The sequence below is a fragment of the Furipterus horrens genome, unplaced genomic scaffold, assembly GCF_987537825.1.
Source record: "Furipterus horrens unplaced genomic scaffold, mFurHor1.1.pri manual_scaffold_6, whole genome shotgun sequence".
Classification (NCBI taxonomy): domain Eukaryota; kingdom Metazoa; phylum Chordata; class Mammalia; order Chiroptera; family Furipteridae; genus Furipterus; species Furipterus horrens.
The window spans coordinates 47,973,030-48,117,208 of NW_028327176.1; the positions used below are offsets into that span (position 1 = coordinate 47,973,030).

Genomic DNA, 144,179 nt, shown 5'->3' on the forward strand with positions numbered 1-144,179 from the left:
ATTACACAAAGACATTGAAATGAAAAATCAGACCTAAGGGTTTTAACATTGATTTTAAGCAAGCTAAAAGTCACAAAGAAAACATATATGCTTCAGTTCTGTAACCTAGAAATGTAAGCTGTCTGTTTTCTCTAGATGGATTTTTTTAAAGTATGTAATAATTTTCATGGTGCAACTGTAGTAAACATTCACAATTGGTGACCTTTTTGACAGCTGTAATCAATCATCAGATTATGTATGATGACCATATAATTTTAGTTTTATGGAAGGTTAACTTACACAGATTATGAGCTTTTGATGTTAAAATACAGAAGAAAGAGCCATGTCACACTAGTGTGCCTGGGAATATGGTCAGGGTAATCTACCCAAGTCCCTTCATAAGGTTTAACTTAAAAATGTGTACAACAAGTCAGCTAGGAAAAGAGTTTAAAGATGTGATACCAGTCAAATCTTACTGTATTGATTAGTTTTCAAAGGCTGTACGGCATATGTACCCCACTTACAATAGACTGGGAAAGACCAGAGGAAAGCCTCCAAAAGCCATTGAGACAAATGGTCTGTGAATGTTGCTTCAAAGCTCGTCATAAGTTGCCAGGGTATTTGGCCACAGAGCCTGGCAAGAGGTTTCTCTGGAGGGGGAGGTATGACAAAACACACTGTTTGGCAAGAAGACCGCTGCTCAAATAGCAGGACGCATTCCTTCTTGCTTGATACATCAAATCAATTAGAGGATTAACATCTCATGAAAATTTTCTATCTTTTTATCTTCCTCCTTTAAAAAAAGAATGGGGGGGCTGGGGCTAGAACCCAGGCACTTTCTGTTTTCTAATGAAACTGAAAAATGACTTCTGTTCAAATGGCGCTTGTAAAATGAACAACGAAAAACATCTTACTAAAAATGAGATGTATCAGGTGATCTCTTTAAGGATTAATTAGTTAAGGGGACAGTCTTTCTCACACCAGGGAGAATAGGGCCACCGTGGTTGGATGAGATGTCAAAGGACAGGTTTTGAACATGTGTATGTGCCCATGTTTGTACATATCTATATACACACGCATGGAACAAGAATGCAGGTGTATATGTCAGCATATTTACAGGTTTACACTGTAAAAATTTGCTCTGGCTTCCTTGGAGATATTTATTTCTTCTTAGTTAGAATGATTCAACTGCTGCTGATCAGCGATCCATTAGTTACCTTGAAGGCAGCCAACAGATTTTACTCATCATAATTTATAAGAAGTACTTTCAGTATTTAAATAATGTATGCAGATAAACTCACTCTTATTTTTTTTAATTACCCACCTGTACCAACCTTGTAAGAATCTCTGCCCCCTATTTGAAGTTTGCTGTCTGGGGAAATTTTCAAAGTTAACCGAAAAAAGGAAAGCCCTTATCCTTGGGTAACATTGATTAATTCTGCATTTTAACCCCTCCCCCTCCAGAAAATATCTGGTATGTTTCAGGTTACATTGATAGCCCTTAAAAAACCTGAAATTATCTCCCGATTTGCCATTGCAGATGAAGGGCTTATCTGGCAAAATATGATACCTCTGTCACTTCTTTAGCAAAGATCTCAGACACAGTAGGGATAAACTGGAGTCCCCAGAGCCCACTGCAACACTGCAGGGAAAAATGGACCTAGTTTTCTTCTTCAAGACCTGCTTAAATAGATGATGTTTTAGAAAATGTCATTTTTCTCGGGCTGCCCTAAAGTCAGCTCTCACTGCTGCCATTGTGCCGAGTCAGACTAAAAGGGCATTTAACATGGAGGCATTTGGTAAATACTGCTTTATTGTGCTTCGTCCTCCCTACAGGGCATTCTGAAGAGATGAATAATAAGTGTGAACAGGAAGAACAAGTTTCCAGTCCTGTCAAATTAATTAGACTAGTGTAGACTGAAGCGAATTTTGCCGTTAGGTAAGTTGAAAACACGTAAAGAAAACCATCCAAGCAATCCAAAAGGATTTTAAGAGAGCACAACGTCCCCATGGATTTGTGCGTATTTGTGTGAGAGATATTATATTATATATGTGGATAATCGTGTTGGGTATCCATGTACATCATATCTGAACAGAGAATAGTCTTTGTGTTTTTACAACATATGCAAAGTATACATGGCAGGCCAGTCGAAAAAGGAAAGCCACAATTTAAATAGCACCAATTTAATTTTAAAACATAAACATGAGTAGATCGGACTCCTTTACTTACGGGAGCACATCTGGTTCTGTACTAAGACCCGCATCAGGTGAGCTTATTAAGAGACTCATGAGAGCAGAGGGAGCAATGCAATTTGGTTTTTGTTTTCCAAGGTTCCAGTTGGATGCTTCTAGCCACAGACCTCATATAGGTGTAGACACAGGAGCAAGAGAGTTACATGCGCTGTGAGGGGCTCTCCTGAATGTAGGTCCTATTGGGACATTTGGGCTAATTTTAAATGACCTTTTGAGATACATTTTCTTATATTTCACTCTACTCTGGAAAATTGATTTTGGTAATTGAAATAATCAATTTGTATATCTATAGAGCATCGACTGCTATGTACCACCTCTACAAAGCAGGCTGGCCAGGATGCAAATTGATGTTTTCATGTTCAAGACCAAGGGGACTGGTTGCAGTTTCCCTCTTCATCCTAGTCCAGAGGAGCAGTTTACCTGCACCAGCATGAGACTGATGTTCCTTGCATTATTTTTAAACTTGCTAAACCAAAGTATTTACTAAAGCACATAAAGATTGGTAAGTGATTTTCTTTTTCCAAAGGACACAAGGGCCTGAAACTGTTTCTTATATCCAGCCTTTCCTTTTCCCTCCCCCACCCCTTTTTTTAACCTTTCAGTCTCCATGCATCTCACTCTCTTTAGCTCCACTTTTTCTTACTTTTCACTAGTTCCTTCTCCCCTCTACCTAGCACTAATCAATGCTGATGGACCACATTCTAGGCCCATTTCTGTCAAAAGGAAGAGAAGAGAACCTATAATTATCAAAGATCTTTCTTCTCTGCTGCTTAATATCCTATCCCATTGCATCGTGGGTAAAACTCCACAACCAATTCCAAATAGAAGTCCTCTGTACCACCAATCGATGTTCCTATGTCATTTTTTTTCCATTCACAGGAGCGACAAAGGCAGAACTGCCCTGCATCTGAATCAGAATGCTTGGCTTGATTTCTCATGTAAGAGATGAAAATGTCTCCTGCAAAATGACGGCTGTGAAAACCATCAAACTACTGGCTTTGGCAGGTGACACCTCGACAACTCAAAGGTCTCTCGACCTTTCGGATGTCCCAAGGTCTGTTTTAACTACCCATTTCTCTTTTTCAGGGAGACTCAACTGTCCTTTCACCATACAAGCAGGGCAGGCCATCGCCCAAACGAAAGAAATTCGTGCCCATGATGAGTAACTTTCCAATTAAAATTCTTCACTGACATCAGGCTTTATATCTTTCTTGGACGATGTGAATCATCTTTGGTGCTGGGAATTGTGTGTCATAAACCTCTATTGTCATAGAATGTCTACTTTCACGAGAACTTGTTTTATATTAGTAAATAAAACATCATCTGACATTTTTGTCACTTCTTATGTCTGGGTGCTGACGAAAATAATGGGACTGCTCAGAGGTTATGGGACATTGTTTATCAAGGAACGTAGGTGACGCTGCGAAGTATAAGTAATGCTATACAGCTGGATGATTGATCCCTGCTGCATATTTTAAAGCCCCTTTCATTGCTTATCGAAACCTTTTAGGTAATGCACTCCTCTCAGATATCATTTTATGTTTGAAAAGCTTTATAATTCATAATGAAAAGTTGCTTAGTTACCTCAAGTGAATCCACAGCTTCAATTATTCTCTCTGCAAATGGTCGGATTCCATTTTGACCAATGTTTATGGTGTTTGGCAATTTTTCAGTAGCTACTTTGCTCTGATATGATTAATTTCTTGCATAATACTCTGCTTTGCCAGTGTGGAGCTGAAATAATCTTAGTAGGCAGAAAAGGAAATGAAAGACCTTGTGTGTTTCAGTTTTGGAAACATTTGCAACATAACATCACAGTGTTAAGGGTGCCAAAAACAATATGTTAGGCTTGATAAAGACAACCACAAGAGACATGAATGTACTGACACCCAGTCGTGGGACAGCCAGCCTTGCGTTGTTTCATAGCTAGCTTGCTCCGTTTTAAGACATTGAAGGAAGGGAGAGGACAAACTCCCAACATTTATCAAATTGAGCTCAATTGCCAGGGAAATATTGGCATCTTCCCATTGATATCTCTTCTTAAGGTTATTGTGGGCCTCTTTCTTTGACAAAATTACATAAAACATCCTTTTACTTATTAAGTGACTACACATGAGGTAGCTCTTCCTTATGCAGAAAGATGAGGGACATATGTATCTGGTGAGTAAATGAATGAACTCATTTTTTCAGAAGCAGTATATGTGGGACTAAATGGTCCCCTTAGATGATTTGTGTTGCCCTGACACTGGAATTCTTGTTTTCTCCAAACTTTCTGATACAGTATCTATTTTTTTTCAATGTCTTGCCTGTTTCTATTGATCAATGGTGCACAACTTTGAAATGACGTCTATGACAGAAAGCCTGAGGAGACAGATGGAAAGCCCGTGGGTCTTGAAGTCACACCAGTCCACCTAGGGTACGATTTGGAAAATTATTAGCTGGAAAACTTGACAGAATTATTTAACTTCACACAGCCTCAGTGTCCCCATCTGAAAGTGGGAACAACAACAGAGATAGCCTATGCTTATGTTCTAGGAAAATTCATTTACTTTACTTAACACTCCAGTGGCACTTCTTGTAGTACATGCCAGGGACTGCTCTGAGCATTTGATATACCTATACGGTAGTGGCTATTACCATCACAATTTTACAGAGGAATCAACTGAAGCACAGAAGGGGTGAGTAATTTGACCAGGGTCACACAGATAAAAAATGGCAGAGCCAGGACTAAAACCTAGGCAGGCTAGATAAAGATCTGTGTTCTCTCAACTATGCAAAACTGCCTTTTGTAATAGTAGCTGACATTACTATGATGATTATTATTACCACTGCCATCATGACTATTATTATCATAATTACCACAACCAGAGACACATGGAAGACCTGGTACTAACTGGAGATAAATGGTCCGTATGGTGCTAGTTGAATAGCATTGCTGAGGCAAGGTCAGTCTTTCCCTTTCATCTCAAAGCCTGTAGACAGACATGGTCCCAAACGAGTAGCCCAGAGCTGATGCCATAGAGAACATCCTCATTTCTGTTAAGCGATAAGTGTTCAAGGATCCCAAGGGCTCAAGGCTGCTGTAGGCTATCAAATTTTCTTTTCTTCATTTCAAACACTCAAGTATTCCTGACATAATGTTAAAATATATACTCTAGTTAAGATTTTCATCATTCACTATGTTGGTAGAGCAGCTTTTACTGTATAATTAATTTACAGAGGAAAGCACCTTTTTTACTAAAAGTTAGCTCTTTCAGGTAGCCCTTCATTACACAGAGGGCAGTAACAAATTTCTCTCCTTTTTAAAATGGAAATTGGCTGAACTTTTCTCAGAGAGGATGAACTTTTTCCCATCTCGGAAGTAAGAAAATAATGTAAAATTATCACTGTGAAAAGAGAGAGAGAGAAAGTCACCTGCTAGCTGAGTTTATTTGAAAGAGATCCTGGCTTTGTCAACTTTGCTTTCCCCAGTGGAAGTCCCTGAAATCAGTGGGAATCGGGGATTTCAAAGAATATGGATGTAAGTGTTTAGCTCAGCCAGATAAAAAGGAGAAGGAAAGAAGGAGAGTGGAAGTCTCAGATCCAAGTTTATGGCACAACTCAAAAAACAAAGACTGGTACAATCACAGAAGATTTTGATCTAACTCTTGGTGAAACAATATAAAATCATATATAACATGTCTTCATTTTCTAAATACTTATCAGAAAAATAGATTAGTTAAAATTCCCATGATTGTCACTACAATTTATTTCTTATCAAGAGCTGCACATATTTAGAAAAATTAGGAAATCTGTTAAAAATGGTGAAAAATTCCTGAAAGGTATATGTGGATATATCTCTTTTTCCCCCTGTATGTTTATAGTATTTATAGATGAGCACACCCACAATATCTGTAATTCTGCAAGAGTGGCTAGATGCTTTTATACTCCAACCTGGAAATAAGTGAAAATAAAGGCATCATATTCTTTCATGAACTTACATTTGAGAATAAATAAAAAGTCCCTAGCAAATTTCATAAAATTATTCAAATACAAGGCATAGTTACACTTGCATCCCAATGAAGGGAATGGAATGAAGTTACATGATCAAAATTTTAATATCTACTTTTAATAGTACTGGATTGCATGAGACTAGCAGTAGCATCTGGTTATCAAAGAGTAAGAAAAAAATTAAGAAACAAAGGTAGAAAAAATATTTTTTAAAGTTGAAATCCTGAAGGAGACTGGCGTGGCAATTTAGCATCAGGGAAGACCTTCCATATCTGAAATTTCAGCCACCTTCCCAGTTACAAGAAAGAAGCATATGTGCATATCCTAGTAATTCATTTCACTAGAATTTTCTGTTTCTCCTTCCTCTATTTCTAAAATAAGTAATTTTCAAAAGCCTAATGTTGCAAACATGGGAAAAGGAAAAGACACATGTATCGATAATCTGAGATTGGTGATTTTTCTAAAAAAGAATTGGTCTGTCAAAAGCATATGTTATGCCTCATGGCCAATATGGAAATGTCAGAGGTTTAATTGGCAGCTGTGAACAACAGCACCTGCAAACAGCTCAGGGCTTGTTCCTGTGGTCTGGCAACATTCTTACTTTATGCTTTAAATAAAGACTTACTCACTGGGACAGAAATAACTGACAATGGATGATTGATGATTGCCCATCACGCAATGGCTGACATCTACCATTCACCAGGTCCGTTTACGAGTGCACGTCCAGATTTCATTAGCGGGCATGACATCCCGGAGACAGTCTGCTACATACAGATGGCTATTCAGGACCTATTTCAGAACACCTAGAAGAGACCAAGTTCTGTTAACTTGGAAAAACAGCACTGGGGATTCAGTACGCCCTAGGAAGATGATTTTCAAAAATTCTCTGTTTTTTCTTCTGCTTGTGATGTTGCTTCTGTTTTCTGAGAGTGTGTTTGGTTTTATGCTCAATATCAGTTTGCCTTTACATTGCTTTAGTTCTTATTCCAAACTGTTTTTATATTTGAAAGATGTGATATGAGGATGAATTTCTAATTGTTAATTTATAACACCCTGATGTCTGGGGACTATTTAAGTTTGAGTGCAGTAATGTTTACTGTTTCAATTTGAAGGGGCAAAGAAAGTGCAAAAAAATAAATTCACAGTGCAAACAAATGACTAATGTGCTTTTCCACACCTGGACATCCGTCAGCCCACAGTGAGCCTCTAGGTACAGCCAAAAATACACCAGCAAATGTGATGTATTGGAGGGAGCACTGGTGTAGCAAACCTTTCAAAACAAACACTACTAAATTAAAGCAGCCTTGCACTGTTCAATAAAACCCTGAGTATCCCCAGGCTGGTATGTTTAGCATGAGGCTAACACTTAGCTTTAAATCCCACCCCCCCATCCCTTCTCCCCAAGGCTATTTTTGTCCATCTATAATCTTCTGCAGTACATATCTCTCTTGACTCCTTTTTCCTCTCCAGTTGAAATTTTATCTTCTCCGATGCACTTAGAATTCTTTTGAATTTTAAATGACTAGACCATGGGATTTTTTGTGGTATACCTTTTGGACAGTGCCAGTTCCTACCTGCAGTTTTAGGAAAGTCATGAGTTGTTGTCTTAAGTAATTAGGTCTTCCCCTAGAATGTTACTTAGGGGCTAGTGTTCTGCAACTACTCATGAACTTAAAGTCTACAAATAGTGGTATTATAGGTGTTTCATTAACCAAATGTCAATAAAACAGCCAATTTGTTTGTAGTACTTTCTGAGCTTCACCATATTTCCCTAAAGGAAATAGGGTAGGCATCAGCATTAGCATTTCTGATAGTGCTGAGAAACGGGACCGAAGGAAGCAAAGCACATGGCACACCTTTAGTCAGCACAGGAGCATCTAAGAGCATCCAGCACTCACACCTGGCACTCCAGTGGTCCTTCCACTGGTTGTTTATCTAATAAGGATCATGGACTGTATGGCCCAGATCACCTGCTAATTGTGGGGTTTGACCAATGTGCAACCGTAGCCAGAGAATGGTTGTTCTGTAAATGTCCTAATTCGACCAAAACCATGTGTGAGCACCAGTAAACAAGTTCCAAGTATGTGCAAAAGGCTATGTTAGTTGTCATTCAGTATGTGACTGCAAAATAAGGGAAGTCTGCTTTGCCTCTGAAATTACTACCTTTGAATATGCATCCATCTAGTTGGCTTTCCAAATCATTCTTTTTTTTTTGCTATAAAATCTGCCGTTTTTCTTTCTTTTTAATTGCATTTAGCTTTACAGTCTCTCCCAGGAAGAACAGCTAATTATAATATATTTCATCAGAGAGAGAGAGGCAGGTGTTAGCTGACATGCAAGTCCTTGTTTTAGCCTTGACAATTTATGCAATTTTACTGGATCTTAGCGTAAATTCACTAGACCAGGCAAGCATGATTTCATCATCCTGTGTTTGCACGACTACAGGTTTTAATTTGGGGGTTGTAAAATGACAATAATTATTGGCAATAATAATTGAAATGATTGAGTTGTAGTCTTGTGTACAATAAAACCTGTTCCATCTGTAAATCCAAATAAATCAGACATGGAAAGTAGATAAGATCATTTGGATAAGCAATCAGATTCCTCAGAGTTGAACCTTGTCTATACATTTGCTAGCTGTGTGACTTTGGGAAAGTCATTTAACTTCTCTGTTTCTGTTTCTTTTTTCTTCTTCTTCTTCTTCTTCTTTTTTTTTTAATCTGAAATTTGGGGAAATACCAGTATTAACGTGTAGGTTGTTGAGAGGATTAAATGAGGTAAGGTATGTAAAACACACCACAGTGCCTGGGACATAGCTAAGTATACATATTCTTATTTTCAGATAATAATTATAATGCAAAGGGTTAAAATCTCTGGGAAAAGAGCAGAGATAGGACAGAAATGTGAGAAATATTCATAAGCAAATTCTCATTTAACAAATGCTGGCACTTTAGAATATATTTGAAACAAATGCTTGCTCTTGAGATGAATGGGTTCCTTCAGTATTGAGATCATTTTAGTTTCCATAAGCATGGCACCTACAGTCAAAATATCCTTTAAAAATACTCTTCAAATTGTTCTTCTGTGTTTGTGTATATTTCTGTGTGTTTGTGTGTGTGTATGAGTTTCTTGTGGGTTTGGAGCTAATAGGGGTTAGTGTACTATAGACCAAACAATTCAATGATTTACTGAATTTTCCCCTTTCTAATTGGTTGTTTGGGTCTGGCCAGTCCTGGCCCAACTCTGTTGACTGTAATTTCTGGGTTGCACTCATGAAGTGTCCAGGGAGTTACCACTTTTGTGCGCAGGAATCTGCAGTGTACTAGTGCATAATAAACCATGCCTCTTCCCTATCTCTGGAACAAAATAGAATATACAGGCAGAATCTGATTATTAGTTGAAAAATTGTCATTTCTGGTAATAAGCAATTGAAAACTATTTTAACACTACTTCTAATACATCCATGTATATCAGCCTTCCTTAAATGCTGCACTGTGGTTCTTTGTTAAGGGTCAAAGGCATCCATAACTCACTCTTCCATGCTCTTCTAAATATTATGCCCTGTGTAAGGATTATCTTCCTCTTGGGACCCTAGGATGCTATACTGTTCATATTTTAAGATCCTGCTTAAGTTTACCTCTTCCTTGACTTCTCCAGAAGAGAAAAAATTAGTCACTCCATCCTTTGGGCTATTTTTGTACAAATACAGATGAGATTTTGTATGCATTATACTGTATGAAATTTCTTTGTTTTACATCTGGTTCCTTTTCTAGACAGTAAGTCTTTGAGAGCAGGGCCATTTCATTCATCTTTGAATCTCCAATCACTGTCATGGCCTTTAGATACAAGATGTGCTGTGAACAGAGTTCTTAATGGTTTTATATACTTACTCAAGAATTCATCTAAATAACTATATGCGATCAATAAAATTGTATAGAAATAAAAGTTCCAGCTTAGGTAAAGGAAGCACTTATTGAGAAGCATGCCTTCTCAAGGCATCTGATGGCTTTGTCAAAGCAACCCAAGCAATATTTGCTTATCATCCCCACAAATTCTATAACTCATCAAACCTTAATTAAATAACTCAAATCTTGGCTATTTAATTGATAGTCACACTTGCAAACTTTAAAAATAACATTGATAATGGCAAAAAATGATAAGCTTTGAGCTTTTCAGTTCTAAGTGCCTCAGTCTCTAAGGTTGGAGGATTGCTATGGTCCTATCTTTTTGCAACATAGTGTATTTTGTGCAAAATTGACTTTGTTAATTTTCTGGGGGGAGGAAGAAGATCTTAAACAACAGAATATCTAAAATAATCAAGGAATAAAGTTTGAGGACTGGAGAAGAGCCTATGTCATCGCCTCTCAGATGAGTGTTGTTATTGCTGCATGGGGTTCCAATGTCCTCTCTACCCAACCCCCCCCACAAACCTTTTGGAGCAGAAAATTTCTCACAATTTGCTTTAAGAACCATTATATTCAGAGAACCATCATCCAGCTATTATATATTGTTCTGAGATGTAATATTTTTCAACATGAAGGTAAATATTTCTTCAATCATTTCTTTTGAAGAAAGAAAGCAGTTATTTTGAATGCATGTAAAATGCAAATGAAGTGACTATGGAAGTTTGGGAAGCTCACACATACTAAGTCCAAAGCAGCTTTGATTTAAAAACTGAAAATTGACAAGGGATCAATCAACACTGGTTTCTAATTGCTTTTAGTCTCTTGACAAAATAAAAATGCTATTTTAATGGCAGAGACAGTTTCCTTTGGAAATGGCTGTGGAGCATGCACAATGACTAGGGAGTGTTTTCCTCTGAGTACATAATCTACATGCTCAGTTACATACAGGTCTTCAGTGCTGGACTGCATGTTTGTGATTGACATAAGACCTTTTAATTAACAAAAATGTTTTCCAAAGTATCTAAACATATGTTTATGCATTCTAGTTATTTCATGGTATTAGATAGAAAACACACAAACTTAAAAAAAAAGATGTTGGCTCCGTGCTTGGCCATACAATGGAATATAATGGAAAACATAAATGGAGAGGACTGTGTGCTTTCCCAGGCAAGCCAGGAAAAAAAAAACAAAACCTTTTACAATTCAGTCATGTTAAAGTTAGGAGACGATACTGACATAAGAAAACATGCTCCACATTAAGGCAGCAGAGTCCTTCTTAATCACAGCAGGTCTAGACAGCTCCCACAGCTGTGTCTGCTCTCTCACGGAGTGATGTGTGGCCCTAGCTGGAGGGTGGCCTGAGCTCAGAAGGAATGTCAGCCCAGGGTCTTAATTGATTTCCTTCTGCTGGGGTGTCTGTGTGACAGTGTGGTTTTGTACTTGCTGGGAGACAGCTTAGCGGGAGAGAGCCATTGGTATACAGCACACCTCGACTCACCAAATCATGGGGTAAAGCTGTCACCCTTCTGAGAGCATGTATCCCTTCCTGGTAGAGCAATCTGAGGCTCTGCCTTCCCTTTGGCCAGCTTTCAGCCTTGTGACTTGCTTTTTCTCTCCCAGAAGAGGCTTCCCTGGCATTCTTGATGTCAAGTGTTTGGCTGAGACTGTTTCTCACAGTATGCCTTGATGCAACTCAAGACAGGGCCTGAAGGGGGATAAGTAAGGGAAGGGTTTAATTAAAGAGCCTGTATAAAAGACTCATGGACATGGACAACGGGGAGGGATATGATTGCGGGAGAGGGGGTGGGTTGGGTGGGGGAGAGAAATTAGGGGAAAAGGGGACAACTGTAATTGAAAAACCAAAATTTAAAAAAAAAAAAAAAAGAAAGACAGGGCCTGATGCGAAAAGACTATATAGATCAGTGATTTTCAGCCAGTGTGCCACAAGACTTTTTAAAACATGCAACACCTGACTATTTAGTCACAGGCACTGACCTCTTCTGCCTCAGACTGTCAAATTTAAAAAATGACAACAGCCAACACAACAGTGGCCATCCAATGTGAATGGATCAAAATTATACCTATTTTTTTGTCAGGTCGACAAAAATATAATATACCTTTTGGGGTGCCGCAGAACTTTAATAACAAGTTTCTGTGCACCATGAGATGAGAAAGGTGGAAAGCCACCACTATAGAACGTATCTTTACACCTGTTGGCTCTAGGTGTTCTTTAATCATCAGGGTCAGCCCTCCTCCCCATATCCAGTGGGAATGGAGGTGACAGACATCTGATGGCTTTAAATGCAGTCATCAAGAAGCCTAAAAAGAACACTGCTAATAAGATGCATAGAACATGATCCTTTAAGCGGGGTGGATGCAGCTCTTCACCCATGGAGCCCATGCCCCAATTATTGATGGTAATCAGTGAAGCAAGATCTGATCTAATCCCTCCTATTACTCTGAACTGTTGTGACATTGATGATTTGTCCATACCAGTGGTTCCCAATTGAACAGACAGGACCCTGGCATTGTGATGGCCTTGAGGGAGAGTGACAGGCAGGGCTAGTGTTACAACCCAGTTATGCTGTCAAGTGGGGGATCATTTTGCTGAAAGCTCGAATTATTACTGGCAGTGGCAGCCTCTGAGAAACACTTTGGGGTTTGAGGGTGATAAAGTTAAAAAATGACCCTTGGGTAGTAAACATGTTTAGGGCAGGAATACAGCTTACTATAACCTCATTGAAAGCAGGAATATTTGGTCAGAAACATTTTACTACACCTCCACTTAGCATCCAAGCAAAATTGTTTTCCAATTGGTTGATGACACGGAATATTTTTTAAAAAATCAAGCCACCCACACTTTCACATGTAGCTCTTTGGCCTGGGAGACTGGAAAGCCAGACTCTTGTTCCAACTTTGGGCAGCTAAGGAGTTCTCAAACCTCGGCATCTCCTCCTGAAGTTGCCCGGCATCCTTTGCTCCATTACACTGAAAGTCAATGGAGGTGGGTTTCTTGAAATGATGAAAACCACCTTTACAGGCTCCAGTTTACTCATCTGTAAAATGATGTCACCAATGTGACAAGAGGACTTTAAAGGCTCCTTCTGGTCTAACACAGACCATGCTTTGATTCTGATTATCATTCTCTGTGAGGTTTTCTCTTATTGTTCTGAGATACTTGAAAGAATATATCTTATATATTTAGAAGCTGAACATTAAAATTGTCTTCAGACACATGTTTCTTTCATGTGGTTCACCATTTGCAAAGGCCATTTGGGGATAATTCTTTTTCCTGTTGGGTCTGAGATGGGTTATAGGGGTTTGCTTCCAAATCCCCATCATACACACAATCAAACCAAGGTCTGGGAGATTTATAACTTAACTGAATGCTTCATTATTATTGTCATCATCATCTCCGTTTTTTTCCCCTTCAGATTTAATCTAGTAGGCCACGCTGACCTGGGTTAAGAATTTTTCAAATACAAATGATCTAAATGTTACTTTACTTGGCAAAACCAAGGCAGAGTAAGTAATTTTTTTAAATCTATTTTCAGACATGCCTTTTAAGGAAGGTTTTCTTTCTAGCAGGAATTGGGCTCTCATTAATCTATTTTTCCTTTCAACAGTAAAATGAAAAATGGAATGAGATGACCAGAGTGGATAATACAGTGTGAACCTGATAACATGCTTTTGAAAAGTGGTTTACACTTGACATCAGTTAAGCTCATTGGGCCAGTGCATCTCAGATCTGCCGTATGGGGCCTGAACTTCACTCCCAGCTTGGACACAAATTAGGTTTATTGGTTTCAAATGCCTCTCAAGCCTGTTGGAAGGATGGAAGAGATCTTAGTGCAGTAAGTATCAAGTCATATGTAAAACTGTAACTATCCCCTTGCCCTATCTTATTCAGCATTCATACAAAGAGAATTTTTTGCAATCTTCTTTATCCTTTATCTGGATACATATTTAGTTTAAATTTTTATTCTTTTTATAATATATATATATATTTTACACATGGTACGAAAGTATAAAGTAAGCAATTTGGATATTTAAAATTCGACTTATCTTCCTGTGTGCCCTTTGGCACACATAATTATGCAGTCCAACTGCTTCTTATGTGAGAACTTGAACAATCTTAAGGTAGTGGAAAGTCATGTGTTCTTAGTAATCACAAGAACAATGGCAGTAAAACATTTAACTTACTACTTAAAAATAATCCTTTCAAAACAATAATTCAGAAGGTATAGAGTAGCTTGAAGAAAATCAAGCTGACAACAATTTTACTATTACTTCCCTGGTTGTGATGCTTGTGCTTCTAATTGAATGTGTGATTAGCAGAAGTGAGTGAATCCACACTATGGCAGATGTGGCCAAGATATGAAAGTCATCCCTGTGTCTCACTCAATTGTATAAAATTTCTCAATATCCCTAACACTCTTTACCCTACTCTCTCAAAAATAGTTATACTGTGCAAAACACAAACGTAGTTAATGTTTTTTGTTTTTTGTTGTTTTTCTTTGGCTAACAAAATACACGTAATTTTCTTAACCAAAAAAAGAAAGGAAAAAAGAATTCTCTATGGTAACAGTTTTGTGTTATCATAGTAAATTGTTTTGTTTTTCTTAAAGTCCAAGTTTGAGTTTCTCTATTCAAAGCTGTTTGAAAAGCAAAAACACAACTGTTAATTAAAACCTGGTTTCTTTCTTCCCTCTAAACAACAAGCTGTTGAATTCAACTGTTATTTTGTAATGCTGTTGTTGATTCAAGCCTGCTTAGGGTTGTAAACACAGCTTTTGTCCCTCCTTGATAGGTGCAAAGGGGTTCAATGAACCCCCAATATGACAATAATGACAATTAACAATGATAATTAACAGTTACTTAATGCTTACTTCATGCCAAGCCCTGTGCCTACCACTTTACAACCGCTAATTTATATAATCCTGTCTGGAGAGAATTATAATCTCCTATTTACAAGTGGAAAATTAGATTTAGCAAGGTCAAGAACATGCCCAAGTTCACTCCAGCTGGGCAGTGGAGGAAATCCAGGGCCCATGGTTTTCTCCTCATGCTGCACCATCTCATGACGAGTTACTTACTTTTGATTCACATTGAGGTTGTGAGCCTCCAAATCTTCTCTTCCACCACCACCACTAGTTTAACAAAGGATACTTGGGAAATGCTATTAAAAATATGGGATTCTCTATTAAAATGCTCAAATTAAATTCAAAATCCATTTACTCATGCCCATGAAATTTGTAGAAAGTGCCAGTTACTGAGAAGTTATTACCCAGGTCTTTGAACTTTAACTGGTCCCAGGACTCTGAGCCGATGTGGACAAAGCTAATGACGCAATGGAGAGCAAAGTAGAGGTTCAGCAGAGACATTATAGTTTCCTCCCCTCTTCCTCCCTTTTTACTTTTTGGTAGGCCTTGCCTACCAAAGGTCTGTTTCATAGGCAAGGACAGAAAGCAATGGAGCTAGGGTTGGCATCTTTCTGAAAATGTTGTCTCAAGGCCTAGAGTTGAATATATCTACATGCCTCCAGGCTGAGAGTTCTATTACCAGTACATATATGGAAGACCAACTCTCAAAGAAGAACACTGAATCCCTTCCTCAGCAGTGACATGGTATTCTTGTTGGGATAAACCATTCAGCCTTTAGTTTTTCTTTTAACGCAATCAGAAGCCAGGCTTTGGGCCTCTGAGATAAACCAGCCCCTTCTCTCTGTCAACAACATGCACTTATTGAGCACGTGAAGTTGTGGTGGGAGACAGACAGATCCTGATTCTCCTCTAGGAGCTGCAAATAAGGAAGTTCTTCCTATTTGATTGACTGTATTTACAAGACCCACCTGGGACACTGGTTGTTTTCTTTAAATTATTTCCTTTCACATATGTAGAATTGGAAATTTTTTACCAACAATCCCTATGGCCTGTTTCAAGATTTTTTCACAGACTTTTTCTCTATACAGTTTCAAAAATGGGACTACGTGTACTGTCCACATTTAACAATCTTACAGTTCTGCATAGTGGTAAGAGACGGTATCATTTTCCCCTAATAAACAGGCATAATAACCAGAAGTCTTCAGTTACTTTTACTCTTAGGTCTATGTGAAAGAATAGTTGAAAGGTGTTTTTCAAAATGCAAAGTATGTGTGAGATATTTTTTATCAGAGAAGTATTTGATATGATCATAAAAGAAACCCTCACAATTAAGATTTCTATTTTAGCCCTGGCTTGTATGACTTGAGCATTGGCCTGTGAACTGAAAGATCCACCAGTCACTGGTTTGACTCCCAGCCAGGGCACATGCCTGGGTTGAGGGCCAGGTCCCTAGATGGGGACATGCAAGAGGCAACAGACGGACATTTCTCTTGCACATTGATGTTTCTCTCCCTCTTTATCCCTCCCTTCCCCTCTCTCTAAAAAATAAACAAATAAGATATTTAGAAAAAAGATTTCTATTTTTATTTCATCTTTGGATGTCCAACTGTCTACATACCACCAAGGGAGGAGCAATATTAATGATTTTTTAAAATTTAATAAAGGTGAGTAATACTTTTAGATATTTTCTGATATTCACATAGATTACATATATGTATGTATATATACATACAAATGAGTGCGTATATATAATATGCATTATATATATATATTTATATATATATGGATATGGAGACATCTTCAGCTGAAGTAGAACAGTGACCTCTAGTGTATCTTTTTAATTTTCTCACTCTGTAACTTTAACTCATTGTTTCTTTAACCTCTAGGGCATTATTCAAGCAAAATTTTCCAGTTTGCATTTGGTCTAATTTCTGTATTGACTCTATATACTAAGAACTGATTTTTAAGACACTTTCTTTGATCCTGGTAATGTATGATAAAGTAATTGTGCCTTCATTAATGACTGTAATTATAGTACATAAAGCTGTCATTTACATGAATAATCACCCCCCACCCCCACCAAAGGCCAGCTTTATTTGCAAGATGAATTTCACTTTGAATAACTCTGAGGTCTCAGCCAAGAGCATCCACACTACACAAACTCATGTATTGTTTGCAAGAGTGCTCATTTCTCTTTGATGAGACCCCCTAGTTCTTTTAATTAAAATTAATGTGAAAGAGAATCAAAGAATCAGTGTGATGGGCAAAATCTGACTTGGATATTTCAGTATTCAGGTTTTGCCCTAACTGTGTGCTGATGTCAGGACAGAACCCATAAGAATGCAGTCCTGTGGCTCTGACAGCCTACATCAGCACTTCCAGTCCAAGTTCCTCTTTTCAGGAGTTTATAACATTGCAATAAAATTTATTATGGGCTGGACCTTGGCATACAGGAGCCTGAACTAACACTCTAAAAAGCTGTTTGGAGGTTTCTTCTTCTCTTTCTTTTATTCTTTCTTCCTTCCTTCCTCCCCTCCCCTCCTCTTCTTTCCTTCCTTCCCCTTTCTTCTTTCCCTCCTTCCTTCCTTCCTTCCTCCCTCCCTTCCTTCCTCCCTCCCTCCCTTCTTTCTTTCCTTTTCTCCAGACAAGGTTTGAATCTGTTGTATCCTATCTCAAAATTAAAGTCTGGTCCGATGGACTTGGCTTTCCCATGATCTGGATCTGCATGTCAGAGGCAGTTGAAAAGACCCCCCCCCACACACACACACACTCTATGGCAAACTCTTTTAGGAAGAGAGAAAAGGGGGGGGGGAGCTATAAAGGACTAATGTTTCCTGCAAATGAAGAGGCCCTTAAAATTGCAACTGTTCAAAAAGATTCTGAGGACAGGAGAGGGAGATATGAAAAGGTATTTGAGACTGTTTTCTCTAACTGGGTGATCTTTGGTGCCCCACAACAGCTGGGCTTGTTGGCAAACAAGGAGCCAAATGTGGAAAACATGCTCCAATCTGTGTAAACAGAGCAAGGCATAAAAATAAGCATCATCCCCAGGTTAAAAACAAAACAAAACATGCAGAACTCATGTCCCTGGAGAATCAAACAGGAGGGTGTGAGTACGGGCAGGTACATCTGTTTTGTAATGTAGCATACTTAAAAAATATAAGATATACTAATATTTAGATGTAATATGTACCTTATCATACATGCCTCCCTTGCTCTTGTCATTTTTATTATTGCCCGTAAGAGTGTGTCTCCATGACAATTCTGAGACAGCGCCTCTCCAAAGAAAGAACAATTGAATCCGAGAATTGATGAATCCCATGGGAGGAAATTAATTAGAGCTGTATATGGCTCAATCAAAAATTTCAGAGTTGGAAGGAGCTGTAGAGCTTTGCTTGACCAACCTCCCTCATTTGCAGGTGAATAAGGCCCAAATATGTCAACCTATCCATAGTCAGAGCTAATGTCTAGCTAGAACACAGTGTCTCCTTACAGGTTGTTTATGGCCAGCGTGTATTCTAATCAGTGTGCCATCTGTGCTGGCCAATGGTCTTGGACATTTTTGAATAACACCCCTGCCTGTGGTCACATAGTGAGCTTGTGGCAAGCAGCTTAGTCCTGGGTTTCCTCTGCCAGTTATCCCAAATTGTTCAAACTAAATTTTATAGCTTGGCAGATCTACAGCAGGAGCTTTGTTCACCAGCGCCTATTTAACTGCTTTGCCAGATTAGACCCACCCCATTAGCCACTGTTTTCTATTCACTGCATAAAACAAGACTTTTGGTGGTGAGGACACAATAGAGGATGCAGATATCCAATTATGAAGTTGTACACCTGAAATTCATATAATGTTATTAACCTTTGTTACCACGATAAAAAAAATAAATGGCTGCAGGATGAATGTTGTGGCTCTTCACAGTGGAACTGCATGCTCATCAAGAACCAATGGCCTCTGCAGTTTGTTTCCAAACTTGCCCATGTCATTGTACCTTTTGATATAATTATGCCATTTAACAAGATATTACATGTAATCAGACAAAATATGACTGTAGCCAAGGTATTATCTATGAAAAATTAAGCTAAGTGTTTTGGAAAGACTCGATATAGGTAAATTTTTTAAAAACTAGGCTGCTGAAATAGGAGTGGGTATGTCAACTGTAAAAGATTAGAAAAAGCTTTTAAAAATGTGGACAGTTTCTTGACAGGCGAATTTCTTTGCAAGTATCATTAAATTTTCTCAGACAAACCCCAAACTGGAAATTAAAGAAATGCATTCTGGATCTGGTTTACATAAGAAAAATGCCATGGAACTCCAAAGAGGACCCAGACAGAAGGAAGCAGCCTCACTCAGGCATCCACAAATGTGAAGTGAGTGTGCATTAAAATAAATGTTAAAGTACAACATCATTTAAAATCATTTCCCACTTGAACAAACTTTGGGTTAATTGATTAACAAGTGGTCTTATCATGTCTGATAAGAGGGCTCTTCAAGGGAGAGAAGATGGTAGCAGAATAGGTAGCAGTGTTGTCTGCTTGCTCCCATCATGGAAGAACTTGGAGTACAAACACGGAAAGGAGTGAGTGAGTGTGGATTTCAGATAGTGTGGGAGCACCGTGAAAGAGGTCAGAAAGCTCGCCCACACTCTCAAAACAGAGTCGCTGGGCTTCCCAGCCTGGCACCTCTGCTGTACTACACCCAAAAGCGCAGCTGCAGACTGGCCTATTAGCCAGGACTTGCTTAGAAGCTCCCTCCTGCCATGGACGCTAGGACCAGCAAAGTCCCAGAGGGAGTCATCGAGAAGGTTTTGTTGAAACAGCTGGAGGTGTGGGAAGACAGTGAACAGCCTGGATGGTGAGAAACTGTATGAACTGAATGTAGGTGGGGACTCCCTGGGCTGGCAACCCTGGCTGGCAACCCTGTGCCCCGGGCATGCACATCACAGCTCTACCAAACAAAAAAAAGCAGAACTGAGCCATGGAGAGGGGCCCATACAGGAAAGCTATAGTGGAAATGCAGACCCAGTAGGGACCCCAGACAGGCAAGCGGTACGCACAGGCACACAATAAGGCTCTGCCAGCCAGGAACACAACCTGGTGCTGCAGCTGAGAGGCAACACAGAGACTTTTTTTGGAGGAGGAGCGGAGACAGGACCCAAGACTGGGCAGGGACTAGGGGCTTGAACACTAGCTTGCCAGCAGAACAGCATTGCTAGACAAGCCTGAGGATTGCTGGAGGGTGCCACAGGACAAGTGGGGAGAGACCCAACTCAGTGCGGCTCACAGCAGGGTGCGGCAGCAGGCCCACATGTGAGAATATAGCAGCCCCAGAATCCAGCTCGATCCCCTCACAGCCAGCCAGCCAGAAAATATTTGAAACCCATAAAATTTTGACCAGGGGTGGATCTAGAAAAAGAAGAACAGCACCAAAAGCATTGCCACAAAAGAATTCAAGACAAGATGGACAAAGTGACTCTCAATCAACTAGCCAGAGGAAAGGTTCCACCAAAGAGTAATTTAAATATAATCAGGTAACTTAAACAAACTACATAAAGGGCATCTCAAGAGCATCCAGCTCAGGAGATCAAGGATACTGCACAACTGAATCCCCTAGGTCTCCTATACAGAATCTTATACCATGAAAATGGGAAATCAAAGCAGACAAATCCAAGAAACAAAAACAAACAAGAAGCATCCAACATGGGGAGACACAGAAACAACCTCTCAATGAAATGAAAGGAGGAATCCCCAGAAAGAGAGATAGATGGAACAAACATAAGCCAACTATCAGACATGAAATTCAAAAGAATGGCCATAAGGAAGCTCAATGAAGCTCACAAATTCAAAGAAAACTATAATGAACTCTAGGGGAATTACAAAGAACTCCAAGGAAACTACAAAGAACTCCAGGAAAACTACAAGAAACTTAAGGAAAACGACACCAGCATAAAAAAGACATAGAAACTGTCAATAAGAACCAGGAAGACTGCATCCACTGATAGACCTTGAACAATCTAACGTTGTTCTTTTAGTTTGCACTAGGATGTGAAAGAAAAAAATCCCTGCACTTTCTGTCTGTCTTTGTGGCAGCCCAGATTGAATAGGGGACTACATCTGCAAAAAAAAAGAACCAGGAAGAAATGAAGCATACAATTTATGAACTGAAGAACACAGTAGAATCAATCAAAAGCAGGCTAAACAAAACAGAGGATCAGATGAATTAGAGGACAATGTAGAGAAAAATTCCCAGACAATACAACAAAATGAAAAAAATTTTTTAAAGAATTAAGAGGGTTTAAGAGAGCTGCAGGACAACATGAGATGAAACAATATTAGAATAATAGGGATACAAGAAGAAGAAGAGGAGCAAGGGATAGAAAACATGATTGAAAAAGTAATAACAGAAAATTTTCCTAACTTGATGAGAGAAAAAGTCATGTAAGTCCAGGAAGCACAGAGGGTCCCAATGAAGATGAACCCAAAAAGGCCCACTCCAAGGCACATCATAATTAAAATGGCAACATTCAAAGACAAAAAGAGAATCCTAAAAGCAGCAAGAGAAAAACAGCAAATAACGTACAAGGGAGCTCCGATAAGGCTAACGACCGATTTCTCAACAGAAACACTACAAGCCAAAAGGGAATGGTCAAAAATATTTCAAGCAATTAAAAACAAAGACCTACTCTACCCAGTCAGGCCCTCATTCAAGATGGAAGGTGAAATAAGGAGTTTCTCAGACAAAGGAGGACTAAAAGAATACATCTCCACCAAACCAGCATTGCAAGAGATGCTAAAGGGAATGTTCTAAGAGAAAAGAAGAAAAAATAAAAAAGAGGAGAGGAACAGAGGTACAAAGGGAAATGAATAAATACACGTCAATAATAACCTCAAATGTAAATGGATTAAATGCTCCAATTAAAAGACATAGGGTAGCAGAATGGATACAAAAACAAGACCCACATATATGCTGTCTACAAGAGACACACTTCAAAACAAAAGATTTACACAAACTGAAAGTTAAGGGATGGAAAAAAATATTCCAGGCAAATGGACATGAAATAAAAGCTGGGGTAGCAATACTTATATCAGACAAAAGAGATTTCACAGCAAAGACCATAAAAAGAGAGAAAGAAGGACATTTCATAATACTTAAGGGAACAATCCATCAAGAAGATATAACCCTGGTAAACATATATTCACCCAACATAGGAGCACCCAAATATATAAGGAAAATACTAGAAGACTACAAGAAGAATATCAACAGCAACACACTCATAGTAGGGGACTTTAACACGCCATTATCAATGATAGACAGATCTTCAAAACAAAGAAACACCAAGGATATTGAGGCATTGAACAACAAACTAGATCAAATGGACTTAACTGATATATATAGAACTTTTTACCCCAAAGAAGCAAAATATACATTCTTTTCAAATGCACATGGGACATTTTCAAAGATAGATCACATGGTAGGACACAAAACAAGCCTCAACAAATTCAAGAAAATTGATATTATATCAAGCATCTTCTCAGATCACAATGCCTTGAAACTAGAAATCAACCTCAAGGAAAAAATTCAAAGACATTAAAATTCATGGAGAATGAATAATATGCTATTAAATAATGAATGGGTTAACAACAACATCAAGGAAGAAATCAAGAAGTTTCTGGAAACTAATGATAATGAACACATAACAACCCCAAACCTATGGGACACAGCAAAAGCAGTCCTGAGAGGAAAGTTCATAGCAATACAGGCCTACCTGAAAAGGATAGAAGAATCCCAAGTAAAATATCTAACCCACCCTACAGCTACAAGAACTAGAACAACAACAACAAACAAAACCCAGGGCGAGCAGAGGAAAAGAAATCATCAAGATCAGAGCAGAATTAAATGACATCGAGACTAAACAAACAATTCAAAAGATCAACAAGAGTAGGAGCTGATTCTTTAAAAAGATAAACAAAATCAATAAACCTTTAGCCAGGCTCATCAAGGAGAAAAGAGAGAAGACCAAAATAAACAAAATAAGAAATGAAAGAGGGGAAATCATAACCAATATCAAAGAAATACAAAGGATTGTAAGAAATTGCTACAAACAACTGTATGGCAAGAAACATGACAACCTAAATGAAATGGACAAATTTCTAGAAACATGTAATCTTCCAAAACTGAATTAAGAAGAAGTAAAAAGCCTGAACAGACTGATAACAAAGAGTGAAATTGAAACAGTAATCAAAAAACTCCCAGCACACAAAAGCCCTGGACCAGATGACTTCACAGGTGAATTTTACAAAACAGTTGGGGAAGAACTGATGCCTACTATCCTAAAAGATCCAAGGAGAGGGAAAACTCCCAAACCCTTTCTATGAAGCCAGTATTACCCTAATTCCAAAACTAGGTCAAGACATAATGAAGAAAGAAAACTACAGGCCAATATCACTGATGAACAAAGATGCTAAAATCCTCAACAAAATATTGGCAAACAGGATCCAGCAACACATTAAAAATATCATACACCACGATCAAATGGGATTCATCCCAGGGATGCAAGGATGGTTTAATACTAGCAAATTAATAAATGTGATACTCCATCTAAACAAAATAAAAGACAAAAACCACATGATCATATCCATAGATGCTGAAAAAGCGTTTGATAAAGTACAAAACTCATTTATGATGAAAACTCTCAGCAAAATGGGAATAGAAGGAGGATACCTCAACATAATAAAGGCTATATATGCGAAACCTGAAGCCAACATCATACTCAATGGACAAAAACTGAAAGCATTCCCCTTGATATCAGAAACAAGACAAGGATGTCCACTCTCTCCACTCCTATTCAACATAGTGTTGGAGGTTCTAGCCACTGCAATCAGACAAGAAAAAGAAATAAAAGGCATCCAAATTGGAAAAGAGGAAGTAAAACTGTCATTATTTGCAGATGACATGACAGTGTACATAGAAAACCCTATAGACTCCACTAATAAACTACTCAACACAATAAGTGAATTTGGCAAAATAGCAGGGTACAAAGTCAATATTCAGAAATCGAAGGCATTTCTGTACACCAACAATAAAATGTCAGAGATAGAAACTAAAAAAAAAAAAAAAAAACCTGATTTACTATAGCAACAAGAAAAATAAAGTACCTAGGAATAAACTTAAGCAAAGAAATAAAAGACCTGAAAACTACATATCTCCGAAGAAAGGAATTAAAGAAGATACAAATAAATGGAAGCAAATCCCATGTTCATGTATGCGAAGAATCAACATCATTAAAATGTCCATGCTAACTAAAGCAGTTTACAGATTCAACGCAATCCCTATTAAAATATCAGTAACGTATTTCACAGACCTAGAACAAATACTTCAAAAATTTATATGGAACCAAAAAAGACCCCAAATAGCCACAGCAATCTTGAGACAGAAGAACGCAGTAGGAGGAATCACAATACCTGGCATAAAACTATACTACAAAGCCACTGTGATCAAGACAGACTGATACTGGCATAAGAACAGACATATAAATCAATGGAACAGAATAGAGAGCCCAGAAATAAACCCAGGTCTGTATGGTCAACTAATATTCAACAAAGGAGGAAGGAACATAAAATGGAGTGAGAGGAGCCTCTTCAAGAAATGGTGCTGGGAGAACTGGACAGGGACGTGCAAAAAAGTGAAACTAGACCACCAACTTATGCCACACATGAGAATAAACTCAAGATAGATCAAAGACTTAAATGTAAGCCATGACACCTTAAAAGTCCTAGAGGAAAACATAGGCTGGAAAATTTCAGATAGCCCACGTAGCAATATATTCACCGATACATCTCCTAAGGCAAGGGAAATAAAGAAAAGAATAAACAAATGAGACTACATCAAACTAAAGAGTTCCTGCTCAGCAAAAGAAAACATCAGCAAGATGAAAAGGGAACCAACCATATGGGAAAATATATTTGTCAATGATACCTCAGACAAGGGATTGACCTCTAAAATATATAAAGAACTTACACATCTCAACATCAAGAAGACAAGCAGCTCAATTAAAAAATGGGCAAAAGATCTGAACAAACACTTCTCCAAGGAGAATACACAGAGAGTTCATAGACATATGAAAGAATGCTCAACATCACTAGCCATCAGAGAGATGCAAGTAAAAACCACAATGAGATACCACTTTACACCAGTTAGGATGGCCATTATCAACAAATCAACGAATAACAAGTGCTGGCGAGGATGTGGAGAAATGGGAACCCTAGTACATTGTTGGTGGGAATGCAGACTGGTGCAGCCACTGTGGAAAACAGTACGGAATTACCTCAAAAAACTAAAAATTGAACTGCCTTTTGATCAAGCTATTCCATTGCTAGGGTATCTCGAGAATTCTGAAACACAATTCAAAAGAACCTATGCACCCCTATGTTCATAGCAGCATTGTTTACAATAGCCAAGTGCTGGAAACAGCTTTGGTGCCCATCTGTAGATGGGTGGATTAAAAAACTGTGGTACATTTACACAATGGAGTACTATGTAGCAGAAAGAAAGAAGGAACTCCTGCCATTTGCGACAACATGGATGGAACTAGAGAGAATTATGCTTAGCAAAATAAGCTAGGCAATGAAAGAAAAATACCATATGATATCACCTAATATGGGAGACTAAGGGACAACACAAATGAATGAACAAAATTGAACAGGGAACAGAATAACAGTTATCAGTGGGGAGGGAAAGAGGGAGAGAAGGGTAAGTAGGGGAAGGGTCTAGTAAAGGAACTAGCATAAATAACCCATGGACATGGACAACAGGATGGGGAATGACTGTGGGAGAAGGGGTGGGCTGGGTGGGTGGTAGAAATGGGGAAAAAACGGGACAACTGTAATAGAAAAACAATAAAATTAAATTAAAAAAAAAAAAAAAAGAGGGCTCTTCCATCCTGGGAGAATCCTAGAGAGGACCTTGTGGTCTTCAATTCTGGGTGCAGGAGGCAGGGGTGGGAGTAAAGCGCTGAAGCAATGAAAAGTGGTGAAGCTTCGAAGAGGAAACTATGAGGCATTTGGGTAGGTTCCTTGCAAATGATGTAGATTTAGAAGGCAGCTGGTAAACACTGGTCAATGGATGATAAGAGCAAATTCACATATGAGTGATTTAGAATAACTCACTTGGAAAACAAATGTGTTGCTCTTAGCAGTAGTGAGTACAAGTGCACACGGATTCCCTACATGCCGTGTATTCCCTCCTCCATCTGCCCACTTCCAGAGTATTTACAGACAGGAAAATGCAGACAAGTCTGGGCAGGTTATTTGCAAGGTTGTTTTATGTCTCCCTTTTATCTGCCTCTGCAGCTGCAGGATGGTATCCTGGCTCAGATTTGCCAGAATCTTATTCTCCCCAGCCATTAATTGGCGAGGTCTCTCCCATTATCCTCCTTTAGTGTGTTCATAAAAATGTTTTGAGTCCCTGCAATTGGAGGCATGTAATGCTAGATACGGTTTTGACTATCCTAACAGAGTCACCACTGTATCTTTTAAAGATATAATTTGATTGATTGGAGCACAGTTCTTCTGTTAAAACCATTTGGGCTTTAAAAAGCTTGAATTTGGAATAGAAGGATAGTGTTCAGTTTGCATCCTCTGGCTTTTGTCAATTTGTGTCAGACCTTAATGTAATCTTTCCTTTTCAGTATAAATAACATGGAAGTTCTCCCTTCTAAAACAACTAAAGAAATGGACTTTTATTTTTAAATCCAAGAAATGAACTTATCAGGAAGGAGAGATTTTTCTTAATATCTCTTTTCAATTCATGGTTTCAGTTCTTTTTTTACTTAAAGATAATATTAAAGATTTTTTGAGATATTTTTGAATATTTTCTGATATTTTGACATATCCTTCTTTAAATGTCTTTTATTATTTTGAGGAAGAAGGAAATTTTTCATGGAAAAAAACAGGCTGAATCCTAACATAATTTATGAGCACTTCAAACATCTTGTATCAAAGGTAGATTTTTTTTTAATTTAAATAATAGTGACAGTCTATCCAAAGGATAGACACACTAGTACTATAGTGCCAAAACAGAGAGAGATGTTTGCTGCACTATTATTTAAACTAGTGAGAAAATTCAAAACAACATGAATTTCTGTTAACAGGGAATTGGTTAAATAAAAATAATGATATAGCAATGCAACAATTGGAAGGATGATGTTAACCATATCCATTAGCATTATAGCTCCAGCATTTTTTGAGTGGAAAAAAAAAAGCTTAGAAAAAAAGAAGCGGGGTATGATCTTGTATCCATAAAATTACATATATGTCTCTGCATATATACTTATATACACATCTATTTATCTATTTCCCTATCTACCTATCTATAAAAGGAAAAAGAGAAATTTGAAAAAAAAGGTAGACACCAAAATGATAATAGTACTTTGGGTAATGGGATTTATATTCTATTATTATTATTATTATCATTATTATTATTATTATTATTATTATTATTATTATTTTAGCTACAAAAGAAATGACAGTTTCTTAGGAAAATGCAGGGACACCAGAAGGGATATACTGGAAGCACACTGGGTAGATACTGTTGGTTGGCTGACCCAGCACATTCCCAACCCTCATCTCAATCAGTACCTTTCATTATTGAGTCTGGAAAAGAAAAATACTTTCCCAGCTTCTTTTGTAAGTAGGAGTGACCATGTGACATAATTCTGGCAAAAGTAAAAATGTGCTGGGACCCAGCGGAATCTATGAAACTTTTGACTATATTGTCTGGTAATTCTGCCGCCATCACAACAGTCATAAGAGAAAGCCAAGATCATCCGAGAGACGCCAGTCTTGATAGCATCACACCTTGAAATCAAGGCAAGCAGCTGTCCATCTTCAGTCGTTTGGCTGTGAGAGAAAAACTAACCTTTGTTTTCAGTTTATCGGATATTCAAGTACTTGCAACTGAGATCATTCTTAATTGGTTAGGAATAAAAAAGTAAAATTACCTTCAATCCCTCCACCCATCCAATTGTTTAGAGTATGCTGTCCAGGGCAGCATTTTTACCTCGATGTCTCTCTTAATCTCTCTGTGCATGCATGTGTGTGCATTAATATATTTGCATATGTATGTATAGTCATATACTTTGCTTTCTAAAAATAGAAATATATATTTAAATTGTTCTATTCCTTGTTTTTATTTAAGATAAAAAGTAATAGCATGAGTCTCTTTTAGGGGGGTTCATATAGCTTAATCGTATTCTCTTTTAACAGCATTAGGAGATATAATACACTTATCATTCAACTCAATCACTTAAAGTGTACAATTCAATGCTTTTTTGTATATGCACAATCATGTGATCATCATCACAGTTAATTTTAGAACATTTTTATCACCCACTCCACCCTCAAGAAAACCCCATAACCATTAGCAGCCATTTCCATTCCCTCCAATCCTCCAGCCGGGGGCAACCACTGTCTTATTCTTTAACATCTGCTTAATTTTCTGTATTTGGACTTAATATAATCCAACCATTTCTTTACTAATAGCAACTTAATTCCTTCACAATCTTTCACCATTGAAAATAATGCTGTAATGAACATCCCTATATATTTCCTCCTTCACATTTTATCACACTACTTCACTTTGCTACTTGCATGTATTCAGGGGAGGGAATTTATTTACACTAGGAAACGCAGGTCAGAGCCCTGACCAGTGTGGCTCATTCGGTTGGGCATCACCCTGAAAAATGAAGGGTTGCTGGTTCAATTTCCTGTCAGGGCACATACCTGGGTTGTGGATTCAGTCCCCTGTTCAGTCCCCTGTTGGGGTATGTATGAAAGGCAACCGATTGATGTTTCTCTCTCACATTGATGTTTTTATTCCTCTCTTTTTCCCTCTCTTCCCCTATCTCTAAAAATAAATAAATAAAATCTTTAGAAAGAAATGCATGTCATGGACAGGGCCCAACTGTGGACAGGCTCCAGCTTGGGCTCTACCTGACAAGGAAGGCATGTGCTCTAGCTCAGGCTGCATGAGCCCAGAGGAAGGGTACCTTTGGGTAATGGGTCTACTCAGAGGATTATTGTGTTCTAGATAGTCTATCATGACAGGGAATTTTCCAGTTCCACAAAGGCAGGTCCCTAAGGAGAAAGTAGCATTGGCTGGTTGACAGCTGGGGGAGGGTCTGCAGCTGTTGCCACATCTTGCAGGCCATGCTAAGAAGTTTGTTATTTTATTTGGAGAATGACAAAGCCATTGAAATCTTTTAGGCAGAGAAATAGTATGACCTGACTTTTATTTTATAGAGATCACTCCGGTGTCACCACGGAGCACTGGTGGCAGGTCAAGAAGAGTGAAGGAGGCTATTGTGGTGGGCCTGATGAGAGATGGATTCAACCTCAGGAAACTCAGAATTTAGAAGAGTTAAATTATATGTAAGTTACTTGATGCAAGCTAAAAAGTGATATATGTCATAAAACAATCACATAAAAGAGTCATATAAAATGGTGTTCAAATTTACAGGTGGAAGGGATTACGTTCAGCAATGGAGATCAGGAACGGCTTTGTGATTAAGGACTATACTTGGACCTCGAAGAATGGGTAGAAAAGGACTCTGGAAGTGGGAAAAGGGGCAAGGTTGGTAGGTAGATACAGGCATTTGGGAGGGAGGCACATCTTATAATCTGTAATATTTACTGCTCACTCCTTTGGTGACAGCCACTAAGCAAGGCCATCTGAAGTGAGAGGGCCCAGACTGGGGTGCTCAGTTCTGAGAAAGTGGACTGCTAGTCTGGCTACTACCCCAGGCTTTGGGTTCTGCTGTCCCTGTCTTCTACAAATAAGGCATTCCATTAAGTCATGAGAGTGGGCTGAATGGTGGCTCAAGGATATGCAGACATACCTTCTTTGGTTGTACTTCACTTTATTGCACTTCACAGATGTTGCATCTTTTACAAATTGAAGGCAAGGCCCTCTACCATCAAAAAGATTATGACTCTCTTTACTGTGATACTCAATTTATCATTCTGGTGTGCAACTGAACACACAGTGTCTTCAAGGTATGCCTGGATTCATTTCCTAATTCTCAGAACCTGTGATTATTACCTGACATGGCAAAAGCTTGAATATCACCTCATACGACAAAAGATATGATGAAGGATCTTGCGACAAAGAGTTTTTCCTGGATTGTCTTGGTGGGCCTTAAACACAATCACCTGTATCCTAAGGGAGATGTAGAGATTTGAGATAGACTCACAGAGACATAGAGGAGCAGAAGGCAAGGTGAAGATGGAGGCAGAGATTGGAACAGAAACCCAGGAACTCTGGAAGCCACCAGAAGCTGGAAGAGGTGAGGACCAGGTCTTCCCCTAGAGCCTCGGAGGAAATATTGCTCTGCTGACACCGATTTCAGTTCAGCTATACTGAATTCTATTTTCTGGCCTTCAGAACTTTGAGATAATAAAATTGTTTTAAGCTACCATGTTTGTAGTTATTTGTAACAGCAGCGAGGACCTAAGGCAGTTACATATATGTGATGTGTGAATGAGTTCTATGAATATTTGCATATCTTACAAAGATGCATTAGAAGCACAATGCCTTAACTCTGGGAAGCACTGCAGGGCCATGGCAGGTGAGAGAAAAGATATCTGAGTGAGGAGCAGGAGGCTAATTTAGTGCCATTAAAATGATAACGTTAAGGATGCCTTCCTTTTCCATCCAAAGCCACTGGTGAGTGTTGATGGATTTGAGGCCTTCCTAATCGAGTTACCTTGAACAAGTCATTCAATGACTCTCCATCTCAAATATTCATCTGTAAAATGGAGAAACTAATTTTCACTTCAAAAGTTGGATATGAAATTAAAGAAGATAATGTATGTGAATGCATTATGTAAGTTGTAACATGCTATGAATTCAGTAGCATCATTATTATTTCCTGTGCATGACACTTTGAAGATTTCAGGTTGAAGAGACAAATGACATCCAAGGTTGGATGCCTGTTACCTCATTGGCTTTTTGTGGAGATGAAACAAGGGCAAAGTAGTTGCTGCCATTCATGAGGGCAGCTCCAGTGACAAACAATGTGTGAAATAATTCACTTCATCCTTAGAACAACTCTTGGGGGGTAGGTATTATAACCCCATTTTACAGAAAAGTTATTATATTTTGGAGGGCTTATGTTGTCCTGGAACACAGTAGGTACTCAATAAATGGCAGCTGATACTAAATTTGGTCACCACTGGGCTCTGCAATTTCTGCCCCAATTCTACACTAAGCCTATTCTGTTACTCAAAGCAAATTAAAACAAACTTTGAATCAAATGATGATCTTTCTGTTGCTTTTCTGTAAGAGTTCATTTAAATCTATGAGTACCTGAGTGTCTCAAATGAATAACCAGGCATAAGCTTCTGCGGCTTGCTACTTAGGTCTTGAGGTAAATAAATTAACAGAACCAAAGATCTCCTTACTGTAGCCTCTTGATATTCCAGGAAGGTTCTAGAGAAGGAGAATTATGCCTGTCTTAGCTTCTGGAAGCATTCTTTAAGCTTCCCTTTCTTTAATCACATTAGAGGAAGACCATAGGCAGGTCTGCCCATCGCCCATACTTTGTAAGTTAATTATCATCTTAAGTAGGTGAGGATCCTCTGGCTTTCTTTCAGGGCCTTTCCAAACAGTGTTTTGGAACTGCATCAGTTCTCTCAGTAATCCCTTTTATTATTCATGTTCAAAATACCCACTTAATGGAAGATAAACTCTGACCTCATGTCATGTCAAACGACTTGTATACAGGAGAAAGGTTTGGATTTCCTGGTTTCAGGGTAAACAATGGGCTGTAGTTTGGTGATCCATGACTCAAAGGGATCAGGAAAGTACATTTTGACACAATGGATCATTTTCTTTATAGGCAGAACACAGTATGGATCTTTAGTGAAATGCACTATCAGTTTATAAAAAGAAAAACACACCAAGTCAATGAATTCCAAGAAAAATCCATTGACTATGTCCTTAACAATGATCCTAAGAAGTTCAGATTCTAACCCTAGGGTGATACTAGATGCCTATTTATTTGTAAGAGGTAGGAGGAGGTAAGAGAAAGAGAGACAATTAATAAGAAGAACAGCAAATAAAAATTGATAAACGGGGGCATGTGATATTAGGGGAGGAGCAGCAATGTCCAAAAATTATGATACGCCAAAGGATGAGAGGTTGGGTACAAGAGATCCAATGAGTAGGGAGACCTTGGGCATGAGCAGGTAAATCTCAGCAGGTTTTATGAAGGTTGTGGCATTTAAATGTTGTCTTTAAATGATGAGGAAGGTATTTAGTGGAAGCTGAAAAGATCACATACTCAATAAAGAGAATATTATATGTGAGAGTAAGAGAACATGTAGGAAAATACAAAGCCACTCAAGGGTTATTTTCCACTCTCATGATTCAGAGATTAATATACAAATCATTATATATGGGTAATTATTAATTTAATTCAGGGCCAGGCAGGCAGACCAGAACTTGCCCTTGGAAAGGCTTTAAAAATTCCAATGTAGAGACACATGCGCATCAGGGATTCATTGAATGAAAAGGAAATTGTCTGTGAGATTAAACCCAAATTTAAAGATGAAGCCAATTGGCATAATCCCCACATGGGTGTATACAAAGTGAGTTATAACTCAGGCACCATCCCTGTCTCCAGACTTCTCTAGCTTGCAGCAACATTGCAGTAATAAAACTATGGCACTGACCCTAAAACTACAGAGGAGCTCAAGGCAACATTGCGCAGCTCCTCTTTGCTTCAAAGACAGTTTTCTGCTGCAGAGACTGAGGTTCGGAAAGGAACTTGTCCAAATACATACATACTGCTTATAAGTGGCAAAACAGGGAGTATAACCTGAGTTCTTGGCTTTGGGCAGTCAGTGTTCTATCTTTCCAGTCAACAGTCATCTTCTCCTGCCTGTTCTAAACAAGGATTTGAGCTCATCTCACAATATCTGAGAAGAGATGGCCCTAGAAGAGGAGTATTTCTACTTGCCCAATTGACCAATCAGTAGGTGCCTCAGAAGTATCAGGAAGTGAGGTCTTGGTGTCATTTCAAAAAATATTCTCCTCCTAATCTGACCCCACCATTTTAGTGATTTCTGTTGTTATTCTTGAAAACCTTCAAGAAATATTGTTAAAAATTCATATACCTCTGGAGAATAATACAGTAATTATTGGTTATTAGTTCCTTAGAATAGCTAAGGCCATCAGATATTTTTGCATTGCTGGCTGGGTGGAATGTAATAAACAGAGAAGTGGATTTGAAATATTTTTAACAACAGAATCTCTTTTCAGAACTATTGTGAAACTTTTATCTGATAACCTTTATCTATTATAAAGTCTGTCAATTAGATCAATGGGGTTGTGCCAAGTAATTCTTAATTGGGGGTCTGGAAGACAGCTGCAGTCTCAGGATGGCATAATATTTAAGTTAGGCATCTGTCCAATCTCTGAAGTGTCACTGTATAATCAATTCTAGGAAACTCAGATCAAAAATTAATAGTCAGACCAGGGTCTCCTAACTGATTGCGTGCATCAAAGAGGTTCATGTGGTTGCCCACTGGGAAGGGAGACTATGAGTGTTAACTTCATTTTTTTTAAATTTCTGTTTTTGCATATATTTAATATAGGTATATAACTTATAAATAAATAAATATATAGGTGTTGAGAGATTGCTCAAAAAATTTCATCAAGAGGTTGTATGTAACATAGATAGGAACAATTTGAAGCCTTGTCATGGACAGAAAGGGAACTGGGTAGAGTCGTGAAGGTCCCAGCAGGGTCAGATCTAAGCTTGTAGGGTCTGAGCTTACACAATTTGGAGAGTATCTCTTTAAGAAAAAGAGTGTAAGATTTTGACTTACAAAATTCAATATGAATAGAATATATTTAGGATGAGATAAGAAATCACAACACATTACTAAAAATTTAGAGATTTAGATTTTTTTTCTTCTGAGATTCCTTATGGAACTTATCAGAAACATGACATAAAAATGATTCTTAATTGCAGCCTGGCTTCTCCTTCCCACCTATAACTCCCAGCAATATCCAGCACTCACAGGGGCCCACATGAGTAAGAGGCCCACGTCCACATGTGACCACTAGCTACTTGGAGATCAGAGAAAAGAATGGTCATAACATGGACGCCTTTGCCTTGCATTGAGACAGATCAGCCAAGAACCCTTTTAGAACTGGTAGATGCCCATTCTTATTTTTGCATACAATTTTAGCAGCCATTTTGAGTCAAAAGGAAAATCTTATGTGCCAGTGCCACAACAAGGTTGGAGTCAGGCAAAACCAGTTTTAATTCTCGGGTGGCCAATGGTCTTAGGGTGCCTGGGACTGTCTCAGTTTTAGCAGCATATCTCACCACTGGTCACCTGTTCCCATTCAGCTCTACTACTTGGTGACCATAAGATTGTGTGTGGGTGCCCTGACCAGCGTGGCTCAGTTGGTTGGGCATCCTCCTGAGAAGCTAAAGGTTGCCAGTTCAGTTCCTGGTCAGGGCACATGCCTAAGTTGTAGGTTGGGACCCAGGTCAGGGTGTGTACGAGAGGCAACCAATCATTGTTTCCCTTTCACATCAATATTTCTCTCCCTCTTGCTAATGTCAGTTTCCCCATCTGTGAAATGGAGATAACATGGGTACCGATCCCACTCTCACAGTTAATGCTATAACTGAATGAGATCACCCTCCCTGAAGGATTCAGAGTGGCAGGGAGGGACAGACCGAGTGCTGAGGGACAGGAGATGCTATATGCTTAGTGCCATGAGCATTTTTGCCAGTTTCTGCTCAATCCTCTCCAGGGCGTCAGAACCTCAAGCCTTCCCTTGATTCTCAGTGTTGATTAGCTGAGATTGATTGCATTTGTGCCCCTGAATTTTCACCTCACCTTGTCTTATGGGCAGGGAACCTTCTCCAAAGTGCTCTTCACTTTCAGGAAAGCCTGCTTACTGCATCCCCCTACAATGTTTTAGGTGAGAACACAGAGAAAACTATGTGAGCTCCTCCTGACCTTTCCAATATTCACCCATCCCTGAAGTTAAATACTTTTCATGCATGTTGGAGGCCAAAGGAATAGAGTGTTTTGGGTTTTTTGTTTGTTTGTTTGTTTGTTTGTTTCAAAGAAAAAGGAGAAAGTATCCAGTTCAGAAATTAAGACGTATGAGTAAAAACAAATTATCCATTAGGGAGATTACATGGAGTAGTAGAAAGAGAATGACTTTCTTTCTTTTTTTTTTTTATTTACTTATTTTTGTTTCAGGACTGCAGAACTGTGATTCTGCTTTCCCAATGTGAGCTGTGTAACTTTGAACAACTTAAACTTTCTGAGTTTTTGTTTCCTCATTCATAATATGGGGGGGGGGGGAAATCACATCCATATTGGGGAGATTACTTACATTAGGTGATATAAAGCTCTTAGCACAGTACTTACATTAGAAAATTCCTTTTTCTTATTTTTAAGAAAAGTAAAATATAATTATAGGAAATCCTCAAGCCTTCTCAAGTGAACACTGAATCAAAACAATAAGACAATCCTGTCTTTCCTATGTAAACCAACATGTAATAAAGCATGAATACCACTTTCTAAAATATGAGTTAAAATTGAACTCAGGAAGAAGTGAACACTCATGTACACTTAATTTTGTTAATTAAAGGGCTCCCTAAAAAAGATACTGTGATGAATGTGGGTAGGAAACAGCCAGAATTATCCCCAAGTGCACATGCCTATGTCTTGGGGCTCCTGGAGGCTGGGACAAAAGCCAAGGTCTCGAAATGGAGAACATTGGAATATATTCACTCAAAAATCCCTCTGTAGTGCAGTGTATGTTGTCTGTAACAGGGTCACAAGAAATGTTGCAGGGTTAACAGGCAGAGAGTACTCAGTGTGAAAATTTCATGTTTAGAGAACCATCTGTGGATCATAGTCCACGATTACTAGTACTTTAAATCATTGGGTTAAAGAAAAACAAAGCTAACAGAAATTTTACAGGTAGCTGTCAAAGGCTTTCTCATTCTCCCTGAGTTTTGTGCCAATTTGGAAACCAGAAAACACTGAAATACGCATGCTGACGTGGAGGCGATAAAATACTTTCTCCCAAAGACTGGCAGAAACTGCAACAACATTGGAGAAAGGGCTCAGTGAAACTTGAAGAGTTTATAGTCGTATTAGCTACATCCAAATGTAGCTTAGTCATTTAAGGGGCTAAGGATTTTATGGAAGAGAGTAAAAGTCAAAAACCCATTTTTTAGGTCCAAGAAGTATGTAGACTTATGATCTCCTTAGATTAAGGTGGGATCAGGAGTTACAGAAACATTAGGTGACCACCTTAACAATGTGAAAACTGTCCGATGTGAAGGTTCCTACAGGGAGAGAGCAAAATGCAATCTTTCTTTTCAGTGTTTCTATAGCAATATGCTCACTGACCTCTCAAAATCGAAAAACAAAGTTAATTCTCTCTCTCTTCTGATTAGTTGATATTTATTGCATGGCGGGTAGAGTGTGCAAGGGAGTGGGGTTGGGCTGAGTGGAAAAAACAATGGAATGAAGAGGTGAGGTGGACGGAAGTGGGGGAGAAGAATGAGCTTAGCAAGAAAAGTGGAATAGGAAGAATGAGGATTTTAAGTTTATGGTTTTGGATTCTCAAGTGTACACATTAGTTACTATTTTTAACTTCCATAGGTATCCAAGAGAAATACATGAATAGCCTTAATTCTGAACTAACTGTTGCATGGGGAGCAAGTACCTGACACTTTAGATCTACGTGTGTTAAAGATTGCTGACATGGGTAGCAAATACCACACGAAAGCTAAACAGGATGGATTTGTTTAAGATCTGCCAGATTTATAGGTCTAAGTACTTTCTTCAGGTGTTATCCATGCAATTTTGAATGCCTTAATTCTCTATGTGTGGGGCAATAATAAAAATCTTCCTATTAATTTTGAGGATGAAATAACTTAAGCCCTTTGATTACCTAAGATTCTATGCTCTTGGATGACCATCAGCTACTTTCTAGAACATGATAGTACAACACTTTGGCTTGATTTAGATATTAACAATAAAATAAAACAGGCCTTCCTTTAAAGTAAATATCTTCTTGGGGACAACTGAAGTGTAGAGGAACATAAGGATTTGGTTAATTGCATGAATGAGTCTGATACACACAGGACACTATACATTACAGTCCTTTCAGCTCTGCCAGAACAAAAGAAATCGCTCTTCCACAGATTCTTTAACAATAAGAGTTTTCCTTTACATGACCCACTCATTAATGGATATTTATGTGTAATAGAAAATTAAAATAGAAAACAAAGTCAATTATTATCCAACTCCTTTCCTCTTGAGATTTCTACCCATCTCCAAATAAATTTTCTTGTCACAAAAGCATTCAAACACTTTTCCATCTCTGCAAACAGACTTGACCAGACTTTATAGATAGCAGGGTGATGTAAAAATCAAATAAAATTAAAATATACTTGGTATAAACAGCGACAAATAAGTGTAAAGATTTAAATATTCCATCTGCTTTGTGGAGTAACACAGGCACATAAAACATAGACTGTATTTTTGTATTATTATTTATTAATTATTCTGTTATTTTCTATACAAACAACTATAAACTTACTTTTTCTCCACCCTGTATTTGAAACAAGGGCCAACGTACAAACTTTGCTATAAAAAAACTTTAAACTTTCCATGTTATTAACCAATGCAATCTTGAAATATCTTCGTAAGAGCTAATATCTTGGATGTTGGATAAAATGCTATCTCCTTAGGCTGACATATAAGGTGATCATGACCTTGCCCTCACCTATGCCTCCGTCTGTCATAAACAATCCTGCAACATGCAAATATCATCTGCTCCAGGCAATCTGGTTTATGTGATGTTCCCACTGCTGAGCCCATCTCGAGCTCACCTGTCTCTGCTCGCTTGCTCAAGCTTATATTCCCTGAGCATGCCCTTCTTTTAACTTCCTTGCCTTCAAAAGTGAGCTCCTTCAGAGCCAGTGCCAATTTCATATTCTACAATTTCGCTGATAGGCTCAAATGGAGTTAGCTCTCCTTCCCTAGAAGTCATTATATTTCTCATCAGCATAATTCATTTGGAAAAAGAAAAAAAAGAAACAATTTACTTCCTTGCCATATCTCTCTGAACATCATTCTCTTTGTAGTCATGTCTTATCTCACCAACCTTCTTTAAGCATTTCAAGGTAAAGAAGTATGTTTCTCAAGTTTCAGCTCAGTTGACTAGCTGTGTCTACACAAAACAAAGAGTCCAAATTATGTTTATGTATCACCTGGAGAGTATTCTGTCATAGACTTATATTGTTACTATATCAGGAAATACTCATAATGGGCAGTCCATAAGACTGTAACACACTGCCTAGACAAAATGGAGGCCTAGACAGACACGCTGTGTCTCCTCCCACAACAAAGAAGGAATACAACTACCTCAAAACTAGAGACAACCAGAAGTTCCAGATAATCAAGCTGCATGGAAGTCCAACAAACAAAGATATAAAGAATAAATACTCATCCAGGCAGGTAGGAGGGGCAGAGCCAGTGCAGAGAGGATGCTGTGTGGTGGTGGCAGCAGCAGCGACAACAGCAAGTCAGCAGAAAGCGCAGTCACACGTTTTAAAAAGTTGGGAGGGACACCTGGGGAGCGCTCCCAGCACCAGACTAGACTGCTCAGCTAAGGTTTCAGCACCAGGGCAAATAAAGCCTCATTGCTTCTGACTGCGCAGACTAGTGGGGGTTGGGACAGAGGAAGAAACTGCCAATGTCTCAGCAGAGTGCATTTGTTTACAGGGCTCTGACAGTCCTAAAATGTCTGAAGACTTACCCATTCTGGGAAAGATGGCCAGGGCAACAACTAGAGATGTGCCGGTTCCATACAGGAAGTGAGAGAAGTGCCTGGAAAAGGGGCGACTGCTTTGCGAGCAGCATTGTTCCCTCTTATACTTCTCCTCCACACACGACACCACAAAGTGGTGAAATGGATCGCCCTAGACTGACGAATACCTAAGGCTCCGCCCCTTACAATGTAACTGGTGTGACAGCTCTACCTAAGACACAGAGGCAAACAAACACAGGACCTGTCAAGATGAGGAGACAGAGAAGTATAGCCCAAAAGAGGGAACAGATCAAGGTTCCAGCGGGAGACTTAAGTGACAAAAAAGATAGCCAACCTAACAGACATAGAGTTCAAAACACTGGTAATAAAGATGCTTACAGGCTTGACAGATATGCTTAAGTATGGCAAATGCATAAGGGAAGAAGTGAAGGCTATGCTAAATGAAACAAAGGAGAATACACACAAAACAAATGGTGAGCGGAAGGAAACGAGGGTTCAAATCAATGATTTGGAATAAAAGAAAGAAAAAAACAGTCAACCAGTACAGAATAAGGAAACAAGAATTGAAAAAAATGAGGAGAGGCTTAGGAACCACTGGAACAACTTTAAATGCACCAACATCCAAATCATCCGAAAGGAGAAGAGGAAGAGCAAGAAATTGAAAGCTTGTGTGAAAAAATAAATAAATAAAGGAAAATTTCCCAAATTTGGTGAAGGAAATAGACATACAAATCCAGGAAGCACAGAGAGTCCCAAACAAGCTAGACCCAAAGAGGACCACACCAAGACACATCATCATTAAAATGCCAAAGGTTCAAAATAAAGAATCTTAAAAGCAACAAAAGAAAAGAAGGGAGTTGCCTACAAAGGGGTCCCTATAAGACTATCAACTGCTTTCTCAAAAGGAACTTTGCAGGCAAGAAGTACTCAATATGATGAAAAGCAAGGACCTACAACCAAGATTATTATTCTATCCAGCAAAGCTATCATTTAGAATGGAAGGGCAGATAAAGTTCTTCTCAGACAAGGTAAAGCTAAAGGAGTCATCATCACCAAGCCATTATTATATAAAATGTTAAAAGGACTTATTTAAGAAAAAGAAGATCAAAACTATGAACATTAAAATGACAACAAATTCACAACTATCAACAACTGAATCTAAAAAAATAAAAACAAAATCCAACTAAGCAAACCAGAATAAGAATAGAATCATAAGTATGGGGATCATTTGGAGGGTTATAAGCTGGGATGGGGAAGGAGGGAAAATGGGAAAATGGTGTGGGGATTAAGAAGCATAATTGGAGCCCTGGCCAGATAGCTCAGTTGGTTAGAGCATCATCCTCATATACTAAGGTTTTGGGTTTGATCCCTGGTCAGGGCACATACAAGAATCATCCAATGAATGCATAATAAATGGAACAACAAATTGATCTCTCTCTCTCTCTCTCTCTCTCTCTCTCTCTCAAAATCAATCAATAAACTTTTTTAAAAAACTCTTTAAAAAAAAAAAAACAGAACCATTTTTGGTAGGAACAAAATAGATAAGAATAAGATAGGAAAGGGTGAATCCAAAGAAGTTATATGCACAACCCATGGACATAAATTAAGGAGATGGGATTGCTGGAGGGAAGGGGGGTACTCGGTGGAGGGAAGCAAAGGGAAAATAATTGGGGCAACTGTAACAACATAATCAATAAAATATACTTTAAAAAGCGATTCCTACAGGCCAGCATGGGTGACCAGGAGTCTTCACTCCCCCTTCCTTCCTGCTTCCCTCTACCCCCTTCCATTCCACCTTTCACCTTCCATTCCCCATTCCCCTTTCCTCCTTCCTCCTACTGGCTCTTGAGTCAGTCTGAGAGTTCCCTCTTCCATCCAACTCTCTGCCCCCTTTTCCTTCAAATATAAATAAATAAATAAATAAATAAATAAATAAATAAATAAATAAATAAATAAAAAGACTAACTCAGCAGACAGGAAGCACAATCAATTAGATAGGAATTACCTACTAAACAAGCAGATACAGACTTTCACAACTCTTTAACAATTTTTTAGATCAAATAAAAAGCTCTTGGAAAGATATGAAATCCATTGTAATTTCTAAACTTACAGCTTATTATAAGTCACTTATTAGAACTATATAGATGTGTTGCTGTCTTATGTTGTACTAAATAATGTTTTTTTAATTTTTAAAATATTTATTGTATTTTTTCCATTACCATTTAGTTTCCTTATACTCACCTCCCCCCAGCAATCACCACATTATTGTCCGTGTCCATGAGTCTTTTTTCCTTTTTGCTCAATCCCTCCACCCCCTAACCCCCCTCAACTAGCTGTCATCCTGATCTCCATCTATGAGTCTGTCTCCATTTTCCTTGTTCAGTTTGTTCATTAGATTCCACATATGAGTGAAATCATATTGTATTTGTCTTTCTCTGACTGGCTTATTTTACTTTGCATAGTGTTCTCTAGGTCCATCTATACTGTTGCAAAGGGTAAAATGTTCTTATTTTTCTACAGCTAAATAGTACCTCATTGTGTAAATGCCCCATAATTGTTTTATTCACTCACCAACTGATGGGCACTTGAGCTGCTAACATATCCGGATGACAGTAATAATCTTTAAATGAACACAGGGGTGCTTATATTCTTTCAAATTAGTGTTTTGGGATATGTTCCCAGAAGTGGGATCACTGGGTCAAAAGGCAAAGCCATTTCTAATTTTTTGAGATATCCCTATACTGCTTTCCACAGCGGCTGCACCAGTTTGCATTCCCACCAACACTGCAAAAATCTTCCCTTTCTCCTCATCCTTTCCAGCACTTCTTTGTTGAGTTATTAATGATAGTCATCTGACAAGTGTGAGGTGATATCTCATTGTGGTTTTAATTTGAATTTCCCTGATGATTAGTGATGTTGAGCATCTTTTCATGTGTCTCTTAGCATCTGTATGTCTTCTTTGGAGAAGTGTCTATTCAGGTCCTTTGCCCATTTTTTAATTGGGTTGTTTGTTTTTTTGCTGTTGACTTTTGTAAGTTCTTTATAAATTTTGGATATTAATTTCTTATCAGATGTAGTGACAAATATGTTCTCCCATTCTGTGAGTTATCTTTTTATATTGTTGATGTTTTCATTTGCTGTTCAAAAACTTTTAGTTTGATGTAGTCCCATTTGTTTACTTTTTCTTTTGTTTCCCTTGCCTAGAGAGATATATTCTATAAAGTATTGCTATGAGCAATGCCCAAAGTTTTGCTGCCTATGTTTTCTTCTACCATTTTTATGGTTTCAAGACTAATATTTAAGTCTTTGATCCATTTTGAATTTATTCTTGTGTGTAGTGTAAGAAGGCGGTCAATTTTGACTTCCGGCTAAGATGAAGGCTTAGACTGACATACTCTGTCTCCCTCCACAATTAAGAAGGACTATAACTGCTGAAAAATCAGAAATAATCAGAAGTTCCAGAAAATAAAGCTACATGGAAGTCAAACGTATGAAGTTATAAACAAGTGGTACTTATCTGGACGGGTAGGAGGGGCGAAGCCAGGGCAGAGAGATCAAGCTGTGCTAGTGGTGGCAACTGCAGCAGCAGCGGTGGGACAGCAGTAAGCACAGACATCCATATTTAAGGGGAGGAGAAAAGCACCCAGGGACCACCCCTGGCTGAAGACTGAACCCGTCAGCTCGTGATTCCAATGTTGGGGAAGGCAGACCCCCATTGCCTCGGACCGTGAGTCCCAAGGGGCATGGGGATGGAAGAAGAGGCTCCAGTCTCTCAGCAGAGAGTAATGGCAGGAATCCAGCTTGGACTCCCGCCCCCACACAAAGTGCCACAGTGTGGTGAGAAGGGTTGCCCGGTAGTGACAAGTGCATAGGGCTCTGCCCCTGTTAGCATAGGAAGTGTGACAGCCTCGCCCACGAAGGAAAGATAAACAAAAACGGTTAGGATGGCAGAAATCATGATTGAAATATCAGTCATGCAGCTGACCAAAAAGCAAATACATGAATTAACCAATGAACAAATAGATAATCTTTCTGAGGTTCAGTTCAGAGCTATAGTCATAAGGCAGCTTGCAGAATTAACAAAAGATATTGAATAAGACGGAGAAGGAATGAAGGCCAGTCCTGCTGAAATGAATGAAAACATATATGAAACAAGTGGTGAGAGAAGGAAAACTAGGGATCAAATCAACAAATCAGAACATAGGGAAGGAACAAACAGTCAACCAGTGCAGAAAGAGGAAACAAAAAGTGAGAAATATAAGGAGAGGCTCAGAAACCTCTGGGACAGCTATAAGCGAGCCAACATCTGAATTATAGAGTTGCCAGGTGAAAAAGAAGAACTAGAAATTGAAAAATTATGTGAAAAAATAATGAAGCAGATCTTCCGTAACTTGGGGAAGGAAATGGAATTACAGGTCCAGGAAGCACAGAGAGTTGTAGAAAAACTGGACCCAGGGAGAACCACACAAAGAAATATTGTAATCAAAATGTCAAAAATTAAAGATAAAGAGAGAATCTTAAAAGCAGCAAGAGAGAAGAAGAGAATTGCGCACAAAGGGGTCCCAATTAGACTATCAGCTTATTTCTCAAAGGAGCCTCTGCAGGCAAGAAGGGACTGGCAAGAAATATTCAAAGGAATGAAAAGCAAAAACCTACAACCACGATTACTCTATCCAGCGAAGCTGTCATTCAGAATAGAAGGACAGAGAAAGTGCTTCCAGGACAAAGTAAAACTGAAGGAGTTCATTAGATCCAAACCACTGTTATATGAGATGTTAAAGGGACTTGTTTAGAAGAAGGAGGATCAAAACTATGAACATTAAAATGAAAACTGTATCACAACAACCAACAAGAGAGGCTAGGGAATTGAAACAAAGGCAAACTAAGTAGGCAACGAGAGCGGAAAAAGAATTATAGGTACGGGGAACATATTGGAGGGAGGTCAGCAGAGAGGGGGAAGGGGAAAAAGGGTGGGAAATGATGCAGGAATTAGGAAGCATACTAGAGGGCATGGAGTAGAAAGGAAGATGTTGAGAAGAACTATATGCTGGGTCAAGGGGAGCAGAGGAAAAAGAAATTGGGACAACTGTAACAGCATAATCAATAAAACATATTTTAAAAAAAGAAGGTGGTCTATTTTCACTTTTCTGCACATATCTCTCCAATTTTCCCAACACTATTTATAGAATAAATTGTCTTTAGCTGATTGTATGTGCTTGCTTCCTCTGTCAAATATTAATTGACTATAAAGTTATGGGTTTACTTTTGGGCTCTCTATTTTGTTCCATTGATTTATGTGTCTGTTTTTATGCCAGTACTATGCTGTTTTGAATACTATGGCCTTATTGTATAGTTTCATATTGGGTAGTGTGATTCCTCCAACTTTGTTCTTCTTTCTCAAGACTGATGTTGTTATGTGGGGTTCTTTGTGGTTCTATATAGATTCTTGAAATATTTATTCTAGTTTTGTAAAATATGTCATTGGAATCTTGATAAGAATTGAATTGAGTCTATAGATTGCTTTGGATAGTGTGGACATTTTAATGATGTTAATTCTTCTTTTCATGAACACAGTATGTGTTTCCACTTCTTTGTACCTTCTTCAATTTCTTTCTTCAGTGTTTTATAATTTTCCAAATACAGATCTTTTATATTCCTGGTTAAGTTTATTCTTAAGTATTTTATTCTTTTTCTAGCAGTTATGAATGAAATTGTTTTCTTAATTTCCCTTTCTGTTAGTTCATTATTGGCATATAAAAATGCACCTGCCTTGGCTGATGTGGCTCAGTGGATTGAGCAGCAGCCTGTGTACCAAAGGGTTGCTGGTTTAATTCCCACTCAGGGCACATGCCTGGGTTGCAGACCAGGTCCCCAGTTGGGGACGCCAGAGAAGCAACCACACATCGATGTTTCTCTCCCTCTCTTTCTCCATTCTTCCCCTTTCTCTGAAAATAAATAAATAAATAATCTTTAAAAAACGAGTCCTATCTTTATAAAAAGTATTTTTTAAATGCAATTGATTTCTGGATATTAATTTTGTATCCTGCTACTTTGTTGAATTCACTTATCAGTGCTAGTAGTTTCTTGGTGGAATCTATGCGGTTTTCTATGTATAGTATCATGTCATCTGAAAATACTGACAGTTTTACTTTTTCCTTTCCAGTTTGGATGCCTTTTATTTCTTCTTCTTGTCTGATTGCTGATTCCAGTACAATGTTGAATAAGGGAGGTGAAAGTGGACATTCCTGTCTTCTTCCCAATTTTAAAGGAAATGGTTGTAACTTTTGTCTGTTGAGTATGATGCTGGCAGTGGGCTTGTCATATATGGCCCTTGTTATGTTTAGATATTCCCTCTAATCCCACTTTGCTAAGAGTTTTTATCATAAATGGGTGCTGGATTTTATCAAAAGCTTTTTATGCATCTATTGATATGATCATGTGGTTTTTATCCTTCATTTTATGTGGTGAATCACATTTACTGATTTGCAGATATTGTGCCAACCTTGCATTCCTAGAATAAATTCCACTTGATCATCATGGTGTATGATCTTTTTGATGCATTGCTGTATTCAGTTTTCTAATATTTTGTTAAGGATTTTAACGTCTATGTTCATCAGGGATTTTGGCCTATAATTTTCTTTCTTTGTAGTGTCTACATTGGGTCTGGAATTAGGATAATGCTGACCTTGTGAAATGAGTTTGGAGCCTTCTCTCTTCTTGAACCTTACGAAACAGTTTGAGAAGGAGGTGTTAGTTCTTCTCAGAATGTTTAGTGAAATTCACCTGTGAAGCCATCTGGTCCAGGGTTTTTGTTTATTGGAAGGTTTTTTTTTTATTTTTATTTTTATTTTTATTACTGCTTCAGTTTCATTAGGTGTAATTTGTCTATTCAGATTCTCTGATTCTTCCTGATTTAGTTTTGGAAGATTGTATGTTTCTAGAAATTTATCCATTTCATCCAGATTGTTTGGCATATAGTTGTTCATAATATTTTCTTACAATTCTTTGTATTTCTTTGGTGTCAGTTATTTCTCCTCTTTCATTTTAGATTTATTTATTTGAATCTTTTCTCTTTTTTTCTTGATGACTCCGGTTAAAGGCTTGTCAGTCTTGTTTATCTTTTCAAAGGACCAGCTCTTGGATTCATTGCTCTTTCATATCATTTTGTTAGACTCTTATTTTGTTTATTTCTGCTCTGATTTTTATTATTTCCTTCCTTATACTCACTTCAGGCTTTGTTTGTTGTTCTTTTGCAAGTTCCTTCAAGTGTGAAGTTAGTTTGTTTACTTGAACTTTTTCTTGTTTTTTGAGATAGGCCTGTAAAGGTATGAATTTCTCTCTTAAGGTTGATTGTCCCACTAATTTGGATTGTTGTGTCCTCATTTTCATTTGCTTCAAGGTATCTTGATTTCTTCCTTGGTCTTGTTGTTGACCCATTCATTGTTTAATAACATGTTATTTAGCTTTCATGTCTTGGAGTGTTTTTCAGTGTTCTTCTTGTGATTGACTTCTAGTTTTATAGTATTGTGGTCAGAGAAGATATTTGATATGATTTCAATCTTCTTAAGTCTATTGAAACTTGTTTTGTGCCCTAACACATGGTCTATCCTAGAAAATGTTCCATGTGCACTTGGAAAGCATGTATATTCTGTGACTTTGGGGCCACTGTCTTCTCATTGACTTTCTGTCTGGAAGATCATCCATTGAAGTCAATGGGATGTTGAAATCCCCAACTATGATTATATTTCTGTTGATCTCTCTCTTTATGTCCATCAAGATCTGCTTCACATATTTAGGTGCTCCTATGCGGGGTACATAAATGTTTACTAGGTTTATATTATTGTTGGATTGTTCCCTTTATTATTATATAGTGTCTTTCTTTTTCTCTTACTATAGGCTTGGTTTTAAACTCTACTTTGTCAGATATAAGTACTGCTACCCAGCTTTTCTTTTCCTTTGTATTTGCATGAAATATCTTTTTCCAGCCTTTTACTTTTAATCTGTGTATCTTTTTATCCGAGATGGGTCTCTTGGAGGCAGCATATATATGGGTCTTATTTTCTTATCCATTCAGCTAACCTACATCTTTTAGTTAGAGCACTTAAGCCATTTAATTTAAGGTAATTATTGATAGATATGTATTTAGTGCCATTTTATTGTTAAACTATTTTCCTCTGTTTTTTTTTTTTTCTTTTTCCTTCTTTTCTTCTTCTTAAAGCAAGTCATTTAACATATGTTGCAGTACTGGTTTGTGTTAACAAAGTCCTTTAGCTTTTTCTTTCTGGGAAGCTCCTTATTTCTCCTTCAATTTTAAATGATAGCCTTGATGGGTAAAGTAGCCTTGGTTATAGGTCCTTGCTTTTCATCACCTTGGATATTTCATGCCATGCCCTTCTGGCCTGAAATATTTCTGTTGAGAAATCAGACGACAGTCTAATTGGCGCTCCCTTGTATGTAACTACTTGCTTTTCTTTTATAGCGTTTAGGATTCTCTCCTTGTCTTTAAGCCTTGTCATTTTAATTACGATGTGTCTCAGTGTAGGCCTCTTTGGGTCCAACTAGTTTGGGACTCTCTGAGCTTCCTGGACTTGTGTGTCTTTTTCCTTCACCAGATTAGGACAGTTTTCAGTTATTATTTCTTCAAATAGGTTCTCAATCCTTTGGTTGCTCTCTTCTCCTACTGGTATTCTCATGATATGGATGTTGTTACACTTCATGTTGTCCAAAATGTTTCTTAAGCTCTCTTCATCTTTTAGAATTCTTTTTTCTTTTTGCTGCTTTGCTGGGGTGTTTTTTTCTACTTTGTCTTCCAAATCATTGATTTGATCTTCTGCTTCATCTCGTCGGCAGCCGTCCGTCTCGAGAGACGATGGTGTAGCTTCTTAAGAGTCTATCTGCACCGCTGAGAATGGCTGTGCAGTCCAACTCGGGAGTGACACGGTATCTGTCTCCTCCCGTGTTGAATCGACATCTTGCGATGACGCTGGAGTGTCCTCTCCAGTGAAGCTGAAGCTTGCCTCCATTTTATTTAGTTCTTCTGGAGAACTCTCTTGTTTTTTCATTTGGGATCTGTTTCTCTGACTTCCCATTTGGCTGCTTCTTTGTATTTTCCACCTTAGTTGTCAAACTAATCAATGGTATAGCCTTAAGCTATATCAGCAGCTTGGCTTAAGCACCACAAGGTGGGGAAGATTAATTCCTGTGGGCGGGGCTATTGCTTCCCCTCAGGCTGATGCCACTCGAAGAGGTGTGCTGTGCCTGCAGTATGGGGAATGACTCACCACTAGATCCTGGGGGCTGTTCCTTCAGCTCTCTTCCCAGAGTCACCAACCTCAGCTTCTCCTCAAGTGTCTCTAGTACACACTGCCCTCCCTCTGCTGGAGCCCAGGGTAAGTGGCTACAAACAAAATTTTGTGCATTGTCCCTTTAAAAGACTCTCTGTGTCTCCACCCATCTCTCTCCAGCAGAGAGAAATCCTGTTGCTTTTCATAGCTGATGTTCTTAGGGTTCCTTTCCAGCTTTGATGCTGTAGGCTGGGGAACCCGGCTTGAGGTTTAGACCCTACACTCCTCAAGGGGAACCCCCCAGTTGCTGAAATATCCCTCCAGAACTCCAGCTGCCACCCATGTGAGCTCAGCCAATCAGCTCTCTCACACCTCCTCCACACTCCCTACCAGTCATGTTGTGGTGAAGTGGTTTCTTCTGTCTGTCCTTGGTGATAAGTCTTCTCTCCAGCTAGTGTTCAGTTGGTTATTCAGGATAATTTATCTACAACTTAGTTGTAATTCCAGGTTGGTCCTGGGAGGGGGTTAGTGTAACTTCCACTTACTCCTCTGCCATTTTGGGTCTCTCCACTAAGAATTTTAAACCAGAGATATGATTGTGATTACTAGCTTGTGCTTCTAAAAGCAGAAACATAATAGTAATAGTAGTTTTGTTTTGGGCATTTCTTTGAAGGATCCAAGACTTGCTTCACAGCTTATTTTTGTTGATTGGGGTTTTTATTTGTTTTCTAAGTTTATGGGTTTGTTTCAGGGTACTAACAAGAAAAGAGATTTAAAAATAAGCCATGACCAAACTTCACAGCAAGGGACTTCACAAATCCATGTGGGGACAAGCCTTGTCCCATCATTCACTTCCTGTTCCAGACCAGCATTCCCTCCACTCCTCTGCCTCTGTGGATTTACTTTAGTTTTTTCACTCTGCAGGGCACTTGGTACTCATCACTTTCCAAGTCAAGAGATGTGGCCTTGGCCACAAAGTTCTCAATATATCATCAAGTCATTGTTGGGGGCTGGTTTCAGCTTTACTTAATGGTGCATTTTACCAGGCAACTTTTTCATACGTCATTAAACAGCAACTATAGTGCTTGTGCCCTCTTTCTGATTTACAGTAGATAGTAATGTTTAAGATCACATTTAACACCACACATACTCTTTGCTACTTGAGCAATCTTTTAGGAATGAATTGTCAATAGTATGTCTAAATTAAGGCCCCATGGAACTCGAAAGGTCGTCGGCGGCGGCAGCCGTCCGTCTCCAGAGACGATGGTGTAGCTTCTTAAGAGTCTATCTGCACCGCTGAGAATGGCTGTGCAGTCCAACTCGGGAGTGACACGGTATCTGTCTCCTCCCGTGTTGAATCGACATCTTGCGATGACGCTGGAGTGTCCGCTCCAGTGAAGCTGAAGCTACAGAGCCTAGGCAGGGTGATATGGAGAGTCTGCTGTTGCCCATGCAGCAGACCCCCCCTCTCTTCGCAGCTGAAGGGTCCAAGGGAAAGACAGAGTCAATACAGGTAAACCTGTTCTTTCAGAGGAGATATAATGATAGTGCTAGATAATGAATTTGGTTATGAATTAGAATTTGGGGTCTCCTTTTCTTTTTCTTAGTGGCTTCAGCATCTAAACTGCAAGGATTGTATAAAAAGCAAGTTAAGAAAGTGACTGCATTGTCAGCCATGGATCTAGAACCATTTCAATCAGCATCTATGGAGAACATCATCTAGGAGAGAAGTAGGGAAGTAGGGAAGTAGCAAACACATGGATACTGCTTTTAAGGAGTTTAGAAACAATCAGGGAAAAAAGAAACACATATAAGAAAGTATATAACAACACCTACTCATAAGCAAAAGCTTATAGCTACATATTAGAGAATTCATCCCAGGTTTATACTTCTATCTTAGTACTTACTATGTTGAAATCATCTGGGAATATAGCTGTCACCCCGATTAAACTGGAAGTTACCAGTGGGTAGAGGTTGTTTTACTCATTTTTATTTTGTCACGCCTAGAACAGTATCTGAAACAGAAAAATATATGTTGAACTAATTCAGTCATGGTGGCATGTGTAGTGAAAGGGAGAAAGGCATGGGGAGCCTGATATGGAAAGACTTGAGAAACAAAATACACTTGCTAAATACAAAGAAACTGATATTTTCTTTTTTAATGGTTTTGTTGGTTTGTTTTATTTTTTGTTTTGTTTTTTGTCTACTGGAGGAGAAAAAGCAGAAAGCACATTCTAAGAAGACATTCTCATTAGGCAACTATAAGGCTGAAGAATGAAGGCAACTAACTGCAAAGTTACACATCTTGCATCCTGGTTTTCCCATTGGAACTATACTCTGTACTCATAAAGCATTTCCCTACTTTTCTATAAGATCTTAGTCTACCTCCACCCTAAGCTTCTGGAAATCTAGAATGAGTCAATATCAGCAGCTACATAGGACATGGCATTTGTCTTGATCATGTATGTAAAATTAGTTCTGCTAGAATCATTCAGATAGGTGAGGTTGTGGTTGAAAGATCCAGATAACACCTTCTAAATTTTTTCTGTGTCTGTTGATGGGGCTGAAGTGAGAGTGACTGAAGATGGAAACTTCAGAAGGCTTGGAAAAATCTTGAGTGATCTAGGGGACAGGAGATGTTTCCAAGACTCAAGCATCTAGGAAATGAGCCTTGAGCCCTCCCCAGCAGTAGGGATTCAGTGCCAGAGTAGGCACCTCTCCTCTGTTTCCAGGAAACTTTCTTTAAAAGCACTCTAAATACAAAAGTTGGGGTGTTACAAGCAAGTAATTTCCCCTGAAGTCTCAGGTTTTATTTTCTCATGAATTTTTTCATTTTATCCACATTATATTCACGTGCTTTCCAATATGTTCTTCCCACTTCCTTCTGATTTTTTATCATATGGTGCTTAATGCTCCTGTCACTACAAGCCTTTCCTTGGCTTGTTTTGAGCAACAGGGCTCTAAAATATAAGTTCTGAGAGCAGAAATTTCTCTTTCCCGTGGTATTTAGTTGCTTAAGAACTATGTTCTCTCCTGTGCAAGAACTGTGCATATTTATAAACTTCACATCTCTGCTTTCTTAAATTAAATAGCTATGATTTATTCGTGAATACATCCAATATTTATTGAGCATCTACAGTATGCAAACTACTGACCTGAGGCTCTTTAGGTAAAGAAATAAATCACAGAGTTGAAACAGATAGTCATGGCTTCTTTATCCCACAGGCCCAGAACAGAGAACATCCTGGACTAAAGCTCTGGTGCCCCACTATTAGCGGGAGCCTTTTGAAGCCACTTGCTTTGGTGGTAGAGCCCACTTACTCCCACTCCCAACTGTGCTCAGAAAAATAAAGAAATCTAAAAATATAGACCTAATTTTCAAAGAATGGAGAAGAGGTCATAATTTTTTTTTTGACATGTGATACCTTCATTCAAGCACAAATTCATTACTTTTCCCAGGTGATTAATTTTATAGAATTCTGGTTGGTGACATATTTGTTTCCTGGCACTCCTGGGAATACCTGCAATACAGTCTCTTGCTATAAATTTACAATAGAAAGTTTGGTTATCAGAAAATATAGTGGTACCTTGGTACTCATTGTTAATTCGTTCCAAAATTCATGATGAGTGCCAAAACCAAGATGTACTGAACGACAAAGCATTTTCTCTTACAGGGCGGCATTGTGACTCATACAAGTCCTAGTAAGTGCCACGAGTCCTGAGCAAGCGCTGAATGCTGAAACTTTTTTTTTTCTTGTCAAAATGCAATGAGTACAGAGTTTGATGAGTTTTGAAGTTGATGAGTACCGAGGTATGACTGCACTATAGGCAAATGTCCTCAGCAGAGTTCCACAAAGGAGTAGGTAAGCAATAGTGTTCATATACTGTTTCAATCCCAATGGCTCCATAAATATTTGTGTATGGTATACAGCTAACTCCTGAAACTTCTTGGCCTACCTCAGTGTGTAAAGCTATTTACTAAATGGACTTGAAAAGCCTGGATGTGTGCTGCTTAATGATTTAATTCATGCTTTGCAGTCCCCTTCCATGAGGAATTTACTAATGGTGGCCTCTTGGGTCTTTTTTATGATTCCAACCAAGTAAGCATGGAATGTGGATGGAAGAGTAGAAGGTACCAGGGTATGTAAAGCTACTGTGGAACCTTAACTCCTGGAAGGTTCCTGCTTAGCAGAAGACAACAATGCATGTCACTAGCTACAGCCTAACATGCCAGGAGAGTGTAAGTGCCATGAAAGCCTTGGTGTCACCAAAAACAAGGAATTGTGACCATCTGCAAGGAATTCAAATTATTTTATCAATTAAAAATCTGGAATATACACATATATCAAATCATTATGTTGTACACCTAGAACTTATACAATGTCATATGTCAATTCCATCTCAATTAAGAGAAAAGATAACATTTCAGCTCAACAGTGGATCAAAATTTGACTGGCAAAGGGGGAGTGGAGGGATGTTCAAAGAATTAGCATTTCCAGCAGAAAGGGAGTTGTGGGCAGAGACATTTGGGCAAGAGAGCCCTGGATGTATTTTGAAAATGACAAGCCTTGTGATGGGGCTGTCTGGGAGGGTAAGTGAGAGGTGACAGAGCACCTGCATGACTAAAAAGGGAATTAGGAATCAGAGCTCTAGAAGTGTTGCGAGTTGTTTGTAGAGAGAAAGTCCCACTAGCATGATATGTGCATTCTGGAAGGCAACTGTACCTGATTAATCTGCTGTAGTATGTCCTGCTGACTCAAGGAAACTAAGAGACTTCCCTCTCTCCTTTGAATCACTTAGCTGGCAGCAGCTGTTAATTTATGAAGACATTCCTCAAAACATGAAGGACTCAATGTAGTAGGAAGATTGGCCAGGGAACTGTGCAAGATCGTTACATTCCTACTGTGAATTCTCTCCCCATGTGCACAGAGCTGAAAAAGATTGAGACTCTACTCTCTGTATGGAAGGGATGGCTTCAAAATGCAGAAAATTGAGGACTCCCAGTAATATATTTATTCTTCCTTCATGTCATAAAATATTAAGAATTAGTTTTTAAAAAATCCATCTCTGTTTTTATCCTTTGTCTTCCTCTCAGCTTTTTCCATTTTCCTGCACACACACACGCACACAAAATCATCTAATGAACAAGGCAAAACATGGACAGCCTAGAACCTGGAGAGAATAGTGAGGAAAAGATGCAGCACCTGAAGACAGAAGAAGACAGTGAGGTGGGTACTCTAAACTTCAAGAAAATGTAAACATTTGGCGGATGGCAAAAAGTGGTCCCCTTCACCAGATGTAAGTCTACTCCAGAAGAATCCTACTGAAGCAAACCTTCTGGGTTTAAAACAGGGTATGATACTTTTGAACCTCTGTACCTTCAAATTTCACTTGGCCCTGGCAATCATAAGGTCTGGGCTATTATTTTATTCCCCTGGTTGTCCTAGAAGCAGAGAAAGAATCACTTTCAAAGAAGAATTTTTATTGTTTTCATCATACTGGCTTCAGTTGAGCTATTAAAAAAATTCTTTTATGAAATTTCTCTTAGAAAACAATGGATTATAAGATAAAAGGAAATGACCTCAGGCAAGTGAAAAAATGTTGATAAAGCTGTTAAAAATTTTCCAGAACTTTGTCAGGATGTTTGTGTTTTGTCAGATTTCAACCATATTCTTCCTTCTCTCCGTCTCCAGGCAGCAAGACAGTGAGATGTGAGGTGGTTTGTTTTTTAGCTAACATATATCAACCTGAATGAGAGTAGGTCTGTTCCTCCCTCACCTAGACAACTATCATAACAGGGATACAGCCCCTTCTTTTGTAAACAATCCCCTTCCCTGCCAAAACAAGAGCAATAACAACAGCAACCATTTAACCTTGAGAAAAAACCATTGTGTCGCTTTCTGCCTTTTGGAAAACATAAAGCAGCATCTTTGCCCAAATTGCTATCCAAACCATAAGCAAATTTGCAGTACTTTTTGCAAGGAGTGAGGGAGGTAAGGATGGTGAACAGAGAATTTGGCAGAAGGCAGTAATGAGATGGAGAGAGATCCTAAATCATTGCCTGAACATTGTCCTCAGTTAGCTCCTTTCCCCGCTCTTCTTCTCTGGAAAAGGAGCTAGCAGGTGGCATGTTATGCTGCAAACCAGCAGCAGGCCGATTACAGCTGTGCATGTTTGGCAAACAAATGTTTCAGTTTGGAATTGGTTGTGGGCCAGCTCCACTGAGTGGAGGCAGAGAGAAGAACCTGCTATTATTGCACTGGGGAAGCAGACCACTCCACCGATGCCAATAACCCAAATCACTCCATGGAGAAGCACAAAGTCAGCTCCAGTGCCACCCCGGCAGACCTCCCACGCACCATTTCAGCCCTGCTGCAGGAACAGAGCCCAAGGAGAGAAGATTCCCTTCTTGTGAAAAGTAGAGGTCATGAACAGAAGAAAGTGACTCACAGTTTCCCACATTCTCTACCTCTTTTGCAGAGAACTGGAATTCTGTCATTATATGGAATCTGCAGCCATTGAATCACAACTTTGGGGAAGTTCAATTTCTCTGGGAGCTCACTTTTCTAGCCCAGCTCCCAGGAGACCATCTGATCGTGTGGAAGGAGCTCTAAGTTAGTGTCAGGAACTGCAAGGTGGGTCTCGTTTCTCAAATTCTGGGCAGCTATTGTATAATATCTGCACCTCCATTTCTCCATTTATATGATTTTTTGAGCAGCTTCCCATGCGTTAGATTTCTCTAATAATAGCTCTAAAAGTGATATGAAATAAAAATTCACTTTTTTTTTTTTTTTTTTTTTTTTTGTACCTGAAAGGGCCAGATCTGAGGTAGAGTCAACTGAGAAAGGTCTAATAGCAATATCACTTGGAATCAGTGCAAACAACTTCAACACTGTTATCCCTGAGAAGGCTAACTAAAGGTGGGAAATCTCATACATCTGAAATCTAAACAACTGGGAAGCACAAATAATTGACTGGGTTAGTGGGGTCCTATAGTCTGAGCGTTTTTGTCCTCAAACAACGTGGTATTAGGAGGCGGGGTCTTTGGGAGTTGCTTAAGTCACAAGAGCGGAGTGTCTTATAAAAGAGGCTCCTGAGTGATCCCTAGCCCCTTCCAACTATGTGAGGACACAGCAGCAAGGTGCCATTTACAAACCAGAAAGCAGGCCTTCACTAGACACAAAATCCATTGGCACCATGATCTTGGACTTTACAGCCTCCAGAATTGTGAGAAATACATTTCTGTGGCTTATAAACTACTCAGTTTATGGTACTATTCAGCCTGAAGGGACTCAGACATGGGAGCAAGGGAAACTTTTTGTCCATTTCTCTATTACAAGAAACATATAAGTTGCTGGGAGGATCCATAAAGAAGGCTACCTTCTGTACATGTCATGTTATGAAGAGGAGGAAGGAGGAGCTCTTCAAAACTGACCCAATCTTCTTACCCTCTTACATGTATTTTACAGTTTGATGATAATTGATGCCCATAATGAGGACAGAATTTCAATAGAAACCTAAAGTAATTTCTGTGCCATCTAATAATGAATTACCTGCAGGAGAGTTTCAACACTTGGCATAAGTCTAAACCTCAATTGGTATGTATTTTGTCACCCTTAGAAGTAATCAACATATCTAAACTAACCAGAAAAATCTTCAGTTATTTCAGAGAAATGAAAATAGATGTTTTTGTATACCAGTAGGAGAAGCACAAGTAGCGATCTTAGGATACTTCTACACGGCACCACACATCTGGAAGAAAACTGAAAAAGTTAGTCCAGTAACCAGTTATAGTTAGTGTCGAAGATATTTGATGATGAAAGTTAGGAGTTTTGAATATGTATATATGTGCATAGAAGTTTTTATTTTTTCCCAGACTCTCAGCTTAAATGATTGGCCTGTGAATTTCTTAGTCTAATCCTCCCTCTCCAGTTGCTGGTTTTGTAAAATAACTATATGACATCATCAAAACAGTGAGCATAGATGAGAAGCATCTGTCAATGTCAGGGTCTCAGCTTCTTGGTAGACATTCCACAAGATATCATATCTGGGAATGAATTTCCTGGGGCCTCTCCTACAGCTTTTACCATGCAAGACAAGAAATTTTGAGTCACCAAATTACAAAGAAGAGTAAGCATGTTTGTGATTTTTGTCAACTCTCACGTTTTCAAAGATGTATTCTGTGGGGCTGCATAGGGGTAAATTGTTGAGCTTAAGCAGATGTTTAGCCAGATGAATGCAAAAGTGAAAAAATGATCCCTTTCTTTTTAATTCTTATCTCCTTGGTAAACCTTATGACCACCTAATTTCAATTAGCCAGCACCCCCTTTTCTGCTGGTTGGTATCAAACACTCATGATCTAAAACTGTCTTTTTCATTGTTTGATTTTTGCCTGCTTCCCACCATGGGAATTAAACTTTCTGACTGAGCTTGGTTTTGCTCTCCACTGTATTCTCAGTACCTAATCTGAATGCAAAAAGAAAGAAAGAATGAAAGAAAGAAAGAAAGAAAGAAAGAAAGAAAGAAAGAAAGAAAGAAAGAAAGAAAGAAAGAAAGAAAGAAAGAAAGAAAGAAAGGAAGAAAGAAAGGAAGAAAGAGAAAGAAAGAAAGAAAGGAAGGAAGGAAGAAAGAAAAGAGGAGAATGTTGACATCCATGCAAATAAGAGAAAAACAAATGAAGGTTTATTGAATATTCGTAAGACATCTCTGAGAACATAATGCACACCTGAAAACATTAGTTGCTTTGTTTGTGGAAGAAATTTTTTACTATATACCCTTTGCTTTTCCTGAAATTTGAATCATATGATGATACTAAGTATTCAAAACCAAAGGAATAACATTTTAAAAATAGAGTGCTCTATTCTTGCAAAGAGAGTTTAGATGCCTCTGAGGAGTATTATTATTTTTCCATTCTTATCAGTCCTATGAGCCTTTACACTGGTTGTCTACGGGAGTCCAAATCATTCCATACTTTTACATATTTAGTCTCATCATCTTCAAGTATTAGTCAAATAAAACAATATTAAAAGACTCTGACCCCTATCTCAGAATACCATGAAAGAAAAAAATTAAATGAGGCAATTACACAGGAGGAATGTAATTGCATAATTAAGAACATTCATGGTGGTTTTACTGAACAGAATTAAAATGGTCCATTTTCCAATCATTCATTGCTTTTATTGGACACCATCCTGACTTAATAGAATGGTTCTTCTTAACACTGTTAATTTCTGGAAAGGCTCCAAGGCAAATGAAATCTTGATACTCATGTTCTGGGAATATAAGTTGTGAAGTTGTTGGAGTGGGGAGTGTGGAGGGGCTCTTGTTGAAGATGAATTTCACCCAGTTTATCTTAATGCTTCTTCCCAGACTCCAGAATGATCTTCTATCACGCTGAACAAGATTCAGGCAGCTAACTCTGAGAGGGTAAGGAGAGAAACTAAAACCATACTACAGATCAACTAGTTCATGCTCTTTACTATCTGCTTCCCCCACATAAGGGAGTTCTTGCATGAGTGATTTTAGTCCATATAATTATATCAAATAATTATAATTACATTAAGGATAAAAATATTAATAGCAATACCAGTACACCAGGTTGGTCCAATATCTGCAAGAGACACCAGGGTTTTCTCAGGGTCATGCCTGGGGTCACCTCTGTCATAGACCGGTTTGGAAGGCTGAGTTGCAGCTCTTGATGTCACTACTTCTTGAGTGTTCAAACTGAAATCCAGACATGGCCTGAGTGCCTCCATCTCTTGAATACTATCCAATTCTCTACACTCAGATGCATCTTGGGAGTTTAGGTATGATCCTGGCTAAAAGAAGATGGGGTGAAAATATCCAACACATTCATAAAAACTCATCGCTAAACTGGGAGTCAAGAAACTTGAGACTGAATAGATACATGTTAATTAGTCTGGAAGAATCAGATTAACTTTTACCAAAACAATTCAGTTTAACCACAATATATCTCTTGGTTCATAACTGTAAATTACACATATTCCAGACATTTATATATATATATATATATATATATATATATATATATATATAACAAAACTTTGATTCAGACATTGCTAATTCAAAAATTATGTGTTTTTTCAAGTAAGGTAAAAGTTTCCTTTTGTATTCTCTGTGAGAAAAGAAAAGTATTGCTTCCCCAATTAGAGGAGTAAAAATAATTCCAACATCAAAACTTAGTCTAAATAAATAAACTCCTTTCAAATGTTTAAAAAATACCTATTTACTTATAAACAACAAATATGCTTGCTTAGAAAATATTCATAAAGCAGAAAACATCTTACTCTATTCACTTGAAGTAAGCAGTACTGTATTATTTTTTAAGAATTTTAAACTAAAACTTTACTAAATTGTTACAAATTAATAATGTTTTACCAAGTCTTATATATGTATTATAAATGGAACATGAACAAACTATACAGTTTTCAGCTGAGTATATTTTCCATCTTCATTTTAAGATTTTCATGCAAATGACCACACTGAATTCCCAATAATGATGAAACAAAATTTCATGGTTTTTCTGAACACATATCAAAAGATTATATTGCAATGGAAAATAAATTATGGTCACTCAATGTTTAGTTTACTTAAGAATCCAGTGTCCAAAATTCTGGATAATGGGCTGGGTCTTCAGGGACAACAATTAAAGTCCAGGGAGCAATGATAATAGATACTGGCTGGCTTGTAGCTGGTATGTTTGAATTGGTGCCTATTTGTGAAACATGGGTTCTATATATCTGGAAGTATGACTGTGCAAAGACTTGGCCTAGTTTCCTGACCTTGGCAGAGGACCACAGCAGTGGTATAGCACCCTGGGAATCTCTGGAGGGCAAAACATTCTACTGCTTCTCTTTATGTACCCAAGGTTAACAAATCACAGACAGGAAAATTGACAAAACCAACAGGCACATATTTGTTTATTGAAATGTACACGGTAGCCAATTCACTTACATGTACAGGTTAATTCAATTGTAGATGCATGGTCTAAGGATAAGATTGTTTTTAGGTGCTTTGTGGCTGTGTTCACACACATAAACTACTTTGAAAACCCATCCTTTTGAATTTAGTCAGTCAAACAATTAATGACCAGTTATTTTCATATTTCTTTCAAATTAATCTCCTAACTCTGGCTATAATTTTTAAACATATGGAATATAAAAAACTCACCTCATAGTACTACTGAAATAATTTTTAATCAGTTAAATTCAGGCAAAATCTCAGATTTGGAAGAGACCCCAGAATTATTGAATCTAATCTAATCTCCCATCCTTTACAGAAAGCCTCTTTCCCAGATTCTTGAGTTAGTTTCTGTTTAATAATTCCCGGCTGTGAGGAGCTTACAATCACCCATGAATACTTTTCTAATTAAAAAATTATTTTATTCATTCCAGCTACATATTGCTTTTAATTTGGGAGATTTTGTTTGTTGGTTGTATGCATTGTTATATTTTGCTTACATTATCTGTAGCTTATAAAATTACATCTACAGGTGAAAAATTAAGTATTGGCTACTTTCTAACATGCTCTGCATGGAAGGAATAAGAATAAAAATTTCTCTAGAACACATTTTTTTCATGTTCTCTGGGGAAGTCTAAGTCTGAAGTTTGTGACAAAGTAGTGAAAAGAAAGAGAAGAAAGTCAAAAGATCAACATCAATTATCAGCGAGTATTTATTAAACAGTTATTAATGTCTTCAGAGTTTATTTGCTGCTCAGCAGATGACTTGGCCTTTAGCATTTAGTGATAGGACTAAAATGGTTTCATAGGATTGTTTGGGTACTTGGAACTCTGAACTGCATCTTAAAAGAGAGCTAAGGTTTGGATAGGTGGAACAGGAAGAAAATAAATTTATTCTAAAGTCATGTGACTCAAGGGTGTGAGAAATTGAATATAGAATCTGTGGCGGGCAGAGAGAAAATAAACATGCCAGAATGGAGAGTGGGTTGAAGAGAGGAGGGACAAGTTGAACTGCCCAGGATTATCAAAGCCTTGGTTAGAGCCAAGGTCATTGAGCCTTCCAAGAGATGGAGGGAAGATGTCTTTAATGAGTAAGTTTCTGACATCACTTGTTTTAGGAATGGGATCAATAAAGTAAGTCATGACTCACCCTTCTTGGTAAATTTACAAAATTAAACACAGAAGGAAATTGTCTTTACATGCCCATTCTAGTCCTTATAAAGACAAAGAGAATGAAGTCAAGGAACATGTATAAATGACCCATGGACATGGACAACAGGGTGGGACTGACTATGGAATGGGGGTTGGGCAGGGCAGGGGAGAGCAACAAGAAAAATATTGGGACAACTGTAATAAAACAACAATAAAAAATTTTTTAATGAATAAAAATAAATAAAACTTGAAAAAAATAAGAAGGACATGGACCACAAGGAAAGACTGTAGAACTGTTCCAAGTTGAAGGAACTAAAGAGACATGGCAACTAAACACAAGTAACTCTTGATTGGCTCCTCAATTTATAAAGATCTTGTTGGAACAATCAGTGACATTTGAATGGGGACTGTGAATTTGACGGTTGTAATTTATCAGTGTTAATTTTCTATTCAGATGTTCTGTGACTATGTAGGAGAGCATCCTTAATTTTAGGAAACACACAATAAAATTTTGAGGGTTAATGAAGCATTATGCCTGCTACTTCCTTCTGAATGGTTCAGAAAAAAATATGTGTACTATATGGAGTAATTAATGTAATATTAGTCATCTTTTACATACATATATTTATGTGTGCATATATATGTACATGTGTGTGTGTGTGTGTGTGTGTGTGTATGAGAGAGAGAATGTGCTAAATGTGAACAATTGGCTAACCTGCATGTAAGTTACCATTCTTGCAACTTTTGTGTCTGTAATTATTTCAAAATAAAAGGTTAAAAAATTGTTTTAAACATAAAGAAAATGATTCTAAATGTGTCCATTGCCAAATAATGCAGGGACTCTGGAGATTTATCCCAGTCAGCCTTTCCTCAAAGGAACAAACTGAACAAACTACACAAATCATACATACATTTGTGTCCCCAAACTAACATCTTTTGAGTACTAGTTCTAGTTTCAACTTCATTTTCAATGTGAAATAAAGTGCAGTTAAAGGATTCAGAGAATTCATAATCCAACTGTGAAAAAAAGTATATTCATTAAAACACTGGGAAACCTAGTTTTTGGCTATGTATCATGATTTATAGATTAATCTGCTAGCATGAGCTAACACCTCAAGTTTGTTTTCCTATTGTATTACAATGTCTAGCCAGACTCTCATTAGTCAAGATTATCCACTTTCAGTGTGAAACCTAACCTGTTTTGAATCTGTATGTGTGTGCATGTTACCTGTGTCTTACAGTCACTGGGACCACTTCAACATAAGAATGCAATGCCAAAGACACATTAATCATATGTGACAATTCTATTGTTATCACACATTGTCAAATGTGACCACCCACTGACACTTAACGAAATATAAAGACTTATCACCCGATTCCCCTATTCACGGTCGCTTGGGTATTTTGATTTTCGGTGTGATGCCAAGACGTCTTCCTTCATTACGTACCATGGATAAGGCATTCGTGCTATGCCTCCTACGCATGAGTTTGTTAGGTTTTAGGCCTTTTCGCCACCATAAAATATGAACTGTCATGGGCAGTGTTTGGTCTATTTATCTCTGAATTACTGCCCCTCACATTAGAGTTTCCATCAGATGAGTATAGGGGGAGAGATGGCTGCTTGTTTGCCCTCAGGAAACAAATATTTGAAGCTGAAATGCTCTTAACAGTAAGAGCTAAAGTGAAGCAAGGAGACGGTGCAGTGATGATAACTAAGTGAACTGTAGTGCGAGCTGCGTAGGTGACAGACTCGTGCAGACACCACCCCTCTTGCTTAGTTCACCCGTGGCCTCATGCCACAGACTCACGTCTCCAAATAAACACAGGGTCAGGAAAAGCTGAGCATGGGATCTGATTTACTGATTCCAGCCAGCCCAAAACCCATTTAAACAAAGATTGCCATTTTATAGTTTCACACAAAAAAGACGGAGACAGTTTTACATGGACAAATGTTGAGTAAAGCGTAATCAAAGATTCATGTGTGGACTCTGAATGCTTTCTGCCCCACTAGGAATTTTAATCAACATATCTCCCTGATAATTGTTTTAAGATTAATTTTTAACGGTTTCATTAACTCGTCCAGTGCTGTTTATACACTGACTAGGGAAATATTTTGTCTCTGTTGTTAGTACCTCACCCTAAACTGAAGTAAACCTGGCCATAGAGAAGGTGCAATTTATGCTGCCTGCCACATTCCCTTGTTGGGTAAGATTTTCAGTTCAAGTCACCCCTCCCTAACTTCCGCTTTGCCCCAGGGAAGGGAGATAGATACATACCCATTCGGCCCTGACAGGTAAGTGCTTGCCACTTATAAAATCCAATAAATAAATTCTAAATAAATATATCTGCAAATCGAAACCATTTTGAGCTACTTAACTGAGTGCATATCTGGTCCTTTGTACACATATTTGTACAAAGTGTTGCCTGTAATTTTAAAGATGCTTGCCTCCGGGAGGTTTCGTTTTTCCATTGAAGTCCCCTTGATTTACTGTACGCAATATGTTACAGCTTCCTTATTTGCTCCTTTGGGACAGTTACTGACAGTAAATCTCTATTAAAATATTATTCCATATGGTTGCATGAAAATTTTATTGCAGTGAGCCTGGGGCTGAAGGTCACAGCTGAGTAGCTGCAGTTGAGTATTGCTGTCTATGGACTCGAAGGTACATCTGTTCTGGGAGCTGGAGTAAAATTAGAATTTTACTGTCAATAGCATTTCTCCAAAACTAGTTACATTTGTTTACTGAGGCTGGCTGGGCTTTTTTTCTCCACAGTACCTGAAATGCATGCACCTGGCCCAACACCCCTATCTTTCAGGGTAGAAGTTTTAATACAGAATTTGTTGGACCTGAAGGTCACTGGAGAAGTCCCTAATGGATATTTCATTTATGATACATGAAAATTTAATTTGATCCCTTCTCATTTGAGTCTGTTGCTCACTCACATTGGCTTTAGCTATAACTCATTGTTCTAAACGCTTCTTGGAAAGTGGGTCATACAAACTTAATAAATGCTACCAAAGGATGACTTTAATCAATACCTCTGGAGCTAATGAGAGAGTATCCACACAAGTTTTTATTGTTTTGCATCACTGATTGGAAAGGGTGGGGTGGATTTGACGCCATTTGCCTGGAAATTGAATACCATTAGTTCAAGTTTTGGTGGATAGTACTTACTCCTGAAAAGACTGGAAAAACCAAAACTGAGAAACCCTTGAAAAGCCCAATTCCACTCCATAGTGTGGCTACGCCACAGTCTTTTATGGCTCTGAACACCACATTTAACAGTCAGGAGCTGGGCCAACCAGTGTCACCGTTGAGCTTATATTTGCTATTTTTCAAAAAGGAAACATTGAGCCATACTTCTAAGCCCAACTTTCTCAGCAGGCTATGTCTAGCCTAATCTCTAGCCCAGGTCAGAGCACTGTAAGCCACAAGGAAAAAGCCAGCCCAAGAAGTTCCAGGGGTGTGACTGTGTCTCTACAAAGCTCACCAGCGTCTTGATTGGAGCTGCATTCAAATAATGATTTGAACAACAGATTCAGAAATTTGAGTAACTTGGTATTAATTGTCTTCTTTGATACTAATTAATTTTCAAACTTATTACTGACACTCCATTCATTATCTTCTATTGTATCCAGAAGTACAGGGAAATGGTCAAACTTAAGTCACCATACTGAACTTTTAGGAAGTAGATGGGGACCTAGGGGAAAGAAGTGGGAAAGGGGGTTGGTAGACATTAGAGAATGGGAGTTATATAAACTGAGTGTCAACTAGGGGCAAGCCCTGATGCTTCTCAAGGTACTAATTCTTATATTCACAAGACACCTTAAGTCCCCATTTTACAGATGGCAAAAATAAGGTACATTGAGATTAAGTAACTTGTTCACTGACACTGATGTAAACAGAGGTGGATTCAAAGCAGTACGGCTCCAATGACTGTGTTATTAACCGTTGCGCTCTACTATGTCTTAAATGAATAGCATCATAGGAAAGGCACAGAGGGTCCCAATTTCTCTCCCAATGGCAAATCAGGTTTGAAATAAAGACATAGGCCATGCTGATTGGCCTCAGGATGTAGTCTGAGTAAGTCCGATCTCTCTGTCACTTATGAGAGCAAGGATCACGCTCTGGACCTCCAGCAGTGAGAACAGATATGGAGCAAGCTTAACTTTGAAAGCTTTAATAGAATTTTCATGAAATATAAGTGTTTAAGCATAAATGTTCATTTGATGAATCTGATGAACTAGGTGGAGCCTCTCCTCAGGAAAGAAAAAATTGTTCCTTACAAAAAGAAATATATTTCAGAGATGCAGTTTACCACAAACTAAATCTCAGCCTCAACTCTCATTGTTTCCACTCTGTACACCTCCCTCACCAATACACACACACACACACACACACACACACACACTAGCTGGTCAAAAGAGAAACTGAGCGCTAAGACCAACTAGAAAAGAGTAAAGTTGGGAGGTAAGCCTGAGCCAAAATTCTCATAGAGGGCTAGGTCAAATATAAGGAGACATGCAGGTCACCAAAGGCAGATGCAGAATCTGGACAAAGATCTCTATATGGGGAAGAGACGTATTGAGAGTGAGACAAAGGTGCCTGGGATTGTCAGGAGCAGCCCTGAGGCATCAGTGCCTCCAATGGGTAGCACACTTAGCAGGCTTACAGGATTGGAAATTTATTCTCTTTTCAACAAATCTATTTTAAAGCTTTATTTTGAAAATATTTTAGACTTACCTAGAAATTGAAAAAAAAGAAAACAGAGATATCTTTCTTCCACTTTCACCCAGCAATAACATTTCACAGAGTACCATGATCATAGTACCAGGAAATTGACATCAGACAATTCTTTTAACTAAGCTATAGAGAATTTATTTGCATTTCGCTGGAACATGCATATTTTGAAGCGCTCTTTTTGTTCCTGACACATACTATGCTAGGGGCTGGGATATAACCCTGGCCTTAGAGTGTTTTCAGTGTTTTGACAAAAGCTTACAGGCTAGCCACATGCTCCTTGGCTGTATGGTTCTGTGGCTAGTATTTGGAAATACTGTCATCTCATTGAGTTGCCATGACACAGAGAAAGCACTAATTATATGTCTCTGAGCATCTTTCATTTTACATAAGCACACAAAGACTGAATCTCAGTTTTTATGTTTCCAAATTACAGAGGATGTATGAGAGTGAAGAATTCCTGGGGAGGTTTTCAGTGGTAGAAAGTAAGCTGAGAGCTGGGGAGTTTCCATTCTTGGCCTCAAAGAATGCAGTTGAAATCTTTGAAAGCTATGAACTTTGGAAATACTATTCAGAGATCACCAGGTGTTTGTGTGTGTGTTGACAACTTAATTAGAATCCCCCCAAAACTTTGACATTTTAGTTATTCTTTTATTGGTAATTGTAGATACTTTTTATTTTTGATATTAAGTAGCAATCAACTATTAGAAACAGGACTAACTTCTACATGATTAGGTTTTGCCTATTCTGAGAAAGCTGGAATGTATATTGCTACATATGTAAAGCCAGGATTTTGACAATAACATAACTGGATTTATGGTGGAGGAAAATATTTTTTTAAGAATTGGTTTTAATGTGTCATTATATAATACTCCCCCAATGTTTTGTAAACTGTAAGTCATTTTAAATGACTCTATATGTCACATAAGTGCTTTTAAAAAATGTGTAAAATGATTATAGCTATGTCCTGGAGAGGGAAAGTTAGTCTCTCTATGTGTGTCCACTTTAAATCCTATTATTTAGAATTAGATGCAATAATACTAAGTAAATACATATTTACCAACCATATGTGCCTCTAGCCACACATGGGCACCTATTATAGAGACACAAAAGGATCAGCAGGCAGACTTTCTTTCCTCTCAGCTTGGGCTGCAAAGCTCCTTGTATTTGCTTATGTGATAAAGGGGAAAAGATCATTTTAAAGTTAAATCGCCTAGTGAACCCATTTATCATTTGCAAAAAAGTAATGAGCTGGAGCCGCAAGCTGAAGTCTCTGCTTTACCCCTTTCTCATGGCCAAGACATAAGACATAAAAAGCCATTTTTCTTGATGTGTGATCAAACGATGGATTAAGACTTAGAAGGAATGGTGATTAACTATCTGATAATATGTGACAGATCTTGTCAGACTGTTGAAAATGTACCCTAACCCAAAGGGAGAGAAGGCCCTGAGCTGTGAAGGTGCTTTCTTAAGACATTGGCTGAGCAGCAGAGGCCTCTGTGATATCAATTATCTTCTGTATCAACACCAAACAGGATTTTGGCTGTGAAAGCTGCCATCATGGTTTGACATGTGTAAATTAATAACTCATTAGATGCATTTCAGCAATCACTTGACTTTAATTGGTTTTGTATCTTATTTTTCAAAGGAAGAAGGTATAGACTTGTCCTAATATTTTACCATAATAATGCTCCACAACACATGAAATGAATTCCCCTCCACCCTCCCCTACATTCTGATAGGCCAATAAAAATAGTATTGGGTGATTAAATAAAGAAAAAAATTAAAGAAGCAGACATAGTGATAAATGGTAATGAAGTCAAGCAGCTGGTGGGTTCCTTGGTGAATCTGCCACCTGATAGCTTGCCCCAGGTTTCTGGTGAGGCTTCCTTCAGCTTTCACTTAGCTGGCAGGACCCACACTTAGCATTAGCCCCTCTTCATGGGAGGGGAGGGAAAGGGAACAATGAAGAGATGGATTGTTTACACCTTTCACAGCAGTTTCACACTTGCACATAACATCCACTCATCTCTGACTGGCCCAGACTGAAGACAGTGAGGGAAAAAAATACATTTCAAAATCACCTAACTTATTTTGGGACCTCGGAGAAAGTATAAATCAAGGTTCAAATTTTTTACTTAGCCTCAAGCTTGGGAAGAAAAATTTTATTTTTACGTGAGGCCAAAGAAAGGACTGAAATAGGTTTTAAATTCTTTCCTAATGCAAAAGCAAGGAATCTGACAACTCAGCATTTTCATCCAGTGTTGCAGTAAAAGAGGACACTGTGCTGAAGCAATTACTCCTGTATAAACAATCTGTCTCCCATTTGGGAGACGTTTACATTTAGCATTTTAGATACAATCCCCAGGAAACTGAGACTGAGTTTTATATGTGTGCAGAGGAAAATTGGGAAAGATATAGGGTAGATAGAAGGGGAGGTTGGTACTGAAAACCCAACTCTATTGGTCACATAGAGCTATAATCTGAAATAGATAGACACATCTCATACATTTAAAAAACCTTGTATTTATCCATTTATCATGTGGTGTGTGTGCATGTTTGTGTGTGTGTGTGAGTGTGAATGTGTGTGTGTGTGTGTGTGTGTGTGTGTGTGTGTACCAGAACCATTTTAGGTCCTAAGGATACATGGATGACTAAGGCAGCACCTAGCCTTCATTGAGTTTGAAACAGGTACATTAGGAATTATGTGCCCCACAGTCTTTGTGTTTTTCAAATTGAATTCCAGGGAGCTAATTGGAGGTCTTTATGTGGGTGGAATAAAGAGGAAAACCCAAGCATATCTTCTCCAGCCCAGTTCCACCATCCACCCCCAGTTTCATCCAAAAGACTTCCATTTTGGTTCTTTTTAAACATATATTTGAATTTCCTATAAGATATATATTTTTAAAGAGTTGTGAGAGAGAAAGAATGAGAGTAGCAAAATCCAACTCTATTTTATGCAAAGAAAAATCAGTTCTTGAGCCTGGGAAGCATTCTAGGGTATATTTGGTGACAGTCTGGGGAGTCCAGCTGGTCTGGGCTGAAGGTGTCATAACAGGTCACCAAGGAGGTCAGCAGCTGCCCCCCTGCTGCCCCGCGCGGCTCAGAAGAAACAAAGGCTTGTGGCAGGTGCCGCCCAGCACAGAACTCCACAGACAGAACAAGGAACTGCACTCTTGCTGTGCTTCCTGGATGGAGTGTAGGGACAACTTGCCAGTTGATTTCTGTTTTCCACTCTAGGTTTTTGGCATGTAGGAGAGCATCTTGCCCTGATAATAAGAAATATCTGGAGCTCTTATGTGCACTCTCATGGCATTTGCTGGCATTCTGAAGGGAATAAGCTCATTACTCTTCTGAAAGTCTATTTGTTTCCCCATGGATTCCAAATTTTTCTTGAAACTCCTAGGATCCCAGTGATGATCATGGCCAATAGGAGAGCAGTGAAAATTATGGCAAAATGTTAATTCAGTAGACTAGGGGTGAGAGGCCAAGATCTAAGATGAGGACAGGTAAGTCAGTGGATATAAAATCTCAGTTACACAAGATTAATAATTTCTAAAGCACTTCTGTACAACATTGTGTCTATAGATAATAATACAGTATTATACACTTAAAATTTAAAATATGCTAAGAGGATAGATTTCACGTTAAGTGTTTTTACCAAAATAAAAAGCTCCAGGGGCATGTAAGGGCACTTTCCCTTCTCTTTGCTATGAAGGGCGGGCATGAAGTTGTTTATAACTGAGAACTTCAGAGCCAGAGAATGGTAGGTCTTGGTTAATCTGGTTTGAGAATATAAATCACTATGACCCTAGGGCATTCTCTGTAGACAAGTGTGAGCTTCTACATTAGCCAAGGCAGCTGGACCATTTTATCCCTGCCATTTCTTTTTTGTCTGGTCTAGTGCCAAGGCCCCACCCCTTTTGTCCATTCCTAATATAAGCTATTCTGTCTTAATAAAGTTGGAAATATGACACCTATTCTTATGCATTCTTATGTCTACTCTAGGGTTAAAAAAAAAAAACAATTTTGTGGACAAAATCACCAAGGTAAGATGTACAATACTTCAGTGGAAATTTGGGGGAAAGAAGAGGAGCCTGAGATACTATGAAGAAAGTACAATACAAGAGATTAAACAGAGGGAAAAATTAAAAAATAAATAAACAGAGGGGGACAGAAATATTTTATCCATGACCTAATACATTGTACTCGTTGAATAAATGTGGGTTAAATGAATGCTGAGCATGAGATGTCAGTCCTTCTAAAACTATGATTGGGGATAATGGATCTTTAAGCCTTGTATCTAAGCATCTCAGAAAGTTTTTCAGATGAAGACAGTGACCCTAGCATAGGTCCAGTGTCAAAAGTATGGACAAGGAGATAGATAGAAATCCAATTTATCCTGTATCTGTTCTCTCTCCTGGGTGAATCCCATCAGGGGCACCAGACTCTGGTGGAAATGAATATGTAAACAGCCTTTTAAATCTAAAAATTTCATAGAAAAAGACAAACACCTGAGAAGTTAATCAGATTGGGGGAAATAGACATGTGCCAGAATTTTAATCCAAATGGCCATGGAAAAGATACAGAATTTGGTATTGAGCATTTGTCATCTTCCCAAGACAGATTTCAAATGGATTTGATTTATACTTATAAGAAGACAAATTGCAAACCTTGCAATAGGCAAGATCAAGTAAGATACTAAGTTTAACAATAACAACAACAAATAAAAAGAGTGTCTGATTTGTATTCAATCACTCTCTTGAGAACTAATAAGAGAATTTACACGGGGTCAAAGGCAAGCTCTTTCTCCGGCTTCTGCGAGGCTACAGCTAAAGTAAAAAAGAGGAGAAATGGGTAATTGTCTTTCATCTTGCAAGAAATAGCAGATTTTAGTGTTTGACAAATAAAATGAAGAACTGTCACATCCAGATGCTGATATTCTATGCAAGAAGTACAGGGCTAGAAGGTTCACAGACATTTCTTTGGAAACAAGCTATTTCTACCTCTTCAACAAGAAGTGGCCTACTTATAGGTTTTCAGAGAAAGCTCATTGGGCTTTATGTAAGTTCAGTATAAGATACACTTTCAGGGATCCTCTAGCCAGTTGACCCGGCCTTACAAACAAGAAAACATAGGCTTTGAGTGACACATTAACATATTCAAAATCAATGGCATAACAGTAACAAAAACATACAACCTATGTCACCTCCTTGGGTCCTTCCTTTCTTTTTTGAAACTCAGGAAGTATTTTACCCATGTTAACCATGATTGGGCACTGTGGGAAATCAAAAGACACATGATATGCTACTTGTTTATGGTATGACATCAGTCTTATTAGGAAGAAAAGACACATGATGCTACTAGAACTACATGGTCTTGCACTGTCATTCATGTGCCATGGTTAGTGTAGGTACTAATCCCACTACACAGTAACTAAAACTTGATCTTCATCAGAGCCATGTAAACCAAAGAGTCCCATCTGATAGAAATTGAGGCTTAGGTTGAATGACCCACTTGCAGTCAAAAAGCTAGTATGTTGCAGAATTGGAATTTGAAGTTGGAACTTGTCATTGAAAACTGAGGTCCTTCCCACTATACTTTGCAAGGTTTTAATGTTGTAAAACTTGTTTTTTTATTAAGAGGCATGAGAGGCATAAAACCTAGTCATCTCTAGGATGTAGCTGTTGTCATAAAATTAATAAGGTAAATTAATTATTTTTTTGAGCATTTCAACTCAACAAAACCATCGTTTTAGGAGTGAAATATCACTTTGAAAAGAACTGCTGGTTTCACTGACTTGTGCATTCTTTGACAAGTGTCAAAATATCACAGGGATAGAGCCTCCATCACTGTTGAATTTCTGCAACTGAGCTGTTGCCAGTCAGTATGAAATGACAACATTATTGCACAATTTATGGAAAACAAGTTATGAATTAGTGAATATCCATATCCACTGACAGGGACTTTCTTTTAGGTTTCCAGATGTGTTTTCTAAAACAAGGATCACATTAAAAAAGAGCATTCTACAATAATGAGCGCAATCCCAAAACATAAACAACAATAAAGGAAACAGGTACATCATAGATGCCCTACAACTCTAAAACTACAATACTAAAAGCCAGCCATGCACAATCTACAATACATACCTTGGGCCAACCTTTAACCCCATACATGTAAAAATATTGTAGTCGTAGAAAGAAATTTATAGAAATATGTTCTTATTGTAAATAATACTATGAGATTTTACATGCAAAAATCAGGGCTAAAAATGCCTAAATATACTGGAAAGATCGTGATAAAAAAAATAGTTGCATGTAAAATGCAATCCTTAACTCCTTAATCACTTAGAAATTCATTACTTTTTAAGTTGTTTTCCATAATTACTCAAGAGATTTTCTCAATGAGAACAAAACACATGGTTAAATGATAGAATCTACCCACCAATTTATTATTGTTTTTGTTTGTGGATTGTTGAATTATTTTTGGGCCTCATGAAAAGCCAAAGCTAGTTGAACAACCTCTCCAAAAATACTATGCTAGAGCTGAAACCAAGCATGAAAAATGTTGGCTTGTAGAATGTGATTATGAGTCACTAAAAATGATACTTGAAATCCACATAAAATATTTATTCCAGAAACAAATGGGAAATATGAATGCATGAGCTGGAAGAGTATAAATAGTGCCACAATTATTTGACAGTCAGGCAACACCAGAGATAAAAGAAGCAAGAATAAAAAATTACAGTAGGTTCTGGTTCATGGCACAAAATAAAATGAAGTCCTTGTACTTAGAGAATCCAAGAATCATATTTATGTTCTGGGGTTTACCAACTGGAATACTTGAACTGCATTGGATTTTGCCCTCAGGCTAGATTCCAGTTGCCAACTTATGTTTCCAAAGCAATAGTAACCCAAATAGGACATCTCAATGCAGTTCTTTTGACACAGGCCATGTAGTTACCATTTTAAAGTGATTAAGTTAAAATAGTTATGTCCTCAATAGATATCCCTGACTATCATTTCATTCCTCAGTCCATCTTAAGATGACTCTGCAGACTTTTTTTGATATCTTCTTCCTAAACATATTGTGAAGGCACCTGCTAAAAACTTCATTGGGTAATCTAAAACTTTGAAGTTTAATAATTTGACTTTTACTCATTGTCAAAATGTTTCCAAATCAAAATGGTGACATCAAATAGTCTGGGTCAAAAAGTTATAAACCTTTTAGGAATATAAAAGCCAAATGCTACCTAACAAAATAAATATAAAATCTATTATGAGGCAAAGTACAACTCTGATGAAAGACATCAAAGAACTAAGTCAATGGAAGGATATTCCATATTCATGGATAAGAAGACTCAATACCATCAAGATGTCAGTTCTCAATTTTATCCATAGATTCAATGTAGTATGCAATTTCAATCACAAGCTCAGAAAGTTGTTTTGGGAATATTGGGAAACTAATTTTAAAGTTTACATGGAGACACAAAAGACCCAGAATAGTCAATTAATTATTGAATGTCAAGAACAAAGTTGGAAGACTGACACATCTTCAGGACTTACTATGAAACTACAGTGATCAAGACACTGTGGTATTGGCAGAGAACAGACAAATAAATTAATAAAATAGCATGGAGAGACCATCCACAGACTGTATAAGTACAGTCAACTAAACTGTGACGAAGGAGCAAAAGCAATGTAGTGGAGTTAAGATAGTGTTTTCAATAAATGGTGCTGGAAAAACTGGACATGCAAAAAAAATGAATTTACACATAGACTTTCCACCCTTCACAAAAATTAACTAAAATGGATTACAGACTTAAATGTAAAACACAAAACTGTAAGACTTCTCAAAGATAATATAAGAGAAAATATAAATTGCTCTGGGTATGTTGATGACTTTAAGTGTAACATCAGAGGCATGGTGTGTGAAGGAAATAATTGATAAGCTGGGCTTCATTAAAATTTAAAATTTTTCTGTGTCAGACAATGCCAACAGAATGAGAAGACAAGCCATAGACTAGGAGAAAATATTTGCAAAAGACACACTGATAAGAGATTGTTATACAATATACATAAAAACCTCTTTAAATTCTTCAAGAAAACACACAGCTCAATTGAAAAGGAAGGCAAAAAACCTGAATAGACTCTTTACCAAAGAAGATACACAGATAGCAAGTAAACATATGAAAAGTTATTCATCATCATGTCATAAGGTAATTTCAAATCAAATAGTGAGGTACTACTACACAGTTATTAGAACAGCCACAATCCAAAATGCTGATACCACCAAGTGCTGGTGAGGATATAGAGCAACAGGAACTCTCACTCATTGCTGGTAGAAATGCAAAATGGGACAGCCACTTTGAAAGGCAGTTTGGAGTTTTTTTACAAAACCAAACATACTCTTACCTTATGATTCAGCAATCACACTCCATGGTATTTACCCAAATGAACTGGAGACTTGTGTCCACATAAAAACCTGCACGATGATGTTTATAGGAGCTTATTCATAATTGCCAAGACTTGGAAGCAACCAAGATGCCCTTCAGTTGGTGAAAGAATTGATAAACTGGTATATTCATTCAGACAATGGAATTTAAGGCTAAAAAGAAATGAACTATCAAGCCATGAAAAGATATGCAGGAAAGTTAAACGCACATTACTAAGTGAAAGAAGCCAATCTGAAGAAACTACATACTATATGATTTCTACTCTATGACATTCTGGAAAAGACAAAATTACAGAGACAGTAAAAGAATCAGTGATTGCTAGGAATCAGGGGGGAAGGAGAGAAAATAGGCAGGGCACAGAAGAATTTTAGGGCATTGAAATTGTTCCATATAATATTACAATGGTGGATACATGATACATGTTATTATACTTTTTTTCAAAACCCACAGAATGTAGAGCACCAAGAGGAACCGTGATGTAAACTATGGACTTTCTGTGATAATGATGTGTCAATGTCGGTGCATCACTGATTGGAATACATGTACCTCTGTGGTACAGAATATCAATGGAGGAGGCGGTTGTTTTTCTTTGGGTAGCTGGTGTAGGTGATATATAGGAACTCTCTACTTCCTGCTATGTCTAAAATTTCCCTAAAAATACTGCTTATTAATTTTTTAAAAAGTGAAAGTTTTGCATGACTAGGCGAAGGGGAAGAGAAAGGGAGTGGTAATATTTGGTAGTGTTGCCAAAAGAAGAAGAGGGAGCCCCATTTAACAAGAAATCTGCTACTTAAAGTTTTCAAAGCATAGTATAGAGTTTCCTGAGACCCTTTCAGGGAGGCCAAACTATTTTCATAACGATACTGAGAATCATTTGCCTTTTCAAGGCGCTGCTATTTGCACCCACAATGGCGGGTAAAAATACTAGAGCCTGAACCAGGGCAGTGGCACCAAACTGTACCAGTAGTCACTGTGTGCTCCAGTGTGCACTTACAAATAATAGAATGCCAGTTTCACTTAAGAATGTCTTTGATAAAACTGTGAAACTGATTGGTTTTTATTAAATCTTGGCTCAAGTACACATAATGAGATGGGACATTTGCACACAGAAGTCCCACTGCCTACAGAAGTAAGACGTTTTGGGTGAAGCACTGGGTGACTGTGGGTGCTGTGAGCTGAACCAGCTGGTTTGTTCAAGGAGCGTGATGTCTGTTTGAAAGAACGACTGACAGACACCCTGTGATCACGCAAGCTTGGGCGGCTGGCAGACATTTTCTCAAGAACGAATGAAGTGAGCCTGTCACTTCAAGGAAAACAACTGACAGTATCTGTCAATTGAAAATTTTGAGCTCCCAAGCAAATAATTAGAATTTTGGAAAACTTATAGGAGCTTGACAGTTCCCAATATTTAAAGGTTTTCCTGGTTATATCAGTGGTGATATTAATGAATGTTGTTTTTTTTTAATGTTGTAGAATGAAATGTGTCAACATTTAGAATATCTGCATAACTCAGTGAACTGTTATTTTGCAAATGACTAATGAACATTGGCATAAAATCATGCATGGGTAAAAGATCTACTCAAAGCGCAAGAAGACCAATGAATTTTACTGTAACAGAGTATTAAAAGTTCAATGATACAGTTTTAGGTACTATGTTGAAACTAACCTTTAAGAAACTACCACTTGTCAAGTTTGGATGCGGTATCAAAGAATATACAGTTAGATTTTAAAAAGCTATTGTAATATGCCTATATTTTCCAACTGCAATGTTATATGAGGCTAGATTTTCTTCAGATTCTTCAGCCAAATCCCCTGACTTTAAAGATTGAATAGAAGAAAGTATCAGATATGAGAATCTAGCTGTCTTGTATTAAGTCACATATTACAGATATTTGGAAAAATGAAAAATGATGCTACTCTGCTCCTTCAATTTTGTTTTGGTTTGTTTGGAGATACAGTCACTTTCATAGAAATAAATTATTTATGTTATCAAGGAATTAGGTTATTGTTATAATTTTCAAATACAGTCAATTTTTTTCAGTTTTAATTTTAAATATGGTAAATATTATTAGACAAGAAACACATAAATAGAAGTCCTTTGGGGCCTGCAATAATTTTTAAGACTGTAAAGGGATCCTGAGACCAAAAAGTTAAGAAGCAATCATTTAAAGAAATAATCAAAAAGATGCCATGTATTTAACTTGTAACTTAAAGAATAAAACATGACTAACATCTTTGAAGCCACTATATGTTCTGCCTAGAATATAGCTTCTTCCCTTCTCCCAGATTGTGAGCATATTATATTAATTTTATATCACCTGTTCTCTAGCTTTTCTTTATAGTTTATCTGATATGAATATCTCCCTATACAATGTTTAATCTTGCCTGGTTTTGAGCTGCATACAAATGCAACCATCCTATACGTCATAATTTGCGTTTTCTTGAAAGCAATGCCTGAGAAAAGGACTTGGGTAATATATTTTGGAGGTGATCCCAGGAAGCAGAAGTGGAAGGGTAGGAGTAGAGACTGGGAAAGGAAGAAAATAAAGTACATTACTGTGCTAGTTGCAGCTGTGGGCAACCAAGGAGAGTCGTGCTATGTACCCTCTGTGAAAATATGTAAAACACTTTTCATAACTGGCCCACTAGACCAAAGGAAAGGAGACAAGGCATTATTCACTTACTTTACCTCCATTTGGTTAGAGTTGTTCTCAGGGGCTTAACTCTCTTGCACATTTAGGCTGAGTGGCTTCCCATGGTTCTAAGAAAGTCTTGAGGCAAAAAAACAGAGGCCTGGATCGGAAGATGGCGGAGGAGTGAGGGGAGGCTGCGCTCTCAGGCTCCCGAGACCCGTCTGCAGTTTGGGCTAATTGCAGACAGAACACCTCAGTGAGCAGCTGGACACTGGCAGGAGTCAAGCCAAGGCACTGCTGGATTAGAGAAAAACCATCTGGGAGCGACCTGTTTAGTGAGGATAGCGGAGGAAAAGGGGATGAAACGGGATTCCTGACTGGGGCGGCTGCCCGAGCTGCGGCGGGAAGCACACAAAGGCTTTTTGGCGACCGCAGGCTACCCCAGAGAGGAGTCGGGAGGAGAGTGGATCTCTGCCCACTGGCAGAGACAGGACTCAACCAAGAGGCATTGGTGCTGAAGGACAGGAGACAGCGTGCTCCCGGGCAAGCGAGAACATAACTCTCCTTTATATTTTCTCTAGTGGATGGTGGAGAGGGGAGAAAAGTTTGGGGGTGGTAGGCCGTTCTTGAGGAGCGCAGGCACAAAGGCGCGCTCATCCAATCCCCAACCCTACCCTTGGGTCGCGGGGGTGCGCATAAGGAAGTGCTCTCATTCACTGACCCAGGTGCGTGGGCCATGAGTCCGGACGTCCCTTGGACACTCCCCAACGGACATAAGATCAGTGCCCCAACGGGCACAGGGAGGGCCCACTGAACACGCAGAGGACCGTGCGCAGACACCCCTAGCCAGCTCCCGTGGGCGCCGGGCCCCAGGCCGGAAAGCAGACCACTAGCGCAGGCTCTGCTCGTGCCCACCCAGACGGGTGAGGGAAGGCGGGCGGCTGCAGCAGGGGAACAGCAGGCGGCAGCGACTCACAGACGCTCACTTCCACTGAGCACAAGTGTCCGGGGGCCCCACCCTAAGAGGCGAGAGACCAACTCCTGGAGCTCTGTTCAGCGGGACTAAGGGCACAGGCACGCGAGCGCGAAAACACCTCAGCCCGGGGACAATAGGCGCCAATCACGGGCAAGCTATCAGGCCGCCTGCGCGTGCAGGGACACGGGCGCGGGGACACCTTGGAGCGAACCCGAAAACACCTCAGCCCGGGGACAATAGGCGCCAATCGCGGGCAAGCCCTTGGCCGCCCCGCCCGTGCAGGGACGCGAGCACAGGGACACCTCAGTTGGCTCCAGCAAGCAGCAAGGGAACACGCCGTGCCGGCAACCGCGAGCGCACATCAGTACTACAAGAAACAAGAACCTCTGAACCGCCACACTAGACCAGCTGCAGACGCAAAAAAAGAAGGCGACACACCAAGACTAAAACGGAGTAAAAACATCACTTTTTTTTTTCACTTTTTTTCCCTCTCTTTCTTCTTTCTTTCTTCCTTCTTTATTCTTTCTTTTCTTTCTTTCTTTCTTCTTTTTTCTTGGGATTTTTTTTTATTTTTATTTTTCTTCTTTTTTCTTTCTTTCTTCTTTCTTGCTTTCTTCTTTCTCTTCTCACTTTCTTTCTTCTTTTATTTCTTCTTTTTTTTGTTGTTGTTTTTTCCCTTCCAAAGAAAAACAAACTTTATCTCAAACATGTTGCATATAACCTCTCCTTCTCATCCTTTCTCTTCAATCGTTGTTTATTTGTTTGTGTGTCTAGTTTAGCCCCCCTATCACTCTAAATAATAGAATATAATTACTATATAAACCCAATACAATACAATCCCACTTTCTTACTATATTATGCATTATTCCATCCTTTTCTTCTATTTTTATTAACATACAATGTAAATATTACCTACTGGCTTGCATAGTCTCAACTATTATTAATCTATCACCCCCTCTATCAAAAATTATATTTTCCCTCCCTAAAAACAACTCTTATCTATTCTTCTTATAGTAAAAAAGCTCTAATCTCTTTACATTTATATTAATACGGGCTCGTTGGCAGACGATAGCAGGATAGAGGGTGGGAGATATTTTTTGAGGGTGTGGGTCTCCTGCCTGGGCTGTGTGTTTATGTTTTTAACAGCATCTCCACAAAAGAACTCAAGACAAAGTGGATAGAGTGACTCCCAACCAACTAGCCAGAAGGAAGATCCTACCAAAGAACATCTGAAATATAACCAGACAGCATAAACAAATGACATAAAGGGTAACTCAAGAACATCAGGCTCAGGATATCAAAGAGACTGCACCACTGAAACCCCCAGACCTCCCATAAAGAATCTCATACCACAAAGGAGGGAAGTCAAAGCAGACCACCACCACCCCCAAAAAACAAATAAATAAATAAAAACAAACAGAAAGAATCCAACATGGTAAGACTCAAAAATAACCCCTCAATAAAAAGAAAAGAGGAATCCTCAGAAAGAGAGATAGATGAAATAGACATAGCCCAAATGTCAGACATGGAATTCAAAACAATGGTGGTAAAGAGGCTCAATATACTTGACATCCTTAAAAACAACTATGACAACCTCCAAGGAAGTTACCAGCAGCTCCAAGAAAATTACAGGGAACTTGCAGAGAACTACAACAGCATAAAAAAAGACATAGAAACTGTTAACAAGAACCAGGAAGAACTTAAGAATGCAACCTCTGAACTGAAAAACACAGTAGAACCTGTCAAAAGCAGACTAAATGAAGCAGAGGATCGGATTAGTGAGTTAGAAGATAATGTAGAGAAAAACTCCCAGACAATACAGCAAAATGAAAAAAGATTAAAAAATATGAACAAAATGTAAGGGAATTACAGGATAGCATGAGAAGAAATAATATCAGGATCATCAGAATTAGAGAGGGAGAAGAAAAGGAGAATGGAATTGAAAAACTGATAGGAGAAATAGTGACAGAAAATTTTCCAAACCTGACAAGAGAAAAAGTGATACAAGTTCAGGAAGCACAGAGAGTTCCAATGAAGAGGAACTCCCCAAAACCCACTCCAAGGCACATCATAGTTAAAATGGCAACATTCCAAGACAAAGAGAGAATCCTAAAAGCAGCAGGAGGAAAACAGAAAATAACATACAAGGGAGCTCCAATAAGGCTATCAACTGATTTCTCAACAGAAACATTACAAGCCAGAAGAGAATGGTCAAAAATATTTCAAGCAATGAAAAACAAAGGCCTACAACCAAGAATACTCTACCCAGCAAGGCTCTCATTCAAAATGGAAGGTGAAATAAGGAGTTTCTCAGACCAAGGAAGACTGAAAGAATACATCTCCACCAAACCAGCATTGCAAGAGATGCTAAAGGGTTTGTTCTAAGAAAAAAGAAGAAAAGAACAAGAGAGGAGAGGAACAGAGGTACAAAGGGCAATGAATAAATACACATCAATAATAACCTTAAATGTAAATGGATTAAATGCTCCAATTAAAAGACATAGGGTAATGGGATGGATAAGAAAACAGGACCCACATATTTGCTGTTTGCAAGAAACACACCTCAAAACAAAAGATTTACACAGACTGGAAGTAAAGGGATATAAAAAATTATTCCAAGCAAACGGACCGGAAAAAAAAGCCGGGGTAGCAGTCCTCATATCAGACAAAACAGATTTCAAAGCAAGGGCAATAAAAACAGACAAAGAAGGACATTTCATAATACTTAAAGGAACAATCCATCAAGAAGATATGACATTGATAAACATATATGCACCCAACATAGGAGCACCCAAATACATAAAGCAAATACTAGAAGACCACAAAAAGGATATCAACAACAACACACTCATAGTAGGGGACTTCAACACTCCATTATCAACAATAGACAGATCATCAAAGCAAAGAAACACCAAGGATATACAGGCATTGAACAACACACTAAACCACATGGACCTAACTGATATATATAGAACGTTCCACCCCAAAGAAGCAAAATAGACATTCTTTTCAAATGCACATGGGACATTTTCAAAGATAGACCACATGATAGGACACAAAACAAGCCTCAACAAATTCAAGAAAATTGAAATCATATCAAGCATCTTTTCAGATCACAAGGCCTTGAAACTAGAAATCAACCTCAGAGAAAAATCAAAGACACCCAAACTCATGGAGATTGAATAACATGCTATTAAATAATGAATGGATTAACAATGACATCAAAAAAGAAATCAAGAAATTTCTAGAAACTAATGATAATGAGCACACGACAGCCCAAAACCTGTGGTACACAGCAAAAGCAGTCCTGAGAGGGAAGTTCATAGAAATACAGGCATATCTGAAAAGGATAGAAGAATCTCGAATAAAAAACCTAACCATAAAGCTACAAGAACTAGAACAGCAACAACAAACAAAGCCTAGGGGAATAAGAAGGAACGAAATCATCAAGATCAGGGCAGAACTAAATGATATAGAGACTAAACAAACAATCCAAAAGATCAACAAAACTAGGAGCTGGTTCTTCGAAAAAATAAACAAAATCGACAAGCCTCTAGCCAGTCTAATCAAGAAAAAAAGAGAGAAGACCCAAATAAACAAAATCAGAAATGAAAGAGGAGAAATCACGACTGATACCACAGAAATACAAATGATAGTTAAAAATTACTACAGACACTGTATGGCAAGAAATTTGACAATCTAGAACAAATGGACAATTTTCTAGAAACATACAGCCTTCCAAAACTGAATCAAGAAGAAGTGGAAAGTCTCAACAGACCAATAACAAAGAAGGAAATTGAAACAGTAATCAAAAATCTCCCTCCACACAAAAGCCCTGCACCGGATGGCTTCACAGGCGAATTCTACAAAACATTCAGGGAAGAACTAACTCCTATCCTCCTCAAACTGTTCCGAAAAATCCAAGAAGAGGGGAAAATCCCAAACTCTTTCTATGAAGCCAGTATTATTCTAATCCCCAAAAGAGGTCAAGACACAACAAAGAAAGAAAACTACAGGCCAAAATCACTGATGAACATAGATGCTAAAATCCTCAATAAAATATTGGCAAACAGGATCCAGCAATACATCAAAAAGATCATACATCATGATCAAGTGGGCTTCATTCCAGGGATGCAAGGATGGTTTAATATTCGCAAATCAATAAATATAATACATCACCTAAACAAAATGAAAGACAAAAATCACATGATCATATCAATAGATGCAGAAAAGGCATTTGATAAAGTACAACACCCATTTATGACGAAAACACTCAGCAAAATGGGAATAGAGGGAGCATACCTTAACATAATTAAGGCTATATATGAGAAGCCTGAGGCCAACATCATACTCAATGGACAAAAACTAAAAGCATTCCCCCTGAACTCAGGAACTAGACAAGGTTGTCCACTCTCTCCACTCCTATTCAACATAGTGTTGGAAGTCCTAGCCACAACAATCAGACAAGAAAAAGAAATAAAAGGCATCCAAATTGGGAAAGAGGAAGTAAAACTTTCATTATATGCAGATGACATGATAGTATACCTAGAAAATCCTATAAACTCCACTAAAAGACTACTCAATATAATAAGTGAATTTGGCAAAATAGCAGGGTACAAAATAAATATACAGAAATCTAAGGCAATTCTGTACACCAACAATAAAATATCAGAGACAGAAACAAAAAAGAAAATACCATTTACTATAGCAACAAGAAAAATAAAGTACCTAGGAGTAAACTTAACCAAAGAGATAAAAGACCTGTACTCAGAAAATTACATAACATTGAAGAAAGAAATTAAGGAAGATACAAATAAATGGAAGCAAATATCATGTTCTTGGATGGGAAGAATCAACATCATCAAAATGGCCATACTACCCAAAGCAATTTACAGATTCAATGCAATCCCTATTAAAATACCAATGACATATTTCACAGACCTAGAACAAATACTCCATAAATTCATATGGAACCAAAAAAGACCCCGAATAGCAAAAGCAATCTTGAGACAGAAGAACACAGCAGGAGGAATCACAACACCAGATATCAAACAATACTACAAAGCCACTGTAATCAAAACAGTCTGGTACTGGCATAAGAACAGACATATAGATAAGTGGAACAGAATAGAGAGTCCAGAAATAAACCCAGGCCTCTATGGTTAACTAATATTTGATAAAGGAGGGTGGGATCATAAAATGGAGTGAGAAGAGCCTCTTTAACAAATGGTGCTGGGAGAACTGGATAAGGACCTGCAAAAAAATGAAACTAGGCCACCAACTTAAACCACACACGAGAATAAACTCAAGATGGATCAAAGACTTAAATGTAAGCCATGACACCATAAAAGTCTTAGAGGAAAACATAGGCAAGAAAATATCAGATATCTCACGTAACAATTTCTTCACAGATACATCTCCTAAAGCAAGAGAAATAAAGGAAAAAATAAATAAATGGGATTACATCAAACGAAAGAGTTTCTGCTCAGCAAAAGAAAACATCAGCAAGATGAAAAGGAAACCATATGGGAAAACATATTTGCCAATGACATCACAGATAGGGGACTGATTTCCAAAATATATAAAGAGCTGATACGACTCAACATCAAGAAAACAAACAACCCAATTAAAAAATGGGCAAAGGACCTGAACAAACACTTCTCCGAAGAGGACATACAGAAGGTCCATAGACACATGAAAAAATGCTCAACATCATTAGCCATCAGGGAGATGCAAATAAAAACCACAATGAGATACCATTTTACACCAGTCAGAATAGCCATCATCAACAAATCAACAAACAACAAATGCTGGCGAGGATGTGGAGAAATGGGAACCCTACTGCACTGTTGGTGGGAATGCAGACTGGTGCAGCCACTATGGAAAACAGTATGGAATTACCTCAAAAGATTAAAAATGGAACTGCCTTTTGAACCAGCGACTCCACTACTAGGATTATACCCAAAGAATCTTAAAACATCAATTCAAAAGAACTTATGCACCCCTATGTTCATTGCAGCACTGTTTACAATAGCTAAGTGCTGGAAACAACCTAAGTGCCCATCTGTAGATGAGTGGATCAAAAAACTGTGGTACATTTACACAATGGAATACTATGTAGCAGAAAAGAAAGAACTCCTGCCATTTGCAACAACATGGATGGAACTAGAAAGAATTTTGCTTAGTGAAATAAGCCAGGCAAAGAAAGGAAAATACCATATGATATCACCTAATACAGGAAACTAAAGAACAACACAAACAAAAGAACTAAATAGAACAAAGAGCAGAATAGCAGTCAATAGGGGGGAGGGGGGAGGGAGAGAAGGGGGATTAGTAAGGGAAGGGTTCAGTCAAAGAACATATATAAATGACTCATAGACATGGACAACGGGGAGGGATATGTTTGCGGGAGAGGGGGTGGGTTGGGTGGGGGAGAGAAATTGGGAGAAAAGGGGACAACTGTAATTGAAAAACCAAAAATAAAAAAAAAACCCAGAGGCCTGTCATTGTGACCTTGTGGTGATACTGACACTGCATGGAACTGTCTACCAGCTGCCTGAAATCACATGAGCTAAATAGATATGGATTGAGGGGTACCACAAGTGCTGACTTTGTATACATTCTTTTCTGACTTCCTTCTTTCTCCCCAGAGTATGTTATTAAGATATTTGGGGTTGACACTAGTAGTTTTAGCTAATTCACTTCCACTGATGCATAGTACTCTATTGCCTATTTTATAACTTAATTTCCATTCTATTGTTGGACATTTGTTTATTTCTTGGTATGAGGGCTTTTTCAATGCTACTTACTGCAAGAAAAAAAATGAACAAACATTTTCCTGTCCTTATATTTTATCTAAATATTTCATAGTCAGCAAAATAAGGTGTCTATCTAAATTTTGCATTTCAAACCTTGCACAGATTTGGTTAATATAATTACAGTCTGGCTGAATGGATTCTGGGTTTGAGATTTCTGACCCCTGTAGTACAGGAAGGCGCAGTATAAGAAGCACCACCTTGTCCAATACACTAGGCAAGCAAGCATCAGCTATAACAATAAAAATATACATAACCCTTTGATCCTGTGCTTTTTACTTGGTAATCTATTCCATAGAAATAGAAGTACTAGTATAAAAGAGTACATATACATTGCCATTTATTGCAGAATTACTTCTAGTGGACTGAAAGTAAATGTCCTTTAATAAATAAATGGCTGAATATGTTGAAATGTAGCAAAAGAATGAAATAGGGCAATATCAGATGACTTGGAATGATTCCACAATGCGTTATTGAGTGAGGAAAGATACAAGAATACATGTACATGTTATATAATCGCATTTATTTATTTTATTTGGTAAAACAATGGCCAAACAAAGATGTATATATACAGGGGTAGGCAAAGGTAGGTTTACAGTTGCATTATGACATTCTTTGGAGTTAATAAAGCTATTATAATAATCATAATCTGCATGCCTTTTTCCATGTAAACAATTGTAAACCTACCTTTGCACACCCTTGTATATATTTATGTAGGTATAGAAACTGTATAGAAGACCACCCATTGAGCTGTTTATAGTTTATGGTGTAATTAGGGAACTAGTATAAAGCTAATGGGGGCAAAAAAGAGTAAAAATAATACATATATGTAAAAAGATGATCCCCTCAATGTGATTATTTTAGGAAGTTATAATTTTAAGTAACCTTTATTTATTTATATTTGTATGTACTCTTAAAATTTTAGTGAATGTATATTATTTACATAACCAGAACAAAACAATAAATCTATTTTTAGTGTAAAAAATCCTCTTTTTCTAATGGAATTGAGGGTAGAAGAATGGTAGAGATTACTGTTTTACATAATCTATTTCCATACTATTAGATATTGATAAATGTATCAGAATATAATTTTTTGAGTTAACAAATAAAATATCTTGTTTGGGCTAAGGTTGATGTTTTGCACCTGTGCTCTGGAGCTCATCCAGTTTGACTTCCTCACTCCATTAACTAACTTTTCTGCAGTATCAAATCCTTTTCTGCTGGCTTTTTCTCTGAAGGTTAGAAACATACTTGCCTATTCCCCATCTTAGGAAATCCTCCTTTAATGTTATAGCCTCTTCTAGCTACCGCACAATCTCACAACTTGCTTTGTGGCTATGAGAAAGCAACTTGAAATAGTTGCTTCCACTCACTGCCTCACATGTCACTTACCCCTCATCTTGCCACCTTATAGCCTTTTCCCTGACAAATGTGTCCTTAGGACTCCTCCACGAGGGTCAGCATGGCCTCCTTATTGCTGCCCTTGTCATCCCAGCATCTCAGGAGCCCTCAACCCTCTGAACAACCGTCTTCTTAGAGGTCTTTCATCCATTTGCTTATACTCTCTGCTCCCCATTCCCTTGCTTTATATGAGTTTTCTCTGGGCCCTCTGCTAGCCCTTTGTCTGCCTTAAATGCCAGTGTCTCTCAGGATTCCACTTCCTTTCCTTCCTATTGCATTCACTTTCCCTGGAGATGACATTCATGCTTGTGGCTTCGGCAGGGATGACTCAAATCTGTATTTATGGCATAGATAACTCACTACAGGTCCTGACCCACATTTCAAACAGCCTCCTGGAAATCTCCTAGATGTCTTACTTGCTCACTGAACCGGACATGTGAAAGACAGAATGCATTGTCTTCCTCAAAGTGTATATGCCCACACCAGTCACCAGTCTGTGTTCTCCATCTTGTTGAATGGTGTCATCATCCACCAGCCCACAAGAAAGGACTTGAGCTATGAATTCATCATATAACCCTGATTCTTATCATATCTAATAACCAGGTTCTTTTGACACTACCTCTTAAAAACCTCTCAAGCTCTTTTGTTCACTCCCTGGCTTCAACCTCTGCCTTAGTGCATATTGTCCCCGCTGAACTGAACTCTTACAGTCTTTTATCTCCAGTGGCACCACCTTCAAGCCATTTTTCATGTTGCCAGCAATATAAACATTCTTAAATGCAAAAATAAATAGACCACACCCATGCTTAAAATTCTTAAATAACTTTCCATGACCTTCATGACCAAGTTTAAACTACTTAGAATAATATATAGGGCCTGCCCCACTTACCTCTTCGAAATCACCTCTTACCACTTATTCACATGAGTGACTTACCCTTCAATGTACTGAATTATCTACATTTCCCAAGTCTAACTCCAAGAATCAAGCTATGACTTTGGGCCCTGCAAGTACTTCTCTGACATAATGTAGCTCTTGCATCATTCTGTGTTTCCACCTGTCTCCCTACTAGACTGTAAGTGCCTCCAGGGGCTGGGGGTTGTATTCTACTCCCACAAATAGCACATGCTGAGTATTTGCTATATGTTGATTGAATATTAAATGAACTCATATTTGCATGTACAGACACTGAAAATCAATTGGAGAAAGTGACTTTCTCAGATCACACAGTAAGAAGTAAGAAGTAAACCCTACTCTTGCCTGGAATCTGTGTTGGGTTCTTATCTCACCAAATTCCATGTCCTTTCCTGTTAGTTAAACAAACCTAAGTAATATATTTTCATCTTGAATCTTAATTTTCTCAACTCTGGGAGAATTATTTCCAAGAAATCATTCAATTCAGATTATCTTTAGCAGAGTGGTGAGTTCAAATCTCCACTCTATCATCAGGACAAGTAAATTAATTTTTCTCTGTCTTAATGTTCTGATCTGAAAAATGGGGATATCAATAGTAACTTAATTCATAGGGTTCCTACGATGATTAACTGGGAGAATAATCTGAAGGGCTTAGGAGAATGCTGGACCCATTAAAAGCATTTAACATGTGTTAACTATTATTATATTCTTCATGGATATGGAGCCAAAACAATTCAACCTTTCCATCATAGAAGTGGATGGCTGAAGTCCAGGTAACTGGCTGTTTAAAAACAATAGCTTAAAAGTTGATTTTCAGATGGCAAACATAGTATCATTATTCTTAGCTTGTTGTTAGCTTTCCAAATAAGCCATACGTTAGTATACTATAAAGGGAGCCTCTACATCCAAAGCCCATGTATTAAAGATAATTGTCAAAAAATGGCAAATACATTTCATACTTTAGTAATTTTTTTCCAAACTATTTTGAACAATTTTAAACTCTAAATATATTGCTAATTTTATCTTAGTTAAATCATTGGTAAGACAGTTTTGAAAATTTTTAAATGCCTAATTTTTTTACATTACTTTACTGAAAATCTCTACCAACTTTAACATAAGCTCCTTCCACCCCTACCTCCAAGCCTACAAGGTATGTTTCCATGAAAATATTCAGGTAAAAATTTTTTTAATTATATAGAAACTGAGTTTTATAAACTCTAAACTCATGCTCTTGATTTTTTTTTTCTTTATTTGGTTACTGGAGCAGAAGAGTGTTAAATTCTCATCCTTGAAAATGTGATGAAAATACACAGAAACTAGCATCATTCCAATGTCCAGTCAAAGCAGTCAGAAAAAAATATCACTCGAAACAATTACACCAGGCTATATGCCAATGAATCTAGAAATGCCCCTTCTTTAAATGTGGCAACCTGAGCTTCAAGTGCCCTAGACCACACTAAATCAAAACTGTCTTTGTCACTATTGCCCATGTCAGTATGTATTCAAAAGAAAATCTAATCTGTATATGTCTCATTGATTTATAAATCATCAAATGCTGATTTAATATAGCTGGTGGATCACCAGGAAACATCTAAGTTGTTTTATGACTCCCTTAACCAGCCACCACCCAAAACAGAAAGCTATATTTTTCCTGCCATAAACAAAACAGAACATTAAATTTTGAATCAGAGTTAGAAACTGCCAGCTCAGTGTGGCTAAGGGTGGCATTTGATTTTGAGGTTCCAGGCTTTCCTTGCTCCTGCTGACAGAAAAGAGGAATAGAAAACCAGGAAAAAATAAATAAAACATTGACAGTATCCCCCTTTGTACTCCAGTATCAGAGTTGGACTTGGCTTGTCCTGGGAACCAGTAGGGCACACAATCTATTTTCTCTGCCCCTGGATATTGGGTTATACTTGGCAGGAGGGGAGCAGCAGGAGCTATAGGAAGATGAACGCAGATCCAAGGAACAGCTGCCTAGTTAAGACATGGTGGGATGTTGCTTGTACACTCCCGATGGGTACACTGGGCATAGATGAGCAGAAGAGGTGTCAGGTGGCATCTAAGGCAGTTTGGGCCTCCTGCATTCTCCAAGTGCCTGAGGCAGTGCAGGAAGCTAAGAGATGCTGCCAGAAATGGTGCCTTTTCCCTTGTCAACATAATCACAAACATGAAATGCAGCTGACTAACTGGTTGCAAATGAGGGATCATGCTCTGCTGGAGTCTGTGAGATGGGACACAAAACAGCCCCCTATGCTGCCTGTTCATCACCACTGGAATGCCATGACTATCTTTGTTGAATACCAGCTCACTAGCACCTCTCAGGTAGAGCAAACTACAGCTTCCTCTGCTTTTAAACACCAAAGAAAAACACTAAAGACTACAGAAAGCACAAAGCAGAGGAGCCCCTGAATGCCCCTAGGCTGCCTGTGATTGTCATTTTGAAGGATTGTTATTACTCTATTTTGACGCCAGTGGACATATTGAACTTCTTTCCTTAGTGCCATTGGTGTCAGTGGGATCAAAGGTGTGTGTGGACGTCTGTGTGTCTGCACAGGCATGGCAGGAGGTGAGATGGATGAAACAGGAAGAGAGGAGGAAAAAATGGGCAACTGAAGAAGGAATGAAAGATGAGGGTGGATGGGAGCCCAGATTTGAGGTTATGTGGCTCATGGAAGATGAATCATTCTATAATATAGTTCAAAGAGGGGACCAGCACACATATCTTCTTCAAAGGCATTTTGCCCCTGGTGAGCCACATCCTCTGAGCTTATTGAAGGAACCAAAAATCCCATTTATTGTGGGCAAGACTGATCCCAGGTATAAAAAACGGAAGCACTGGGAAAATGCAAAGCCTTTAAGCTAGCTGTGAGAGCAGTATTTAGAGCAGATAAATATTTATCCATTTGTTTGGTATCTGTTTTGTGTCAAGCTCTATGATAAGTGCTGGGGATATAACAATGAATAACAAGGTATAGACCAGTCTAAAGTGTATATGGAATTATCACCTTTATAATACAATGGGATGGTCTTATGAAAGGCTAAAGAACACATAACTAAGGAAAGGGGCTTAAAGGAGCAGTACTCAACTTAACCAGGGGGAAAGGGATACTTTCTGAGGGAGACAGGGTAATAATAAGTCTTCCCAAAGGACACCTGAAGGAGATGGGGAAGCACAAGCTAACTAGATTGACAAAGAGAGGGGAGTTTTAAGAGGGAAGAATCATAGCCAACACTTATTATATTCAGTCTGTAGCAAGAACTGGTCTCAGTTCTTTACATATATTAACTCATGTAACTGTACAACAACCATATCAGAAAAGCCAAATCATCATCCACACTCTTGTTTTACAAATAAGGAAAGTAGGGCAGAAAGAGAGTAACAACTTGATCAAGATCAAACAGCTGATAATGGACAAAACCAGAATGTTAACCCAGGTGGTCTGTGTTCAGAGTCCATGCTCTTAACTCCTATAATATACTGCCTTTTCTTGCTAGAAAAAAAGAAAAGTATAAAGATATAGAGTGTTCAAGTACCCGTGTTTCAGTTCAGACAAGTACCCTTGTTTTAGTACAAACAGTTCATCTAATGTGGATCAGATATTGTACCTAGCACTGATGTTTGAAATATGAATATGGCTCAGTTCTTGCCCACAAGATCCTTAAAATAAAACAAGGAGAGAGAGCTTTAAACATCTAATTCCAATGTAATATGAAATAATGTTTAGATATGTTAGCTGCTTTTCTTTTTAACCCCTGTAATTAAGAGTACTATTTCACTCCATGGCCCTTCTCCCATCCAGGCTAGATATCAGGATTATTAAAGAATAAAGGTAGAAGAGAGGCTTTTTGAAGAGCAAGCTCCAGGGTCTAAAAGACCAGGGATTAAGGGAGATACCATAAACCATAGATTTGGAAGAATTCAGCATGATGCAAAGTCCCACGTAGCCCTCCTCCTGCCACCCACCCCAACTACCATCTCCTCAGGGAAATGAAGATCACTTAGTCCAGGAGGAGAGGAGAGTAAGAGGAAAAGAAAAAGTAGGTGGCCAGTGTGAGTCCCCGGAGAGATGTCCCCATGACAGACACTTTGGAAGCATCCAAAAACAGAGAAAGCCGCACCTCACTTTCTGGGCAACTGGCTAGATGAGTCTGGCATTTGGAAAAAAAGTCTGAATGGGGGAAATGATTTGGCGTTATCAGTATCAATAGCTGGTATTCACAGCACTGGTGAGATCACCAGGAGAAAGTCGTGGGAGGTATCATGTAGCCCTTGGCACTGGGTGAGGATGGACTCAAGAGAAGTATCTATGCAGATAGGGCTAGGATGTCACTGCAGATTTCCTCTGTGCTAAGGAGATACAGTTCCCATATTTCCCATTAGAAGCTCCATGAAGGCAGGGCTATTAACGTTTTGTCCACTATTATATTCCCAGGCCCAGGACATAATCGGTGCCCATAATTTATGCAAGTAATAAATGAATATGCTTCACAAGTTTTATTGCAACAACAAGGAGAGGCTTGCCATTTATTAATTCATTCAATAAATGACTGCAGTTTGCAGGCACTGTTCTAATTGCTTGGAATATATCCATGAACAAGAGCTTAGAGCTTATATTCTGTTAGGGGACACAGACAATAAACACTAAACCACAATTATGAGTTGGCCCTGAAGGATCAGGCTGAAATCACCCTCTCTGGGGCTTTGTCTGAAACTGTAATCTGCTTGATGTCTTCTCTTTACTGGTCCTGTTCCCTGACCCCCTTTCTTGGTTTCTTCTGGGAGCATTTTCTTAATAAATGGCTTGCACACGAGTCCTCTCAGAGTCTGTTTCTGAGGAAACTGACCTAAGATAGGAGTGGTCCTAGAAAATAAACTTAGTTATATAAAAAATAGATAATACTTACTTTTTGCCTCCCCAAGTTTACAGCTTAAGCCTGATACCTGCTGCAAATATGCAATAAATGCTACAATCAAAATTTGCACAAAGTGGCACGTGGTCCATGGTGGAGGAATCAGAAAGAACTTCCTAACGAATATTGTAGTTGGGTAAAGAGTGCTGGAAATCATGCTAAGAAGAAGGGATAATAAGGACAAAAGCAGAACTCATAACATGTGGGGGCATGCACCTGGCGCAGTAGGTCTGCAGCAGAGTTGTGTCATATGGCCACAGATAAGCATGCTTGGGAGGTGCTTAAACCATAGGCTGTTTGTGGGGGAGGGGTGTGAGGAGAGGGAGCAGCTGAAGATGATGATGCCTAAGGGGCAAAGAGACCAGTCGTGAGAGTCTTCCAGATTAAGAATTTGAACTTTTCCTCAAGATATTCAGGGCCATTGAAGAGTTTTGTTTTATTTTGTAATTAGGTCCTGTAGTCACATGGCATAAATTTTTTAAGTACATAAGGTTTATTATTAAAGAAATATTCTGTGTCCTCTCCCTCCCTTAGACATGAACACCACTAATACAAGTTTTCAGAGTATCCTTCAGGAAATATGCTTTGAGTATATAAGCAGTATGTATATGTAATCCAGCTTTGTTTACAAGACCCTGTTTTGTGATGATTCTTGCATATGATTGCTGAGTTTTAATAGAGGAGTGATAAGATCCAACTAGTATCTCATAAATATTACTAACTACAGTGTGCAAAATAGATGGGAGGGGAATAGGGCAAAAAATGAGCAGTGTCTGACAGAAGATAGTGGCAATATAATGGAAAGAAAAGGAATACTTTCAAACTAACTCATTTCATCAAATAATAGCATCCAATATTTATTTAGTGCATCTCTATAAAGAGCTCAGATTTTTATCTAATCCCAAACTATATTGTAGCCAGCTCAGAAAAGATATTTGAGCTTACAGTTTACAGATAGAAGAGACAAGGTACATAGAAAGGTAAGTTTAGACCACCCCAATTCTGGATCTAGCAATCTCTCCCCTATTAATATTCTAACTCCACCCTCTTAGTGGTCCCAAACCACCAGCACAATGAATGGGCAACCTTGACCAAGAACCATGAGACTCAGTTACTACACCAACAAAGTAAAGTAATGTTCTAAGGGGTCCGAGAAAATGGAGGAGAATCTTATGTTCTGAAGCTTACAAGAAGTAGTATTGTTCCTAAAATTTCAAATAATTATTTTCAGAAACAACAAAAAGAAAGTAGACAGAAGACGGACTTCCATTAAGGATTATCTGGACAAATAACTTGATTCTGCTTAACATCATCCAAACCCAATGCTCAGGACACCTTCAATAACCATGATGGATTCTCTATTTTAGAGGTGGATATGGAAGTTTTTGATAGAAAGACTTCTAAGATAGACTCCAGTGATCTCCATCTCATGGTGTTCTTTTCCTAGGGCATTCCCTGCTCAAGAAGGTAGGTGGCACCTAGTGACTTTCTTTCTAATAAATACAATAAGGCCAAAGAGATGGGATATCACTTTGTTATTGGGTCACAAAATATTGTGACTTCCATCTTGCTAAAAGTTTCTCTGTACTGCCTTCTAGGCTTGCATGCTTTGATGAAGCAAGCTGCCATGTTACCCAGACTCATGCAGCAAGGAGCTGAGGGTGGCCTTCAGCTGATAGCCAGCAAGGAACTGAAACCTCAGTCCAATAATACCCTGAGAGGAACTGATTCCTACCACCAACCGTGTGAGTGAGCTTAGAAATAGATCCTTCCCCAGCCTAGCCTTCAGATGAGAATGCAGCCCCTGGACTAACACCTTGATTGCAGTCCTTAAGAGATACACTTAAGCAGAAGGATTCCTGCATTCTTGCAGCATAAATACTGAGACAATAAATGTGTATTGTCTTAAGCTGCTAAATTTGGCATAATTTGTTATACTGCAATAGATAAGTAATGCAAAGACATTGCTACCATGCACAAAAACAAATTACTTTGATTTACTTACATAGGCTAATGTTTTGCTGTTTAAAAAAAAAAACATCTGCCCTTGTCATTGACTCAACAGTTAAATGCAGTGACCCAAATGCTAACCACAGTGCATACTTGACTGGGACTTACTTACATATGGGTGGGTCTAGAAATTCAGTCTTGACTTCACCACCACCACTTTCTGTGATGTTCCCTTAGTAGATTTCAGGACATTTCCATTGATTCTTGACCTTTTTTGAAGGGCATTGAGGAAGCTGGTGTCTCCTGTGGTATAAACAGGGGAAAAAAGATGCTAGGCAGGCACATCACACAGATGCAAAGCTATTAGCAATTCCATCATCACTGGATTTAACATGAGGGCCTACAAGAAACTTAGGCAGACCTATAAAAGCCCTAAATGGGAACAAAAATTTTGTGTTGGGAAATATATACAGTCGGTCCTGTCACATAATATCTTAAAGGGATCTTAATTTACTTGGGAGGGGCGATGAGAAGAGATACTATAGGCTCAGAGATATTTCTTTTCCTCTTATTCCAGATGTTTTCACCTTGTCTTCACTTGACATTAAGAAGCCAGTATTGACCTGCAGAATCTGAGATGACAAAGAAGTAAAAATCAAAGTTTCATTCTTAATGATATTGAAATGATAAAAACAAAATACATATGAAAAAGACCTACAAATACAGAGTAAGAAATCTTAATTTCAGAGAAAAGAGTAAACAGATAGTGTTCATTTCTTACATGCATCTAGTAAGACTCTCAGTTCACTAACAAGAAATATGCATTTAAAATTTTTCCTTAATAAAAAGAAACCCATCTGTGTTCTCTTTCCCACCTGGATAGTGGAAAATTTGATAACAACCATTTTTGATGCTCTTCTTTTTCAAGGACTGCTGCAGAATTCCACCCAAAAGATGCACAGAGGTCTCTAACCTTGAATGCAGTGCAGCTAATTCCTCAGTGCCCAGGCCTGCAGTGGCCCTTTGAACATGGGGCATGGGTTTAAGGTAATGTGCTAATCTCAGGGCATGCTTTCAGGAGCCAAAAACAGGACTCCAGACCTCCTCTGTCCATCACTTACAGCATTCTTTTAAAAAAACAAACAAACAAAAACACTCATCATTTTAACAACTCTGTCCTTTCTGCATAACTAAAGGCAAAAACATTTGTATTCCAACTGTTTCATTAATAATTATACAGGTGATTGTTTCTCACTTCTATACTTTTCTGAACGAGTTCCCATAAATTCCTTCTGGGAGGTAAGCTAGTCAGGAATTCTGATTCCCATGTTATAGATGATGTAATTGGGATATTGCCATAAGACATTCATCCAAGCTCACACACAGCAGGTCCTCAGCTAAGTCAGGCTTAGAATGAAGGGTTCGTTAATCCAATGTTCTTTATATTGCACCATGGCTGCCACAATAGTAATAGGCAATTGTTATATCCCAAGTAGGTGTTAAAATGTAAATATAGAAATAACACTGATTATGTGTTACAGCATCACTTTAGATGGATTATTTCAAGTTGGAGAAGGGCTTTCTATGTCTGGGTAAGGAATTGGGACAAAGACAACAGAGAGCAGAGGTAGGCTTTTCTGTTTGGTAGACAGAAATGGTTTCTACTCTACCTTTGTTTTTAATATTGGGTAAGGAACTGGGACAAACAAGACAACAGAGAGCAGAGGTAGGCTTTTCTGTTTGGTAGACAGAAATGGTTTCTACTCTACCTTTGTTTTTAATATCGGATCTTTCTCTGCAAATGTATGGATACAGCACAGAGACATCTATTACCTATTTCTGAAACATCATCAAAAGCCCTATGGGCAGGAGAGTATAATGCAATGTGCCAACATGACAAGTGTGAAGTGTGTCAAGTGAGGGAACACCATAAATCCTCTATTCAATTCTCAAAGAATATGATACACAAATGTCCATTCATCTTACTCTCTCACACTTCCACCATTTTCAAAGGAGTCATCTGATAGGCTAGTGAGGGCTCCCTCGGTGCTGAGCTCCTGAGGGCAAGACTCATCAGCCATGTGGCCATCTCTAAAATTATTACATCCAAACACTCGGAGAAAATAGCAATCTGAGGTAACACACCATGCCTTGCTGCTATCATTTGTCAAAAACTGGCACCAGTTAGAAATGACACAGGATAACAAGTCCAGAAGCATCTAGAACAAACAAGAATGATTCATCATTGAAGACAGGGCAAAAAATACACCCCTATCCATTCATGTATCAATTATACAAGCCATGAAAATAAGTACTGGTTCACATGCCCAATGCCTGGAAAAAATATCAGGTGGGCGATAAGGAAATTATAATATAGTTAAAATAGAAACCAGATCTAAGAAAATTAAATGTACTGTATTCTCTCTATGTTCATTCATCATTCAGTTTGATTTTTCAAGAAAAAAATAAGCTTGTGAAGGGAAACTCAGTATTTAGCTCGAGAAAAATATATGCATCCATCCCCCTCATTCAGCAACATCAGAGGAGGTGAAGAAAGGAGTCAAGGACATTCAAGAGAGGGAAAGGGGCCAGCTCAGCAGGAGGAAAAAGGTATCTACTCTTATAAAATGGGCAGAACTTGAACAATAATAGCTAAAATGTATGAAGTGCTCACCAGGTGCCAGATCTTGCTAAACTTGTCCCATGTGTTAGCTAGATTTAATATCACCACAACTATATATGGGTGGTACCATTATTATTTCATTCATTGATGAGGAAACTGAGGCACAAGGTTACATGACATAAAATTTAAATATTTGAATTTAGGCAGTCTTCCCAAAATTCATACTGCTAGTAACTAAACGAGTAGTTTTCAAACTTAATCTTGCACAAAAACTCCCTGGGGGGCTTGCTAAAACCCAGATTGCTGGTCCCAGCCCCAGAGTTCCTGGTTCAGTAGGTGAGACCTGGGAATCTGTCTTTCTAACAAGTTCTCAGATGATGCTGGTCCAGGGGCCACACCTGGAGAACCACTGCATGAACTTAAGTTGCCATTTTACCAGGTGACCATTCCAGTTTGAGGAGAATTACATCACCAAATGCATGGATTAAAAAGAGATCAGATAACAATGAAGAAACACACATAACTATAGTAAACCACTTAAAAAAAAAGTCACAGCCAAGACTTGGAAACCCTGGAGTGAATATTTGCGGTATATAAACAGAGATGCTCTCCGTTTTATATATGAAGAATAAAATTTCGCATACTTACAAATGAGACAAGAACACAGGAACTTCTTCAGGTGAAGCAAGGCATATAGCCACACCAGTAAAAGCTATTGGCATACCTGTACCCTGAGTATGCTTAAACCAAAAGGAAAAAGACAAAAGGAATACTTTGATGCAGGTGTGGCCATAAAACCACACTATATACAGCTTGCATATATATATTACATATATATGTATGTATATGTGTGCATATGATTATATACTAAGCAACATGGACAATCTTTGCCAACTCCATGTCAAAATCTGAAAATTTTATTTAAGTTTAGGAATCTAGTGGAATCCATTGTCTTTGAAATATATAACAATAGCCAACAGAGACCCTCAAGAAAACTTTTATTCCTGGCTCACAAAATGCATATTTAAACAGAGGTATTTCATATATACATGTTAGTAAAATATTATTTTAAATGAAAAATGTGTCAGGTAGTAACCAAAAAGTCTTTCATGTTTTCTTATATCTATAGGCCATCTGTATGTTCTCTTTGGAGAAGTGTCTCCTCAGCTCCTTTGCCCCTATATTAATTGAATTGTTTGTTTTTTGGTGTTGAGTTGTATAAGTTCTTTGGACATTAACCCCTTATCAGATGTATCATTGGCAAATATGTTCTCCCATTCAGTGGGTTGTCTTTTCATTTTGTTGATGGTTTCCTTTGCTGTAGTCCCATTTGTTTTTTGTTTGTTTGTTTGTTTCCCTTGCCAGAGGAGATATATCTGAAAAAATACGACTATGAGAAATGTCTGAGATTTAAGTGCCTATGTTTTCTTTCAGAATTTTTATGGTTTCAAGTCTAACATTTAAGCTTTTAATCCATTTTGAGTTGATTCTTGTGTAAGGTATAAGAAGGTGGTCCAGTTTCATTATTTTGCATATATCTGTCCGATATTTCCCACACCACTTACTGAATAAACTGCTTTTACCCCTTTGTATGTTCTTGCCTCCTTTGTCAAATATTAATTGACCATAAATGATTTCACATATATGTGGAATCTAATTAACAAAATAAACAAGAAAAATAAAAACAGACTCATAGATATAGAGAACAGATTGAAAGCTATCAAAAAGAAAAGGGTTGGAGGGGGGACTAGGTGAAAAAGATGAAGGAATTTTAAAAGCTCATAGATAACAGTGTGGTCATTACCAGAGGGAAAGGGGGATGGAGAAAGGTAGAAGAGAGTAAAGTAAAGATAACTGGTGATAGAATGATACTTGACTTGGGATGATGAATATACAATACAATATACAGATGATGTATTATAGTATGGTATACTTGAAGTCTCACACTCCGAAGAGGGACTCCAGCAGTTAGTCACTTGCCTTTCCCACACATGCAAGGAGTTCGGACTAGCCATCAGCCTGACGAAGACGAACGTTATGGCTCAAGGCACGGGGACTCCCCCATGCATCACCATCGACGGATACACCCTGGAGGTTGTCAACGATTTCACTTACCTCGGGTCCACCATCTCGAGCTCTCTGTCAGTCGACTTGGAGGTCAATCGGAGAATCGCCAGGGCAGCCACAGTTATGGCCAAACTGAACCGGCGAGCGTGGAACAATTCCAGCCTCACTGAGAAAACCAGACTGCGCATCTACCAAGCCTGCGTGCTCAGCACTCTCCTCTATGGCAGCGAGACGTGGACCACCTACGCAAGGCACGAAAGGAAACTCAACAGCTTCCACATGAGGTGCCTGCGACGCGTCCTGCATGTCGCCTGGCAGGATAAGGTCCCCAACACTGAGGTGCTGAAGCGAGCCAACATGAGCAGTTTGCATGCAGTTCTTAGTGAGAGACGCCTCAGGTGGCTCAGCCATGTCAAAAGAATGGATGCAGGCCGTATTCCCAAAGACCTCCTCTACGGCGAGCTAGCAGAAGGCCAGAGGATGACAGGGCGCTCAAAACTGCGGTTCAAAGACATCTGCAAAAAGGACATGACACAATGCTCCATCAATCTCAACACATGGGAAGTTCAAGCAGACGACCGCCTAGCCTGGAGGCTCGCGGTCAGGCAAGGTACGTCACGTGCAGAGGCTGCGCGCAACGAGGAGGCGGTCCAGAAAAGATCGAGGCGGAAGCAGCGTCAACAGCAGCAACAACAGCCATCTGCCTTCACCTGTAACAAGTGCGGCAGGGATTGTCACTCCCGAGTGGGACTGCACAGCCATTCTCGGCGGTGCAGATAGACTCTCAAGAAGCTACGCCATCGTCTCTCAAGACGGACGGCTGCCGACGACGACGACTTGAAGTCTATACCATTTTTAACCAGTGTCACCCTAATAAATTCAATTTTAAAAAGTCTCCCTAGCCCATATACTATTTTTATTTCACTATACTGGTAATTTTGACATACAGAAGCATGTGCAAAATAAAATCAGCCATATAATCATTTTTGGACACTTTCTGTGCCAAAGCTCAGAGGACACAAAGGGTTTGGGTATCATAACTGTTATGAGGTGTGCAGCCTAATTGGAAATTATTTATATTTTTATTTATGTGTATGAATATGTTTCTGGATCCCATAACATCTTAGTTTTAGCCAATCATGAATATGCATTGAATACAGAGGATGGTACAAAACATTTCTTTACCTTCCCCATGGAACCTCAGGTAGAACCTGCCTCAGTGTGATAGTTTGTATCTCTTTCCCCTTGGATAGTTGAGAGGGAGTGATAGGTGGCAATGAAATTTAGAGAAGAAAATTATATACACATACATATACAAGGTCAAATGTGGTAAGTATCATATATATTGTGCAAACGGTAAATGCCTATAAACTTGGAAGACAGAGATATCACTGAAATCTTAGCAATCTAAGAGACCATGAAACTTCAGATGTGAAAGAGCTTAAGGTTGAGAGATGACAGTGAAGAGGGAACGTGCCAGACAGAACAAAGTATCAGCAGAAAGACTGTTGATCTAGTATATACCGTTATGAAGAAGGCAGTAAGTACAGTAATATTATGGGGACAGCAAAGATCCAAGTAGGGAAAACACCTAAGATTAGCGTAGTATTGTTGAGCAGATAAGAGAGGGACTGGGATTTCATAGCAATGGTGACTTTTACTTTACAGGCACTGGAAAATTTGAGAGAAGTGACATAACATAAACAGACAAGATGATGGGATATGTTTGAGAGGAGAGTATCAGCTAGGAAACTACTGCAGCAGCCCATCTGTGAAGTAACAGTGGTGCAAACTCAAAGCAGGCTAATGAAAATGTAAAGACGGATGACTGTGAACCTGGAAACTAAGGAAAAATCCTTGTCTTGACTATGACTGCGGCTGAAGGGAAAGGAATAGTCAAGGAATGATGTCAAGCTTTTCAATTTCAAAGTCTAGCCAGAAACACCAACTGAGGCCTAGATGGGTTGAATCACTTCACCAGGCTTAAGGTTAGTTGACAAGGTAGCAATGAGGTATTTGGAATCTCAGCTTAGCCTTTCTTCCAATACATCATATGACCTTATGCATGTTTCATACAGAGCTTTTGAGTCTTGATGTTACTTCACACCATAATAACTCTAAAATCATGCGGCACATCTTATAATAAAAAAAGAACTACTTTTTCTAGATCCCAAGTTTTAATTTAAATGATTGACTTTATAATAAATCTTTTACTTTTCAAATCCAAACATGATTATTTATTTATTGTCATGATTATCGTTTTGTGGTTTTTTTTTTTTTCTAAACAGAAACTCAGGGTTGTGCCTCGTTCCCTAGTTAACCTCTTCCCAAATCCTCATAATTCAATGGTTCGAAAGGTTCCTCAAACTTGGTATTTGACATTTAAGGGCAGATAGTTCTTTGTTATTGGTGTAGTGTTGTGTATTGGAGAATGTTCTGCAGTATCCCTGACCTCTACTCACTGGATGCCAGTAGCACCACCCCCCAGCTTGTTACAATAAAAAAATGTTTCCAGACATTGCCAAATGTCCCCTGAGGGACAAAATCACCCCTTGTCAAGAACAACTGTTTAGAGATATTAAAAGAACTTATATTAATGAAGATATCATTTCTATAATAGTCCTCCTATTGGGAAAACCACGTTCTGTCTCAAGATGGTAGTTTTCTTGTATGTGTGTGTGTGTGTGTGTGTGTGTGTGTGTGTGAGGGGTGGGGGGAGTTGGAAAGACATAACTCAATCACCACCAGTCACCAAATTTTACTCCAAAATTCTCTTTAAGGCGATATCACTGCAAATGGAAGCTGATTTACTTACAAATAGAACCCAAAATTCTTTTGTAGCCTTTAAGAAACACATGACAATAAACTGCTTTTCAAGAACCTACTCTTCATTTAAAGTCAATTAAATTCATTTTTGCTTTTTAAAAGAGATTTTTGTCTCTTTGAACAAACAGTATTGAACCACCTTCAGCAAATTTAATGTCAGAATTATAAACCCTGCAAAAAAGGGGGTTCACAGTGGAGCACAGAGCCGAGCTCTCTGTCACTAATGGCCCTGGTCTATTAAGCAAGACCAAGGAAATGGCTCTTTATCCGAGAAAAACGCAGCTATTTCTACACGCTCTTCATCTATCCCAAACAGGCAGGCCTGGGAGGGAATAAAAGAACTGATGAGACATAATATTCCATCAACATCATATTCTATAATTTCATCTTTCAGATTCATCAGGAATTGAGTAAGGAAAAAAAGACCTATTACATTTAATACAAAACTGACAAGACATTTGTATTTATGTGGCAAGAAGTTACATCTGCCAATAAGACTCCTCTCTTCCTTAAGTAAAAGCTTCATGTCAGCTCTTCTGTTTACTCAATCGAAGGCTGCTTTCTGGTCTCACTTGCTTTCCTATATATTTATATTTAAAGAATACTTTCTCAGCAGCTTTTAGGTCCTTAAACGCATTTCAAGAGGAGACCAAGCCCAATCACTGTTACTTAATTAACACAATTGTGAGGACTTCAAGCTAGCTACACAATAGCTTCCCTGACCTTGCAGAAGGAGGCATGACTTCATTATTGAGTATATTGTTTCCTATAAACATATAAAACCCCTACAATAACAATCCCATCAGCTGAAATGAAGTTATCTGAGAACAGAATTAAACTCTAAATGACCTTTTGCTCTACTCCGTAGCCCCCTATTAATAATTTCTAATCTAATCAGTGTGGATAAATGTACTAAGACCGGTCATGCTAGGCACAGGGCCAGCCTGGCCAATTGCCGTCCATCTGATTCATTCCAGTCCAGAGCTTGTCTGGAAAAGAAGCATCCCTCGCTGAGAGGCCACTGCCTGATTTCCTCTTTTGTTATCTTTTAGTGGCAAAGTCATGTCCTTGTAACTGATAGACACGTTTCTTTGTAAATAACCCTGGAGTGACTGATAGAGCTTTTGCGAGACAAAGGCAGCAAATAGCAAGGCATTACTCATGCCAAGCCAGAGAACACTGTGTCACGGCTGACAAATTTATGGGAGATATGAGCTCACCTCTTGCACAAATATATACTTTCCTGGCAAATTCATCACATGCTTTAATGGCCCCATACTGCATTTGTCAGCTGTCTATCCCTGTGCCTTGCTGCCTTTGGTTTCCTGTCAAGGATTGTTTGTTGAAATCATCTAGCAGCCCCATTCTTCAGCAGTGAGACCCAAGAAAGATCAATGATGACACCTGTATTGATAATATTTTACATTCAACTATTTGGCTGATAAATCATTTTAACAATGCTGATATGTTTATTGAATGTCTGCCGGCATCACAATTATATGAAAAGTGATGCCAACTTAAATCTTTGCTTTGTTGGTCTGAATTTTATTTCATTCTATTCATTTTCCCATAATTAAATGTGCCACAGAACAGGCTTGACTTCCCCATCTCAGTAGAGGCATGTGAAAATAGGAGAAGAGGTGACATTGTTCTTCTACACATAGATTTGTTTTAAAAACAAAAAAGAAAAAGAAGAAAAGAAATGACAATTTAGTTGTTATCCTTGGTCAAGGAAGTAATCCTTAAAAGGGACAACAAGGGGACTCACACAGTCCTGATAATGTTCTGTTTTTTGACCTGGGTTTTAGTACAGAGATGTGTTACTCTATGAAAATTATTTGCCCTCTTCTTCATAATATGTGCACTTTTCTGTATGTACATTATAAATTCAATAAAAAGTGACACAAAAGATTAGCAAACATATCACACAGGCACACACATATTGTAAATATACATGCTCTGATTTATCACTTGCTACCCTGAGACTATATTACCCATAATTTTTTGGTTTCCCCTTATAAATATCATATGTCTAACACAAAAATTATGTCCAACAAGTATTTTGAGGGAATCATATCACCTTCCCCTGAAATTTCAAAGAAAACCTTAGCACTTTTAAATTTCTTAGCCTTTACCTTCCTTAAGACACTTTTGTCATGAACTCCAAGATCTCTATAAGGAAACAGAGAGATACTAAGTCATCTATAAGAACAGATCAAATTCTCCCTTGATTTCATCTTTAAATTACCTTGTTTCAAGTCAGGTGCTCAATCTATATCTATAGAAACATTCAGATAAATATGAAACATTCAAATGAAAAATAAAAAATTCAACCACCTAAACTAAACTCATTATTGGAAACACCTGGATGTGTAGCCTTCCCAGAAATCCTCAACAGGAAGTTACTTTCCTGTCATTGGCCAGAACTATATCATACAGCTTCTTCATCTTCAGAGAAGTCTGGGTTTCTTCAGCCTCTATATTAGAAGTAGGTAACGAGATGGCATTTGGGAAGAGGTACTGAATTGGCCAATACATAGTGCTAGATAGATGAGTGAAAGCCAGAATAGACCACAGGTAAAACAGATATACAGATGGTCTCTGACTTACGATGATTTGACTTATAATTTTTTTTTTTTAACTTTAGGATGGTACAAAAATGATACGCATTCAATTAAAAGCATACTTCAAATTTTGAATTTTGATCTTTTCCTGGGGTAGTGACATGCAGTACAGTAGCTTCTCATGAGGCTGAGCGGTGACAGTGAGCCACAGCCCCATCAGGCAGGTGATCTCCAGGGTGAACAACTGATGCTCTGTAGTATGCTGTGTTGCCAGCATTTTATTTTTATATATTATTTTGTTTTTGTATCCCATCATTTCTACAAAATGTTCTTCTGTGTTTCTTGCTTCTGTTGAAAAAAAGAAGGCAATTACTCTTGAGATAAAACTCAAGATAATTTCCCAAGATAGGCTAAGTGTTCTGAACACATTTAATGTAGGCTTGGCTAAGCTATGATGTTCAGTAGGTTATATGTATTAAATGCATTTTTGACTTACAATATTTTTCAATTACAATGGCTTTATCAGGATATAACCCCATTGTAAGTAAAGGAGGATCAGTATAGAGAAAGTCCAGGGGAGAATTATTTAAATAATTGGTTTCAACCTTGGATGCTCAGGGTAATCACTGGGATATCACCCACAGAGATTCTAATTTAATTGGTCTTGGGCGTGGCCTTGACATCAGGATTTTTAAAAGATCCCCTAAGTGATTTTAATGTTCAGCCAAGATTAAGAGCTTCTGGCTTAAGCAGATAAGTATATGCTCCTTTTCTCACAATGGGGTTATATCCTGATAAACCCCTTGTTCTTGAATGCCCAAAGAAAATAACAAAAGTATTAGATGCATCACCAGCCATTATTTTTGTGGATTTGAAGCTGCAGATTAAACAAAGGCTTAAACAAGAGCTTATAGTTAGAAAAAGAGTAAGAATCTGGAAAAATAACCCCCTAGTTTGGGAAACAATTGAGTGACACCTGGACATTAGAAAATGACCAAGCTTATTTTTAAAAGTAATAAAGTTGATCAATCAACACTCAATCAATCTTATCTCTACCAGTAACTGGAAAACTTTGACACTGTTATATATTTACATTATAGTTCCACCATGGTCTCATGCAAAATACAAACTTCTCTGAAAGCCTTAGTTTTCCCATTTATAAGTGGGGGAAATTATTGACACTACCTCAAAGGCTTGTTTTAAGCAGTGATAGAAATAATCTAGATAAAACACTTAATTCAATGTCTGGCACCTCAATATCATCCTTCTTGGTATCCCATTGAGCATGCTTATTTACAAGCATGAGTGTTACCAAGAACAAATTAAGAGGAATTGGATCTGAAAACCACTAAGATAACAATTACATAACTGTTATCATATAAGGCTCGTAATCAACTACTATTCAACTATCCAGGAGCAGAATGTATATTTTCAGGTAGATATAAAATGCTGCTGGAGGGACTTAGGTTAAATATGATTAAAAATTTGTTAACTATGAAGGCAACAAAACACAACAATATGTTATTATGAGAAACAATGGCCTTTCCTCAGAAGGTCTGCTTTTATTAGAGATATTTCCATATTTTTTAGAACAGTGTAAGCCAGGAGTGTGTTGAGTAAATTAACTTTCAACATCCCTTTCAGCTTTATGACTCAACAGTTGGTATTCAAAGACATAAACTCAGATTTAAGCTTAAAATATGCTTTTTCATTTCCACTGAGACTATTGACTTGTTTGTGAATTATTACAGCAAAAGCTGTATTTCCTCCAAAACATGAAAGGTCTTGGCCTGGGCAAGCCAAGGCAGAAATATCACCCCATAAAAGCAGCACCCCCCAGGGTCATGGGCAGAATGGATGCCACAATGCTCAGGTTGTTGGGCCTGTGCCCAGGACACTGGCTCTTCCTTCCCATCAGGTTGTGGTGCACAGGTAGGTCCACACCATCCCAGGTGATTTGGAGTTTTGCTCCCTCACCTCACTCTTTACACAAGAGACCTCATTGGTCTCTATTATATCTGGCAGAGTAGGTGCTCAATAAATATTTGTTGAATAAGCCTGATCATTCTGATGAAAAGAAACCCCTTTGTTTTTCTGGACCATTGGATTTACCATTTACTAAATGGCCTGTGGCTTCCTGGTCTGAAAAATTTATAGCACCTGTTTATGTCTTTCTCACCCACAGGTTTCAACTGAATACCTGTGGCTGTACTTACAAGAGGTGGCCAGAAGGACCCATCCATTTTGGCAAGGACCTCTGGTCTGAAAGGTACAAATCAGAACTTTCACCACATTCCATCTGGCACTAACTGGTGGCGCCAACACCTCAAAAGCCCTGCTTGGCTCATTTGTCACCATGTGGACACACAGACCACGGGTGGAAAATGGAATTTTCGAACCAGCTTGAATGACCCGCCTATATGTGTAGACAGCTACAGTCACTTTTTCTCCGTTGCATTGAATGTGCTGATCCCAATGTGGTTCCTATTATACTGTTAGTTTCCTTTCAAAGTAAAACTTCTTTCAGAAAGCTGGGAATTTCTAAAATGATTTCATATTCATTTTTCCCCTTGCAATTCAAAAGAGCTGCTCACAATATGAATATTAGTCAGCACATAATGAAATGTTTATTATAATTATTATTAGTAGTAGTAATTTTCCTTTGAAACCCAAAGAATTCTTTATATAATTTAAAGGAAGCCATGAAAAGGAAAGCATTATTTTCAGTGTGATTCCTCCAGTGGAGGTTTGGATTGAGAGATCCTGCTCCATCTTTCCTGGAAATGGATACTTAGGCTTTATGAACAGTGAATTTTCCCCAAACCACATGAAAGTATCACTACGATAATTAATCAGTAGTAGGAGTAAATCTGTCATTTTTTTGCTACATTTTCCAGGCTTCACCAGCAAAGTTGGAATTATTAACCATTTTCAGAAGTTTGTTTTCTTTCTAACATTAATAAGGAAAATTATGGAGTTTTCTGGTGCTATGCCCAAATGACAATGTGCACCCAACACCCCACACTACAGAAAGAAAAACCAGAAAATAATTATTCCATTATAACTCCTACCTCATAAACATCTGGTACTTAGCATTACAAACATTACTCCCATGGTGGTTATCTTCTTTATGTATGAATTTTATCTCCTCATATAATAAGCTCACTGAGGGGAAGTTGACCATCATTTATTGAGAACAAATCATAGCCCATTATGTATGTATTTTATTCTATGTGTTACCAACATCCCTGTGATGTCTTTACAGATGAGGAAAATGCGGGAGGTTTAAGTCATTCTTCCAAATGCACAGTAACTGTGTAAAGTTTTTCTCACCTTCAGCTTGAGCTTGTCCAGGCACTCAGTGAAGACTTGCTAAGCAACATGGACCAGTGTCAACGACCATGGTCAGGAGATTAGTACTATGAGTCTGGGATTACCAGAATGTCTTATACTTGAGTACTCCTAAGACTTCTGGAGTCGCTTTTGGCCCTAAGAACAACTTTATCTATAAACAACAACATTGTCTCTAACTTTCATCCCACGTATTTTGTGAAATCCGGTACCCTTCCCCAACCCCCATAGTCTTACTCATTTAAACTCAATGTTTATCATTCTACCGGCTTGGGAGACAGTGCCAAACAAGAGAAAGTCCCTTCTCTGTGGAGCTTACATTCCAGTGGAGAAGTTAGTTATCAATTGCTCTGTAACAAATTATTCCAAAACTTAGCCACTTCAAACAATGCATATTTATTATCTCATAGTTTCTGAGGATTAGCTAGAGGCCTCTGATTCAGGGTCACAAGGGTACATAGTGTCTGCTGGGATTACCATCACCTCCAGGCCCAACTGGGAGAGAACCTGACTCATGTAGCTGTTTATAGGTCTCAGGTCTCGATGGCTGTAGGCCAGAGACATCAGCTCCTTGCCATGTGGGCCTCTCCACAGGCTACTCAAAACATGGCAGTCTGGTGCCTCCAGAGCAATGACTCCCAGAGAGAAGAGAGGGCAAGAGAAGGCAAGATAGAAATCACAGTCTTTTTGTAACCATCCCATTACTTTTGCTGAGTTCTGTTCAATAGACAGGAGTTACAAGGTCCAGCTGACATTCAAGATTATTGGAATTTGCACAAGGGCATAAATAAATACCAGAAGACAGGGATCTTGGGAGTTGAAGAGGACTGAGGTATCATTGTCTCATGTCTTTTGTATCTTGTATCTTCTTCAATAAATGTCTCTATTTTTCATACTACGTGGCTGGATACCTTCTAGACAGACCATATAGTTATTGTAAATAATGCTGCAATTAACATAGAGGTTCATATATCTTTTTAAATTTGTGTTTTTGTTTTCTTCAAATATCCCAAAGTGAAATTGCTGGATCATATGATAGATCTGTTTTTGTTTTTGAGGAAACTTTATACTGTTTTCCATAGTGTTTGCACCAATTTATAATTCCACCAACAGTGCATGAGGGTTTCCTCATGTCCACAGCCTTACCAGCACTTGTTATTGGTTGTCTTCTTGATGATAGCCAACCTAACAGATGTGAGGTGATATCTCATGGTTCTGATTGGCATTTTCCTGTTTATTGGTGATGTTGAGCACATTTTATATACTTGTAGGTCATTTGTATGTCTTCTTTGGAAAAATATCTATGTAGGCCTTTTTCCCGTTTTTTAAATTGGGTTCATTGTTTTTGCCATTGAATTATATGCGTTCCTTATGTATCATATATTGGATATTAACACCTTAGCAGATAGTTTTCAAATATTTTCTCCCATTCTGAAAGTTACTTTTTCATTTTATTTATTGTTTTCTGTGCAGATACTTTTTAGCATGATATAATCCTACTTATTTATTTTTGCTTTTGTTGCCCATGTTTTTGGTACAAAATGTAAAAATTATCATCAAGATTAATGTCAAGGAGCTCTTCCCCTATGTTTTCTTTTAGAAGTTTTGCAGTTTCAGGTCTCATGTTTTAGTCTTCAGTCCACTTTGAGTTGATTCTTTTTGCATATGGTGTAAGGTAAGAGTCCAATTTCATTCTGTTGCATGTAGATATCCAGTTTCCCAACACCATTTATAAAAAAGATTATTCTTTCCTTGTTGTATATTCTTAGTGCTTTTGTTGAATATTAGTTGACCATATATGGCTTTATTTCTGAATGTTCTCTTAAATTCTACTGGTCTATGTATCTGTTTTTATGCCAATACCATACTGTTTTGATTACTATAGCTTTGTAATATAATTTAAAATTATAAAGTTTGATACTTTCAACTTTGTTCTTCTTGCTCAAGAGTATTTCAAGTATTCAAGATCTTTTGTGTTTCCATATGAACTTTCAGGATTGTTTTGTGTGTTTCAGGGAACATGCTATTGAAATTTTGACAGGAATTGCATTGAATATGTGGATTGCTTTGGGTAATATGGGGATCTTAACAATATTACTTCTAATTCAGGAACATGAAATATCTATTTATTTGTACTTTTACTTTTTTTTTAAATCAGTGCTTTATAGTTTTCAATATAGATATTTTCACCTCTCTGACTAAATGTACACCTAAGTACCTTTTTTTTTTTTTTTTAATTCTCTTATAAAAGGAATTATTTCCTTAATTGCTTTTTCAGGCAGTTTGTTGGTAGGGCATAGAAATGTTGCTGGTTTTTGTATGTTGACTTTGTTGCACGTAATTCACTGAATGCTTTAATAATTCTAACAGTGGAGCCCTTAGGGTTTTCTATTATAAGACCTTATCATCTGCAAACATAAACAATTTTACTTCTTTCTTTCTAATTTGGATGCCTTTTATTTTTTTTCCTTAACTCATTGCTCTGGCTAGGACTTCAGTACCATGTTGCATACAATGGTGAGAGTGGGCTAATTCTCCTAAACTGAGTGGTGCCTCATTCTTGATTTTGGAGGAAAAGCTTTCAGTTTTTCTTCATTGAGTATGATGCCTACAATGGGCTTATTATATATAGCCTTTATCATGTTGAGGTACATTCCTTTTATACATAAATTGCTGAGTTTATCATGAAAGGATACTGTAATATGTCAAATGTATCTTTTGAAGTAACCATATGATTTTTATTCTTTATTCTGTTAACATGGTGTACTACATTTATTGATTTGAATATGTTGAACCATATTTGCATTCCAAGAATAAATCCCATTTGATCATGGTGTTTGTTCCTTTTAATGTGCTATTGAATTCAATTTGCTAATAGTTTGTTGAGGATTTTTGCATCTATACTCATTGGGGATATTGGCCTACACTTTTTCTTGTGTCAATACTTCTTGTTCTCTTTTCAGAAGAAATTTTTTAGACTGTATGCCTTCTATCAATCTTGCAAAGTCAGGTGCTGAGAGCATCTGGGGCAGTACCCTGAATTGCTCAAGTTTGTGTGCCTTCTCCCAATCCTACAGAGTTGTGCCACCTTTCTCTGTGTGCTTATGGCCATCTGTAAAAGCTTGCACTCACTGTCTGCAGGGGTGTGCTTGGGAAGCTAACCTGTGGGATGGGTGAGGCATAGAGTGGTCCACAGGTGATGAGTCCCAGATAGCTTGTGTGCAGCTTCCTCATGGCATCTACTAATCACGGTAGTAAAATCCATCACCCATTGATGAGTTCTGAGTCGTTGTTTCTATCAGTCTTCCCAACCCATCAGCTATGTCAATCACCTCCATTTTATGAATGAGATGAAGAAGTTAGGCAGTACCTCACATAGTCAAGGAAGCTGATCAAACAATTGCCATGCTATCACTTTTCCCTGTGGAAAAATCGCAGGCTGAGGGAGTCCATCTAGCACTAAACTCTGGTGCTTTGGGGAAGAGGTAGTATGGATAAAGTGAAACTGTCCTTCTTAACCCTCCTTGATGCAGCTATTCTTAGATTTCTGCTCCAAGAGTGCGCTGGAATTTCTCCACTGTGCTGGAATGTCTCCACTGAACTAGTAGACTCCCATGACATTACTCTCATCTGTACATTGTCAAAATCAGTGGTCTGTGGAAGGACAATAGTAGGAAAAGTCCTATTCCTCCATCTTGTAATTTACATTTTACAAAGTTCTGCTCAATTGCTTTTGTGGAGAATGCACTATATAGCAGGACAAGAGAGAGAACAGCAAGACCAGCTGAAGGATTATCTTAGTGGGCCATACGGAATGGATGGCAACTCAGACAAGAGCAGAGGGGTCTCTGGGTCTTAGTTGTCCTTTAATTCCCTCCTACTCTGATATTCTGCTTTGTCTAAATTCTGACTTTCTACCCAGTGTCTCATGTCCTGTGACAGTCTTCTTACCACCCTAGGTTGACCCTAAAGTGGAACGCAGCACCATGTCATTTTAATTCCTCTGCCAAATTATCATCAATGCAAGGAGGTGTGTGTAGCTAACTCTACTTAAGTTCAGTGGTACCTCATGAGGCTTAGGTTCCAGCACTGAACAGTGCATCCAATAATTTAAAATGTAATATTAAATGTTGCTATTATGAAAAGCCCTTGCTCATAGCCCCTGCCAGCCCTAATACCCACATGAGAGTATTCTACTCTCTCTCTCTCTCTAGATCTCCTTGTAGTTCAACGCTTCTAACTTTTCTGAGTTCCTCATTCCCTCTCTCTTGCTCTCTTGCTACTCACTTTCTGTCTCTTGCTGCTCACACAACTAAAATACCCTATCAAGATGTTTTGCTGGAGAACATCAGTAGAACATATATCTTCCTAAGCAGGACACTTGAATATTTTTACACTTTTCTGATATTTGGTTGGAAGGTTAGCAGACAAGGAGAGGGATGGGCTGGAAAGAATTCTTGAAGCAGATTCAGAGTATGCATCACTCTTTGGAAATGGAAAAAGTCATGAAAGAAGCTGAATGGAAAGCAATTCCAGCAACAAGCTAGGTCTCCTTTGCCAACAAATACTTTCAGTGTTTATTATCACCTAGGGAACGCAAAAGTCCCTATGGACATGAAAGTCATAATAATTCCATTTCTGCCTTGGCCAGATGGCTCATTTGGTTGAAGGGTTATCACATGTGCCAAAAGTTTGTGTGTTCAGTTCCAGTAGAATACATACTTAAGTTCCAGGTTTGATGCCTGGGCAAGACGCATACCTAGGTTGCGGATTCGATCCCCAATTGGGGCATGTAAGGGAGGCAACCAATCAATGTTTCTCTGTCACATCAATGTTTCTCCATCTCTTCCTTCCTCTCCCTCTAAAAATCAATAAACATATCCTTGAGTGAGGATTAATAATAATAATAATTGCACTTCTTCCATTCCCTAACCCCTATACCCTTTGACAGCCTCATACATTCTAGTTAATGTAAACTCAATTCTCCAGAAAATTTCAAGGAAACTAATTTGCTTTTCTCTTCAATCATTTATATTCATTTTGGCTTATTGTATTAACAGTCTAGGTACCTGTGGAGTGTTCACAGTTAACGATGTCACAGTTCAGATGTATAAGAATGATTGAGGAAGATTTAATTTCTGATTCATGGGGCAATAAATTGAGGCATGCTGACTTGAACATTAGTTTTGCTAAGAACTTTTGCTGCCAGATTTTATTTACAGAATGTCATCATTTTCCAAAACATTATTGTTTTCTCTTCTATATCATGCCTTCTGACTAGAGCAGGTGATTTGGGGAGGATTTACACATAATCATAGTCTGAATCCCTTCATTTATAAAATTGCAGGGGACTTGGCTCATTAATGGCTGTTGAGAATGCTAGTCTAGTAAAATTGTAAGAACTTTTACATGGTGAATTTAATTGCTAAAATCAAGTTGGACCCATTCCCATACATTATCTTGAGACTAAAAGTCAAGCTTGGTGCTGGGTGTTCTTCAAGGCAGACATTGAGAAGACACTGCCCTGACTGGAAAAGATAATTTCCCAGCTCAGGGTTCTACCTCACACACTGGACATGGAGCAACCACCAACCTAGTGATTGCACTCCATTTAGACAATTGAGAAATTCCATTGCCAGCATTGACAAGATTCCAAACGGCAGTGAACTGTACATCATCTAACCCTGGCTTAAAGGATTTAAGCATCTGTCAATGCCCCTGCAATGACATTGGACTGTCATCATTAAGCCCACAGTAAAGTTGTGAGCTGGAAGTGAAAGATTAAAGAAATGCCAGGGAAACACTTCTCCACAATTTGGGGTCTTAAAAACCATCCGTTGTGTTTTGTTCTCCCACCTCAGCCTCCGTTTTTAGACCTGGTAGAAGAAATACTCTCTGAATTGTGTAGACAAATGCAGAAATAAAGCTGCCGCTTTACCTGGTATCTATTCTTAAAGGTGGAAGAAGGGCAGAGTCCAGGGAATGAGGGTAGGATGTTGTGGCCTAGACTGGAACTCAATTTCCTCTTGATAATTGTGCATTCGTGTGTGTGTGTGTGTGTGTGTGTGTGTGTGTGTGTGTGTGTGAAGAGTTCACAAATTATTTTCAATAACTAAGTTGATCCTCCGGATCACGTGAGGAGCTTCTAAAAATACAGGTTCCCAGTCTAACCCATATTGAGGTCTAGGAATCTTAGTTTTGAAACAAGTAACTATCTTATTCTAACTAAGTTTAGAACCACAGTCATAATACGAAGAGACTGACAGGGGCAATCCCTTCAACACCGTCAATGGCTCAGCATCTTAAAATAATTTTTAAGGTAAAGTTTGAAAAAGAATTGTGAAGTTTGAAAAAGAATTGTTTCTCTGTTCAAAGAAGAAAAGGGGCTTAACATGGATCACATACAACTTTAAAGTACATGTTCTTACAAAACAATAGCTTCATGAGCTAACTCTAAATGTTAGTTATAAATGAATCAGAAACATATGGTTGCAACTTTCCTCTAAACACAAAGGAGACTTAAAATTCAGGGGGAAGGAGCCAGAAACAAACATGAAGTAGATTTTCCAAAGGCCTAGACTCTGAGCAATGGTTTAAAACACTTTCTGAAAGCTCAGAGTTCTCAGGTTTAATCAACTCTATTTTTTAATTTAGTTATCAAAATCTACAGGTATCTAAAAATAATCAATATTAAATAAAAGTTTCTAATAAATTCTATCTTGAAGTAGTTTTTGAACTACAGTCTAATTATAGAAACTTGCTAAAGGCAGGAGGTAAAATAGATAGAGACATACTCAAAAAAACCCAAAGCTGGGTATCCAACAACTTTAAAGTAATTTTTAATGAAAAAAGAGTACTTCAAATTGAATGATAGTTGAACAAATCAATTGTTGTTGAAGAATTCTCTCTAATTAAGTCCTGATGGCTTTACAATGCAGAAAAGAATGTACTGGGCTTTTGACAACTCCTCTATTCCCAGTGAGAAGGGAAGCCAGCCCAGAAAATCATTAGGAAGCCTTGGACAACAGACGGTACACCAAAACTGAACACTGATCTCAATAAGTGAGACCTCAGAGACATGATGATACATTCCACAGCTGGATATCATAAAACTTGGGTACCCGTGGTGCATTGGTCTGACCATTAAAATTATGTTCTTCTTGAGCCACAGGCTAGTCTTTATGACTGGTCAAAGCCCAATCACAAGCTAGACAAAGTTGTGGGAAGCATTGGAGACCTGGGAGGAAGCAAACCTTCCTACGTTTGCTGCAGTACGATTGTTACCATAAGCAAGTCAAAATTCCTCTATCTCAATTCCCTGTAGAGTGTTGGTAACACTATTTATTCTACCTATCTCACACAAGTATTCAAAATGAAAAAAGAAATTGCTTTTAAGTACAAATATGCTATACTCAAACAAGCTGGTATTTTGTAAAAAAAATAATAATAATAAAAAAGAATGAATACATTTTAGAGCTTGAAGTTTTGACCCACTGTACTAGATTAAAAATGGCTGCAAATTCACCCTCCTCCCATTAAAAAGAGGGGTCCATAGCCTCTCCCTTTGAAACTGGGCAGGCTCTGTGACTGATTGGCTAATAGATTATGGTGGAAGTGATGGTGCTAGTTTCTAGGTCCAGGTTTTAAGGGTAGCTTCCACTTTGTGACTTGAAATAGTCTTAGAACCCAGACTCCATGCAGCGAGGGAACTCAACATTCTCATTACAAGACCCATATGGAGACAGATGTGGCCACTAGCTAATAATCTTTGTTGATCTCTTAGCGAGCTGCTAGCACCAACCTGTTAGATATGTGAGTGAACAATCTTGGAAGGGGATCCTCTTAAGTCCCAACTGATGTCACTGAGCTCTGTCCAAATTACATATTCATGAGCAACGTAAGTGGTTGTGGTTGTTTTAAGCCACTAAATTTTGGGGTGCTTGGTTATGGAACAATAGATAACCAGACTACCCACTATCTTCTTTAATAATAGTTGTATAATTCTTGGTTTGCACCTGAACTTGGGGATCCTACACTATGTTTACATGGGGCTGTTGACAGTGTTCTGTATCAATGCCATCAATATTCTAGCAGGAATTAATGCTGGCCAGTTGTAGTCATTTCTATTTCTGTCATCACCTTCAACCTGGTGAAGCTGAAAGATTATTGTCAGGATGATCTTGTCATTTCCCTCTATTTCATGATACTCTATGTTTTAAACCATATTGGGATTGCTCTACCAAAACTGGTACCCTTCATAAGTGTTTGTGGCAATACCTTTTGTTACTCTGCTGGCATGACGTTTGCCATCGTGGGCATCTTGGGATACTTCAGCCAGACCATGCTACTCTTCTTTATGTCCCAGGTATTCAACTGCCTCTGCTCCTTTTGTTGGTGCAAAAGCAATGCCCTATTTTTTAAAAAGAAAGTTTTAGACAGTATTTATTAAATTTGTGCCTCTTTTTATAATTTTTTGATGCCACAGTGACTAATTTATACCTTATTTTTTCAGATTATTGAAGTATTATTCATAATCATCTGCAATATTTGCACCTATGTTCATCCCATCTAAGGACCACATTAGAAATGTTTTACTCTATGAGTTTCATAAAGGTGCCAATGCAAGTACAGCAGCAACATCTATTCAGAGCGTTTATGAGAATGATGCAGTGACTGAAAGAAGTTGCAGGAGGTGATTTTCCCATTTCTGAAGCGGGGATTTCAGTTTGGAAAATGAGTCAAAAGAGGGTCATCCAAAAAAAACTTAATTCTGAAGTGTTGGAAGCTGTTGTCACAGAAAACCCCACCATTACCTCTAGGGAATTTGCAGAACAATTTAAAGTAGCCCATACAACCATGCTATGCCAACTGAAAAGGATTGAAAAGGTTTCAGTAATTGGAAAATGGGTCACACACAAACTGTCTCCAGAGAATCTGCAATAGCGTGTTGCTTGTTGTGAATCATTGCTTTCGCAACACCTTCAGGCACCATTTTTAAGGTAGACTTGTTATAGGTGCTGAGAAGTGGATCCTTTACCATAACATTAAATGCTGCCAATCATGGATCAGTTGAGGAGGAAGAAAAATTCAACAACCAAGAGGAGGACTTCATCCAAAGAAGATAATGTTGGGTGTATGCTGGGATATGGAAGGAATTGTCCATTACGAACTGTCAGATAACAACCAATCATTGCTAATCTTTACTATGAACAACTTTGTCATTTGAAAGCAGCTTTGAATCAAAAGTGAACCTCCTTAATCATCAGAAAGGCTGTCATCTTCCATCACGATAATGCTTGTCCGCACACAGCTCAGCTCACCAAAAATTTCTTGGAAGGGCTTATTGGGAAATATTGCTTCATCCTCCATATTCTCTTGACCTTGCTCCTTCTGATTATCACTTGTTTCAGGGACTCTAGAATCATTTTGATGGTCTTAGGTTGGCATCAAGAGAAGAAGTTGAAAATTAGTTGGATTCATATTTTGCTTCAAAACCTAAAGAATTTTATAAGCATGGCATTTATAAGATAGTTGACAGATAGAATGAGGTTCTAGAAAACAAAGGAAGTTATGTTAATGAATAAATATTTTCATAATCATGGGTTTTTTCATTTTTAAAATAGACTTTGAAATAAGACATTATTTTTGCACCAACCTTATATCATCCCCTGCCCTTGCCACCATGTGCTCATACTCAATACCAAGGCAAACAAACTGGAGATGAGCTACTCCAAATTTAAAACCAGGATCTTCTCTTTCCTGGGCACCTTTATTCTAAACAGAACAGGGGAAGTAGGGGGTAGCAGAGAGCCTCCAGTGGATAACAGTGCACTAGAATGAGAATGAGGACATTGCCTTCACGGAGTGCAACATGACACCTCATTAACTTCCTATTTAAAGACTTTGGGTCCCAGCACTAGAGAAACCTCACACTTCTCCTGCTGCTGCTACAGACCCTGGGCCGTGCTATCACCTTCTTCATTCTGACCAGCCTGTCTGGCTCTTCTATTATTGTCTGAGTCCCCTGATCATGCCCTTTAATTCACAGTCTCCAGGGTTCTTGATTCAGGCTGACCTCATTCTAGACCAAGACTGCCTCTTGGCTCAAGCCTCTCCCATCCTCCATTCTCCTCTACACTTTGCCCTTATCATTTCCTCTCTCCTGTGGTCACTGATTCCTAAGCTAGTGCAATTGCTAAGGGTGAAGCTGATGGGAGAAAAGATAAACATTTTAAACTATGTAAGATAAGTAATAAACTAGGGTAAACAATAGAACAAATGAAAAGTAATCTAATGGTGGATATTCAGATTGTACTGATAGTGGTCACATTTCACAGAACCCTGTGTGACCTTAGGCTTTGAGCATCAGAAACTAATTGTACAGAGTAAAAGGAGTACAGAGGCTGTTTTTGGAGAAAAATATATTACTTCTTGAAGCTGCCATCCTCTAGCTTAAGTCACTGACTGATGTGGTCAAGGATCGTGCGGCCACAGGTCCCTCTGGAAGATGTAGTGTGCCACGCTGTGCAGCGCCAGTGACATGCAAGAATCCCACCCAATCCACACCCTTCCAAAGAGCCCTGAAGGGCAACACTTGGAGCCCTGCTGCTCTAGATACTTTGCCAAAAGAAACACTCAGATGTTAACACTGTTGGGAAACATGAATGAGCAAAACAAAACACGCAAAGGCAGCTTGCAGTAGAGGAAAACCATAAGACTCAAGAAAAATCACCGTTCTGTCTAGGCAGGATAAGGTAATAAATGTTCCACTGAGGACTGGGTACAACAGAAAGACTAGCAACTAGTTTATGTTGGAGGCATATTTCCCTAGGTGACCTCCTGATAAATGTTAAAAGAGGCAGCTAAAGAGAGGCAGTGTGTGCAATGTGTGTCAATTTCCATTATTTTGATAATCCCACATTGTGCAGCTGGCAGATCATAAATCTCTGGTTTACAGTGGGCTATTATTTAATTAGGCTGGCCCTTAATGACTCATGGTATTTTGTCATTTTAATGATTCTTTATTTTTCTCACATCTAATTGGTAAATCATTGCTTATAAGAGTTTATGGTCTTTCTTTATTGTACCATCTTCAAGCCGCTGTCCAAGGTGATGTGAACGGCAGGCTATTGACTTTTCTCAATCCTCAGAGGAGGTTGTCCTGGAAAATTAAGTTTTGACAGATCAACAGCCTGTGTGCAATGCTTCTTCCAGGATGTAAGTGTAAGGAATTTGGGAACTGTCTTTAATTTGGCCTGGAGTCACACTGCAGCTTGAGACCCTATCATTTACATCAAGCTCGAAACATACATTTTAATACACTGCAGTATTTCTTGGACTTTGATGGTATCTGTGAGCATGATGAAAAGGGTTTTCACCGTCAGATTTGAAATGTTTGGCTTTTTTTTTAAATCACAGACTTCTTTTGTCTAAAACAAGTTCAGGCAGTAGGATGGAGTGAAGACAGTTCAGATTTATTCACATAGTATTTTCTCAGAAGTCTCTTTTTTTAAAGAAGCAGTTATTAAGCCATCCACATTAGGTTCATACACATGACAAGATTAGAGTTAATTAATCTTGTCCTAAGTAAGAGAAGTGACAAAGAGCAATTAAATAATTTGTGTTCCTCAAGGAATTTGCTTTCTTACTTCTTATTTCTCAAAGGAGGGAGTTGCTCTTGTGATATGGAAAACTCTTGGTAGAAAGGGCTAGTGACTCGTATGTCTTGATCATCTTTTTCAAGTATGGCAGAGGAAAAATAATAGCAGTTTTTGGAGTCACATAGACTTATTTTTTAATTTCAGTTCTACCTTTTGCTAGCTATGAGAAGTTGGCTAATTTATGTAAATTTCTCACCTATAAAGCAGAACTTATAGAGTTAACCTTCTCCACAATGATCACAAGGCAGCCACCTGTTTCTCCATGGGCTAGAGCTAGTGTGGAAAAAAGGATCTTCTGAGACTACAATTTGAACCCAAAAAGGTTTATTCAAGGCCAATACAAAACATATATTTCTAATACTATTACATTGTCTTTCACTTTATTTGATAGAGTGCTTTGAGGCTATGTCTATATTCCAGAATATTTGAATTCATTCATATAAACAAAATTAGATCAAATAATAATAATAAAATAATGACAATAACAATAACTGATGTAATTCTGATGGAGAAGAGTAGAAAGAAAGTACTTTTTTGATTAAATGACCTCAAGTCATTGGTTAGTTGCCTTTCTCACTATTAAGTTGATCTTTGAGGCACCATTAGACTTAATAACCAATGTCTTTATCAAGAAAAACAATCAACAAGTATATTAATTAGGCATTGCTTACACTTTTACTGCATCTCTAATGATTTGTTGATTTTAAGTTAGATGTCTATCTTTATTGAAGTCATTAATGCTCTAAGAGAGCTTAAAATTCCTTAAGTATTTAGAAATTATACACATTTTGCTTTTTACTGCAGGACCCTTAGGCTATGAGCATTCTCCTATTGCAGACATCTAAAACTACAAACACAGCTTTAGGCATTTGTTACAAAATGCCTTGTCTTCACAATTGAAAATGGAAATGAAACAAACAGAAATGTAAGGGACAGAACCATCAACAAAATCCTGTGAGTATTAACTTTTCTTTGCTGTTAGTGCTTGTAAATTTCTTCTGCAGCTGACCACAAATCAGCACAGCCGGTATCCAAGACACGACTGGCACTGACATTCACAATTCAGTCTTCACCAGAGTACCAGACGACATGGAACCTATCCCTTCCCAGCCCTCACTATTGAGTGAGAATAACTATGCCTTTATAAAAATTGCATATATCTTGAGCCTTTGATCCCTGTGTAGGGTCTCCCTTCTAAGTGCTTCATGAGCGGGTCTTGGTGGTAACGTGGCAGTGATGATCACATTGTTCTGATGCCCACTGTTCTGGTGTTCTTTGGCCCTGTGGACCACTCTGGATCCAGGGCTATCTATAAAGCCACTGATTCTCCTTTGGATCTCTGAGCTCTAGGCAGGTTCTTCCACTATATCCAACAAGGAAGTTTCCTAGTTGGGGGAAGAAATGAAAGCAAAATAAATTAATAAATGAGCCAGCAAATCCCCCACCACCACCACCACCAAAAAGAACCCTCACATGTAGGACAGTGAACAAAAGAAAATGTAAAGCATGGAAATGCAATTTTAATGAATATTCAAAGGACAAAGATTTTCCTTCACACTATATATTTTTCTCCCTACCTGATCCCTCCAGAATTTGTCATTCTGAGGAAGTAAGCAATGACATAAGGGTTTTTTTTTTTTTTTTGGTTTTTTTTTTTGAAGGAAAGCTCCTTTAGGTCCTTGTGATCAACTTTTCCACAGAATTTTCTCATAGCAGAATTCTCCAGATATAATGAAGAGGGGGAAAAGAAAAGGAAGTAGCAGGAGCTGATGATGTACAGCTTCACCCTATGCCTAAGACCCATGATCCTCCCTTTTCAATCCCGTTTATGTTCATAACCTTGGCCCTTTCAGCACCTGGTGCCTTCCTTTGGTGGGGGGAGAGTGCCATTGTTTTCTCTCCTAGTCAGACTTCCTTCAGCCACTACTAGAACATTGAACAAATCTATGGACACAATTCAAATTCTTTCCAACAGATATCACATTCAAGTCAAAGATCTACTGGGCATAAATCCCAGTGCTTCATAGGAGCTCCTAAAAGTCCAGAAACTCCCAGAACATCTAGAGGCGAGTCCTAATTCCAAGAGTTAGAGTTCAGCCCAACTGTTATATTGACCCACCTCAACATGTTTAGTCCCTGTGGGTTTTTGTCTCCAATTTTACATTCCAGAAAATGGGACCAGCACAAATATGTTATATGCACCTCTCAATGTCTGTCTCAGTCAAGTCACACCTCACCTACCTACTCAATCACCACCTCTTTTATTCAACAACCCACCACACAGCACTCCAATAACACCGCTTTAGATGCTTTTTTACTCCTTAGAACCTTCTTTTTCATCAATTTTTATGTCATTCTCCTTCTTCTCTAAGGACTGATTTAAAGTTCACTTCCCATATGAAACCTGCTTCAATTTCTCCATCTCACACTCCTCTCCCAAAATCATAGCAGCTCATTGTTCTGTAACTTCAGTGCATTAGTTCTGGCTTTAGTTTTCCAGCTAAATTGCAAATCCACAAAGGGGAGGTTTCATATTCTTTATGCATTCCTATATTCACACAGTTTTTAATAAGATATATTCTGTTGGTCACAGAGGCACAACAATCAAATTAAGTGAAAATAATAATAACATTGTCTGTTGGTTTGGTTATTCATTTGCTATGTCTAAAGCTGTAGTAGACACTACAGGCTACACAAAAAAACTACTTTCAGTCTCACTGAGAAGGCAAGTGATACAACATCAAATATTTTGACTTTAGGCAAATGATAAAATGCTTGGTTCAGGCAGATGTTGGTTTGACATCCAGGAGGGAGATAGTATAAGTTAACTGTAGTTAACTAGAAAGATTTTATAGAGATGCTAGAGTTTGTGTTTGGCCTAGAAAATTATAAAAGTTGAAAAGGCTGATAAAAACATCTGCATAATAAAATTTACACATGAATGTATGCAGAAGCTTTATAAACAATAGCCCCAAACTGGAAGCATTCCAGATGTCCTTCAATAAGTGAATGGTTAACAAACTGTGGTACACATACCAAAGGATACTACTCAGTAGTAAAAATTTTAAAAACTATTGATACTTACAACAACTTGGATGATTTTCCAGCAAATTATGCTGAGCGAAAAGAAACCAGTCCCAAAAGATGAACTACTATATAATTCCACTTATATAACACTTTTGAAATGACAAACACTTAGAAGTAGAGAACAGATTAGTGGTTGTCAAGGATTCAGAGAGGGGGCAGGCAAGAGATGCATAAAGTTAAAAAGGGAAACCCAAGAATCCTTGTGATGAGGGAAGTATTCAGTATCTTTAAAAATTTTTTAAATTATTTATTTTTAGAGAGAAGGGAAGGAAGGGAGAAGGTAAGGGAGAAAAACATTGATGTGCAAGAGAAACATCAATTGGTTGCCTCTTGCATGCCCTCAGCCAGGACCTGGCTCACAACCCAGGCATGTGCCCTGACTGGGAATTGAACCAGTGACCTTTTGGTTTGCAGAACAATGCCCAACCCACTGAGGCACAATAGTCGAGGTAGAAAGTGTTCAGTATCTTGACTGTATGATAGATACTCAAACCTAAACATGTGATAATATTACATAGCACACACACATACACACACAGATGATCACAGTATAACTGGGGAGGTCTTAATAAAATGTGTGGATTTTATTAATATCAATATCCTTGTTATAATATTATACTACACTTTTACAGAAGGTTGTCACTGGGGGAAACTAGATAAAGAATACAGAAAGCCTATCTGTATTATTTCTTACAAATGCATGTGAATCTATGATTACCTCAATAAAAACTTAAAGCAGAATATCATTTCAGGTGATAGAGTACAGCATCATCAAAGCAATGCAAACTTAGGTCCAAGATCAACTTTCAGAAGTCTTGGTTCCATAAATATTTCTTAATCTGCTAAACTACTTTGCATCAATTTATAAGCCAAAAATTTATTAATAGAAAATAGTATAATGTGGTCAAAAATTATGTCAGGCATTCAAACATTCAAAGAAAATGATTTTATTAAATCAGCTTAAATAATTCTGACTTGGGGACACCACTGCCATTTCATTGAGAGGGTCACAGGTTGAGACACTGTCTTACAACAGAGACTAGTATAACCTAGCCCTCCAATTAAAAGCCCCACCCCCAGTGTCCAATTAGCCTAAAGGTTCTTAACCAATGATACACATAAAATTCATCTCATTGTGAAAAATACATATTCCTGGACCCACATCTATATATTCACATTCATTCAGCTTGCATGGGGTTCTGGACTCTACACGTCTAATAAGCAACTCAAGTGGTTCTAATCTACCTGGAATCAGAAATCAGAGTCAACTGGAGTGCTGATTTAAAATGCAAAACTTTTTGAGACCCACTGGTTTGGCCACAGCAATCGGTTTTAATTTTATTCTGATGATTCAGTGGAATTTCTAGAAAGATCTGCGTACTTAGAAGCCTGGGTCATATTCCTATATGGTTGGGGGTGGAGCGAGAGGAGGGAGTTGTCAAAGTATAAAACCTTCCCAGCCTCCTTTTCCAATCACAACTCATCAGAGAGCATTTTGCACAGGGAGATCAAAGGCCCTTGCCGAGGAGAAGTTGAAAGACTTTGCTGTTGTAATTCTGGGGCAGAGGTGCTTGGATATAAATGATTCCTAACTGTGGGTTTGGGGGGACCCTCTACGTAGAAATATAAACACAGATGTCAGGCCTTTCATCCCCACTATGTAAACATACCAGCTGCCAGGGAAGAAGGAGTAACCCTTTGGAATTAGCTGCAATTTTTTTTTTTTTTTTTTTTTTTTTGCCATCTAGAGCATAAAACTTGGCTTCACACCTGAATTCCTACCAGCAACGCAAAGTAATGTTCACTAGAGTAGGGCTGAACAATGAATGAGATGTTCATTTGCTGATGGCCTCTTCTCTCCAGGGACGTTCAGTTCTTACCCTTCCCCCGCATGCGAGAAGCTGTCCCAGAAGAGGACGGAGGGTGAGAAGAGTTGGTGACACCATTTAACAAAATTGCTGGGCTCATGGGAGGGAGCCCTTAAAAAATATGTGGCCATTTTGTTCCCAGAGTTGTATAAACCAAGAGCCTGACTGAGATTTACACTTCTGATTGACTCAGATTTAGGGAAAATGGGAGAAGCAAATGTTCGTGAGTTTTTCTGAGAAAAACAGACTGGTTTCCAGTAAAAGAGGCTATGATTATTACAATGCATGAATATTTGAAGGACCACAACTGGTGTAGCTGCACTCAAACCACAACAGACCTTCTCTCACACTATTAAGTAATTTTTTTTTTAAAGAAAACCATGAAAGGAAACGTTTCTGAAGAAAATGTGCAAAAAGTATAATGGGAAATGTATTTCTAAACAAAACACTTCAATCCATGGAGAAATGTGTCTTTAATTACATCTCCAGCTAGTGTGCCAACTTGCATATGCGTGTAAGTCCTGTGTTTTCTAAAGAGCCTCAGCTCGGAAAGACTTGAAAAGTTATAGCAAAAGCATCTAAAGAGTACCTTTTCCCTGGAAGGGTTCATTTTTTTCTATTTCCTGAAAATGTCAGGACAGTCAGACAGACATTTTGAAAATAGATAAACTATTTTGTTACATTGTTATAATGCACACACAGTCGCAGGTGATAAAAATAAATCAGAAATTACCAAGCAGGCCACACGTGTGAACTTATTGGGCAGAGGCCATTGAGGTTTAGGACATATTATTTCTTTTTTTTTTTTTAATGTGTTTTATTGATTATAATATTACATTTGTGCCAATTTCCCTTCCCTCTGCTCCCCTCCACCCGGTGGCCCCCCTCCCTCCAGTTGTCCCCCCCTTTTAGATCATGTCCATTAGTTGTGCATACAGTTCTTCTCAACCTCTCTCTGTCTATTCCATTCCCTCCTACCATGATCCTTAATTCCTATATCATCTCCCTCCCTCTCCCCATTCCCCCTCCCTGTTGACCTCCCCCCAATATGTTCCCCGTACCTATAGTTCTTTTTCCATTCTCGTTGCCTGTTTAGTTTGCCTTTGTTTCAATCCCCTAGCTTCTGTTGTTTCTTGTGATGCAGTTTTCATTTTAGATTTCATTGTCTTGATCCTCCTTTTTCTAAACCAGTCCCTTTAACATCTCATATAACAGTGGTTTGGAACTAATGAACTCTTTCAGTTTTATTTTGTCCTGGAAACACTTTCTCTGTCCTTCTATTCTGAATGACAATTTCGCTGGATAGAGTATTCGTGGTTGTAGGTTTTGGATTTTCATTACTTTGAATATTTCTTGCCAGTCCCTTCTTGCCTGCAGGGTCTCCCTTGAGAAGTCAGCTGATAGTCTAATTGGGACCCCTTTGTACATAATTCTTTTCTTCTCTCTTGCTGCTTTTAAGATTCTCTCTTTATCTTTAATTTTTGATATTTTGATTATAATGTGTCTTGGAGTGGTTCTCCCTGGGTCCAGTTTTTTTGGAACTCTCTGTGCTTCCCGGACCTGTAAGTCTATTTCCTTCCCCAAGTCTGGGAAGTTCTCCTTTATTATATTTTCACTCAATTTTTCAAGTTCTAGTTCATCTTCCTCGCTCTCTGGCAAACCAATGATTCTTATGTTGGGCCTTTTATAGCTGTCCCAGAGGTTTCTGATCCTCTCATCGTTGCTTCCCATTTCCTCTCGCTGCATTGGTTGACTGCTTGTTCCTTCTCCATATTCCAGTTTGTTGAAATGAACTCTGGATTTTTTTTCCTCACCATCTGTCTCGTATGCGGTTTTGTTCCTTTCGTTATGAGTGTTTTTCGCTTCTTTCTCATCTTTTTCCAGATCTTTTGTGAATTCTGTAAGCCACCTGATAACAATGGCCCAGAACTGAGCATCTGACAGGTTTCTTATCTGTTCATCTGTCAGGTTCTCCATCTGTTGCCTGGTGAGCTGTGCCACCGGGATTTCTATAGTTGTCTGCCTCATTTTGACAGATGCATTTTGTTTTCTTGGGCCGGCTGTAGGAGGCAGTGCCTGTGTACTCGTAATGATCCAGCGACCGGCGCCATTCGGCAGCCTTTCTTGCTGTGCCGTGGTGCTTTGTCGTCACAAGCCAGTGACCGGTGCCTGTCTGCGACCTATTTCGCAGCCCTGTGGCTCTTTCTTTGGGGGCGGGGGTCCAAGATGGATTCACACAGTTCTTCCGCTAGGAGACCGGGATCCGTCCTCCCGCCCCCCTGGGCCTCACTGTTCAAGGCGATGTGGTGGCTGCTCTCCCCAGCGCTGGGGTCACGAGCTGCCGGGGGTTCGACTGCAGCCGGGGTTGTTCTCCCCGCCGCTGTCCCAGGTGCGACCGCAAACAGCACCGCCCCCTTTCGCTCCCCTTACCTGCCCAAAGGGCGCCGCTGGTTTATAACTTCATATGTTGGGCTTCCATGTAGTTTTATTTTCTGGAATTTCTAGTTATCCTTTGTTTTGAAGTAGTTGTATTCCTCTCTAGTTGTAGAGGGAGACCTAGCGCGTCCGTCTAAGCCTCCATCTTGGCCGGAAGTAGGACATATTATTTCTAACAAAACTTCTACCTATACAAATGGCCCATCCAAGCATTGTAAAAGGATTATCACAGTGAGCTTTTTAAATAGTTCTCTTGCTTAGAATAGGCCAGCCAAAACGGCTGTATGTGATGGGAGAACCAATCAATTCAGGATAAATGCTTCGTAGGTAACTAAAATTCTGTCCTGCCAATGCTTAGCTTATAAGGTACTATTTTCCACAGTCAGGTTATAAACTACAACTAAATAAAAGTCTGTGTAGACAATATCTTCTACTTACAAATAGGTTAGTTCAGGAAGGCTGTTCATAAATCCATTTGTTTCAGAGTTCAAAAGATCACAAACAAACAATCCATTTTATTCACCTTTCTGCTGTTACAAGAGAGCTCTGGATGTTGATTGTATTGCATCTCTTCTTGCTTATTTCAAAAAGTCATGTGTATATGTATGTGGTGAATATATTTTTGTGTATGTATATATATGTGTGTGCATGTGTGGGATCTATTTATATATGTGTGTGTATGTATTCAAGAGAGTACTTCACACACAACACCCATACCACAATATCTTGAAAATTTAGACTTAAAATCACTGTGCATGGCAGCCAGCACCCCTTTGTGGGTACAGACAGAATTGACTTTCTTTTATTAGGAGCATAGAAAGTCTGTTAAATTGAGAAATGTAGCTTATGTAATTCTTATTTTGTGTTAATAGGGCAAAAAATATGCATTATGGTTTGGTTCCAGTGTAACTCTCCAAGCTGGTCTCTTACCCATTTTGTGTTACATTCAAACCATTTTTTTTTTAATGGTGAAATCTCATATATTTACTTTATTGTGTCACGTGTAACAGACTACCCAGAAGACTCTAGCATTCCTGAAAGCAGTGTTTGCTCTTTAGTGTATTGTATACACTCGAAAGTTCACTGAAGCAAACAATGGAACAGAACAACAACGGCACAGCGAGGGCAAAAATCCATCTGTTGAAATTGTTTGATAATATGTATATGTTGGTTAAAATGTTCAATGTACATTTCTTCTATTTGGTTGAAAACAGTTGCTGGCCTCTTTCCGAACACAGTTTTTCTGAGTTAACAAGTAAGGGCAACAGAAACTTTTAGAAAGACATACATGAGAACAAGATAGCATCTAATATCTTCAGTTCAAAGAGCTACATCTGGACTTTCTCAAACCATTTTTAAGAGAAATCCCTCAAAGCACCATTTTTTTTCCCAGTCATTAAATTAGTATTGACCGTGTATTATGTGATAGGCATGAGTCTCAGTTCAAGCGGATATGGCAGAGAATGAAACAGACAAAACTCCTTACCTTCTTGGAGCTATAATCAAGCTGGGCATGACAGAATGAATATATACAGGGTGTGGCAAAAGTAGGTTTACAGTTGTGAATATGCAAAACACAGAGTTTATTCTTGTCTTGTTATTTATTAATTATTGTATTGTATTCCATATGAACAACTGTAAACCTACTTTTTCCCACCCTTTATGTTATCTGTATAGTATGTCAAATAGTGGTTAACTACCCTGCAACACAAACATGGAAATAGGAAAGGCCAAACTTAGTAGAGGCGTCATTGGAGCAAAAAAAAAAAAAGAAAAAACTGAAGGGGCAGAGGAAACGAGCCATGTGGGGGAGTCAATGGAAAGAACATTCCAAGGAGAGGGAACAGTTAATGTGAAAGTCCTGGGAAAGCAGCATGCTTGACTTGTTCAACAGTAAGGAAGTCAAGGTGATGGAGGGAGAGGATGGCGGAGACGTGGTCAGGAGGCAAGGGTTGTGTGGATCATGAAAATCCCTAAAAATTTAGCTTTTACTTTGAGTGGTGTGGAAAGCCATATAAGGGAGAGGTGGAGAGACAAGGAAAGTGATGGGACGCAGGGAAAGATGACACTGGCAGCAGTGACAGAAGTCAAGAGAGTGGTCAGATTCTGCACGTACTCTGAAAGTAGAGCCAAGAGGATTTGCTAATAGAATTCATGTGGGGAGTGGGAGAAAGAAGTCAAGGAAGAATCCAAGGTGTTTATTTGCTTTTGCCTGAGCAACTGGAAAGATGAGATTATTATTCACTGAGAAAAGTCAGGTTATCAAGGAAGCAGGACTTGAGGGTGGGGGATGACGGTGCAGGTACCAGGAGTTTGGGAAGTGGGTGATGGTGCAGGTACCAGGAGTTTGGGCGGGGGGTGATGGTGCAGGTACCAGGAGTTTGGGAAGTGGGTGATGGTGCAGGTACCAGGAGTTTGGGTGGGGGGTGACGGTGCAGGTACCAGGAGTTTGGGCAGGGTGATGGTGCAGGCAACAGGACTTTGGATGTGGACAGGCCAAGACTGAGCTGCCTATTAGACAACCAAACGGATATGGCAAAAAGGCAATTGGGCACAGGAGTCTGTGGTTCAGGAGAGATGCGTAAATTAGAGACCTAAAATTTGAAGTTTTCAGCATATAGGTGAGATCTACCTATAAAACTGAGGCACCAAGAGAGTGAGAAAATAAAGAGAAGACGTTCAAGAGTGAGCCTTCATTATACCACCAATGACTCTGAACCTTACTTAACGTATGCTAGTCACTGGGCTTGGTGTGCTCTTTCCTTTTCTTTTCTTAAGAATTATTTTATGTTTAAATTTTTTGTGTTAATACATATTCACATGAATAATAAAATACTCATACATATCATATAGATATATAATATAGATAAAGCAATAATAATATGAATACTTGTGCATTTATCACTCAGCTTAAGAAATATAACATTATTGGTACAGGAGAATTCCCCCTACACATTTCTCTGAATGCTTCTCCCCCAGCCTCTGTGGCAAGCACTGTCCTAGATTTCCTCAATTTTCTATAAGATTTTACCATATAACAGTATTCCTAAACCATCTATTTAGATTTCACTCTTCTTGATATATGTATATATATCATATATTATATATATAATCATACTGTAATTACTTTTCTGAGACTTTCTTCTTTTCCTCTACAACATGTTTTCAAGATCCGTTCACATTGAGGACATAGCTATGGTTCATCTATTTTCACTGCTATACAGTATTTCACTGTGCATCAAAAACTGTTGAATGTTGGCAATTCTGTGGTTAAATTTAATATAGTCTAATTTCATTGTGATTTGCTTATTTACCTACAATATATGTCAAAGTGTTTTTCTTAATTTCTAAATATATGAAGCTTTTTGCAGTCAGCTTTGTTATTGATCTCAGAAATTCACTGTGGTCAGACTAGGTGTTCAGCAGGACTATTCATTTGAAACTTTTATGAATTAGCTTTATGATCCATTATATGTGTTCCATTTTAGTAAATGTTATGTTTTTGCTTAAAAAGAATATTTATTCTGCATCTATGTCTTGCATTGTTCTATATAAGCTCAACTGACAAGGCTGTTAATTACATTGTTCAAATTTTATGCATCCATAATGATTATTTCCTGCTTGCTCTATCAATTTCTGAAAAAGGTATATTAAATATTTCCCACTATGTTGATTATTAAATTTATCCCCATAATGCTGTTATTTGTCTTCTCTATAGCTATTCTGAGGCTGTATTTTTATTTATCATTAGGGTAAAATTCTTATACATGCCTTGTTAACTAAACCTTTTGTTATTATATAATGATCTTCTTAATCCCTACTAAAACATGTTGCTTTAAAATATGTTATTTAATAATTGAAAAATACGTCCTCCCATTCAGTGAATTTCTTTTTCATTTTGTTAATAGTTTCTCTTGCTGTGCAAAGCTTTTTAGTTTGGCGTAGTCCCCTTTGTTTATTTTTTGTTTGTTTAATTTCCTTACCTGAGAAGATATATTGGCAAAAATATTGCTACAAAAGATGTCTGAAATTGAAGAGATTATCTTTACCACATTGTATGTTTTTGCTTTCTATGTCATATATTAATTTTGGTTTATTCCTGTTTTGTTTTGTTCCATTGATCTATATGCCTGTTCTTATGCCAATACCATTGCTGTTTTGGCCTTGTAGAGTAGCTTGATATCAGATAGTAAGATGTCTCCGACTTTGTTTTCCTTTCTCACAATTGCTGAAGCTATTGGAGGTCTTTTATGGTTCCATATAAGTTTTTGGAATATTTGTTCTAAATCTGTGAGCTATACAATTGATATTTTAATAAAAATTTCATTGACTCTAAAAAAAATTCTGTTTTTAATTATTAAAATTATTACATATGAAATTATATATGTTGTCATTACTACATATTAACATATATAATCTTTTCTTCAGTTAGAACTTACCTTAACAGTCTTTTTTCATTTGATTATATTCAACCATTCTGTTACCATATAGTGATATTTTGAATATTTATCTGGGCTAACAAACATTTTTCATAAACTGAAACTTTCAGTTTATTTGCATTTATTATAGCTACCAATATATTTGAATTATTTTAAGCATCTAATTATGGTCTATTTATTTGTCCTACATTAAAAAAATATTTCTCTTTCTTCTTTCTCACTGCCTTTTGTGTGATTTTACTATTTTTATCATTAGATTATCCCACTCTTAATTAAGAGTAATATATTTTGTATCTAGACATTTATTGTGCCTGTTTATCTCATGAAAAAATTAATTTTTTTAATATTTTTACTCTCTGTCCCTCCAAAACATTTCAACCACATCCTCCAGCTCTTGACTTAATTCTAGAGTTTCAATGTATTATTTTTACCAGCTAAGACATTATAATTGTCATTTCACATAGTCAATGCTGAAGTTTAGCCATTTCTACTTTGTTCTCATCCTTCACTTTCAAATCTCCCATCTGGGATCATTTCCCTCTGCTTGGAGTATATCTGTAGTCTTTCCTTTGTGAGGATCTTTTGGTGATAAGTTCTTCGTATCAGTCTAAAACATTTTTACACTGGTCTATTCTTGAAAGATAGTTTTGTAGGTATGCAATTGTAAAACAATACTGTCTTTCTGAATATCCAAGAAGTTATTACTTTCCTGTGATTTAAGTGTTACTGTTGAGAAGTCAGGTTTCAGTTGAAATACGGCTTCCCCCTACCCCGCTTTCCATTGCTAAATTCATTCGTCATCATCTTCAGCAGCTGCTGGTAAGGCTTGTTGCCATATCCTGCCTCTTGTGTGGCTTGTTCCTGTTCAGCTTCCCTTTGGGGCTCCATCTTCCTCTCTAGTCCTCTCAGTACAAGACGTTTTAGTGAAGTTCCGCCCAGCCATTTCATTCCTCCTCTTGTGAAGGCTGCTTTCAGAGGATTAAAGACCAGAATGTCCTGATTAAACACTTAATTAGACATAATAAAAAATATTGCCAGTTTTAAATAATTGATTCACTCATTAGTTTAATATGCTAATGACAGAGCCTTGAGTAAAGGAAATGAAATAAAATTTACCCTCTGAGAAAATGGGTTGAAATTAGATTTTTACACTAAGATTATTCAGAGTAAATTACCAGCTCCCAATAAATGGGAGCTGTCTGACTAGTATTTCATTCACTACGTGGACTTCTAATGGCTAAACCTTTTTCAAACGATAGCACTCAGGACTGGCCTTTCAGTTAATTACTGTTAAAAACTGCCGCAGAACATGAGATACAATGAAAAGAGCCCTGTACTAAAAGCCAGGTGGTGTGTGTTCAGATCTCATCTGTCAATTCTAGTTATGTCTTGGAAAAACCTACTGATCTCTTTGACTTGTTGCTTGCCCTTCTCTTAAGATGAATACTGAGATTATGTCCCAGATAACTTTTTGTCTCTAACATCTTTTATGGTGCCCACTGAGTACTAGGCAGTCAGTGTATATTTACCAAATTAATAAAAAAAGATTAGATGGCATCTTAAGTACCTTTTAATTCTAAAATTCTGTGGTTCTCTCTCATATATACATACCTGTTTGTGACACTTGTCCCAAATTTCTAAGCAAAATGACTTTTGGGGCCTGTGAAAACTAATGATAGGTAGATAGATAGAAAATTCTGATTCAGCATCAAAAGTGGGCTATTCTTTACCAAATAGTTTCTTAATTATTTCCAGTGACTTCCATTATCTGGAATATTATATAAGAAATTTTTAGGAGGATCTACTTCCATCATAGGTCTTATTTGTTCCCATCATCCGCATGAGGCATGTAAGAAAATGAGGAATGACAAAATGGCAAGATAGAGAAGATGGTGTTAGATGTCTATTGACATGGTTCATAAAATATTGTTACATAAATAAAGCAATTTGCAGAGAATGGCTTGTTTGGCTTATTTTATAAGCAATTTTAATTTGCACTGAATTCCCTTCTCAAACTAAAAAGTGTGTAAAACACTAATTGTACCAAAATTTAACTTGTTCTGATAGCATCCCAAATAATTGGTAATTCAGACAAAGTCCCTAGATAAACCTCCAAGACCCCTCATATTCAAATTGCTCACTACTTCTGAGTCCTCCTTAAAATTCCTCAAGCATGCTAAACTACCACCGGTGCTTGACACTGGCTATTTCCTCTTCCTCGAATATTCTTCCTCCAGAAGGCCATATGTCTTTCAGACTTCTGTTTAAATGTGACCTTCGTTACCACTATATGTTATATCCCTGCTCCTTGGCACTCTTTAGCCTGCTTTAGTCTACTTTTTTTTCTCCTTAGTAGTTACTGCTCTCTAAGAGACTATATACTTTCTTGTCTAGTTGCTTACTGTCTGATCTCTTTACACTAAAATGCTTGCCAATGCCTAGAACAGTGCCTAGTATGTGTATGGCATTCAATCAACCTAATTAATGAATGTAAAGGTGAATCAGGTAAGTGTGGTCCATCCCACAGAGCAATTTAGTGCCCCTGGGGCATTCATGCTGACCTACGCAGCTGACATGGATTTTTCCAAAGAGGAAACAGAAACAATAAAAGCTTAAACTCAGCTTTCCTTATGCTCCTAGCCCCCAACATGTAGTAACATCACGCAAGTTACTCTGCCTACATTGAAGTATTACCTCTATCTTCTCACTTGATACTATTCAGAAATTTCTAGGTTCACAAGACATGTCAGAACTCATCAAAATCCTGCCTATAGTTTTGCCTAATTGCCTAACAGGTTTATTTATTTGAGGTCTCCAACTAGGTCTTCTCAATCTTGCCTTATATCTGATATGTGACACAGACCACCTCAAGAGGCACAATGAGCAGTCTGTTCTCATCCCTGGATTCTTTATCAAGCTATTATATCTCCATCATTTCTATATTAATAGGTAAGAATGCTCCATTTGTGATAAGATGCTCTTAGTCACAAATGAGATAAAAACACAGTTCATTTGGCTTAGGCAATTAAGCTTTATTGGCCCTCAAACGAATAGTCTCAAGGAAAGGCAGCTTCATGGTTGATTGATTCAGCATCTTAGTCATGTCTCCAAACACCCAATTCCTTTCCATTTTTCTGCTCAGCAGTCTTCAATAGATGCCATACTAATATCCACACTCCTCATTGTAGCAGAATAACTGCCTGACAACGTCAGGAATGTAATTATCTTTGTTCAAGTCCAGTAAGAGAAACATTTTTTGCCTCAGTGTTACAACAGTGCTGATACACACACTGATTGGACTGACATGGAGCATATGTTGTTCCCAGAACCAATGGCCATGCCCAAGGTAATGGAATGTACTGATGGGATTAAACCAATCCAAGCCTACCCCTAGAGCAGGGAGCGGGGTACACTTACTTTAAAGTCAGTTAGTAGAACAAAGGAGAAGAGAAGAGAATCCACCAGTAAAAGTCAGGATACTCATAGGTCAACAAATGGCACTACGGAGATCACTCCAACTTTCTACAGGCTCCAGAAAGTAAAGTGTAGAGAAGCCATAGGTGTAGCTGTTTGATTTGAATTCTTAATGTCCTAAGTCTCTCTAAAGCACATTTACTGCTTGGAAATCATATAAAATCCAGGAATTAAGTGTGAGTCTAAATGCTGGAACTGGTCAGTGTCAGGGGTCCCTCTCAATCAGGAACTTGCTTCTACAAAAGGCCAAAAGGAACTGCCTTTTCTGTCAATGCTAGAAATACTAAGGTCCTTTTTTCCCCCTCCTGATCCCAATTGGAAACTGGGAAATAAATCCATTATTACAATAAAAATTACACTTTCTTCTTTCAGTAATTCTTCCCCCATTTCAATATTAATAACACCTTCTACCTAAAGAGCAATAATATCTATATCTATATTCTTTTAGGGACAATTTAACCTGTCACTTGAGGAAGTGCTAAAAAAGCTCAGAGAATCAAAAACTGCTCAATGAAAAATTATGGCATTAAAAATGATTTTCTTATTGTGGAAAATTTCAAACATAGAATAGTACAATGAATTATTGCATACCCATCATCCAGCTTCAACAATAATCAACTTGTGGCCAATCTTGGTTTCAGCCACATTCCCTCCCATATTATTCTGAAGCAACTTATGCATCATGTCTTTTTATCTGTAAATGTTTCAGCATATAAGTCATGTATCTCTAAAAGATAATGAATCTTTAAGAAACCACAATACCATAACCACACCTTTTAAAATTGGGAATATTTTAAAAATAATTATCAAATTATCTAGTGTTTCCATTTATAATTGTCTCATAAATGTCATAATTTTTAAATTTGTGTATTTGAATTAGGATACAAACAGAATTTACATATTGCAATTCATTTATAAGTATTTGAAGTATCTTTTGATCTATGGGTTTCATCTTATTTCTCTTTTGTCTTTCTCATAATGCATTTGCGAAGAAATTAGGTAACATGCTCTGCAGATTTTTCCACAGTCTAAACGTAGCTGATTATGTCTCCCAGTACAGTTTAACATTTTCTTCTCTCCTGTAAATTGATAGCTGGAGAGAGAAGCTTCATCAGATACAAGTATGAATGGCATTTTGAACCATCAGTCAACAAAATGTATTCACATATTGACTAATGTGTTAGATATATACAATATATTAAAAAATGTGCCTGAGAAATTCTAAGCTTTTATGAGGTGCCATTTTATTTACAACAAATAACCGAAACAAAGGGTGTTATTTTGAAACTCACACAGTTAAAATTTCCAAGTTGAAGGAAAATAAACTGTATCAGTGTGCGTCTTTAAGCACAGACACTGTACTCTCATTTGTAAGGATGTAAACATATTTCTGAATGTTTCATTGATCAACCTACTTCATCCTGCACACCTAAAAGTCCCACGTAAACAAAGCAGGCTAAAATTGTAGCACTCCTTCCAAGGTCTCTGTTTTCTTCCTTGCCTGCCTTCTAGTACCCTGCACGGTTGCCACATCTGACATATCGCCCCTGCAGCAAAGTCAACTACAAACAATCTTGAGAAAAACATCTTTGGAACAAAACCTGATGCAAATTAATATGTATTACAAAATGCAGGTATTGGATAAGATGGCCTCTGACTCTAGGAGCTCTGTGCAGCAGTCTAGGCTGAATTCACAGAAGCTATGTTTTCCACCAAATCTCATGCTGTCAAATCTCAGACAATGGTGAGCTGAAACTCAGCAGAATATAAAGCTTGCTTATAAGTTATTTGGTCTGTTCCTTTTGTTTTTCAAAAGCTCAAAGATGTCAGTGACTTGCAATAAAAGACTTGATGACTCTAGAACTCAATGCTCATTTCCAATCAGTGGCTTTCTGCACCGTCTCTCTGCTAAAAGGCTAAAGAAAACTCAACTCTTCAGCCCCACATCCCTGTAACCTTAAGCCTTCCCATCACCTGGAGGCCCATGGAAAGACCTCTCTGGAACCAGGAAGTAGATGACCTGACCTTCCACCATCCTACGCTCAGTATGTACTGTGATTATACCTTTTCACTGCTCACCCTTCCTAATGGGGATGGGGCAAAGGCAAATCCTTTCTATTCCCCTGAGGCTCCAGTATCACTGACTCCTTTGTCTCTTATACAGATCAGGTTGCAGGTCCAAACAGTTTCCTCTCCATGTCACTTATTTTTATCCCTTCTCTCAAGCCCATGCTTGCATCCAGGTTATTCATTCTATGAGGTACGGCAGTCTCTCCTTGCTCACTTCTTATTGTCATTGGAACAATCCTTTGCATGTACTGTATGGATGACATACTTCAGTTATTCAAAATCTTTGAGGGACAGTTGTCATCTCTCCAGTCAAAATGCAAACTTTTTTTAAAAGTATTTTTTAATTTGTTTGTTTATTTATTTTTAGAGAGAGGGGAAAGGAGAAAGAGAGGGAAAGAAACATCACTGTGTGGTTGCCTCTCACTCACGCCCCCAACTGAGGACCTGACGTACAACCTAGTTATGTGCTCTGACTGGGAATCGAACCAGCAACACTTGATTCGCAGGCGGACGCTCAATCCACTGAGCCACATCAGCCAGGGTTCAAAATGCAAACTCTTGACCTTGCTTTCCCACACTGCTCGCTGGTCTGCTCTCTCACACTAATCTCATTCACCATTTGTGCAACTGGTTGAACCCTCTGATTTCACTTTTACATCCTCCTCACAGCATTTTCCTCCACTCTCTCAATAGACTTTGCTGAATCTGCATGTCATATGCAGAGAATATTTTAAAAACCAAGCCAAGTCTCTTTCTTCTGATACATCTTCTCTACTTAATATGAATTCCAAGTATCTTGATCTCTCAGGCTCACAGTGGTAGCCCTGGCCATAAGTGCATACGGCTTAATTTCCACATACAAACTAATCTGCCTAAATTAACATCACTTATAGAAACATTCTGGCTTTAAATAAATTCTTCAACTTCCCTATAAAATTGCAGTCTATTGACAAATATGTACTTGTTGAATATTAACTAAATGCTACATAAAAGGGACTAATCTAAATAATATGGTATATACATCAACGTACAAAACACATTTCTGCTTTCAAGACCCTTATATTTTGGTTGAAAACAACAAAATGCACATTTGAAAAGTGACTAACAATCAAAAAAGATAATTACGAAAGGACAATTATTAATAGCCAGACAATGGCTACTATGAGGAATTCAAAAGGGAGGTCCTGGAAGGAGAAAAAGAATTTAGACCGTGGGCTTGGAGTTGTAGGTAGAATTTTTAATGGGCAGAGAGTAGATCAGAATTAGCTAGGGCATGAACATAGAGTATTAGCAGATATGGATCGTATTTAGTGAATGTCTTTTAAAAAGCCACTCTGCTGACTATGAACATGATGAAGATGATGTTAACAATGGTGCTAATGATGGTGAGTGAGGAAGGTGCAGCTATTGGCAATGTTGTGAAATGACAGTGATAATTCTAGGGACAGTGAAATATGCTTTACAAAAGAAGCTATTCTGTTTTTGCCAGCCCGGTCTTAATTTGCATTAGTTAGTATGAAATAGTTTCCTTTTGACAACCTAGAGGAAATGGACAGATTCCTGGAAACCTATAGTCTTCCCAAACTGAATCAAGAAGAAGCAGAAAGTCTGAATAGACCAATAACAGCAAGTGAAATTGAAGCAGTAATCAAAAAACTCCCAGCACACAAAAGCCCTGGACCGGATGGCTTCACAAGCGAATTCTACAAAACATTTAGGAAAGAACTAACTCCTATCCTTCTCAGACTATTCCAAAAGATACAAGAAGAGGGAAGACTGCCAAACTCATTCTATGAAGCCAGTATAACCCTAATTCCAAAACCAGGTCAAGACACAACAAAGAAAGAAAACTACAGGCCAATATCGCTGATGAACATAGATGCTAAAATCCTCAACAAAATATTGGCAAACCGGATCCAGCAACACATTAGAAAGATCATACACCACGATCAAGTAGGATTCATCCCAGGGATGCAAGGATGGTTTAACATTCGTAAATCAATAAACGTAATACACCACATAAACAAAATGAAAGACAAAAACCACATGATAATATCAATAGATGCAGAAAAAGCATTTGATAAAGTACAACACCCATTTATGATAAAAACTCTCAACAAAATGGGAATAGAGGGAGCATACCTCAACATAATAAAGGCCATATATGAGAAACCTGAAGCCAACATCATACTCAATGGGCAAAAACTGAGAGCATTCCCCCTGAGATCAGGAACAAGACAAGGATGTCCGCTCTCCCCACTCCTATTCAACATAGTCTTGGAAGTTCTAGCCACCGCAATCAGACAAGAAAGAGAAATAAAAGGCATCCAAATTGGAAAAGAGGAAGTAAAACTGTCATTATTTGCAGATGACATGATAGTGTACATAGAAAACCCTATAGACTCCACAAAAAAACTACTCGACCTAATAAGTGAATTCGGCAAAATAGCAGGATACAAAGTCAATATTAAGAAATCAAAGGCATTTTTATACACCAACAATAAAAACTCAGAGATAGAAACTGAAAGAAAAATTCAATTTACCATAGCAACAAGAAAAATAAAATACCTAGGAATAAACTTAACCAAGGAGGTAAAAGACCTGTACTCAGAAAACTACATAACATTGAAGAAAGAAATTAAAGAAGATACAAATAAATGGAAGCATATACCATGCTCATGGATGGGAAGAATCAACATCATTAAAATGTCCATACTACCCAAAGCAATTTATAGATTCAATGCAATCCCTATTAAAATACCAGCAACATATTTCACAGACCTAGAACAAATACTTCAAAAATTTATATGGAACCAAAAAAGAGCCCGAATAGCCACAGCAATTTTGAGGAAGAAGAACACAGTAGGAGGAATCACAATACCTGATATCAAACTATATTACAAGGCCACGGTAATCAAAACAGTCTGGTACTGGCATAAAAACAGACATATAGATCAATGGAACAGAATAGAGAGCCCAGAAATAAACCCAGGTTCATATGGTCAACTAATATTTGACAAAGGGGGAAAGAACATCAAATGGAGTGAAAAGAGCCTCTTCAACAAATGGTGTTGGGAGAACTGGACAGGGACATGCAAAAAAATGAAACTAGACCACCAACTTACACCATACACCAGAATAAACTCAAAATGGATCAAAGACTTAAATGTAAGCCGTGATACCATAAAAGTCCTAGAGGAAAAAATAGGCAGGAAAATTTCAGATATCCCACGTAGCAACATTTTCACTGATATATCTCCTAAGGCAAGGGAAATAAAGGAAAGAATAAACAAATGGGACTACATCAAACTAAAAAGTTTCTGCTCAGCTAAAGAAAACATCAGCAAGATGAAAAGGAAACCAACCATATGGGAAAATATATTCGCCAATGACATCTCAGACAAGGGATTGATCTCCAAAATATATAAAGAACTCATACGACTCAACACCAAGAAGACAGACAACCCAATTAAAAAATGGGCAAAGGACCTGAACAAACACTTCTCCAAAGAAGACATACAGAGGGCCCATAGACATATGAAAATATGCTCAACATCACTAGCCATCAGAGAGATGCAAATAAAAACCACAATGAGATACCACCTCACACCAGTCAGAATGGCCATAATCAACAAATCAACAAACAACTTGTGCTGGAGAGGATGCGGAGAAACGGGAACCCTGGTGCATTGCTGGTGGGAATGCAGACTGGTGCAGCCACTATGGAAAACAGTTTGGAATTTCCTCAAAAAACTAAAAATGGAACTGCCTTTTGAACCAGCAATTCCATTACTGGGATTATATCCGAAAAATCCTGAAACACCAATTCAAAAGAACCTATGCACTCCAATGTTCATAGCAGCACTATTTACAATAGCCAAGTGCTGGAAACAACCTAAATGCCCATCTGTAGATGAGTGGATCAAAAAACTGTGGTACATTTACACAATGGAGTTCTATGTAGCAGAAAGAAAGAAGGAACTTCTATCATTTGCAACAACATGGATGGAACTAGAGAGAATTATGCTTAGCGAAATAAGCCAGGCAACGAAAGAAAAATACGTTATGCTGTCACCTATTACAGGAAACTAATGAACAACACAAACAAATGAGTAAAATTGAACCAGAGGTATGTAAACAAGGAGTAGACTAACAGTAACAAGGGGGGAGGGGGGAGGGAGAAAAGGGGGTAAGAAGGGGAAGTGTAAAATCAAAGAACATGTATAAATGACCCACAGACATGGGCAACTGAGTGGGGACTGAATGTGGGGGAAGGGAGGGGCAGGATACAGGGAAGCAAGAGGGGAAAAAAAAAAAAAGTGAGACAACTGTAATGGAAAAACAAACAAAAAAATTTTTTTTAGTGGGGGAAAATGAAAATATGAAGAATGGAAATGCCAGTTCAGTGAATATTAGGACAAAGATTTTCCTTCACGTTGTATATTTTTCTCCCTATTTGATCTCTCCAGAGTTTGGCATTCTAAACAAGTAAGTAATGACTTAAGTTTCTTTGCATGGACCTAATAAGACCAGTTGTTAATAGAGGTTCCTTTTTCTGAACAAGCCTTTGACTGGAATGTCAAGCCTAAAGGAGACATGCTTGGGCTCATGTTGTTACCCAAAAGCCCTAAGGAACTGGGAATGACTTTCAAAGGTAATAAAAGCCCGCGAAATAAAAGGCCTGCTGCCATGGTTGGTTGTGCGGTCCACAGCAATCTCTCCAGGGAAGGAACGAAGGTTGTTTTCCTGAAAGATGGCTAGAAGGGACCTTAAGGCACAATGGAAAACCAGAAAGACTTGGAAAGGACAGGTGTGTACAGGCAAGGATGAATGCCAGGTATGTGGCCCAGCTTCTGTGCACTGAAGAGCAGACTGAGGGCCACCCTAAATGTTCCTTGGGTAAGTTCCAGCAAAACAGAACTAAAGATCATAAGTGATCATTTGCTGCTCTTGTTATGCTTATGCAAATGAACAGGATAAATTAAAAATGGACTTAATGTAGTCCCTTTAAAGACAAGGAGAGTAATCTTAGGGAGAAAAATCAGTATTCAAGGAAAATCACAATGATCAGTGGCAGACTGTAAAGTAGGGCAGCTAACCGTCTTAAAAGTTTCTTCTCATTTAAAAAATGGTTTCACTTGAAAATTAAACCATATCTGTGATATCACCAAAGAGATTCAAGTTGCAGGCAAGTAGAATGTCAAGTGCCTTGCAACTGTATGTCTTCCCAATAAGACAGTCTTACAGATTTAGAGACTTTTTTGTTGGTTATGTTACATAAATTAACATGTGTTTTCTGTTTTCAAAGGGCATAAGCCTATGACCGCATTACCTGAGTGATTGTCTGTACGCATAAGCCTCACTTAATCCTCTCTGCAGCGCTGCCTCCGGAGACTCAACAGTTTGGCTGAACTAAATGGCTGAGTTGGTGAAGAATGGGGTGGTCTGTGGGCTTCACTTTAAAACTGAATTCTCTTTTCTATCCTAATGGCTTGGACAGAAAGGGCCCAGAGGTCTGAGAGGGGGGAAACATAAACTATTTCCCTCAGCCCAAACTAAATAAAATGGGCAAAAGGGTTTTGGACAGGAGAGATGTGCCTAGCACACCTTCCTCCAAAGAAGCCCTTTTTTTTTTTTTTTTTTTTTTCTCCTAATGTGGAACATTGAAAAATTAATCCCTGCCTTTTGCCACCTAGTAGTTATGGATTGAATGATGCTTTTTAACCCTTTTTGCCAAATCTGTTGCCCCCAGAACACAACAAGGATGCCAGCCTGCTAAACCAAGCACGCCGTTGTCCGGAGACAGCCAACTGACCTGGAGTCTGCACAATCCTTCCCCATGTGGGAAGGCCACCCTCCCCTCCACACCCCCACTCTTATTAGGGATTTCTGGACCCAAGGGTAGGTAGGACGACGACCATGTCCAGATTGAAGCAGCTAGAGGAGCTTGAGACCTTCGCCCATTGTCCTTTACAAGATTACAAAGGGTCTTAATATCTGAGAGGGAGGGATAGTTATTTTTTACGAACCATGGGTATGGACTTGGGGGGGGATGCTGGGGGAGGGAGATACTGGGTGGAGGGGAGTAAAGGGGAAAAAATTGGAACTACTGTAACAACATAATCAATAAAATATACTTAAAAAAAAAAAAAAAAAAGAAATAGTTTCTTGTTTCAATTTACCATTCCAATGTTAATTTTGATAGCAGTGCCATGATTGAGGGTTTTTTTTTCCTTGCTTTATATTAATGGCTTAATGAATCCATTTTTGTTTCAGTGAAACAGCTGCAAAGCTTGTGAGTTGATGCTAAATTTTCTGGTTAGAGTCTTGTTAATATACTTTGGCTTGGCAAAACATAATTCAAGGAGTACTTGGAGAAAACACAAACAATGGAGTGATTTCTCCTGCATTTTTGCCTTGGTAGCTGTTGCCCCAATTTTACTCCTATCATCTTGACTTCTGGACTCATGATAATACTGCCTACCCTTCCTACATGGGTTGGGGCAAAGGCATATCCTTTCTTTCCCCCTGAGGCTCCAGTATCACTGACAATGTCACCCTCCCACTCCTTCGCCTGTTGTGCAGATCATTTTGCGGGTCCAAGCAGGTCCCTCTGGGTGTCACTCATTTCTTCCCCCTCTAACTGAAAAAGCAATCTGCATATATAATGAGGTAGGTCCAGAAGAAGTCCAGCCATTGTTAATATAATGAGAATGTTTTGTGTGGCATCAATGCAACCTGGCAGCCAAGGAGAGTGCACTGGAATGCACGAACAATGACAATTTCGCCGTGCTAATGAGTGGGCATGGTAGACGCATTGAGTGAGCATGTGTACTGTGTGGCTGTCACTTTCAAAATGACTGAGCGAGTAGAGCAAGGAATCTGCATGAGATTTTGCATTAAGCTTGAACATTCCTCTGTGGAAACTATTCAGATGATTCAGAAGGCAACTGGTGATTGGCAGCTTTATCACTACAATGCACCTGCTCATGCATTGCGTCACATCTTATGCAGAGTTTTTTGGTGAAACCTCAAATCACCCAGGTGACTCAGCCTTGCTACAGCCCAGATTTGATGCCCTGAGACTTCTGGCTTTTCCCAAAACTAAAATCACATTTGAAACGGAAGAGATTTCAGACCATCGATGAGATTCAGGAAAATACAATGGGGCAGCTGATGGCGATTGGGAGAACTGTGTGAGGTCCCAAAGTGCCTGTTTTGAAGGGGACTGAGTTGTCACTGTCTTATGTACAATGTTTCTTGTATCTTGTATCCTCTTCAATAAATGTCTTTATTTTTCATAATACATGGCTGGATACCTTCTGGACAGGCATTATATATAAAATCGATGTTGAGATTTTTGCCAATGCACTTATACATCTAAACTTAAAATAGTGCACATGCGTGCAACCCCATATACACTTCCCTTTATGGGAAAGATCCTGCCATTTTACTCTTAAGATTGGGAAAATTGAAGGCACAAAGTCAAGCATGTTCTCAGTTCCACTCAGTAGAGACTTGAGCTAAAATGACGCCTGGAAAGCAAATGCGGTGACCTTTAAAGAAATTGAGAAGAAGCCATTTCCAGCACATTACTAAATGCTATATTTTAAAGGTCCTAACCTTATTTGCTACAAGTGTATAATATCAGGAAACCCTTGTGAGGGAAGGGTCTGCAATCATCACATGGCACAAGCCACTTATAGAAGAGATGGTGAAAGTTATTACTTTCCAACTTGCAGAAACCAAAGTTCAACCCAGCTTCTTTTGTGGTTTGCTGCATTAAATAAGGTTCAGGGGTCACTTGGAGAATTTCAGGTTTCTTGACCTAACAAAAATATAAAGTTTTCTGCAAAGAACAATGGCTACATCATCATGCAGAGCAATTTATGACACAAACACACACATACTTTTATACTTCATGCCAGTTTGCAAGACTGACCCTTGATGTGTCTATAGTACTACCTTTATTTGCTCCTCTAGTTGGTTAATAGTAGTAACTGGTCTATAAAACCAGTATCAAAATAAAAAATGGGTAAGCAAAGGAAATTACTCATTTACAAAAAATTCTAAAATGTCATCTTTAAAACTGAAGTTTGACTCCACTATGAAGATTTGGAAGGTTATTTGCAAAAAAAATAAAAATATGTGGTTGTAACATTGATTATCCTAACATATTGGAATCCCCAGGCCTATGTTTCTTAGAATAAATAGACAATAGATAGATTGATAATACTGGCAATATCACCTTACATTTGAATTCTGCTTATAAAACACACACACACACACACGCTAGTATTTGGCCACACTTTCTTATTCTTAACCTCATTATATTTTATAGATTGAAAGTAAAGATTTCCAGCAGATCAGCTTCAGTGAATCATTTCCCCACCCTCATTACATAACCCACATCTGTGAAGGAGTGAGTTGGCAATTATCTCATGGATATAGGATTTGTAAACCAGCCAAACCAATAAAACATGTGGCGGCCTATGTGGTCAGAACTGTCTCCAGGTCACCTTTATGCTAATTGGAGCTGTCAAACATTAGGAAATAACCCTAGTTATCTAACGATTTGTTGGCCTCTATTGTGATCGCCTGACTAATC

The 144,179-nt window shown here is 38.3% G+C and overlaps 1 non-coding gene and 1 pseudogene across 1 annotated transcript; both read left to right on the forward strand.

Annotated features, from left to right (window-relative positions):
* Positions 1-3,197: 3,197 nt before the first annotated feature.
* LOC150006092 (UDP-N-acetylglucosamine--dolichyl-phosphate N-acetylglucosaminephosphotransferase pseudogene) lies at positions 3,198-116,556 on the forward strand (annotated as a pseudogene).
* On the forward strand, positions 20,994-21,123 carry LOC150006093 (small nucleolar RNA SNORA31). The gene has a single exon (XR_016512132.1). It is a non-coding gene; the product is annotated as a small nucleolar RNA SNORA31 (small nucleolar RNA).
* Positions 116,557-144,179: the final 27,623 nt, after the last annotated feature.